The sequence below is a fragment of the Tachypleus tridentatus genome, chromosome 12, assembly GCF_004210375.1.
Source record: "Tachypleus tridentatus isolate NWPU-2018 chromosome 12, ASM421037v1, whole genome shotgun sequence".
In the NCBI taxonomy this organism is placed as follows: domain Eukaryota; kingdom Metazoa; phylum Arthropoda; class Merostomata; order Xiphosura; family Limulidae; genus Tachypleus; species Tachypleus tridentatus.
Window position 1 is genome coordinate 27,933,666 of NC_134836.1, and position 132,774 is coordinate 28,066,439.

The following is a 132,774-nucleotide window of genomic DNA, read 5'->3' on the forward strand; positions in this document are numbered from 1 at the left end:
CCAAAACAAACAACATACTGCGCAAGCTGTAAAAATATTCATGGTGGGAGGAAGAAATATAATGGGTAGGATATAAAAATATTCAAGTTGGGAATAAAAAATATACTGGATAAGCCATAAAATATTCATGTTGAGAGAAAAATACTTACTAAACAAGCTATTAAAATATTCATGTTGGAAGAATGAAACTTACCTAGCAAGCTATAAGTAATAATGTTGAGTATGCCACGTCGGGCTATCTTCTGAGTCCACCGAGGGGAATTGAGCCCCTAATCATGTTGACAAGAACATACTGAGCAAGATATAAACATATGCATATTAGGAGGAGAGACTATATTTGGTATTACTTATTGTTACTTATTTCGGACGTATCTTTGATTTCTTACATTAAGTGTGCTACTGTGTCACTATTTCAAATAAGTGGAAATTTGTATTTGTATTTAAATGCTACTAATATGTTGATATGTATCAAATTTATGTTATATGCCAACAACATTAACATATACAATTTCCTTTTTTAACACAAATATATTTTAACATACAAGCATAAAAACAATACAACTTATAATAACGGTTATTACTAATAGTTGTTACAAATGACTGTTTATATACAACAGTTTTACAAATTTACAAACCATACTGCGTGTTGTATCCGAGGTCCCAGCATAGCTAGGTAGTCAAGGCACTCTACTCGCAATATGAGGGTTGCGGGTTCGAATCCCGTCACACCAAATATGCCCGCCCTTTCATCCGTGGTGGCGTTATAATGTGACGGTCAATCCTACTATTCATTGGTAAAAGAGTAGGCCAAGAGTTGGCGGTGGGTGGTGATGACTAGCAGCCTTCCCTCTAGTCTTACACTGCTAAATTAGGGACGGCTAGCGCAGATAGCCCTCGAGTATCTTTTTGCGAAATTCAAAACAAACCAATCTTATGTCTGGTCTAGAACTAAATATTTTATCGATGGTTCAGGCCCACAACGAGCAAGTTAATTCTGGGGTAATTTTGTTACAGCTAGCTAAGCTTGATTAGCCTCACACCATTTACGAGTTCACTTCTTACCAATAAAAAATACTGAATGTCCTTTGTTAAGATACTATCGTCCAAAGTTATTCATTGAAGTTAAGGGGTATGCAATGTTTGAAATCTAAAAACATTTCTGGTCCAATTTTGTTGTTTTCCGATTCATAGGCGTTAATTACAATTATAGCTTCCTAGGCCTATAGTACACTGACTGTAGCTGACTAACAATAATACTCTTTTTTTCCGTCTCTCGGATAGCCGCTTTTTATAGAAATCAGGCGACTTTGTAGAAATATTGACAATGTTTTATCGCGCTTTCGTCAAACAAATGTTGTTGGTTTTTACACTCAAAAACGTTCTACAGATTTCGAGAACAAGTGAGGTATGCGCAATACAGTCAAGAATAACATCACACACAAAAACGAAAACTATACAGAAGCAAAGGTAGAAGCTGAAATAAATGTTACACTTCCCTCCTTAGAGAATTAAAATATGATGTTATATGTACGTATATATATATATATTGCGACCAGTACATTAAATACAAAACATCATCATATAATTATACAACTTCAAACATCATGACAATATATAACACAGCAGAAATATTCTTATTATAATAAAATTATATAGTATATGAAAGTGAAGCAGCACAGATGTTATCAACCTCTTTGACATGAATTTAACAGCATTCTATTCTTGTCATTCATTTGGTTTAAAAAAGCCAGTGGTCTGAGATCAGTGTAAATGACAATAGATTGTTGTGGTACAAATACATATACATTGGAATATTCTAAAGCTAAAATTAAAGCAGATGTTTCTCTTTCCACCGTAGTTTTTTTTGGTGGGAATTGAACTTTTAAAAAAATAACAAACAGGGTGTTCAATATCTCTGTCGTCTGACTGTAATAGAATGGTACTCGTACTACAGTCGCTGACATCAACAGCTAATGAGAAAGGCTTATCAATGTCAGGTACCATCCATACAGTGCACAATAAAAATTTGAACATTTTAAGATTACTTTATTTTTTTATTTTACTTAAGTTAATTTGTTAATGGTACAGTGATGTCAGCAAAAGCTAAACAAAACTTTCTCTTAAAACCAATCATTCTTAAAAATTTCATCAAACTCTTCTTGTTTGTAGGGATTAGATAATTCACAATGCAATCAACTCTTAAACTATTTGTGAGACAACCTGGTTTTTACTTGCAGATGTCTTTTTCTTTCTATAATAAATATGTTTACCTCGAATATTTAAGTTCTTCCTTCAAAATTTTTCTCATTTGATCAGCGTTTCCAAATAATTCAGCTGTCCATTCCACTACATATAATACATAATATATCTCTTCAAATGTTTACCTCGAATATTTAAGTTCTTCCTTCAAAATTTTTCTCATTTGATCAGCGTTTCCAAATAATTCAGCTGTCCATTCCACTACATATAATACATAATATATCTCTTCAAAATTTACTTTTTAGAAATTTGTAACCAAAATATCTTTATTTCTTATTATGCAGCAAAACATCGAACCTAATGGAGCAATGCTTACTTGCATCAAGATGTTCTCCAATTTTTACACTCTCGATCATTTCTATATTTGAAGTTAACATTAAATCTAAAATTGTTTCTTGTGAGATAGTCCCTTAGTTTCGGGTATCACTATATTTATTGGTCCCCCCGTGCTATATGTGATATTGTGGCAGCATCGGTCACTAACTAATACTTCAAATATCTCATAAAATGGAAGATTTAACAACGAATTAGTGAATATAGAATTAAGTTTAATATAAGTATATTTCATTTGTTTTCTTGGTTAACAGTCTGTACTAGACGTTTATACGTTTAAATAGGGATGCACATCATTTAGATTATGTATGAAAGTTATAAGCATCACTAAGTTCTGTAAGAAAATGTGTTTAGTCTTACAACAGTAAGTCTACAGCCTTATAACGATAAAATTCAGAAGCTCAATTCCTTGCATTTAATACATCAGAAAAGCTCAACGTGGCTTTGCTATTAAAAAAACAACAAGTCTTTCTGTCTCAAACTTAACATTTAAGAACAAGAAGGGGCCTGTTGGTCCATCATGGCTGTTTCATCCATAAACTAAAACAATAATATTATTATTATTATTAATAATGAATAAAAATTGATAAAAATAAATTAAGTAACACTTCTTAAAGTCAGTTCTTATAATTTAAATACGTATCAAATTTTCCGTTATACTTAACTACAAACAAACAAACTAACTTAACAATCTTAAATAAGTCTCAATTAGTTGTCGTTTTAACTTTTATTTTTCAAGAGAAAAAAATTGCAGAAATCGTAATCTGTCCTCATAGGGCAACCTTTCCATCCCTCGTATTATCATGGTGGTCCTCCTTTCAACCCTTTACATCAATTTAACTGAGAAAAGCAGCCCAAGACTGTTTTTTCTGTTTTTGTTTTAATTTCGAACCAAGCTACTCGAGGGCTATCTGTGCTAGCCGTCCCTAATTTAGTAGTGTAAGACTAGAGGGAAGGTAGCTAGTCATCACCACCCACCGCCAATTCTTGGGCTACTCTTTTACCAACGAATAGTGGGATTGACCGTCACATTATAACGCCCCCACGGCTGAAAGGGTGAGCATGTTTGGCGCGACGGGGATGCGAACCCGCGACCCTCAGATTACAAGTCGCACGCCTTAACACGCTTGGCCATGCCGGGCCGCCCAAGACCTGAAACAACACTTCAAATGAGGCCTAACCAGTGACCGATACAACGAAATTATAACATTTTCATAGTTATATTCAATATTTCTGTAAATATAACATAAAACCCTATTTGCCATAACACTAGTAACATCACACTTTGACGTTTTAAAAGAATAATCAATTAGAATGCCAAGGTCCTTTTGTCGATAGCATTGTCAAGGTTATTCTCATCGGAATTATCAAATAATCATAACCAACATGCATTACCTTGTGTTTATTATAACTAAAAGCTATATGTTATTTATTTACCCAACTCGTTAAACTTTATTAATCTTTTTGTAAGATGGCACCACTTTAATCACAGCCAGCATCACGCAAAACCGTATACCAACAGAAAATTTAGGCAAATTCTTTCATCTTTGTTATAAATGTTAATCAGAAATAAGGAAGGTCTTAACGTGAGAAAAACTCATTATGTGTTTGACAACACTGTTGATGTAAGTTAGTTTCCTTTTCCAACTTTTGTAACACGATGGTTCCAAAAACATCCTGTCATTCTTAAGACTACTTTCAATTAAAAGAAAGAAATGTAATCAATATGGAAGACGAGAGTGAAAACATAGTTTTAAACTCATACTGTGGTTGGAATATGAAACGTTTCAAATTTTTCGAAACGTACAAAACTCTTTTAATTAGTTATTTTACTACAAATATTCAGCCTCTTTGCTCAGAGGCCCGGCATGGCTAGGTGGGTTGAGGCGTGCGACTCGTAATCCGACGCGCCAAACAGGCTCGCCCCTTTTAACCGTGGGGGCGTTATAATGTGATGGTCAATCCCACTCTTCGTTGGTAAAAAGAGTAGCCCAAGAGTTGACGGTGGGTGGTGAAGACTAGGTGCCTTCCCTCTAGACTTACACTGCTAAATTAGGGACGGCTAGCGCAGATAGCCCTCGAGTAGCTTTGCGCGAAATTCAAAAACAAAACAATCTTTGCTCAGAATCTTAATTGGTGTAACTTAGACGAAATATACAAAACAGAGTGGAGGAGCAAGGAACAATAATATCAAAATATTACATTATTTAATCGTGATTGTACTATTAAATATTTTTTTCAAAATTACCCCTACAAAGAACAACAAAAAATTATTTATGAAATTTAGTAAATTAGTTTTAAATAAATATTTTAAAATACTCCACTTTTATCTCATCCGGTTCAAGTATGCAATACACCAAATATTGGAAATGTTTTCAAATAAATATGTCTGAAAGTATTTTCAGCGCCGGTGTATTGTTTCATTGGCTCTGGAGGCCATATCGAGGATCCAGAAATATGGTCCCTTAGAAATAGCCAGATATTTTCTTTTTTAATGCAAGTAAGTTTCTTTTTTCCAACTCTTATAAAATGAAGGCTATACCAAATGGTGTCATTCTTAACACTGATTTTAAATGAATGAAAAGAATGTACTTTACATTAACGTTTTGTTGATATTATAAAATGGGAGGAAATATTAAATAAAACTTTGATACACTCTCTTCATGATTAGCTTCACATTCTATATTGTTGTAAAAGTAACGCTTCAAAACCAAAATTTACTTATAATCCTCATTGTTGTAAAAGTAACGCTTCAAAACCAAAATTTACTTATAATATTCATTGTTGTAAAAGTAACGCTTCAAAACCAAAATTTACCTATAATCTTTATTGTTGTAAAAGTAACGCTTCAAAACCAAAATTTACTTATAATCCTTATTGTTGTAAAAGTAACGCTTCAAAACCAAAATTTACTTATAATCCTCGTTGTTGTAAAAGTAACGCTCAAAACCAAAATTTACCTATAATCTTCATTGTTGTAAAAGTAACGCTTCAAAACCAAAACTTACTTATAATCCTTATTGTTGTAAAAGTAACGCTTCAAAACCAAAATTTACCTATAATCTTTATTGTTGTAAAAGTAACGCTTCAAAACCAAAATTTACTTATAATCCTTATTGTTGTAAAAGTAACGCTTCAAAACCAAAATTTACTTATAATCCTCGTTGTTGTAAAAGTAACGCTTCAAAACCAAAATTTACTTATAATCCTTATTGTTGTAAAAGTAACGCTTCAAAACCAAAATGTACTTATAATCTTCATTGTTGTAAAAGTAACGCTTCAAAACCAAAATTTTCTTATAATCCTCGTTGTTGTAAAAGTAACGCTTCAAAACCAAAATTTACTTATAATCCTTATTGTTGTAAAAGTAACGCTCAAAACCAAAATTTACCTATAATCTTCATTGTTGTAAAAGTAACGCTTCAAAACCAAAATTTACTTATAATCCTTATTGTTGTAAAAGTGACGCTTCAAAACCAAAATTTACTTATAATCCTTATTGTTGTAAAAGTAACGCTTCAAAACCAAAATTTACTTATAATCCTCATTGTTGTAAAAGTAACGCTCAAAACCAAAATTTACCTATAATCTTCATTGTTGTAAAAGTAACGCTTCAAAACCAAAACTTACTTATAATCCTTATTGTTGTAAAAGTAACGCTTCAAAACCAAAATTTACCTATAATCTTTATTGTTGTAAAAGTAACGCTTCAAAACCAAAATTTACTTATAATCCTTATTGTTGTAAAAGTGACGCTTCAAAACCAAAATTTACTTATAATCCTCGTTGTTGCTTCAAAACCAAAATTTACTTATAATCCTCGTTGTTGTAAAGTAACGCTCAAAACCAAAATTTACTTATAATCCTCATTGTTGTAAAAGTAACGCTTCAAAACCAAAATTTACTTATAATCCTTATTGTTGTAAAAGTAACGCTTCAAAACCAAAATGTACTTATAATCTTCATTGTTGTAAAAGTAACGCTTCAAAACCAAAATTTACTTATAATCCTCGTTGTTGTAAAAGTAACGCTTCAAAACCAAAATTTACTTATAATCCTTATTGTTGTAAAAGTAACGCTCAAAACCAAAATTTACCTATAATCTTCATTGTTGTAAAAGTAACGCTTCAAAACCAAAATTTACTTATAATCCTTATTGTTGTAAAAGTAACGCTTCAAAACCAAAATTTACTTATAATCCTCGTTGTTGTAAAAGTAACGCTTCAAAACCAAAATTTACTTATAATCCTCATTGTTGTAAAAGTAACGCTCAAAACCAAAATTTACTTATAATCCTCATTGTTGTAAAAGTAACGCTCAAAACCAAAATTTACTTATAATCCTCTTTTCTATAATCAAAGAATACTGAAGAGAGGAAGCGTACATGGTGTAAGAATGGATATTGTGTTCCAATTTAATTTTTAGAAAATAACTTACTTATTCACTAAGTAACCTTTATCTTCCCACAACAGTAGTCCAGCGGTACGTCTGTGATATTATTAGAACGCTAAAAACCAAGATTTTATACCTGTGGTAGACACAGCAGTAATAGACAATTGTGTTGTTTTGTGCTTAAACAAACAAATTAACCAGAATTACCTCTATCCCTAGTAATTCTGTAGCTTATAATGCTAAAATTGAGTTTTCATACATGTAGTTGGGACAGTTTGTTGTGTAGCTCTACGCTTAACAATAAACGAACAAAACTATAAAAAATAAGGTAAACAATGTTTTAACAATGTATTGTGCAAGAATAAGTCAATATTATTTACCATTATTTAAAATGTAATGTTTGCTTTTAAACACTTTCCTAGTTTAAAATGTTCGAATACCAAAGCAACAGACGAGAAAGTTCAGATGAATTTCAGAATTATGTGATAAAGTAATTTAATTTTCGACCACATCCATGCATAGAATTTCTCATTAAGTATGTGATCATACATATTACCTGAGCAAGATACGTCATTCGGTTGTAAAGTCACCCAGCAGCACAATGCTATGACTCGCAGAGTGGGCGTTAATAGTTACTTAAATAAAATAGTAATAAAATACACTTGTTTTAAATATTTTTAATGCATAACACAACTGTAGTAGTCACATTAAGTAAACAATTAATGTTAATATTTCATGCAAAATGATATGTTTTAAACAAAATGTTAGTGGTCAATATAAACAGCAATGAATAGCAGAAATCACACGGCAATATAGTTACTGCTTAAAATTTACTGTTTTCTCATTAGATATTTATGTTGTACTACATATTTGTATTCGTGTGTTTGATCACCTTGCAAAGAACATTGTTGTTGAAACTCTTTGCTTTGTAGATAAAATTGTTACCCGAACAGGAGATTGCTTTGTTTATTACTTATCTCTTACAGATCTAGAGAACTTAACTTTCGTGTATAGTCATGAATATTTATTATATATATTTATTTTTCAAATACAACTATAGCGTTAGCACCTAACAAAATATGTAATAATACTGTTGCTTCTTGTGTTGTGTTAAGCGCATGCACACAAATTATTTTATCATGGCACGTGTACTTAAATTCTTCATCATCTCAGGTACAATATTTAACAGCGTTAAAACACCAGAAAAATGTTTGAAAATAAATACATTGAAAGGCATTAAATGACAGATTGAAGTCCAATACATATTGTAATAAAATAACACATTATGTATACTTAAGATTTATATTAAAATAAACTTATGTACATTTATTGAAAAATAAAATAAATAAATAAGTTAAAATAATTTAAAGTTGATATGCTTAAGTATTTAAACATTCTAAAGAGAAGGAAAATGGCATATTTATGAGAGTGTCGACAATAGGTTCTCCAATATAGTTGTGTACATTTGAAGAAACATGCTAAGCTTGAAAAGGGTTTCTTGATTTTTTACAAGTTTCTTTCGAGTCATTACCAGCTCATCTAGGAGATAATGTACCTTTTCATCCAGCTGTAATGGAGTCACTCTATGTTTCAGTGGATAGATTATCATCCATTATAAATCACTCAGGACTCCATACGCCAAGTCACCTGTTCCTGGTGATAGTATTTCTTACTCGAGCATCCTGTAACATTAGTTCTGTATCTGAAGAACAGTTCTATTTTCACCTGCAATGTAGTCGTCATCGTTGCACAACTCCCCTGAAAGGACGAGCATGTTTGGTGTGACGAGGATTAGAACCAGCGACCCTGAGATTACGAGTAGAGTGCCTTATCCACCTCGTCACGTCGGGCCTACTGTTTGGAATTTCTAGCCAAGTGAGTTAACTTTCTACCCCAATGATGAACAACTATGGTATTTACAGTGTTGCAGATAAGAGATTTAATTTCATTGGTATTGTAGTTAATGAATTTATAATTCGACGTAATTATATAATTATAGATTTTGAATAAAGTAGTTGTTATATGATCATTACTATTAACTTTAATGGTAGTACTGTAGTACTTAATTGACAATAATCTTAATTAATAATTCTTGTTCATTCGGACCAGTGAGTAGTTTCTTATTAAAGTAACTTAAGCCTAATTTGCTTATGATAAACACTTGACAATAATAATTGCAGTAGTAAATATATATTCGTTAATATTGCACTAATTTTGCAGCAGAGTATTCATATACATTTTGGAAACTGCTGTTCACAAAACGTTAAATTATAACGTTGGAGAATAACCCTAAACTGTGAACTTATAGCTTTACGTATGTGAAGCATTACCAGGTGGTCAGGGTGTTCAATTCGCAATCTGAAAATCGCATGTTCATATCCAGTCGCACCGAAAATGGTTATTCTTTTATCATTTTCACTCATCGCTTGTAAAAGTGTCATGCGTTGGCGGTGGGTGGTGATGACTAGCTGTCTTTTCTCTAGTCATTCTTTATTAAATTAAAAATGGCTATGACAGATAGCCATCTTGTGGCTTTACGCGAAATTCGAAACAAATAAACTGCGAGTATGTTTAATGGAACGGGAATCCAAACGCCCGCTACCTTCAGACCGAAAGTGAAGAGTCCTAACCAGCTAACTGCGAAAAATCGTGTATAAATCTGATAAATCTAATAATCACGTGAGACATACATAAAACAGACATAAATAAGAACACTTTTAAGCAATTAATACAACCAAGAGAACTAAGTGTGGTCAGATTAAAGTTAAATAATATTCTACTCTTGATTATTTTTTCATGAAAATTTAATTTGTGTTGTTATTCTGATAAGGATTGTTTAATATTATTTAAAAAAAATGTTATTAGTAAATGAAGAAAAAACAATTTCAATCAATAACATTTCGATTTTTGGTAATTTTATATTAAACTATCCTTATGGTTCATTCTTAGACCAATTATTAATTAATTATTATTATTAAAATTTTTGAAATTACTGCAAGATCTCTCACATATTAGATGTTATTAACTGTCTCAGCAGAAAACAAAAACTGGATTACACGATTTCTACCAAAGTTACTTTTTTTTCGAATACAAACACGCCCCCTACTGCGACAGTAGTAAGTCTACCTCACTAAAATCAGAAATTCTATTTCTCTTCATGGCACAGCAGGTAGCCCGATGTGACTTTGCTATACGAAAAACACACACATAAATGCAACACAATTTACATTTGATAGATATTAATACATACCTGCAAAGTACATATATACCAATAGATTAAGCTAGTCAACAACTGCATAGTTTATAATGTTTGAATTTTCGGAAAACGTGTTGCACGTTATTAATTTGTTCAAGTAAATTATTATGATTTTTCATGACAGTTGACAACTGCGTTCTGTTAAATTGTTTATTACACCGTTTTATTAGTGGCGTATAAAGTATTTTTATTGTATTTCCTGTACACGAAGAAGAAAAAGCGTTACAATGCACCAGCAGTAACAACGAAACGTTAAGTTGTATGTAAGTAATATTTTATTACAGCGAATTCAGGCCCTTTTGTCCAGACAACCTTACAAAGCTGGGTGGAAGCGTACACGAAAAACTTAATGGTAACCTTTTACAGCATGATAACTAAGTTGTATAACCTTTATTTATGCTGCTTTTTTGAAGAAATATTGAAGATATATATTGTAAGTTGTGGGGGTTGCATTTGAGATATAAACTATTTTAAGAAGATAGAAATTAATGATAAAAATAAATGCAATGTGTTCTTCATACAAATAATCTCTATATATATATTTGTTTTTGAATTTCGCGCAAAGTTACTCGAGGGCTATCTGTGCTAGCCGTCCAGGCTTAGCTAGCTGTAACGAAATCAACCCAAAATTAACTTGCTCGTCGTGGACCTGAACCATTGATAAAATGTTTAGTTCTAGACTAGATATAAGATTGGTTTGTTTTGAATTTCGCAAAAAGCTACTCCAGGGCTATCTGCACTAGCCGTTCCTAGTTTAGCAGTGTAAGACTAGAGGGAAGGTAGCTAGTCATCACCACCCACCGCCAACTCTTGGGCTACTCTTTTACCAACGAATAGTGGGATTGATCGTAACATTATAACGCCCCCACGGCTGAAAGGGCGAGTATGTTTGGTGCAACCGGGACTCGAACCCGCGACCCTCGGATTAGTAGTCGAACGCCTTAACACGCTTGGCCATGCCATATATATATATATATATATATACACATTACCGTTATTAAGTTGTGTATGTTAACTTTTCACTTTCGAAATGCGTGTGTTTCCTTACAGCAAAGGACATTTAGCTATCTGTTGAGTCCACCGAGGGGAATCGAGTCTCAGATTTTAGCGTTGTAAACTTTCGAACTTTATATAAATGTTAGTTTATTTTTGTTAATGCTGTATTTTGAAATCATACAACAAAGGAATGGTGTTTCAGAATATTAAAATAGGTTTTCTTTGATAAAGACATTTTGAAATTCAGTTATAGCAACAAAAACAATAAATTACCAATAAACTGTAGAAAGTGCAATTTTTCAACGTTTTAAGAGCTCGTCTAGTGTGAAAAGATCTATGTTTATTTTAATTGTCTAACCTGTAAAAACTTTATCATGATAAGTCTCTTCACTATTATACAGTATAATGAAGGAATCTTATTTGATTTAAAGTTTGTTTAATCCTCAACAGGCGGCGCTAAACATATTATTTCGGCACGTGCTTGACGATCGGTTTAAAATGTGGTTTTGAGAGAAACAATTCTTAAATGGGTGCCTGGAGTATTAGCTATACACATTAATGTATACCTCAAACATTTACTAAATAAAACAGCCAATCTCAGATTATATTTAAATCTAAAAAAAAAGAAGCATTTAACAAAATAGAGAGAAAAATATATTTCAAAATCCAAAAATAATGGAGGGTGAAAACAGATAGAAACAGATACTCCTATACCATTACTTGTACTGTCTTCCCAAATGATGTCTTATTGTGTGTGGATTATATTTTGAATGATTTAGTTGCACTTCAAAGTTTTATTCAATGGAATTACAAAGACAACAACATTCATAAAAAAGACAAAATTATTCCTGAATAAATACTTCACATTTTGATAAGTAGTCCCTTACAATTTTATTGTTGAAACACCAGTGTATAACTAAATACATAATATTAAAATCCATACAGTTGTCATCAGGAGAGAGATATCATTACAAATATTTGTGCGTACTTATTCATTAGGGCCCGGCATAACCAGGTAGGTTAAGGCGTTCGACTTGTAGTCTGAGGGTCGCGAGTTCAAATTCCGGTCGCACCGAACATGCTCGCCCTTTCAGCCGTGGGGGCATTATAATGTAACGGTCAATCCCACTATTTGTTTGTAAAAGGGTAGTCGAAGAGTTGGCGGTGGGTGGTGATGGCTAGCTACCTACACTCTGGTCTTACACTACTAAATTAGGGACGGCTAGATGGCCCTCGTGTAGCTTTGCACAAAATTCAATAACAAACTAAATGGTGTACCTAAGCTTTCCCTGAGAATTCATTCTGAATAACTTTTGTATACCAAGAGTGAAACTGATACATTATTCATACTTTATTGTTGTAAAAAGAAACCAAAACTATGAATGATAAGTTGACCTAGTTTGTAATTTTCAGGTTTACTAGTATTGAAGTTCAATAGAGTTTCACGTTCCAGTCTCTTTACTTTCACAAACTAGCTCGTTTTGAGATTTAAATCAAACAGAAAAACAAATCTGACGAATGGATTTAATTTGATTTTCAGGTTGACAAAGATTGTTTCCATGAATTTCAAACGCGTGCACTATCATTGAAATAACTCCATCACTGACAGAAAATGCCGAGTGTAGTGAAACGCCCACAAAGCTGTTTTACACATTTCGATCCAGTAACTTCCACACAAAATCACAGCGCTTGAAACCATGAATTGGAAGTTATGTAGCCCTCTGGTGTCAGATTTGATTATGTCACGTGCCAGGCTCAGAGCGCAGTAGCAAAGTAGCTGAAGCCGTGCCTGTATTTTATGATACAAACGTTAAAATTGGAAAGCCCAAGAACAAATGGCACATGACCTCGACCCATTATATATATATATATATATGAGTAAAAAAAATGCGAAGGTGAAAGTAAAATCACCTTTAACTTCTATGGTAGTAATATATATATAACAAGAAATGATTTATTCCAAGACATACTTAGGTGACAACAAAAGCTTGTGGCAAAGGGAGTTTTATGCAGCTTTTCAAAGGATAGTTTATTATTATCCTTAAATTACGATATGTTGCAGTCATAGAAAGCTTTCTATTATCAACGTAATTGCTTTTCAACCACTTTAGGTAGCACCACTAAAGCTAGCGCTCTGTATGCTGCTTTCTTTCCTGGATTAGTTACAGAGATTTTGCCATTATAAAACGCTGTTAACATTCCTAAATATTTATCTTTTGCGGGTAATACAAAAATCACAGTATTATTTTGGTTTATGTTAAGCTAAAACGAGAGCCATCATCTATATAAAGCAGCCAAACGGGCCCGACATGGCCAAGCGTGTTAAGGCGTGCGACTCGTAATCTGAGGGTCGCGGGTTCGCATCCCGGTCGCACCAAACATGCTCGCCCTTTCAGTGGATGGTGGATGGTGATGACTAGCTGCCTTCCTTCTAGTCTTACACTGCTAAATTAGGGACCCCTAGCACAGATAGCCCTCGAGTAGCTTTGTGCGAAATTTAAAAAACAAACAAACAAGCAGCCAAACTCTGTACCATCCTGAAACCGCCACAAACAACCGTTTGGTAATCAAGGTAATCAAACAAGGTAGAAAATAAAATTATTTACGGAGACATAAAATATTATTTTTTAAGTTGCGCTAAACTCAGGAGTTCGATTCCCCTGAAGTGAGGGCAACTTTTGATGGTAAACATTGTATACTGTTTCTAACAAAGAGTCATCGAACAAGAGAATTAATACCACTTTAAAAAATTGGATTTTATATACATAGAACTTAAAAACATTTACAGATTTCATTTGCCTGGTATTAGTGTATGAATGAACGTTATCTTATCTTTTCACTATTCCGATGAATAAAATTATAATCAAGTTAAAATATTTTATTGTATAGTACGTGATAAGACTTTATGAGAATGCTTGAATACTTGAAATCATTATAAATAATTCGCCAGTGATCTCAATTTCTATATGATCCTTTTGATGATAAGTTAGCAGGATTATTTGTTTGTTGACTATGTCGGACTCCGTTTAGTTTGTTATTTACATGAGAAATTTACATTGAATTGATTCTATCATTTCTGCCAGTTTTTACTATTGTGAAGTCGCACTTAACTCACAAGTTGATCACTTTAACAGTTTATAACATATATAAAAACATACATAATGAAGCATTTGAGACAAAATAAACAATAGCCTGCTTTACAATATAAAACGTAAATGGTACTGATTAAATTATAATATTGAGAGAGTAGGATTCTTTCTTGCCAATAATGAGGTATAATATCATAATGCTGACAAATTAGCTTCCCGCTTCATTTATCTTTATTTGTATTTGAGTTCAGAGCAACTCAAAGAGTTATCTTTGTTGTGCCTACCATGGGTATCAATATCCGTTTTATTGTGTTATCAGACTTCAGACTCACTGTTGTGCCATAAGGTTGTGGAGCTTGGGATTCACGGTTTTCCTTCTGTTTCTACAAGAAATACAATATCACACTTCGCATGATGGAGCTGTGGGTGTATCACAAATGTAACAGTCAAATCGCACTGTTAAGTACTATTGACTGGCTGCCTTTCTTCTAATCTATTAGTTCAAAATTAGGAACTCATAACATAATTAGATATCCCCCCCCACTTGCACCTCCAAAGTATGTTGCCTCACGCTGATTGGCTGCTTTTTGGAAGGGATGGTAAGGGATGTGAAATGACGCCATTAAAGACGATGAAGTCTTAGTTACACAAAATGTCATCAGAGGACGCGTTGCTAGGCCTTCATGACTGTTTGTTTGTTTTTTTGAATTTTGCGCAAAGCTACTCGAGGGCTATCTGCACTAGCCGTCCCTAATTTAGCAGTGTAAGACTAGAGGTAAGGCAGCTAGTCATCACCACCAACCGCCAACTCTTGGGCTACTCTTTTACCAACTAATAGTGGGATTGACCGTACATTGCAACGCCCCCATAGCTGATAGGGCAAGCATGTTTGGTATGACGGGGATTCGAACCCGCGACCCTCATATTACGAGTCGAGTGCCTTAACTCACTTGGCCATGCCGGGGCCTGCCTTCATGACTGATGATCACGTAATAGTTTCATGAAGTAAAGTATGTGTTGCTAGACCACCACGAAGTCATAATTCCATTGAACAATGTCTCAACTGAATATCTTTGATCAGTTTGAATCATTATTTTATTAGTTAATTAAAGTTTATAATAATTTACATTCTTCTAAAAAGAAAGTTTATTAATAAATTAGATTTCCTTATCATTTAAATCATCCTAAAAGGACGATATCGCGAAATAATTAAAACTTACCGTTTGATGTCGATTTAACATGATTATATATAATACAATCGGTTTAAACTTACCGTTTGATATTGATTTAACATGATTATATCTAATATAATCGATTTAAAATAATTAATTCATTAGTTAATTAAATTTCATAGGCATTTATATCGTCCTAAAAGGGACGTTTATCAGTAAGTTGTAAGTTACATTTCCTGACCATTTATATTTGAAATCTTCCTAGAAGGACGATATCTTAATTAAAACTTATTGGTTGACTCATTCTTACAAATCAAGAGATTATTTCAAATAATTCGACGCTGCTTTAATATTCAAGAGAGAATATTTCATTTTTACACACGATATTTTTATCTCATGTTTTACAAACCTGGATGTTATTGTTTTGAATTGAGCACAAAGCTACACAATGGGCTATGTGTGATCCGCTCACCACAGGTTTCGAAATCCGGATTTTAGCGTTGTAAGGCCGCAGAGATACCGCTGAGCCACTGGGGAGCCTGGATATTATTATACATGTATGTCATGTTACCAACTAAATATGAGAAATGACCAATTTATTGTTTAACTTTTTTTTAAAGTACCAGACCATACAATTTTGAGACTGAGTCGACTATTAGAAAGTCACACAGTCTGGACACAGACTTTAAGAATTTCAAGTCATTATGTGGCCACAGACATTCAAAACACCGGTTCCCCGTGGAATAATGGTATCTCTTCCGACTTACAAAACTAAAATCAGGGGTTCGATTCCTTTCGGTAGACACAGCAGATTCTACAGTACACAAAATCACTGCGGAAATATTGATGTTCTTATCTTCTACGCTTCAAATATCCTTTACCTAGGAAGAGAAGAATGACTGACCTCACTGGTTACTACATCAGTTAGCTTACAATAGTATTTCAAAATAAAAGACTATTGAATTGTAATCGAGGATATTACATAAAATGATGATATCTTATTATACAATAAATTGTATAATAAAAATTCGATTGAAATATACTTTTAGAAATACAAATAATATCAAGTAATCATAAAGAGCTAGAAAGATGAGGTGGAAAACTGTTATTAAAATAAAAGCCGATTATGTTACATTGTCTCCTTGTAATTTACATTATACTTAATACTGAAAACAAACGGTTCATTCTCTACGTAATCATATGTTTTTTTTTTACATGAATGTAATGGTTTTTAACCAGAGTTTATGTTTCTCATAGTTAAGAATGAACTTTCTGCATTTTTCTTTTTATAACTCTGCAAATATAACTCAGTAACGTTTACAATATCATACTATTGTTTGTTCTCAATTTGACTTCAAAATAACGAAATAGTTTCGAATTTTTCTCACTGCAATTAATTTATAAAAGACACATTTACAAAACACTAATTTTATGTTATCAACATTTGCCAGGACATTTCAGTTAGCTTACGATTATTGTGTACAGAATGTAGTTCCGAAAGTGTTAACAATGGCCACGTGATGTATTACGTAATAATATTATATTTTATATCAAATTTTCATTAAGTTACCAGTAGATGAACAGAAAGAACTTAGCCAATCAGTGGCCATACTCCGACTAACAATTCACGCTAAGGGACGAATTGTGACTCTCATAATGTACTTACATTAAGGTTCGGAGAATATTTTATGACGTCGTACTGATTCGAACCTGGTTCTCACTCTCCATAATACAGAGCTTTAGGATGGGATTTAGACCTTTATCGATCAGTTTTGATTCTGTGTAAATGTTCATGTATCTGCATAGTAAAAAACAACAACAAAACAACCAGTTTGAATATAAATACAGCTTGTCACTCAATGATTTTAAATACAGTGGCCCTGCATGGCCAAATGGCTAAGGCACTCGACTCGTAATCTGAGGGTGGTGGGTTCGAATCTCCGTTACACCCAACGTGCTCGTCCTCTTAGCCGTAGGGGCATTATAATGTGTCGACCAATCCCATTATTCTTTGGTAAAAGAGTAGCCTAAGAGTTGGCGGTGGGTGGTGATGACTAGCTGCCTTCCCTCTAGTCTTACACTGTTAAATTAGGGACGACTAGCGCAGATAGCTCTCGTGTAGCTTTGCGCGAGATTCAAAATAAACCCAACCAGATACGGAGTATCCGAACATTACGTAAACAAAACTGTTTACTTGCGTTTCAGGAACAGAATTTTTTCAACCTCTGCTTATAAAATGTCTGGACTTTGACATTTGTAAAATTTACGCAATGATGAACACATGGAGTACGAACAACATGTGCTTTTCAGAAATACAGTTCAATAAAGTATAATTTTGATACAACTTTTGTAGAGTACATTTTAAAGTCACTGTGTATCATAACATTATAGAATCCAGTAAAAGAGGTGGATAGAAGTTTTAAAGCTATAGGACAATGAAATAACTGACAATTCGAATCTTTAAACTTTTGAAATTAGTGGCCCGAATTCTAAGCATGGTTCATTTGATCTTTATCCTGATTGGGGGTTCTCTTAGTTACTGGTTTAGAAAAAAGGATTAAAATATAAGAAAGTCCAACATGAGAAAGAAACAACAATATAAACATATGCAAACTTTAATTAGTTTCGTGTATTTCCTTATTTTGTACTGGCTTTTTAAAAATACAAATTCCACATGTAGAGTTTGAGTTCATCCCAACATAACCTTGAGTTATGTCATTGTAATGAATTAACTTAAGTGGTTAAAATTAAGCTTGTCATTTCATTAAATTGGAAATTTAGTCCCCTGCTGGTACAGCAGTAAACCTATAGAGTTACGACTCTAAATTCAGGGGTTCGATTCATCTCGGTGGACTCAGCAGATAACCTGATGTGGCTTTGCTGTAAGAAAACACATGCACATGAACACACACATTTGAAATTTAAAAACTAATAAAGTTTCTGAGTATTCCACAAGCGTTTTAAAAGAGAATAATAACTGGATATGTGAGTAATTTGATATTATTTTTTCTTGAATACTGTTCAAGTGCAAGAAGATTGAAAATTGGCTAATATTACTCACTCCTTTTTTCCGGGAAGGTGATAAAACTTGTACTAGTAACTATAGACCTACATACACTACATGGCAAAAGTATGCGAACACCGGACCATCACACCCATATGTGCTTGTTGAACATCTCATTCCAAAACCATGAGCATTAATGTGGAGTTGGTCCCTCCTTTGCTGCTATAACAGCCTCCACTCTTCTGGGAAGGCTTTTTACTAGATTTTTGAAACATGGCTGCAGGGATTGGCTCCTGTTCAACCACAAGGGTATCATTGACGTCGGGCACTGATGTCGCGCGAGAAGACCTGGCTCGCAGTTGGGGTCCCGTTCTTCCCAAAGGTGTTCGACAGGGTTGAGGTCAGGGCTCTATGCAGGCCAGTCAAGTTTTTCCACACCGACTCGGCAAACCACATCTTTATGGATCTCGTTTTATGCACAGAGGCATTGTCATACTGAAACAAAAAAGGGCTTTCCCCAAACTGTTGCTATAAAGTCGGAACACACACTTCTTTAGAATGCCATTGCATGTTGTAGCATTAAGATTTCCCTTCACTTGAACTAAAGAGCTTAGCCCTAACCATGAAAAACAGTCTTAGACTATTATTCCTCATCCACAAAACTTTACAGTTGGCATTATGCATTCAGTCAGGTAGCGTTCTCCTGGCATTCGCCAAACCCAGATTCGTTCGTCGGATTGCCAGATAGTGGAGCGTGATTCATCACTCCAGAGAACGCGTTTCCACTGCTCCAGAGTTCAATGGCAGTGGGCTTTTCACCACTCCATCCGACGCTTGACATTGCACATGGTGATCTTAGCCTTGTGTGCGGCTGCTTGGGCATGAAAACCTATTTCATGAAGCTTCCAACGAATAGTTATTACGCTGACGTTGCTTCTAGAGGCAGCTTAAAACTTGGTTGTGAGTGTTGCAACTGTGGACAGGCGGGTTTCACGCGCTACGCGCTCCGGCCCTCGTCGATCCCGTTCTGTGAGCTTGTGTGGCCTACCGTTTACTGGCTGAGCTGTTGTTGCTTCTAGACGTTTCCACTTTACAATACCAGCACTCGTAGTTGATTAGGGCAACCTTAGCAGGGCAGAAATTTGACGAATTGACTTGTTGGAAAGGTGGCATCCTATGACAGTGCCACATTGAAAGTCACTGAGCTCTTCAGTACGACCACTTCTAATGTCAGTGTTTGTCTATGGAGATTGCACGACTGTATACTTGATTTTATGCACCTGTTAGCATGCGTGTGTATGAAATAGCTGAAACCTCTAATTAGAATGGATGCCCACACACTTTTGCCCATGTAGCTTATGTTCATGGTGGGTAAAGCAAAGGCTTTGAAAGTCTGACAAGAGATGGTTTGTAAAATTATTTAATGATATTTAAAATGTTGTTGAGTAGCGAACATGGTTTCATAAGCAGAAAATTTTACCTTATTAAACCGATTTACATTCTTTGCAAACGTTACGACTATTGTAGATAAGGGTACGAACGCAGATTTGGTGTATCTGAATATTAAGAAAGCATTTAAGAAGATGCCATATAAAAGGCTTGTTAAAAACTTATCTCTGTAAGTATATATAGGATAGGATAACTTACTAGGTGGTGAAATAGCTGTAGAAAAGGAAACAGTAGTTTGTTATTAATGACATTGAGCCAAACTAGATTAACGTTATAAATGGGGTACCTCAAGGCTCATTGTTAGGACCTTTGCTAATTTTAATTCACATTATAAAGGATTGGTCAATATGTTATTTAAATTTTCTACTGACATTAAAATTTTATTTTCTGTTGAATATTAGGGCAGGAAAGTTGCTTCACAAAAGAAGCTGGATTATTTGATAAGTAATGCTAATAAATGACACATGACTTTTAGTTATAATGAATGTAATGTAATGCATGTGGGATGTCATAATTTAAATTATGAGTGTAGCTTTGCTCGAGAAAAGAAGACCAGAGGTTATCTGGTTCAGGTGTTTAATATTGTAAAGATAATTCATGGTGTTAGTGCAGAATGTTTTTTAATCATATCTAATGGCAAGAATGATAAAACTAGGGAATATTAATATTTATTTTAGCAGAGTAGGAGTCATCTTGAGTTTAAACTGTCTAATGTTTTAACAGGATGGTTGGCCTTTGGAAAAAAAACACTAACTTCAGACGTGGTGGATGCAGATAAATTATGCGTATCAATCTGAAAACGAAAAGTTTTACCTGCACTGCTTCTATATCTCACTGATGCTATGCATTCTGTCTTCTAGAGCAATAGTCCAGCATGGCCAGATGATTAAGGCACTCGACTCGTAACCCGAGGGTCGCGGGTTCGAATCCTCGTCACACCAAACATGCTCGCCCTATCAACCGTGGGGGCGTTATAATATTAGTTCCGTCCCACTATTCGTTAGTAAAAGAGTAGCCCAAGAGTTGGCGGTGGGTGGTGTTGACTAGCTGCCTTCCCTCTAGTCTTACACTGCTAAATTAGGGACGGCTAGCGCAGATAGCCCTGGAGTAGCTTTGGGCGAAATTCAAAATAACAAATAAATAACTGTAAGTAACAGATACGTAGCACGCTTGTAATATTTGGTAAATTGGAATTTTTTTCTCCCTTATACCAGGATTCGGATAGAAAGTAATTCGTTTGCAAGAGTTTGAACTACCAGAGGTGGTTGTTTTTTGACTCAATCCAGCAAAGATTACTTGTTAAAAGGTTAGGGAACGCAGAACTCGATGGGGAGGGTCGTGGATGCAGAAAATTTCCGCGGGGACTAACAACAACGCTATAAATGACAGCCGGTGCCTGCGATAAAGATTGGAGCTTCGAAAGCCACTAGCGGTATTATCAGCGCCCACCTTACCGTTTCACGCTTGGGTTCAGCAACCGAAGTGTTGTCTTTCAGTAGGTGTTCTCTTCCATACTCTTTTGTCGTTTTATATTTGTTAATTGATTTTTCAGATGGCAGAAGGACGTAGGGAACCCAGTCAGAGACTTGGTTTAGAAACGAACGTAATAAATATGTCGTACATTAAACAAAAACGTTTATCAGCTTCAGTTACAATATCCATGTATATAAAATAATACCATCAAAATGATCAGCTTCAATTACAATACCCGTATATATAACATCGTCAAAATGATCAGCTTCAATTACAATACCCGTATATATAACATCGTCAAAATGATCAGCTTCAGTTACAATACCAATATATATAACATCGTCAAAATGATCAGCTTCAGTTACAATACCAATATATATAACATCGTCAAAATGATCAGCTTCAGTTACAATACCAATATATATAACATCGTCAAAATGATCAGCTTCAGTTACAATATCCATATATATATAACATCGTTAAAATGATCAGCTTCAGTTACAATATCCATGTAAATAACGTCGTTATAATGATCAGCTTCAGTTACAATATCCATGTAAATAACGTCGTCAAAATGATCAGCTTCAGTTACAATATCCATGTATATATCGTCAAAATGATCAGCTTCAGTTACAATATCCATCGCCAAAATGTTTATATCCGTTTTTAATTTAAGTTACTCATAGAATCTTATTTTAATGTTTTAGTTTGTTACTGTTTCCTGCATACTTCAAAAAGAGCAAACATTTTACTAAATAACTAAAATGTTCTAGAGGAAAAGCTTTTTATTTTATTTTAAAGACATGTTCTGATATTATTGAATAAATAAAATTCAATAAAAGCGTACTAACATTTAAAAATAAACACCTTTGTAACGTTCCAGTTATTGAAAAACTTTGTTTGATGTGCTTTTTAAGTATACAAACGTCTTGAAAAGAACAAGTATACTGAATTTTGTTCAACGATAATCAACATTTTAATAAAAATGATTGCATAACGAAATACTAAGATGGTGAACCACAGACTATTTACTAAGGTGCGAAAACAAAACACTGGGAAGTTGAAATACAGATTTATTATAAATGTGTGAAAGCAAAACACTGAACATTGTAATACAGACCTTCTATACAGGTGTAAAAACAAATTATTTGGAAAATAAAATGCACGTTCCTCATCAGAGTATGAAAAAGGAAAACAACGGGAAATTATACACAGGTTTGGTTTGTTTTGAATTTTACGCAAAGCTACACAAGGGCTCTCCACGCTAGCCGTCCCTAATTTAGCTGTGCAAGATCGAGGGAAGGCAGCTAGTCATCACTACCCACCGCCAACTCTTGAGCTACTCTTTTACCAACGAATAGTGGGATTGACCATAATATTATAATGCACCAATGACTAAAAGGGCGAGCATGTTTGGTGTGATGGGGATTGGAACTCGTGCCTCCTCAGATTACGAGTCAAACGCCTTAACCGCCGGGCCGTATAAACGGGTATTTCGTAAGGTCTGAAAGCGACATAGTGGGAAGATAAAATAACTGACCCTTCATGAAGGTGTAAAATACAAAATTAAGAAATTCAGACACAGACCTTTCAAAAATGTGTAAAACAATACGTTGGGAAATAAGCTACAAACGATTTATAAAGGTTTGAAAACAGTATTCGGAAGGTGAAATATAGTTTCCTCATAAAGGTGTGTAAACAAATGATGCATGGGGAATTTGATACACAGATCCTTCTTACATAGCGTGAAATCAAAATATTGGAGTTCAGGTATTTAATAAAAGAGTGAAAAGGAAATATTAGGAAGAAAAAATTCACATTGTTCATAAAGATGCGAAAATAAATGAATGAGAAGATGTAACACAAACATTTCATACATGCACATGTGTGAAAACGGAGTTTCTGAAAGATTTAATACAGTCCATTCATAAAGATGCGAAAACGAATTAGAAATATGGAACTTCCTTAAATTTACTAATATTGTAATATGCGAAAAACTAAAAATAAAATATTTCATTTACAAAATTATTGTTTGAGTGTGTGAAAACAGGATTCGAGAAAAAAGTGCTTATTTCGTGTACAGACAATTAGTTTATTTTCCAGTTTGTCCATATACATCATTATTACAAGATCAATAACACGCAAATTTTAAAATATTCACAATATTAACCTATAGTAGTAGATTGGAAGACTATAGATTTGCACTTATCGTGACTTAACTTTACGAGAATCTAAAACATTACAAATTCTAGTTTAATAGCACAGATACAAACACTAGTTTTAAACAATATTACCTTGCAGTTTTAGTACTAATTTTCACTTTATTTGTGAAAATAATCGATTTCCTTAGACACTTGGGAACAAGTTGCTTTATACGAGAGATTTATTTCGCTTATTTGTTACCTCGAAACTTAAAGTAAAATATTCTAACTTGTTTACTTATTCGTAACCTTGAAAATGAAATCAATTATGTTATTAATATTCTTGCACACAAAATTTATTTTGAAAAAGTTTTAATAAATATACTTTTAGTGAGGAAATTTAAATCCAGGAAGATGTTTATTATTCAACAACATTCAAATATTTAAAACATATTTTGGTTTTCTCATACATCAAACTCTCTTTTTTTTCTATTGGTTTCAGGCTGATAAACCTACATTTTCCCTACAGGTTACAAACAATTCCCATTTATTATAAAATTATTACTCAATATCTAAATAACGTAGCTACACGTGTCTTGATTAGAAACAACACATTCATTAGCAAGTGAAGTCTAAAGTAATAAAAATATTCACCAAGATTTAAATAAAGTTGTTATCTATATTTATAGATTTATTTTAACCTCTAAATACAAACATGCTTTAATAACTTATCTAAACTGAGGGAATAAGATCTTTACTCTGGACATTTATTTATAAATATTCTTTTTCTAATTTCAGATCCCATAATTATATGAAGAAAATAAATCTGTTTGTGTAACAAAGAAAAATAAAGCTTTTGAAATCTCGATAATCTGTGAATAGATAAAGATCAGTTTATCTGGAATCAACGTTGCTTGTACAATACACATCTTATGTAAGAACTATTGAACTCTGACATACTTCTAAATATATTTCTGTCGTCCTGGATGTGTACTTTCTTTCGGAATTTTATATTGATTCTTATGACAACACAACCTATTCCATTATGCCTACTTTGAACACATATACAACATCTAGTCAATATTTTGGAAAATATTGGAAGACATATTTGACCGCTACAACAAGAACGTGTTTTCAGATCGTTATATATATATATATATAAAAGCCTTATATGTACTCGTAATCGAATCTAATAACAAAAACAAATCAGTTAAACAACATTTTTTGAAATAAGGTTTAAAATGTAAAATGTACTGGAATCTTTTTTCTAACAAATTGTAGATTCTAAAATACAAAAGTGTGTAACGCCAGAACCGTTATTATATACTGAAACAACAACAACAACATGGAAGTCTTTCTTGTAAGCGAACCCTTATGCACTATATTTGATCATCTGAAATTATCCTGAAAACTAAAAGGATAAGTGCTGCACTTTAAAAAAACTAACAGCCATTTTTTTTGAAGAATCAATACTATTACATTCTAACTTGTTTTACATTCAATATTATTACGTGATCTCGAAAACAAAGCCAAGAGTAAGGGTTGCTTTTTATAACAAAGAACATTTGCTTGCATACAAAAATCCCCGAAAACTGAGTATTGTGTTTGCTTTCAAACAAGCTAGAAATAACATTCAACAGAGCAAAGAAAACCAATTGTTCTGTACTAATTTCTGTATTGATTTCTGAATCCTATCATATAGCATAATATGGTGGTTCAGTACATTTCTAATGATGCATAACGGTTATATGCTTATGTGAACGTTTCATCTCTTCGTTGGAAGCTTTTGTCATTAGTTTCCTTTAAATGAGTATATCAACAATGTGGAACGTTAAAAATATTTATAAGAAATGGAAGACAAAGTTTTTCAAGTTTCCAAGATATTCCAAGGAAGATATGTCTCTGATGATGCCAAGTTACTGTATTCGTAGGCGAACATTTTATTTTTCTGTTGAAAACCTTTCGTATTATTTTCTTTTAGAAAACAGTAACAATAATACACGTCATTAAAAATGTTTATAAAAAATGGAAGACATAGGTTTTTGAATTATCAGTACATTTCAGTTAAAATACATTGCTAACTTTGACACATTTTTTGTTACATGACAAATGTTGATTTTCATATGAAACTAATATTTGCATCCTTCAAAAATTCAAGTATTTTCTTTATATACTATTTTTTCGAACTTTTATTTAATTACTGTCTAGGTCTGTTGTTTTTTTTCTTTTTAAGCATTGTGTAGTTCTCTGTTTTGTTTCAGCATTGTTTTTCTGCATTGTTTCAGTTGTTTAGTTCTTCGGTTTTGTTTAAGCACTGTTTAGTTCTACGGTTTTGTTTCAGCGCTGTTTAGTTCTGCTGTTTTGTTTAAACACTGTTTAGTTCTACGGTTTTGTTTAAGCACTGTTTAGTTCTACGGTTTTGTTTCAGCGCTGTTTAGTTCTGCTGTTTTGTTTAAGCACTGTTTAGTTCTACGGTTTTGTTTCAGCGCTGTTTAGTTCTGCTGTTTTGTTTAAACAGTGTTTAGTTCTGTTGTTTTGTTTAAACAGTGTTTAGTTCTGTTGTTTTGTTTAAACAGTGTTTAGATCTTTTCTTTTATATAATTAACACAACAAATAAAGTTGTGCCAATGTAATTTTGATTATATATATATATATTTTAATTTGCAGGTTCTTTTAAAACAAAATATTTGAATTATTATATCTTTTTCCCACATATTCACAAAATACATTTCATACAACGTGTTGTAGGCTTTAATCTTTCTTTAACATTAAACGAGTTGCAAATAAAACGCAAATGAAGCCACACGTGTTTGGAGATTTATAATATAAGCAGAAAGAATAAAATGGTGAAAGATAAATAAAATAAAAAGTTGGATTAAGTTAATTCCTAGCATGGATCTGGATTGTTATCTAAAAACATAACCTAATTTAACATTTGCTAAGTGTAGAATATTCTCACTTATGGTTTTGTAATGTCTGTTTGCATGGCAGTTTTGGTAGTGTCAGTTTAGATATCCATTCTGATTATTATTGTACGATATAAATTGTAGACCAATATCGGAAGTATTGGTTCTAAAGCGTCAGTTTAAAATGTCCACTGTCGCAGCTGTTACAAGATCTCAGCAGCAGTCTAGTATCAGAAACACTGGTTTTTGAGTGTCAAATTAGATTGTTATGCTAAATGTCTTAGCAAGATTTTGTAGCGCTGGTTGAAAATATAATTTGAGGTGTTTGTTGTGATGGCTTCTACATCAGTTGAGTGAAAATAGAAACTAAGGAATGCCGATAACAGAAGCCATTTTAAACTCTTGATAGGTATTTTATTTCGAAAAATTAGCAGCGTCCTAGAGATAGGTGTATACGATTTTTAAAATCTTAACTTAGATACCTATTGATAATTCTCAAGTGACATCAATTATAGTCTTATATAAGGAGCGCTGTTTATGAAATATGTATTAATCTACTTTATAGTTCAAGAATTTGACGATCACCCAAGTATTTTACTTGTAAACTCTATCAGTAGCCATTAACCAATTATGAAAAATGTTTGTCATCAGACTGTATCATTTCTTCGTCTGCTAAGAGTGGTCCACTTATTATTTCAGACACTATTGCTTATACGTGAAGAACCGCCTTTTTACATACCTCGGTTTATAAGCAGACAGCTAGCTATTCAGATCAACTTCCTTTGGACAGATGAATTAATTCAACTTACAATAAGCACACAATTTGTAGGGGGTAATTTCCTTTCCAAGAAAAGAAACGGTGATAGGAATGTACGATTATTCTAGATGTTATAACTGTTCAGGCCAATTTTAAATCAATTAATATTTGTGTGGTGTAAAGTTTTTAATAAGTACAATGCATGAAGAAACTGCGCAGTATTTGGCTTATTGGAGGAGTAATGAATGATTAGACATCATAAATATTTGCTGCCCAATAATTGTCATAAACTGCAATTATCTGGTAAATTTCTAAATTGAAAATACCATTCATTTTGTACCATTACGCATTTTAATATTACTTTAATAAAGTGATTTTATCCTAATTTTGTTCCTTAAATGCTAAAATAAAAGTTAATGTCTCATTTTTACATGTCACCTACCGTATATGTTACATTGTAAACTTTAGTTTAGTACTTTTCTTTTAATCAACGTATACCTTGTAGAAACAATACTCAGTGATCACCATGTAACAATATTTTCTTTGGCATACTAACAGTGGCTACAAAAAATCAAAAACTTGGACCAACAATGATTTCACTGTGCATGATCCATTTTTTAAATGTCAGTACTAAAAGATTTCAATAGAAACATTACAAATACACATAAAACATCAAAGATATATAGATTTATTTTAACTGGAAGACTAAGCATATGGAAGACGTAAATGAGGTGAGCTTGGTCTCATTAATAATGCACCTTGAGGTGAGATTTCTGTCTCAAATTTTTACATTTAAACTATCCCTTGATTAGTCTATGCTACAGAGCTCTCATCCTACCAGAAACTTCGATAGACTTAAATTTAAAAAGCAGATCTAAGATTCTAATATGCCAAGTTAGATCATTCGTGAAAGGTTAAAGAAGTTCTAATTCACCAAGCTTGGTTACGGTTAGAAAGGTAGTTTTTATCTTAAGCCTACCGTTTTTCCGAAACATGACGTGTTTACCCTTTCACGATTAAGTATTTATCAAAAGCTTGTGAACAAAGCGTTGCTTGTTTTCGCTCATAAACATCTTGATCACCGACGTCAATAACTATCGCAAGCTGCTTTTAGCTTAATGAAGGTTTGATTCGAGTGAATCGAAATAGTTCATGGATATACTGATCACATGCACAGACACTCACGCAACACACATACATAAAGGAAACAAAATCGCGCGAGTTTGTGACGTCAGGAATTAATTAAACACTTCTGAAATCTTTCATTACGAACTTAGTTTTTTACGTCTTTTAAATTAAGTACTTTATTGGAGTGTTTTCAAAGTTATTGTATTTCGATATATATACGTATATTGACATCTGTAACAAAACTTATCTTAGAGAAATTACTGTTACTACTGCTAATATACACATTACACTGATCATTAGATTTCCTTCCATTAGCAACTCATCAATTACAGAATATATTATTATACGAAACTCACCAACTTATTTTCTTATTCACTTTAGTTTTCTCGTCTTACTAGATTTTTAGTCGTTTCAAGTTACAACTTTCTTTTTTCTGTGTTATAGCAACCAGTTTTTTTAAAATCGCCGGACTTACTCCTAATATGGGCCTAACATCTTATACAAAGCATGCTTGACAGATAAACTACAATACAATGACAAATAAAAGAGTACGTACAATCCACCATTTTCTTCACTCCACATTTTATAGGTTGTTCAATGATCTCTTTGAAAGTCGTTTGTTTTCTAGACATAACATGTACGTTGAGAAGTGTCCGGGCACGAATCTCGTGCAAAGCATGTCTCTCCAGGTTTTCTCGCGTCTTTCAGTAAGATACAATCTGCTTTTACTCTTGTCGAAGGAAATTTCAACACCATCATAACAACACAAGAAGTTTGATAAAATGCTATAAGGACGCCAACAACATGTTTATATGCTTTATTAGGTTAGTACTACTTTCATTAAGAGTTTGAGTCAAATGTGTCTTTTAGATTAGCCTACTGTTTTCTATATTTTGTGGTAACCATGAAGCAGACATAGCTTCTTCCATCTAGAAAATGGACAAAAGTAAGTGGAGTTCTTTAAGTGTTCTTTATATTAGAGGAAAAGAGTGATCTTTTTTAAAGACGTCACTGAACAAACATGGTAAAACATCAAGATCAAATAAACCAATTAGTACGACACAAAAGGCTATCAAGTTGAAAATAAGCAATTCAACTTGGTTGTTAGACTACACAAAGGTAATATATATGGATTCTCAAAAGAGAATTTATCTGTTATTATATAGATATATGTATATCATCTTTATGGTGTTTCCCCATGGGGTAGAGGAAGATGATAAGCCTGGACGAGAGCCGAAAAAGAATAGTATATTCCAATAACACCACAAAATGATCCTATGGAAATAATGAAGACTTCCCAACTGATTGTATACCAAGGTAATTCATTCCACTTCAATTTCATGTGGAAATAACATGGCCAGACAAAAGACAACATGGTGCCTGTGAAACTACCTATTAGACCCATCAGGATGGCAAAATGAGGAATCGAAATGGCCATCAACATAGTGAAGATTACAAGAAGCACACGAAGAGCTACAGCCCACACTCGTAACTCTTTATCTGTTGCAAAGCATGAAGGAAACTTTGTTGTTGGTTTTCCTTGAAAGAAAGCAATCTCAATTAAATTAGCTGCTGCGTAGTAGGGCAAAGGATACGAAAACATAGCCTTGATGACCAGGGTCAAGTTAACTATGACCTTAAAAGCTTTGGTTGGAAGATTATTAGTGATAACTTCCTGTGTCTGTTCAGCCCATGTCAGAAATCCAACGTAGGCAAACAAGCCCTTGAATATTGCTGCAGCCAGATGACTCCAATTTAGCATGCAGTGGAAACGAGAAGGATCACGCATGTTACCCTCCAGGGTCGGCAAGAAAATCTGAGAAGTATAACTAAATACTACAATTCCCAAGCTGATTGGAAAGTAATGGATCTCGATTCTCAGGGGCACCTTACTAAAAGCCCAGTAGGAGGCTCTGGTAAAGCAGTAGCCCATGACAATGATATTAATGAGAATATGGGCAACGGTGCACCAGAAGCTGAGCCACGAGACTGATCGCAGGTTTTGCAGGAAAGCACAAGGTAAGAGAAACATGGTAGCAATCATCATCCAGGAACGCTGATCAACTGGTCCATCTGGGAAACTGCCTATCATCAAGTCACCACAAAGAACCACGTACAGGATACAAGTCATCAGTAATTCGATGATCTGGGCCGTGTTGACTATCTTCCCGCCCCATTTGTCCCCCAGGCAGCTCTGAGCGATGGCCACGTAGCTGTCGCGAACTCGGACTGTCTCTCCACTTTCATTTGGCTCATACAGACAAGCTACTAGAATCTTACCTGTGTGGCAACAAATATACGCTACAAACACAAGAGCAAAGATGCCCCAGTAGCCACCATGAAGACAAGCGTATGGCAGACTGACGATAAACATTCCCTAGAGAGAAACAAGAGAATTAAATGAATAAAGTGAACCCCATACACTCACAAAGAAACATCGAAATTCTATTGATCGAATATTAAAATACAAAGAAATATTGGGAAATGTCGATAATTATATTAGTCGAATAAATAATCCATTTAATTATGATTCAGTACATATATGGTTAAACACATAAATTGTTCTGTTTCAAATATCGTGCTATTTCTTATGCTGGGATATACTATAATGCGATATCTATAATACGTAACAATGATTTGTGACATTTTTCAATAAAAGCCCGAATTCTTTTTGCTCTGATAGGAAGGAAAGAAACATGATGATATTAGTGCATAGAATTATTTTCAGAATATCTATACGCTTAAAGTAGCATTCTCCATGCTTTGGTAAACAGAAATATAATATTTCACTTGTCATTTTAAAATATTATATGTTAAATACCCTAATATTAAATTATAAATTATAAAAAGAACACAGTAACGACAGTACATAACAATAATACAACGCTAAAATCAGGGTTCGAATCTCCTCGGTGGGCTCAACAGACAGCCCGATGTGGCTTTGCTATAAGAAAACACGCACATATAACAATAATTGCATAATATTAGATCCTTCATTTACTTCACGTTAAAACATAAAAATTGTATTTTATTGTCAGATTATTCTAATTTTCTTGTGGGAATCTTTTGCCTCTCCTGTTTTTTAAACTTGGGTCTCTCATCAATACCGTACAACATTTTATCATGTATGATACTAAGTACATAGTATTGTTCAAGCTTTGGCAGAAATAATAGGAATACTCAATAATATTTGTAAAATATCTTATATGTTAAATTATTACCGGAGCTTTGGTTGAGAGAAATATGATAACGTCAATACATAAAAATATTTCTGAAATATTTTACAGCCAGTACACTACTATTTTATATGACTTGGTGAACAGAAATATAATAATACCAACAGATAATAACTAAAATATATTTAATGTCAACTACCGTGGTATACTTTTACTTTGATAAACACAAAACATTACAACAACAACATATAGTAATATTTGTCAAATATTTTATTACAAATAACTTGTCATTTTTCGTGATGTGGAATATTTCCTATGCTCCATCTGAACGAAACCTTCTGTAAAACGTTAATTAAATGATAATGTCAAAGATCTTAAAAGCTCAGACATAGCCATATCTAAGTTAGATATTCTGACCAAAGATAAGTCAACCTCAACAGAATCCGTCACCTTTGTTATAACGGCCCCACAACCAAAATTTCGGAGCGAATGTGTTCAGTCAACTTTAGAGGACTTTTTCTTTACGCTAACTACTCGGTTACACCAACCAACCTCTTGTGCTTTTGTAAACAGAAATATAACAACAATTCATAACATTGTCTTAAATATGCTTTATATCAAATATATCCAAGTACTATTCATGCTATCACGAATATTAATAAAATATTAAACCATCTAATAATATTTTGAAAATCGTATTATTTTTGTTTTGATGAGCAGAAACATGGTAGGCAACACTAATAAATAAGATGATTTGAAAATATTTTGAAATTTTAGACAACAAAAATTGCTAGTTCATTATTTCAAGATAAGTATTTTAATTTCAGTAGCATTTAAGGTTTTTGTGGGGGACGTTTAGAATGACACTTTTTCACATGGTGGATATGAGGAATCTGCATCAATATCGTAAGTTATTATGTACTGTTTTCAGCTTCTGTATAGGAGCGTGATCCTTTTGGTAGGTGTCTGTAACTTGTTGGAGATAAATCTCAATAATGAACGGACAATACACAGTTCACGTGTTTCAAAACAATATATTCAAAATAAGTCAAACGTTTGTACAAAAATTCTTTACACTATCGTTTACCTCAGTTGAATCTAGAACTTTAAATGATTCTCTTTTTTCATCAAAAGTCCACACAGTGGTTCAATTATTTTAGAATCCAACTTATAAAGCGAAATATTTATTCTCTCCTCTATTTTCACAATAAAATCTGTAATAAATTCACTTACGTTACCCCGTGCGTTACCACGGTTGCATCTAGAACTTTAACTGAATCCCTTTTTAATGAAATGTCCGCACAGAAACAAACTGACAAACAAAATTATTATTTTCTATCTCTGTTGTTACAATAGAAAACTGTGAAAACTCACTTCAAAATCATTACTATAACTGTTGATTACTAAAGCTGTATCCAGAGCTTTGAGTAATTACCTCTTTTTTAAATCAAAGTCCATATCGGCAGTTCATTTATTTTATAACACTGTTTGATAAGATAAATTATTATTATTTGTCAATGCATTTGTCTAATTTAGAAATATCTAGTCCTCTAATAAGAACAATATTACACATAACGAGAAAAACTTTCTGTGTTTCGAGTAAGGTGACATCAACAATATTTCAAAAGTTTAGTATAACAATTGAATTACATACACAATGTACGACCCCTCACAAAGTTTGTAATAACATTAAATATTAAATCGGTATTTTAAGAAATTAAATCTAATTACTTTCATTCTCGACAGTTTTGTTGGCTGTAATCTGGTATAGTCAGAACTGTACTTCTCATAACACATTAGTGTTAAACTTATTACATTTTTAAACAAGCACGATATGTAGAAATATAATCATGTTTACCATATATAATATGTTGAACATATTATATATGTATATATTTACCATTTAACCACTCAGCGAGACTTTTTTAAAGATGTTTACTTAAGGTTTCACATTGGATTGAATAACATATACATATGCACTATAAAACTATTTTTTTTGTAACGCTACTACGATAAGTTAAGAAAAGAAAAAAGAACAAAATTTGTAATTCCAACAACAATTACTATAAATCTTACTCAATATTTGGATTAATTTGTTGTTTATAGATGAACCAAGTCAATTTCGTAAATAAAGGAAAACAAAAAAAGAGAGAAAGAGACATAGGGGGCATGAATATTACGAAAATAAAGGCGAAACATAAATAATCAAATATTACAGTAATAACAAATGTTCTTAAAGTGTCTAATGCAATTTAAAAAAAATCACCGCAACCACTAGAAACATAAGTTTCAAGTATAACACTTTCAGGACCTCGTCTTAAACGCCACACAAGAGGAACAATATGAAACAGAAACCTAAGGTTTGTCTAATTAGTATATTGACTTAACGCTGTTGCTTCTGTTGATTTTGAGCAAAACTACCCAGTAAATTATCTGCACTCTGGCCATCGCAAAGAATAGAACCTTGGATATTAATGTTATAAATCAGTAAACTTAGAGCTGGCACGCCCAAGGAATCGACCGAACGTAAAATAATTCCGGATAACGTCAGCTGTTTAAAATTAGTCAAATTATATCTCTTACTTCACGGTATCTGTTGTATGTCGTTAATCCATGTTTAACTTAATTATAGCTGACAAATATATAGTGAATTATTAATCCATCTGTAACTAAGTCACAGCTGATAAACTTATTAATAAGGATGGATGGGTCACTGCACATACATTGTTCGTTAGAAAGATGACGTTACTTGTAGCAGGTTTACTATTTTGTAAGCTCACAATATACTGTTTAAAACACACATACGTCACTTCTTATTTAAACGAAGTACTACGAATTACTTGTGCCAGCAGTCGGCACACGCATTCTATCTGTGTTTTCTTGTAGCAAAGCTACATCGGACTATCTGTTGAGTCCACTGAGGAGTTTGATTTGGTTTGTTTTGAATTTCGCGCAAAGCTACACGAGGGCTATCTGCGCTAGCTGTTTCTAATTTAGCAGCGTAAGACTAGAGGGAAGGCAGCTAGTCATTAACACCCACCGCAAACTCTTGCGCTATGCGCTACTCTTTTAAAAACGAATAGTGGGATTGACCGTCACATTATAACGCTAGCCCGGCTGAAAGAGCGAGTATGTTCGGTGTGACGAGGATTCGAATCCGCGACCCTCAGATTACGAGTCGAGTGTCTTAACCACCTGACCATGCCGCTCCCCCGAGTGGGTGGGTGTATTTTATCCCTGATTGATTTAAGAAACTGTTGTTTGTTTATTTGTCGTTAAATGCAAAGGTGCTTAGAGGGTTAGCAATGCTGTGCCCATCGCGGGTATCATGCTTATAAGATTGACTTTAATGAACTTATTATGATATACACATATTCATAAAATAAACACTGTATTTCAAAAACTGAGACATCAACGTTTGCTCATATTCCAGTAACACTTACAATAAAAATAAATTAAAAACAACACAACGGTAACTATATTTTTAGAAAGCTAGTCATGATTCATTTCCGATAGCAGTTGTTGTTTAACCACGAACAAGGAGAATGCATATGAAGGTATGTAACCACCCAGCCATGCCGGGCCTAATTTGCTGCGAGACATCAAATCGTATTTTTTTTTATTTTTGAATAATAATTAAATATATGAAGTAAACCAAATTTTCGACTATTATTTTACGAGTGCACATGCTCTTATTCTAAAATCAGAAAATATTCAGTTACTAACGGTGACTTCGTACTGGCTTTTGTTCGTCAACCTCTTAATCAGAGTCATGGGGTGAAACCAGATCTCTTTGTCATTTAATTTGAGGCTGAAAATAGAATCAGCAATGTAATTTCAACAATATATAATTTAGCTTCTCTGTAGTTTCTAGGAGACGGAACTACTCGTATACTAGTCCCGGAAAAGCAGCCGAACCGGTATTTTCCTTGTTACACACCGACAGTTGCCCCCCTTGTATTGATCATCATTACGTGAGCCAGCCCCATACAAAAACCCTCTTGATTGGTCTAATTATCTTGATTTGTACGCTGCAAGGCAGTTGCTACGTGACTGCAGACTGTGTATCGTGTAATTTGAACCAAGAGCTTCAGCTGTATTTTGTATCGTTATTTATTTGTCATAAACTGTTGTTTTTTCTTCAATAGGACTTCAGCTTTTTAGAATTAATTTCGGTTCAATTCTTTTCTCTAGTCTTTAGAACTGAGACAAAATTAAAAAGAGAATGTTTTTATTAAAGAATGCTAGCTCATATAAAATGCAACACAAATAATAACTTCAATTGTCTCAGTGATTACATAAAATATGAGATAATACCAATATTATCTTAGCTATTAAAATTGTTGGACACCAATGAATTTAAATATTTTAACAGCTAAATAACAATAAATGTACAAGAAAATAAGAATCAACTAAGTTGTTTCTGTATTGTGAAAAATAATATCCCCGAAATGTGGCCGAAGGTCGCCTATAGAGGTCACCTGTTTTAACCACTTTCAACATTATACAGTAGTGTATTGTCTGTTTGTTAGTCAGTACATACTACTATGACGTCACTTAAGGAATACTTAGCGTTGCAATTTGTATTGTCACTACGTTAGTAAAATGTGTGCATGCCATGAATCACGAGAATAATTAGGCACTCTGTAGGCTACAACACAGCATGACACACGAACTTTAAAAGCAAGAAATGAAAATATATTCGGTACTCTTAATTTTCGTTTTATTTACTTCTGAAGCATGACACTTTCGGGGATTTTGCGCAAGTACATATAGTTCGTAATTAAGGATGTTTCAAAACATTGTTTTATAATAAAATGTCATTGATTTTAATTAGGTTTAACTTGTTTTTTGCTTCTTCTTTCAGAACTGGATAAAAGCATTGTGAAGAAATGAAAGGGGTTAAATGTCTTTCTCTCTCTTTGTTTCTTCTGAAGATAAAATAAAGATATATAAAGACCATGAACATTGCAAAACAACTTATCAATCAAGTTGTATTTTTCATAAAATTAAGAGAGTACCATGATTTCATATTTGATCAAAGAAATACTGCTGTTAATTTTCATGTCCCTCTTTGCTGACTCTATCTTCCTATCATATAATAATACATCTGTTACTCACTCATATATCGTAGTTTATCAGTCTAGGCGATGTACATCTTAAGACAAAATGATTTACTTGGGAAAATAAATGTTTTGAGTTTTAAATACACTGCATGGATAAAACTGAATAGATAACAAGGTTGCTTTATTTCTTTTATAGTTTTAAAATAATTTAAAGTTACCAGGGATTTATGATGCTCCTATAAGGCTAAAACTAATAGAATAAAGAATAATGTCAACCACTTCAATTAACTGTTTTGTATAACAGTTGAGCATGAGCATTCATGTGATACAAAATACAAGTGTTGCTCCCTCAATGTGTTGAATCTCGTCTTAGTTGTCACTTTAAAGGATTTAATATTTTCTGTATTATTTATTAACAATGAACAGGAAACTCTTTCGTTTTTTACTCATGTCAAGAATAATAAAAAACGTAGAATTCGGCCAATCACAACAGAGTGTTACGCGTTTCTGTGTGTGTTTTGCGAAGCCACATTGGGATATCTGCTCACTGTATCGCATGCTTGGTGGGTAGAGCACTGATAGTTATTTGTGCTAACAAACAGCTGTAATAAGAACAAATCTTCAATTGTTGTGCGATAACCATCCTTAATGATAGAGTATAGGTAAAGCGACTAACTAATTTTAGCTGTAACTAATTCTTGGGCTACTCAGGTGAGACTGAGCGATGGGATTTGATCTTCAATCTCATAATGCATCCACGACTCCAAAGTGCGGAGCGCAATATTTTTTTTTTTTGTGGTAATGGTACGCGACCAACGAAAACTCAATTTTCATGTAAACTGACTAATAGGCCTAACTTGATCTCCATTATAATTAAATGAATAAATGATGATGCTAAATGGTTATAATGATTGTGGCTCATAAAAGTTTCAATGGGAATAAAGTAAAAATTATATACAATTTATGGAATGTCACATTTTAACGATAGTTGTTACAGCGGGAAATCGATTAATTATAACGATCTAAACACCAATGAGATGATGAAAGTTTTCAGTTTGTGACCTTAACAAGCTGATTACGTTGCTTTATTGGTTGCAAATTTAAGTCGTTTTCGATAACGTTAGCAGAATATCATTAACTATGATATTGAATTGATAAGCTTATTTTGTGTAACTGTCTATTACTCACTTTATTTATATTTAAATACTCCCAGTGACACAACTTTACGTCTTCGGATTTGCATCGCTAGAATCGGGTTTCGATACAAACAATGAGAAGAGACACAGATGATCCATTACATACTCTTAACATCTGTTTTGCTATTTCATATTTTATACAATTTGTTTTACAAACGGTAACGCTGATACTGTTATATTTAAATCAAATATATCATAATGTGTTGTATTTGACCTCTTCAGAAAAAAATCAACTGACCTTGTGTGATTGGGAAATTTCTAAAATTACGGTGTATGTAAAACTTACAGAAAAAGTACGTTATCAGTTTGATTTATCCTGACAAGTGTGAAATCATCAAATCCGGAGAGTTCGCAGTTTTGTTTACATAAGTTATCAAAACCAGAAAATGGAGAGCGACGTTGCTATATTTAGTGAAAAACAAACATTCATTTTAAATTTAAGGCTGTGTTCTTTCTGTTTCGAACAAGATAAACTACGTTGCTTAAAAAAGAAAGCATATATTGGTTATCAAGTTCGCTCTTTTCCGATGGTCCGGAACTGACTCTGTGCCATCGCAATGCATCATCCAACAGCTCAGACGACCGGCAAATAATCCTCTAACGTTACAGTGTGTGTCCAAGCACTAATCATTCGGTCAGATTAATCTAAAATGAGTCACTAGAGGTCTTCGCCTCCGCAAGCCCTGTTTGACACGGAATTTATGCCTAATTAAAATTAACAATAGGGCAGAGGTAGGGAGTTCAATTTCTCAAATATACAGAAAACAGAGACGGATTCATACCTATATTAGAACCAGGGTTCTTAATCAATTAATAAAAAATGATCACATATGGAATTATGTTCTTGATTTTTAAACCACTTTGCATTCAATTTGCACTTTTTACTTTATTTGGTAATTAAATGGCCGTCTTTTTAACACCCTGATTAAGAGTTAAAAACAATTCGTTTTTCTAATTTACATGTAAATTTTATATCAAGTTTTGGCAGTGTAAAGTGCATTGGTGTCAGGGCTAATTCTTAAGCTATGTTCTGTGAGGGATTTTCTTATTTGTTTCTCAGTTTACTTCAGTTCTATCTAAATACTCATTTTAGTGTATTAGAGTAGAATTCTGCTTCGTAACACTACACTTTATCCTCATGTTGTTTATGTTTATTTATTATTATGTTACAAAGAATGAAACAACGCACAGTTTTTACTTCATTATCCTTTTTTTGTGACTAGCTTATATTTTCTTATAGAATAGAATAATTAATTAAGTCTCAAGAGGTCATTTAATTATGTCAAACTATTCATTATTTTTCACCGTAATTACTTTAGAGACGGTGGTATTTTCGCTGTTTTAAGCATTCTTTTATTAATTACAATTGGATTATAGAGATTTGTTTGTAATTAAGCACAAACCAATATAATAAGCTGTCTACGATTTGTCCACCCCAAGTGTCGAAACCCGGTTTTTAACATATAAGTGCGTCTCTGGGAGGGCATTTATAGATCTACACGCTTCTTGGTCTTAAAAAATCTCAAAGTTTGACATCATTAGACCATATTCTTCTCCACATGTACGTTGCCCAATGTTTTGGAGTTTTTGCAAGCTCGTTTTTTTTGTCCGTTGTCTTACCGAAACAGATAGTTTCTTTCTACAGTGGATCCTTTTAGTGATCTTGACTCAGTATGCGTCGCAAGGTAGAAGGGTGAACTTTAATAACAGAGGCTTCTTGAAGTTCTGAAACAAGGTATCTGTTAGATCTACGTCTACTTTCTGAATGCAGTAAGCCTAAAGCACTTGACATCTGATTTGGAAAACTTAGATGGTCTTATGTGCCTGGCCTTAACATAAATTGATTTGTTGTGATTTTCTGGGCTTGCTTTGACATCAAGTTATCTGTTTCATAATATATTTTGATTATTTGTTGGACTTCAGTTTTATATACTTTGTTTTTTTTTTAGAAATTTCAACTGATTATAGTTTTCATTAAAGAAAGCTGTTGTACTATGTCTTACTTCATCAGAAGCTGCATATTTGGGTCATATTTTGTAGTTGAAAATAAAAAAAAATCGTATTAGAACAACAGGATAAAGAAAAATGTATTTATTTTTACAGAAGCAAATACTAACTGTAACAATCAAGAGAAAATGTTTTTAGCGTCTTTGCAATTGAAAATTAATAATTTTGTGGAATGGTATTTGACTTACTGATATAGCTGAAGCCCAGTTTGTTTAGTCTGTCGTTGTAATATTTTGTTACATATTAGAAACTAACGTGTAATATTACCGTGATTGTATTGATGTTTCTTGACATTAAGCTAGGGTACAATTAAGTATTTCAGAAGCAAATTAAAACTGTATTAAACATTTCCTTTAGCAATATTAACTTACAAATATATGTATTTATTGAAAAAGCTTGGCACGAGTTAGTGATTATGGTGTTTCTTTCGAGGGTTCGAATCCCGTCATTTTCAGCACTAGCAGAGTGATAATCTAGTATCATAATAGTTTTGTTCTCAATTATATTTTAAATTGTGTTTTTTTAATATGGAAATTGTTAAACATCATTTTCATCCAATTCAGTTCATGATGGATGGTACATCATAGATCAGTGATTAAATAATTGGTTGACCAGTGATCAAAATCGGACTTGGTAGATACCGAAACAGGACAGCATAGGGAAGGTAATCCAGCACACAGACTTGGTAACCATTATAGGGAGCCACGGACTGACTATTTATTCACAAACGTTTCGCTTGAAGTTATAAACGCACTTCTTACTGTTAAGACATTCTCTGCTCTGCCATTGTTGTGACGATGACATAAAAATAAAATGCCAAATCGAAGTATCAGTATTTTAATAATTGTTAAACTAATTTGTAACTTATTATGTACCATATGAAACAAAATTATCGACCAGTAATGGCCGAGCGTGTTTAGCATGCCGGACTATGGATCTGCGAGCCCAATATTTGTGTCCCGTTACCACAGAAAAAAATTACGTTTCGTACTTTGTAACCGTGAGGTCCTCATAAGTAGAATTCCACTATTTCTTTAGCAATCCACGTGTAGACGGTGTTGGGTAGCTGTCTTTCCTCTAGTCTATCAGTCTGCTATCATAATTTTATTATCCTCACAACTACACTTTCACTGAGAGATTTTCGTATTCCATTCGTTCGACTAAATGATTATATTGTAGCTGATATACTGTAAAGTTTGATGACGGCACACAATTTAAGTAAGTTGTTTAAAAATTCGTAACGCGTAAACTTTAACAACTCGACTTATCTATCTATTTTTTTGCCAAGCCAAACTGTTAAGCAGGGAAAGGGTTTTTACAGGGGTTGGTTATACAATGGTTAGAGAACTAAACTCTTCCACTTATGTTTGAAGTTTACACAGTAAATTTGGTCATTGTTGCATGATTACCGAAAAACACAAACACAATCGCCGAATTATGTTTCTAACCTCGAAACTTAGTAAGAGTAAATACGTCGGAAAATGTTCATTATATATTCGTTTTTTCAACTTAACCTTGACGTTATAATTAACATTATAGGTGTGTTGATACAGTTTGTGAAGCCGGGATACGACTGTATCGATACAGCGTCTGATACGAAGTCTGATAAGACTTGTGTATCTTCACTAAATTTAGCAAGCTTTCGGTAAACATCACAAGACTTTTGTGCAAAAAAAAACAGAGTTTTTGATAAAGTATTTTTGTTAAAAATTGATGACTGAATACATGAAGATGAGTGTTGAGTGCTACACGTTGTCTTCATTTCTTTTATCAAAAACATTAAATACAAATTAACTTAACAAATTAACAAAAACAAAGTAAATACCTATAGTTGTTTATTTTACCTCTCTTGCCAGCTGCTATTTAGTTTATCAAACCTAAGAATTCTATAAAGTACTTGAATAAGACAATGTCAGTAATATAGATAATAAATTACAGACAAGACTGTTAAACTACGTAAGAAGCAGTTGATGAAACGTCTAGATACGTATCGTAACGTAGCATCAGTATATTCGTTGAACGAAAACAACGAATCTAATTATTAGGATATATTTCATTCGTTTTAATTATTCTCTGTTTTGTTTTAATTTATAAGAAAATTTAGAAACAGCGAAAAATCACGCCCAAAGTGTAGTTATAGTTTCGTGTACCACTGTAGCATCAAAGAACAAGATATAGTTCGCTTTCAAAAATGTATTTTTGTAATTCAGAATGCCGAAGAATCGCTTTCATATGTTCTAACATAAAAAATTGCACCATATTTATTTTTCTCCTATGATTTCTCGCTACTGAATGATGCAAGATATATAAGCCAGTAAGTTTGTTTAGATACAAACAAATGAAATTTAACAAATGTCTTAAATTAGTTGTAAATATTTACTTTCGTAAAGATAGCTACAAACGATTAGCACTAACTAAGACCAGTATTAGTTATAGTTTATTTTTTGAATTTCGCACAAAGCTATTCGACGGCTATCTGTGCTTGCCGTCCCTGATTTAGCAGTGTAAGACTAGAAGGAAGGTAGCTAGTCATAACCATTCACCGCTAACTCTTGGGCTACTCTTTTACCAACGAATAGTGGGATTGACCGTCACATTATAATGGCCCCACGGCTGAAAGGGCAAGCATATTTGGTGCGAACGAAATTCGAACCCGCGACCCTCAGATTACGAGTCGATCGCCTTAACCCACCTGGCCATACCGGGTCAGATTAGTTATAGTACTTGAAATTAACAAATCTGAATACAGACCCACTTTGGTTAAACTAGTTATCGACAACCAAAGTAGACAAAAGTACATTTTGGATAAAATACATACAAGTGACTGAAATTAGTATATACACATTATGTCAAATGAGGCTTAAACTTAATTCATTCTTTTTAGTGTCGTAGATTCTACTTAAAGAAGAACCAGACTGAACTTTTCTGAATGGACAACATTTGTAAGCTGTTAATTACTATTCTGTATTTTGGAGAAATGACAAACAAAATATTTTGTAAATGTGAGGAAAGTTTGTGGCTAGAAAAATAGTGTCATTCTTTGTTTCCTACCAGTGTTATGGACTCTGAAAGAGTATATAAGTTAATAACATATTTATAGAATGTACGAATCTGCAAACCTTGAAGCCTTATAAAAATATCATTAAAGTCTATCATTTCGGTTATTAAGCCAAAGTCAAACTTCTTTAAAAGTCTCATTTTATCCACAGAAAGTTTTAAACTTGAATGTGAGTTTTTTCAAAATCGGCATTGTGGTCCCAAAAATGTTAAACTTCATCTTCAAAAGTTTCATTCTAATCACCAACGTTTCTAGCTGGAGTCCAACACTCTTTTAAAAGTGTCATCAGAATATTTGGTAACCGAGCTTTTATAAACTGAAACTTTATTCCAAAATCTCATTCTAACCATTAAAATCTCTATCATCCTGATTATGAGGTTTCAAAATTAAAGTTCCTTCAAAAGGTATTCTAACCCCCAGACTTCTAAACTCGTATCTGAAATTTTTAAAAATGTGACATTTCGGCCACCAAACCCTTAAAACTATAATTTACCTGTTTTAAAAGTTTTCTTTTAGCCACCAAAGTCTTAAACTTGAAGCCTAATTTTTCAAAAACTGAATTGTTTGATACTGAAATCTAACATTTTGGGAAATGTGATTCTAATCACGATAAGATTAGAGTTTAAACTAGGTTCTTTCACGAATGTGTTAGTGGTCACCAAGGTTACGAACTAAAGCTAGATGCTTTAAAACTTTCGTGGTGACTGAAGAATTGTCAAAATATGACTTAATGCATTAAACAACATGTCTTCGTTATTATTGCTGTTTTAACCCTAAAACCCTTTTAAAATCTTCGCGGTTGTGACTCACTGATAACTTTATAACTGATATCTTGAACTATAATAATTGTAATGCAGGTTTTTATAAGTTATAAAACGTCTTATGTAATTTCATCATATTTATATAACTGTATATTATATACAGGTACATGCATAACAAAATATAGTCATTTTTCAACGTGTTGTTTACTATATTAGTTTCGTATCAGCTTCAATACAACATTCTGAATAACTTTAAGAAATTTGTTTGTAGTATTATCATATAGCAACACAATGAGTTACATGTACTCTGCCAACAGCTGATATCGAAACGCCAACAGCTGGTATCGAAAACTTGTTTCTACTATTAAAAACCCGCGGGCTTACAGCTGCGCTAACTGTAGACAACTTAAAGAAAGATTGAAAGTATTCGAAAGAAGTCTGTATATTAGAAAACTGATCTGTTATACTACGAAACAGGTTTAATAAAGATTATTTTGAGAAAAAATAAAGGAGTTGGGTTTTATTTTAGATATCCATCTGGAAGCGAAACATTGTGTTATAGTTTACCTATAGGTTTATGGTAACATTTGTTTTCAAATTCTTTCCCTAAATTGGCTATTTTAGTATTTAATAATTGTAGGGTGGAAATTTCGTTTCAATAGTTTATATAATCTTCAAAAGCCTACATTCCAAAATATATATATATATTTATCTTTGTATTGATCCAAGAATTTGTCTTATTTTTACTCACACTGCTTGGGTCCTTTTATCACTAGGATGTTGTAGGGCTAATTGTAAGGCTATTTCTGTTTTGTGGGTTTACTAGATGTATAATGACACATATATATAGTTTTATCACTGAATAATTATGAGTCTTAGCTTATATTATTCAGACAAATACATCCATTGAATTCGCAAACACATAATTTCTCATTGAAGAAGAGGTTTTCTTAGACAGTAAATTGACAGGTACAACCTGTTTAAGAAAACCTACCTGTATAGCATTGGTAACATTCCAGCCCGCTTGCCATTCAGAAATTTGACTTTCTCGGCCTCCAAATTCTCCTTCACCTCCTACGTTCGTACCAGGAACACTACCGTTCAATTTAGAGTTACCACCCTGCCGCTCTCCGTTGTTTTCATCGAAGCTATCGCTACTGCGGCGGTCCCCGTCTTCTTCTCGGAAAGAGTGGAGCTCTGTGTCGTCTCGGCCGTGACCGTGTTTCGCAAAGTGCACAGTCTCCTGTTCTTCATCGTTCCAACATGAGTCCGGTAAGTACGATTTAACCGATTTCAAAGTGTCCACAAAACGATACAAGTACCAAGACATTTTGGTAACGGGAAGAAACTTTTGAAATATTTCTAACAAACAAGAAGTTTACAAAGTTGTCTAAATAAAGTTTCAGACTCTCCTCTGCTTCAAACAAGATGTTCTACGTTTTCCACGGTGAGAGAGTTTTAGGCTACTTTTGTGCCAGTGGTTCGCTTCTCTTTCTCGTTTCCGCAATAAACGTTGAGAAAATAATGATTAAAATAATTATCACAATTATAAGCAGGACCGGAACTCGAGTAAAACACAGTCCTCAGTTAATCAGTCTCTATTACGTACAAAAGTAATCTATGTAATATGAACTTGGAAAGTATCTATAGTTTCTATTATTGTATTCAGGATAAAATAATATTTTATATACTATACCTTTCAAAGGAATATTTACATTAAAAATATGTTTGAAGTTTAATATGTAGTATTATCTATCTCATATTAAGAAGCTTACTACACACGCCACAGCATTGCAGTTTCATCAAAATAAAACATTGTTATAAATAGTGTAAGATACCCAACCCAATCGAGGAAATTTTAAGATATTGCGAAGCTTTCCTGATAAGGTTTTTGTAGTTTTATAAAACCCAAGCACTTTGAAGTTTCCTTCCGAAAATATTTATGAGGATACTATAAAAGGCTTACACTACCGTAGATCTTTATATTATATTATAAGTTTCGCTGGCACTGACGTTGTTGAAAATCCAAAATGGCGGATAAAATGCAACTCGTAAAGATGCTAGCGTCGGGAGATTGACAGCAGATTTATTTTTCTCTCGATCAGCTCCTGAGAAATTTGCAAAAATACTATTAAATGAAATATTAAAAGCAATCATAAATTCATCAGTACTTTAAACATTAGCCTGGAAAGTCGTTTAACTCAAAAGAAATACTAACAAGACGGCTTTTGTTCTTCGGTTTCGGTTGATACACCTGTGGATATGCAAACAGCCTGTTCACTCTTCTTCTAACGTATCAGAAATGTTTGGTCTCAGTCGTCAAAGTTTCTATAATCTTATCACCCTTAACATTTAATTGTGATTGCCCCTAGGGCCTGTCTACTTTCTGTTTCTCGTCTTCTATCGTTTCTTCTTGCATCTGACGACTTGTTCCAACGCATCCGGGTCTTTGCGGTGTAACAGCCCACCTAGAGCTTGGAGAGTCTGCAGATAGGGCTGCACCACCAGAGATGCGTGCGAGAGAACAACACAGACTGCTGTGCATTTGGCAGGTTTGGATAATGGCGCATGCGCTCACGTATGAAAGGAAAAAGCTTCCAGAAATACAGCGTAGGTTACATACAACTCGAATGTTTTATAAAGCATAGGTTCTGTACATCTGCAAGAGCGTGCAGCATTTCCTTATCTAATTCTGTTCTAAGCTAAACGAATGTCTGCTGAAGCAACACTGAAAACAAAAAACAGAAGACATCCTTGGTGTTGGTATGTATTCCAATTACATTGTATCATTTGCAATGCTTTCTTAGTTTGAAACTTTCTAAGTAAATGAAAAAATATTTTCTTTTAGTGTATGCATTTACTAATGAGACCCAGAATTAATCAATTTATTGTTTGTTTTCGTATAACTAATGTCATTTTTCCTTTAATTAAGGAAATTATCTGCTTAGTTATAGCAAATCTTGTCAAATTAAAAAGAATAGTTGTTTAATTAATAATCGCTGATGGCAATTTTTTCTGATAGCTTAATTAATAATGTTGTCTCATTAAAAGGATTGGCTGTTTAGTTAATAATGTTATTTGGTTAGAGAGAGTGGCTGTTTAATTAATAACGGCGTTTGCTTAGCGAAGATTAATGATAAACAAAAACGAGTGTTAGATAATACTAATGTTTATTTAATTAATGTAAATGACTGTTAATTAATGCAATGGTTGTTTAGTGACAGTGATTAGTTAATACTAGTATGTCTTTAATATAAGTGACATAATAATTCTAATGTTTGTTTACAATGTGACGGTCAATCCCATTATTCGTTGGTAAAAGAGTAGTCCAAGAGTTGGCGGTGGGTGGTGATGACTAGCTGCTTTCCTTCTAGTCTTACACTGCTAAATTAAGGATGGCTAGCGCAGATAGCCTTCGTGTAGCTTTGCGCGAAATTCTAAAACCAAAACAAACTAATGTTTGTTTAATATCGGTGTACTCGGCATGGCTAGGTAGGTTAAGGCGTTCGATTCATAATCTGAGGGTCGCGGGTTTGAATCACGGTCGCACCAAACATACTCGCCCTTTCAGCCGTGGGAGCGTTATTATGTGACGGTCAATCCCACTATTCGTTGGTAAAAGAGTAGCCCAAGAGTTGGCGGTGAGTAGTAATGAGTAGCTGCCTTCCCTCTAGTCTTACACTGCAAAATTAGGGACGGCTAGCGCAGATAGCCCTCGTGTAGCTTTGCGCGAAATTCAAAAGACAAACAAACAATTAGCATCGGTGACTGGTTTTTGAATAACGAAAGTGACTTAGTTAATGTTAGTGTTTGTTTATCGATGGTTTCTGTTAATTAATTCTAGTGATTATTTAAAGTAAGTGAGGAATCAACATTTTTTGATAATTCCTGGGAACAACTAATTTTTGTTTTCTATCAGGAATAATTTTACTATCAAAAGCAAAAACAAATTTGTATCCACAAACCTAGTGGTAATAATAAAGTATTTTACTGTTGTTTTGAAGATTTTGTTTTAATAATCGTTCAACTAAATGGGTCCGACATTGCCTGGTGGTTAGTTGATTCGACTCATAATCCGAAAGTCGCGAGTTTGATTCCCCATCACACCAAACATATACTTTTGGCCGTGGGGGGTTTATAATGTTACCGTCAATCTCATTATTCTTTGGAAAAAGAGAGCGCAAAGGTTGGCGGTGGGTAATGATGAGCAGCTGTATTCAGTATAGCCTCGTACTACGAAGTTAGAAATGGCTTCTGGAGATAGCGCTCGTGTAGCTTTGCGCAAAATTAAAAATAAACCAAACCAAATTTAAGTTCTATTTCTCTTTCAATTTGTTTTGTTTAAACAGAAAAATATATAATTGGCTAACTATATTGTGCCTGAGAGATCAAACCTCGATATTTGGAAATACAGTTGCTCAATCGTAACACTGAACCCTAAAAGGTTACAATTTGCATTATATATAATATTTATAACATAAACCAAGATAAGTTGAAAAATATTTACTTCTTAAAATGTTTTGATATAACCAGATATAGCCTTTATTAACCACTTCGAGACAAAATTATAAAATTATTGTTAGGTTTTATACAGACCGAAATTTTTACAGTAGGTGTTTATGCCTTGTTAGCGATAAACTTCAATAATAAACAGCACACAGTCCACTTGTTTTTAAAGACTATTTTAAAACAATTTAAACGTATATACAAATGACTTTATACTGTTGGTAATCACAGTTGTAATCAGAGCTTTAAATTATTCTCCGTTTTCTTCAAAGCCCACAGAGACTGTTTCAGTTACTTAGGAACACAACTGAAAAAACAAACTATTCTTCTCTACCCTGTTATCAAAATATTATCGGTGAAAATTTTTCCGGCATAACTCTGTTGGTTATTACAGTTTTATCTAAAGCTTTAAATATTCGTCCCTTTTTGCCAAACTTCACACAAGCTGGTTCATTTACTTTATAACAGAACTGATAAGGCATATTATTTTTCTCTAGTTTGTTATTATTATAAAGTCTGGGATAATTTCACTTTAAAAGTCGTCACAGTACATTCTTTTTGGCTAATATCGCTGTTTAGGTCTATGTACTCAAAATTATAACTTGACCGATTCCTCATGATATTATTATCCACTAATACTCAATTAAAATAACGAGAAAAACTTAGAAGTTTCTTGTAACATGTCGCTTTAATCCAAAAATTGCCAATACACAATAAATGAACTACATAATGTATGATTCGTATACAGTTACGTAACCAAACCTACAATATTACATTGCTTCTAAAAACAAATAAATTTAACAATCACGCTATACTTAAGTGGAAATAGTCATGTATATCTAAAAATTATGCTTTTCATCGTTTATTCTGAATATCTTATAAAAAGCGTTTTAATTTGATATTATAAAATCTTTAAAATCAAAATAAAAGACACTACGTAATAAGTTAATAACCGGCATCATCTATTTTTAACCATTGTAATCTAAAAATTTGAAATTATATATGTATATAATTTTAGAGATTCATTAACATTACAGCGAAAAATGCACGTAAATGATTTGAGCACTGTCTAATACGCATTATTTTATATTGGATTATGCAATTGTTGTGATGTCGATAAAAGTTTATAATCTTAAACATGTTACTTATTTTGTATTTAAAACTATCTTCATTTGACTAGTTGCCCAGCATGGTCAGGTGGGTTAAGGCGTGCGACTCGTAATCTGAGGGTCGCGGGTTCGCATCCCCGTCGCGCCAAACATGCTCGCCATTTCAGCCCTGGGGGCGTTATAATGTGACAGTCAATCCAACTATTCGTTGGTAAAAGAGTAGCCCAAGAGTTGGCGGTGGGTGGTGTTGACTAGCTGCCTTCCCTCTTGTCTCACACTACTAAATTAGGGACGGCTAGCACAGATAGCCCTCGAGTAGCTTTGTGCGAAATTCCAAAACAAACAAACGTTGCGCGAAATTAAAAGCAAACAAACATTTGACTAGCATGACACATCCTGTCAGACAGCTCTCATGTCAATACGATATAAGAAAAAATATTTATTTTATCAAATATTGAGCACAAAATTTGTCAGAATAAAGTTACTTAATTTCTTATGAACGAAATAAGTTTGACAAATAATAAACAATGTTGACCATACAATCATCGTCAGCGGTGAATACTGGAGACTAAGAATATCAGCTCATTACCTTAGACGCTTGAGAAGTTGAACTTTTTATTTTCACAACGTATTATCCTATAATTAAAGATTAAAAGCGTTTCCTGTGATTTTAACTACAAGAATTTGAACAGAACGCGCCTGAAGAGGGATGAAGCAAAACATTGCTTTAGTTTAGTGCTTTTTCTCAGAAGTCTGATAAATGTTTCTATACATCACTACATAAATGAAGCAGTAATAAAAAAATTCGTTTACCTAACGAAGTTTCTTTTTAACCCTCCTGCTCCTCTTTGATTAAAGTTTTGAAAACATTTTTTTTCCTTGAAAGGGGGAAGGAACTGAGTGAACGTTTTAAATTTCGAGTAAGAAATTATGTATTATTTTCAATATAAAATCTCATACCGATTTTGTATTGAAGTATAATTTCAAGTAAATGAAGAAAGTGAGAGATGTGTCACTCAGCGTGATTAAAATTACATTATGCTCACGCTTGTTTATTGTATACGTAACCATAAGTGGAGGATCTTTGGATCATGGCTGAAAAGTGTGTTTCCTCTTAGAAAACACTTGAAGCTTGGGGCTGGTTGACTGTAAAAGCTACCCAGTGAAGCTCTAGCATAAGTGAAAGCAAAAGTATCGAATCTGCAGTCGCTCTAGTCTTTCTCAGCCAAAATCAATATATCCCGCCTTGTAATCTGTCGCATGTCAAAACCACGCGGAAATATATACTCACAGAAATATATGGTGCTTGCATCAGAGCAAAATCATGATACCACAGAGACACAATAGAGAGTGTAAACTTTCATAGCGTATCTTTTAAATGTTGGTTCCAGAACCTGTTCTATTTCTTTTGTTTTATTGATGTTAAGATATTTCTTGTCTTTCATTATATTTTATATGGCTATCTACTGTACTGTTAGCTTACAATAAGTGAAAATATTTCACTACATTATACGTTACGAGAGTTTGTTATTCCACTTTAACTCTACGCGGTAGAAGTGAGAGCAATAACTATGTCATTGTTAAAAGTTTACTCTGAGATACCATGTTTATTTTACCTATATAAGTGTATTAACTTTGCTATATATTGTTTTTAGCATAAAATGAGACGAAACTCAGGAGATGTTCTAAGTGGTATAAACTTCAAGTTAATTACAAAGTTTCCTCTCTAGATGTCTCTGATATCAAACCATTGTGCTGAAAAACACACAAACTGTGCTGATTCCAGTAGTGCTAAAGGATGACACTTATAATATGAATAAAAGCAGTTTACTTCTACATTTATGTCTTTCATAAGTATAAAAATGGTTTACATCTATATTTGTGTCTTTCAGACGTATAAAAATAGTTTACATCTATATTTGTGTCTTTAAGACGTGTAAAAATAGTTTACATCTATATTTGTGTCTTTCAGACGTATAAAAATAGTTTACATCTATATTTGTGTCTTTAAGACGTATAAAAATAGTTTACATCTATATTTGTCCTTTGTACACGCGTTAAAAAATCCACTTCTAAATTTGTGCCTCCTACACATATTAAAAGTAGTTTATTTCCACACTTGTGTCTTTCACATGTTAAAAATAGTTTATTTCTACATTTGTGTCTTTCACGTGTATAAAAATAATTTGTTTATATACATTTGAGTCTTCCACACTTGTCAAGAAGTGTTTACTTCTACATTTGCGTCTTCCACACTTGTCAAGAAGTGTTTACTTCTACATTTGCGTCTTCCACACTTGTCAAGAAGTGTTTACTTCTACATTTGCGTCTTCCACACTTGTCAAGAAGTGTTTACTTCTACATTTGCGTCTTCAAACTTGTCAAGAAGTGTTTACTTCTACATTTGCGTCTTCCACACTTGTCAAGAAGTGTTTATTTCTACATTTGCGTCTTCCACACTTGTCAAGAAGTGTTTACTTCTACATTTGCGTCTTCCAAACTTGTCAAGAAGTGTTTACTTCTACATTTGCGTCTTTCACACTTGTCAAGAAGTGTTTACTTCTACATTTGCGTCTTCCTCTAAACTTGTAAAAAAGAACTTCATACAGTTATAAACTACTTCAATTTAACACAAATTTGATGAGATTTGTGAATCATAAAGAACTCGTAAAGTACAATAAGTTAGACAACCAAATAACGAACAATAATTAGATGATTTCTGATATTTATTATAATTTTCAGTTCATTTTCACTATGATAAATTTAACCGAAAAGTCTGAAATTCTCAGTATCACTTGCAGGTAAATAAAGGTACTTAGAGTTATCTGTTCTTGATCTCATTTTTCTCGTATCTTTACTGAGCTATGGTACCGTGTACCCCTGAAAGTTTGTTTTCACGAAGAATGACACGTTAGTATATTAAATGGAACCAACAGGGTTTTCAAAAACTAGTTCTTGTGGGAATCCTCTACTTCCTCCCACAGGGCATGCACGTGTCTGTTTTTCTGTTACTTCTATGTGTTGTACCAGAGTTATGTTATCCGAGATACGGTAGTTAAAATCCAAGGACTCAGTGGACCATGAACTCAAGTTCGAATTAGTTACTTACTCCTAAGTCTCACCACGTCAGTCCAGTGATTTAAAATGGATTTTTCTGTAACGTCTCATGCCGAAATGCTTATGTCATCCTAATCCTAGTCATTAGTTCTAGGATTGGTGGTTTTGGGCATATGACGCATATGAGTCTGTACGTGAATTCCTTATCGATGGTTCATTTGTCAAAAAAAAACCCCACACAAAACAACATAATTGTATAGGTAATTAAATACATAGACATTAGTTTTAAACCATTGCATCAGATTACTTGAAGAGTTTCTATTGTTCTACTGTCGATTATTGTTTGCTTCTAATATTCAGATAAGTACAGAGGCAGTAAGTTTAAAAAACAGTTCTGCCTGAGCTTTGAGTATGTAGTATACAACCTGTGTATCGTCTCTCAGACAGGCCTAGTTATACATTTAAGATACGTTAATATATAATTATTTCCCTAAACGATTAAATGATAATTCATTAAATTGTATTAAATAGGCAAGTCAATGGAATAAGCAACTACAAATGCCTTTTTATTTTTGTTTGTATTCTGTTTGGGATTAAAATCCAAATATCAGGTTCACTGATTCTAAAGTCATTAAAACGTTTTTCACTCCACCACACAAATAAAGTAGGTATTTTAGTAACCTCTAAAGAAACCCTTCATCTCATTAGAAAACTACTTGCTCATAGCTTCATGCCGAGATGGTTGTTGCAGTTTAGCCTATGGGACGAAAAATGAGTTAATTCTTTGAGGAGGTACGATAAGATTTAACATCAATTCCACAATCCATTGGAGCTCAGATAAAGTGTGTAGTTCTTCCAGTAACAAGAAAGTCGATTTAACAAGTAGAAAGCAAATTCTATTAAAAATTAATTTAAATAATACGTATACTTATATTATCATTGTTTATATTTCCTCATAGAATTCTCTCTCTCACACACACACACACAAAACTATGAACATACAGACAACACAGATACTAATTCCTGACGATTGTTCTACTGCAGATTCTGATTGACTTTCTGTGTTAAATCTAGTAAGCACTCTTTTCCTTTAATGAGTTAATGTTTTGGAGTGCTATCAAAAAAAGTTCCTCAAGTTAATTCTTAATGTAAAGAAAGGCTGTTGTGAAGGCTGTTTTTTACACTCTGAAATTCAATTGCTGTGAATTTGAGCATATCTTCTGATTATGTTAAAATATAATGATAAATATTTAAAGTCAACAAAAGCACTCCAGAATCCAGTCGCATCACGACGTTTAAAGCCGTTTTCATTCGAGGAATGATAGAAGAAACCGGAATCAGAGCAATCTTTTTTCGATTAGGTGTAGGTAGGTTTCTCAGTGTAGCTTCAGTGAACTTCTATGCCTTTGGTCTGCTTAAACACGCCATGGTTTTCTAAACCGACCTCCACGCACAAAAGAAAGTTTGCCAAGATATATGATCTGAGGCTGACCTCACCGTCCTTTGAAAGAACTTGTTACGATTGAAATAACGGTACTGGACAATTGTGGCTCGCAAACTAAGCATGATCGGTCAAAGAATGAGAGAATGGTAGTTGGAATATTGTTTTTATAAAACGCGATTAACCTCATTAGTATAACAAGAATTAGTTGTTGATTTTCACATTAACGACCCAAGTTTCTCAGCTTAAGATAATCAGTTAATGGCAGGTTGCTTTCGTTCAGCCTTCCTTGCAAAGCTACACACATACAGACACATATATGCTTATAGCCATTCGTTATTTTAAAATTAGACAAGAGAACCGAAAGCTAGTCAATATCACCCACCGCCAACTGTTGATCACGCTTGTATAACCGAATATTGGGATTTGTTCGTAACCCTTATAACTTGCCCACTGCCTCTTAGTGCGGAACGTGTTAATCAGTAGCGGATCATAAACCATAAATTCTAGGATTCACCGTCCAGGTATTTAATCACTGTGGTAATACCATTTGCAAAATCTTAAGCTTTCAATCATCCAAATAAATTAAATTCATTCAGCTTCCCAGTGACTCAGCGGTATGTCTGCGGACTTACAACGCTAAAAACTGGGTTTTGATACCCGTGGTGGGCAGAGCACAAATAGCTCATTGTGTAGCTTTGTGCTTAATTCAAAACAACAACAACAAATTCATTCGATATCTGAAATATTAAAATACGTACATCATCCGATTTCTATATAACCAATTATTTTTCTTCCTTGCATTTACCTTCATTATATTTTAAAGTAATTCATTTGATATAATTTTCTTTTTACTCTAACAGAAAGCACCAAACATATTCATACTCACTGTAGTGCTAAAATAGCTTAAATGCTTGAAATCATTCTAAATGTATCGGGAGACTTTTGGATTTATCCGGATGAAAGAGGATGTATGTTTCGTGATGACAAGAAACCCACTTGAAGTAAAAATGTATCTCAAGACGACTGGTACAGGTGTTAACACTTTTATTAAAATAAAGTAGAAAACAATGTTTCGACCTTTTTAGGTTATCTTCATATTAACCTGAAGATGACCTAAGCAGGTCGAAACGTTGTTCTCTACTTTATTTTAATAAAAGTTTTAATACCCATACCAGTCGTCTTGAGGGTGTATGTATATGCATATGCAAAAACGGCTCGTTTGGGCTGAGAAAACACTTTACATAGAAGAGCGAACAACGTTTCGACCTTCTTCGGTCATCGTCAGGTTCACAAAGAAAGAGGTAACTGACCGGAAGCTGACCACATGTTTGAAAGGGGTTGTGTAACTGTGTATCGAAATGTAGAGGGCGGTATTAGATGTTTGAATACATAATTTTATTTATTATATTAATATAGGTATAAAGGCGTTCCTTTATATTGGTTTATTTTGGGTTTAAGTCGTTGTATAAGTAAGGCTTCTTTAATTTTACGTTTGTTTATGTTTGTTTCTTTATTTAGTATTTGAGTGTTTTCTATGGTTATGTTGTGTTTATTTGACTTGCAGTGTTCGAAAACGTGTGAAGGTGACTTTTTTATGTTCTTTGAATCTGGTTTCCATTTTTCTACTTGTTTCCCCAATATAGAAGTCGTGGCAGTTATCACATTGTATTTTATAAATAATGTTGGTGTGGTGTTTGTCAGTGTAGTTTTTACATAGTATAGTGTATGTTTGTATTTGACTTTATTCAAAGCATAATTTAATTCTGAAAGAATTTGTTAAATATCGTAATAGTCAATGTCCTTTTTGTATATTTTAAACAATTTATACGTTGTTGTAGTGGGATAAGATATTAGTTAAGAGGCCCATAGTGAAGAACGTCACGCTATTTCACATGTCAAGTTAATAATAATTTTCCATTTTTACACATAATTTACTAATAAGTCTGATTTACGTTAGCACAATCATGATTTTTTGTCTGAATATCTAATTTGAACTGATGGAATCATGCGTATCAGGGGATTAACTTTTAGTTATTACAGTATTTAGGATAACGAATCTTTACTAGCTATTAGAATGTAAAAATATACAACAAGCATATGGTTGCCAAGTCTTCTGAGAGTATATAGAAGGCCAATTATTTATAATATTTGTTATTCTACTTGCACGTTCAGCAGTTATAGAGTCGAAATGGTTTGTGTTAAAATAAATAAATAACATATTGTTAAATAATCTGTTACTCTAATGTTGATGTGATTTGAAATAAGAAAACCGACGGAAAGTTACACATTTTTCACACGGTACAACTGTTGCAAAGTAATTTGTTAATATGATTGGGATTCTCAATAACTAGTCCTTCGCTGGTACAGCGGTAAGTCTGCGGATTTACAACGCTAAAATCAGGGGTTCGATTCCCTTCGGTGGGCTCAGCAGATAGCCTGATGTGGCTTTGCTATAAGAAAACAGACACACACTCAACGATTACTAAGCAAGCTAACCAGTAGTATGCCAACTGGCCTCAAGAGCTTTGGTGTTTCCGAAAAGCCTTGTCGGCACTGGATATAACAGAGTATAAGGATATGAAAAGCTTGTGACTGCTCAGTCTTAAGAAAATCCATAGTCAAAGTTAAATGTTTTTCTTCTCAGAAGAATTAGTATGTACACCTATAACAGAACTATAAAAAAAGTTGAAAAGTAAATATAAGATACACACAATGTTAGTGTATTAAAGTTGATCATATCCGCCGATAAAGAAAACTACCACATTTTAAAAAGAATTTACGTACTAGAAACTTTTAAATAGTAGCCGCAAAAGTCAGTTTGATAGGGAATTTTATGGTCACTTTATGATACAATTTTGTCTAGACATCTATCTACCCATATATGTTTAAACAGATAGCAGAATAAACCGTGAACCAAGGAAAAATATTCGACCGCTTTAAATGGCATACTGTTGTAGTTTGTCACGCGCTATGCAGAGAACCAATCACAACACGAACAGCTGACGTCCACATCAAGCACCCAGCAGCAACTTTTAGCAACGTAGCTTGGCTTCTTATACATCTTACACATTGACAGAATGCAATTGTATTTTGCTGTTTTAGTATCGGACTAGTTAACGATTACATGTTTTGACGTGAGAAAATGCACAGGCTAAAGTCAGATGTGACAAAGCAGTCATCAGTAGTTCACATGGCAGTAATCTTTAGAATGTAGCAAAAGATTTGATAGGAATGGACAGATAAATGTGGCTACATATAAATAAATAGATAAAAACTACTTAAGCAAGGGCACATTTAAATATAATGTATTTATCTAGTAGAAATGATGGAATTTATTTGTTCAATGATCATTGTTTTTATTTGTACTTGCGACTTTCATTAATCCAAAACGTAACCATTTAGGGATACAATAACACAATAACACGGCCAATTTAAAAAGGCAGACAACATTATTTATTTTTTTTAAGCATTTAACCCTAAAATATTTTTGACAAGTTAAAGTAGCAGCCAATGTTTTTGAGTTGGTAACAAACAATGCCTTTTCCATGATCTTAAGAAATGTGTTCTAAGCTTGCGAGATCATAATAACATAAGAAACAAAATAGAGTAAACAAAAGTGACACTAATATTGTAGTTAGTTCTATAAATTGCTGTCTGATTCTTTTTTTACATAAAAACCACTCATATCACCTTTATGTGCTCAGTTCTTCTTTATGAGTGTTTATTACAGGAAATAACATGAAAATTACTCCTTATGACTTAATATGTAGACCTCACCTAAAGTGAACAATTTGTTTAAACATGTTGATAATTTTGGACTTAAAATATGGTACTAGTATTTTTTTCAACCTAAACACCACCTTATGGGTACAAAGACTAAACGGCTTAGCTACAGCCCCCTAGGATCTGATTTGGATATTCCTAATTTTAAAATTGAGTAAAAGTGAGGTAAAGATAATTGTCCAACTTTGGAAAGGTTAACGGGATTGTCAATTATTTTTCCAATGTGGAAAGCAAACTTTGGATCTTTTGATAAGCAACCCGACACAACAACTATTATTCCACAGTCGACCTAAAATTACAGAATGTATGTTAACTTCAACAAGTAATATTAGACTAATGATACAAATATAAACAGTTTAATGCAACAGTATTAAATGTAAGAAGGCCCGGCATGGCCAAGCATGCTAAGGCGTGCGACTCGTAATCTGAGGGTCGCGGGTTCGCATCCCGGTCGCGCCAAACATGCTCGCCCTTTCAACCGTGGGGGCGTTATAATGTGACGGTCAATCCCACTATTCGTTGGTAAAAGAGTAGCCTAAGAGTTAGCGGTGGGTGGTGATGACTAGTTGCCTTTCCTCTAGTCTCACACTACTAAATTAGGGACGGCTAGCACAGATAGCCCTCGAGTTGCTTTTTGCGAAATTCCAAAACAAACAAACAAATTAAATGTAAAACTTTAACCTTTGGAAGTTTCTCTTATTGTTAACTGTAGAAACAAAGGTTATTGCTTCATACTGGGAACGTTCGTTACAAGCTTCTTTTCATATTCATTGTGTATCGACGGAGAAAATTACTTTAACTGGAAAGGACGAACATTCTTCAAAAACAATGACGTCGAAAAAGAGTGGTAAACAAATTAATTAATTAAAAGTATTTTTATTTAACTAACCGCAAAGAATAAACATAGAAATACTGTAGTATTAATCTCCTTAAATTACACAATCGGCATTAATATCCAAGAAAAAAGAGATTAGTTTAGAGTTCTAGAATTACATAAAACGTTAGCATTAAGTTAGTTTTTCGTTTTCATTCGGAAGTTTAGAAATAACAGATTTAAAACGGTAAAAATTGAATGGAATGTACGGTAAAACATGTGATATACATGTCTAATAAATAACTTTGTTAAATTACTGTTTTGAATTTCATCCAAACCTACACGAGAGTTATTTGTGCTAGCCGTACTAATTTAGTAGTGTAAGACAAAAGGGAAGACAGATAGTCATTACCTCCCTTGGACTACTCTTTATCAACGAATATAGGGATTGGTTGTAACATTATAAAACCCCCACCGATGAAAGGGTAATCATGTTTGGTGTGATGGTGATTCAAACCCGCGACCCTCAGGTTATGAGGAAAGTGTCTTAACCATTGTTAAGAGAAACTATCAGAGAGAAACGCTTATACATAAGAACAAACACTTATTAAAAATTATAAAACACTTATAAAAATTAGTAATGAAGAATGATCAAATGTTAACAATGCGTCTAAGAAATATTTCGCAAGACGGACATTCAGAATAGCTCATAAATACTTGAAACATTCAGAATAGCTCACTCTGTGCTTTTGATAATTATTTAAAGTAACACATGGTACACGTTTAGAGTCGTGATGCCCAACATTAAATTAGCTCGTATTATGGACGATGAAAAGTTGAATTAGCTCACTATACACATAAATAACATTAGGTGTAACTCATAATACTCATAGTTATTTAAATTACTCGCGATGTATGTGACACAAAATAAATTACTTCAGAGTGTTCATGATAAACTGTGTCGTTGTCCTATGGTCACATGAGTAACATTTTGAGTAGCTCAAAAAACTAGTCAATTTCATTTGTAGATGAAACTTTTCATAACTGAGTAACGTTAGCTTGATTTATAAATTGAGTGAAACCAAGTAAAGGACAACTGATATATGTTAGGTGGTCGATTTATAAACTGTAAAATCCAAGTGAAAGGTAACTCAGAGTAAATCAAGAGACAGATTTATACACCTTTTTAGACTAGTACATGCAAATGATAACTGAGATATGTCAAGTGGTATATTTATAAAGTGTGTTGGATATGTAAACGATAACTGAGATATGTCAGGCGGTATATTTATAAATTATGTTGGACATGTAAATCATAACTGAGGTATGTCAGGTGGTATATTTGACAATTCAAGAATAACTGAACGACATCAAGTGTTAGATGAACAATAAAGACTCATAACTTAATAATCACTTTACAGACGACCTTGCTAACCACTTTCTACGACTTCTTGACCATTGACTCAAATATGGAGTACTGAATTATTTATCTTTGGCAACATATACACGGCAAAGTGGAAAATTTTCAAATTTTAATAATTCAACTACAACTTGTGTATCATAAATAGGAAGTGCCTTTTTAATGGACCGAATTAGGCCTAAGTTTCTTTGTAGACAATCACTAATTAGTATTTTAAATAACAATTTATTTCGCAACTTTTACCCTTAAGAAAGTTAAAATTCTAAAGAAAAAATGGATGAAATTTAATAAGTTAAGCTTCATTTTATGCGCAAAAAGTATCGGAACTTCTTTTTTATCTTACCACTTGAAATACTGATAAATTCACGTAGATATGTTTAAAGAGAAAATAACTGATAATAAGTGCTCTTTACAATTTGACATAAAGATATCATTACGTTTCTGTCGGGGTTCAGCCATTACATCAACATGAGTATATGAAATTGTGTCTCTTGCGGTTTAGTAGTGTTTAATGCAGTCTCTTTGACAGCTCTGAGGCCTACATTTACGTACAAAATACTATACATTTCTTGTTAGTAATCTCTTTGTAAGGTGCCATGTATTTACATACGATTAATGTACATAACAAAGTGTAAAGGGTATATGTTATCGATATTTTCACTAGGTGGCTTATGATATTAAGGCACATATGTTATGTGTTATTGTCAAATGAATTTGCCCGGAATGGCAAGGTTGTTAACAAACTCGATTCGTAATCCGAGGGTCGCAGGTTCGAATCCCCATCACACCAAACATGCTCGTCATTTCAGCCGTGGAGGCGTTATAATGTGACGGTCAATCCCACTATTCGTTGGTAAAAGAGTTGGCGGTGGGTAGTGATGACTAGCTGCCCTCCCTCTAGTCTTACGCTGCTAAATTAGGGACGGCTAGCACAGATAGCTTTTGTGTAGCTTTGCGCGAAAATCAAAAACAAACAAACAATCAAATTAATTACAGCAGAAACAATGATTTTTAAAACAATTTTCCGTATTCTTGAAATATTTCAACTTTTTATACCTTATAATTTGTAAAGAATTTTATTGAAATTATTAAGCCTTATTAAGTTCTCTCAAGGCGGATAACTTACAGATTTTGGAGTGATGTCCAAAAAGTAACTTTAGGTGTTACTCACAGTCAGATAAATGAAAGAGAAAATGAAATGTGAATTTTATGGCTATTTCCTTGATAAATATCAATAACTAATCAGCTAACCTTGGAAAGAAAATCTGTGTTGTCTCCAATGGTTAAGACATAAGTGCGTGATCTTCGGAGATTTAACAATCCAACGACGATCGAAGCGTCAAACAGTCAAAATGATATAGAAATATTTTCATTTCAGTAGTTCGCTGATTTAAACTGTTCGTGATAAAGTAATTAAAACTAAAAGAACACTTTAGGGATTATCCTGTAAATAACTCTGTCAGTTAATTCGAACAATTATTTCTAAGAAAGTTAAACTAATTTAACGTTGGGATTTTTATCTCATTTCACTTATTCCCCCAAACGAAGAGTTAATGCCTTCGTCGTCAAAATACTGACGTTACAAAGTTAATGTTGTTCAATTTAATACACTTCGGATGTTATCATTGTGAATGGTCGATAAGTCTGCCTGATCATTGAATATGAACATCATAATGCCATATTAAAATAACGAACAAATTACTGTTTTGCAGCGTGCATACACTGAAAGAAAAAGAATGGTATGTCCCACAAATAAAGAGCCCGACATGGTAATCTGAGGGTCGCGGGTTCAAATCCTCGTCACACCAGACATGCTCGCCCTTTCAGCCGTGGAGGCGTTATAATGTGACGGTCAATTCTACAATACGTTGATAAAAAAGTAGTCCAATAGTTCAAGGTGGGTGGTGATGATTAGCTGCCTTCCCTCTGGTCTTATACTGCTAAATTAGGGTTAGCTAGCGCAGATAGCCCACGTATAGCTTTGCGCGAAATTCCAAAATCCAGTAATGTATTTACACCTTTGTGCAAATTAAATGAAGTAAATGGTCATTTTACAATATTTTCAGCATGACGACCGGTGTAGGCTCGTTGCACCCGCTGATTTCCTTTAATAGTCATTTTTTCACACAGACGGCGTCATTAACTGTGCTTTGCAGTACGGTTGATCTATTTTTGGGATATATGACAAAATTTTGAGGAATATTACGTCATTCGAAATTGCGTTAGAAGGACAAGGAGACCAGTCAAAAAACAACTTCTTACCAACTCAATGAAGAAATGATGATATCAATGGAGTCTGAAATACAAGAACTGGACGCAAGAACAATGGAGTAAGGTGTTATTCAGTGACGAGACTCATTTCTTCGTACAGGGTCAAAGAAGTGTGCATGTTATCAGATCTCCAGGTGAGAAACTTTGAGAATCTCACATCAATCAGTTCGTAAAACATCCCCTGAAGAAGATGTTTTGGGGCTTTTTCAGTTACTATGGCGTCGGAGACTTAAATATCGTAGAAGGTATGATGCGAGGACCACAGTACATCGAAGTTTTGCAGAGAAGAGTCGTTCCAGAATTGGAAAAGAGATTTCCAAGATGGATCTGGCATTTTTCAGCAAGATCTGGCTCCGTGGCACACATCGAAAATTGTGAAGATTTTTATGACTACAACGCGAATAAAGGTGCTGGACTGGCCTGGAAACTCTCCGGACTTAAATTTTATTGAAAATCTTTGGGCGATTTGTAAAGAAAGACTTCGGGGAAAAGACTGTACTACGAAAGATAAGCTAATTGAGGCCATAATTGAGGTGTGGTACCGCGATCAAAAATTAGTAAAGATTGCAGTGAAGTCGTGGACTCGATGCCAAAGCGGATTAATGATCTTCTGAAAAATAAAGGCGGTCATATCATGTATTAATTTGTGAGTAATTTTTAGATTCTCAGAAATAAAACGCAAAATTTGAAAAAAATCGTAATTTTTAATTTTCCGTCTTGTTTCAATTAATTTGCACAAGGGTGTATTGGTACTGTTTATTATTTTCGACTGAGGGTCGCTAGGTGACTTGTTTGTTTATTGGTACAGCTTTATAGTTTCCACTAAGGATCACTATGTGGCGTGTTTATTTATTTGCACTATTTATTGGTATCAAGAGAGGATCACCATATGTTTTGTTGTTTTATTGATGTTTAATAGTATCTGCTAGGGTTTATTTGTTGTTTTTTTGAATTTCGCGCAAAGCTACACGTGGGCTATCTGCGCTATCTGTTAGGGCTCACTGGATAAATCTTCTCTCCTCTTGCTACTGATCTATTTCTTATAAAAAATCTCTCTTCACTTGGACAGAACGAAGAATGATTACAAAGTTGTTAATTGGATTTACTATCTGACAGTTTTCGTATTGTCATTATTAAAATGATGGTAATAATTCGTGACTAACGGAGTCTGGTGACAAATAGAAATCTGGTATACAGATTTAACTCAACCATGTTTTGTTTTGAGGATTTATGGGTGTGTACATCGGTAGTGTGAAGAAGGGTAGTAATAATTTTTTTTTTACAATTTGCATTTTGATATAAATCGACCTGGATTTTTTTTTTCTTTTCGTGAGACATGCAATCCAATGTTCCTGCTAAGTTTCTCTCATATCAGTGTTCCAGTGCATCGTTTGTGATGGGGCTGGCACAAAGGACTGCTGGTGACGCACCTCTCTCCTGCCCGCCGGTGTTATAGATATCGGCGGAAACTTAGGCCAGACGATAGTCGTTATTTCTGCATACCAGCTTATCCTAGTCGATTTAATTAAAGCAGCTTGTCCTGATCAACGGTAACATTTCCTCTTTCCAGCACCGACACATCGGTTGAGTTGTAATGCTTATCGGACGGGGAAAATATGACGTAGCTTTTAATATCAACGATAAGTGGTACAAGTTAGCCCTAATCTAGAACCAGAATGATAGGAATGAAAACGTTTATTGTCAGAATTTTATTTTGGACCAATTTACGGTTTATACAAATTTTAACGTTCATTTACATATCAGTTGATTTTGTTCTTGTCGTTATGGTTTGTCAAACAGAAGACAGTAATGATGATTTTCCAAGTTGTTGACGTAGTTGTTTCCTTTACACGTCTCTCAGTCACAACTACATCCAGCTCAGGTATCTTAAGAATTGCAAATCGAACTTGAGTGTAGGTCACGTATTGCTGTATATGATGGTTTTACAGTTTGTTCTGTTTACGCTGCTGAAGATACGCATAGAATATTTCTCAAAAATATTTCATTTTATTTATAAGAAAACTGGTTTTTCTAAATTGCTTTCCAGTCTCTTGAACCATGTAAGCAGAACCTCAGTTCTTGAGACACAACTGTTTGTTTGTAATTAAGCATAAAGCCACATAATGAGTTATCTGTGCTATGCCCACCGGGTGTATCGAAACCCAGTTTCTAGAGGTGTCAGTCCGCAGACATGCCGCTATGCTACTAAGGGACGAAACACAATTGTAAAAATATCTCTATATAATATTACAAAGTTTAAAATGAAAGCTATAACGATGTATCTCAGAACGGCTGGTATGGATAATAACGATGTATCTCAGAACGGCTGGTATGGGTGATAACGATGTATCTCAGAACGGCTGGTATGGGTAATAACGATGTTTCTCAGAACGGCTGGTATGGGTAATAACGATGTTTCTCAGAACGGCTGGTATGGGTTATAACGATGTATCTCAGAACGGCTGGTATGGGTAATAACGATGTATCTCAGAACGGCTGGTATGGGTAATAACGATGTATCTCAGAACGGCTGGTATGGGTGATAACGATGTATCTCAGAACGGCTGGTATGGGTAATAACGATGTATCTCAGAACAGCTGGTATGGGTGATAACGATGTATCTCAGAACAGCTGGTATGGGTGATAACGATGTATCTCAGAACAGCTGGTATGGGTGATAACGATGTATCTCAGAACGGCTGGTATGGGTGATAACGATGTATCTCAGAACAGCTGGTATGGATGATAACGATATATCTCAGAACAGCTGGTATGGGTGATAACGATATATCTCAGAACAGCTGGTATGGATGATAACGATATATCTCAGAACAGCTGGTATGGGTGATAACGATGTATCTCAGAACAGCTGGTATGGGTGATAACGATGTATCTCAGAACAGCTGGTATGGGTGATAACGATGTATCTCAGAACAGCTGGTATGGGTGATAACGATGTATCTCAGAACAGCTGGTATGGGTGATAACGATGTATCTCAGAACAGCTGGTATGGGTGATAACGATATATCTCAGAACAGCTGGTATGGATGATAACGATATATCTCAGAACAGCTGGTATGGGTGATAACGATGTATCTCAGAACAGCTGGTATGGGTGATAACGATGTATCTCAGAACAGCTGGTATGGATGATAACGATATATCTCAGAACAGCTGGTATGGGTGATAACGATGTATCTCAGAACGGCTGGTATGGGTGATAACGATGTATCTCAGAACGGCTGGTATGGGTGATAACGATGTATCTCAGAACAGCTGGTATGGGTGATAACGATGTATCTCAGAACGGCTGGTATGGGTGATAACGATGTATCTCAGAACGGCTGGTATGGGTGATAACGATGTTTCTCAGAACGGCTGGTATGGGTAATAACGATGTATCTCAGAACGGCTGGTATGGGTAATAACGATGTATCTCAGAACGGCTGGTATGGGTAATAACGATGTATCTCAGAACGGCTGGTATGGGTAATAACGATGTATCTCAGAACGGCTGGTATGGGTAATAACGATGTATCTCAGAACGGCTGGTATGGGTAATAACGATGTATCTCAGAACGGCTGGTATGGGTAATAACGATGTTTCTCAGAACGGCTGGTATGGGTAATAACGATGTATCTCAGAACAGCTGGTATAGGTAATAACGATGTATCTCAGAACAGCTGGTAATAACGATGTATTTCAGAACAGCTGGTATGGGTGATAACGATGTATCTCAGAACAGCTGGTATGGGTGATAACGATGTATCTCAGAACGGCTGGTATGGGTAATAACGATGTATCTCAGAACAGCTGGTATGGGTATTAATACTTTTTGACCTTTCTAGGTCATCTTCAGGTTAACAAAAAAAAAAGGAAAGCTGTAAAGGTTAAATAGCTTTTATTTATATTATTTTCGAGGAAGTTTGTGAAGAACCCGTAGTATCTTATTTCATTTTTTTCAGTCTGTAATTTCGATATGTTACAAAACTGAGGTCACGTGATACTTAAGCTGCATACCTTCTGTTCAATTAGTTTATTAAATTTGAAAATGCATTTTAACGAAACCTGCTTTTCTCTAGAACGGATTTTTAAATCATTATATCACAGACTTATATTATTTTCACCAAAGGTAAAGTTGAAAATATAAGTTGTGACATACTGGCCTAATGCACTTTGTAATTGGTCGTATCATCTGATGTGGACTGCAGTTTCGCTTATTTAAGGTTTTCAAAACAACTGTGGCCAGCATTCCAAAGAAATACAGTTAGCACTGTTGCTTGGTTTGTTTTAAATTTCGCGCAAAGCTACTCTAGGGTATTTGCGCTAGCCGTCCCTAATTTAGCAGTGTAAGACTGGAGGGAAGGCAGCTAGTCATCACAACCCACCGCCAACTCTTGGGCTGCTCTTTTACCAACAAATAGTGGGATTGACTGTCACATATTTACGCCCCTATGGCTGAAAGGTCGAGTGTGTTTGGTGTGAAGGGAAATTTGACGGAGATGATCAGTTTGCTTATGCTTTCTGCATATCTCACACATTTTGTGCTTTCATCTTGTGTACGGCTGTTTATGTTCCCACCTTTATTCAGTCTTTCATTGCATGATATAACTGTATATCAAATTACACGTATTCTCTAGACTATTCACACATTCTTAACGATTTATCATTGTTGAATTTGTGAATACTTTTTCATATATTCCACTAACTGTTTTTCATTTTACCAGTGTTATTCGAATTGTGCGTGTTCTTTAACATGTTTAAAGGATCTTGAAATGATCAAATCATACATACTATCCAGTTATTTTAGTTTGTCATGCTCTTCTGACAGACTTGAATAAACTATCTAGGTTTTTTTTATTCAACATTTTGGGGCATAATTATTATCAAGTAGGTTGCACATGTTCTAAGGTTTATTACACGTTTTCGTAATATGATCAAGTTGCAGTACTCTAAAGATATTTTTTATTAGAACTGCTAGTTCTTTTGATGTTCTCAAGGTTTTATTTCTGTTATTTTACCATTGATAACTAGCTTATAGATCTTTTTCAATACTTTCAAATAATTTAATGATGTAACCGTTGTTGATCGTGTTCCACTTGTTGTTTGCATTTTGAAAACGATTTTTGGACCTTATCACTTTGGATCAAGTTACCGTTGATTAGTTTTTTTGTTTGTTTGGGAATTTCGCGAGCCGTCCCCAGTGTAAGACTAAGGCAGCTGTCATCACCACCCACCGCCAACTCTTGGGCTTTTACCAACGAATAGTGGGATTGATGAGGGCGAGCATGTTTAGCGCGAACCCGCGATAATGCCGGGCCTGCCGTTGATTAGACCATAAATGTTATTTTCATTTATTACACGTTTTTGATTTCACATCTTTCGATCATTTGAGAAATATGTTGAAACATAAAGTTTTTAATCAAGTTGTACACAGTTTCATCATTTTCGATGATATTTACATGTTTTCTAGTTTGTTTGGTTTTTGCATAATGTTTGCTATTTAATTATTCTTAAATAGATTACGCGTTTTCTTATCATTTTATCATAGAATTTTGTGTTCTTTCTCTTAGCTAGTTTCAAAATGTTTTATAAATGTTCATTAAATTATTGTTATACTATCAATGTTGTACGCTCCTCGCTAGTACAGCGGTAAGTCTACGGATTTACAACCCTAAAATCAGGGGTTCGATTTCTCCTCAGTGGGCTCAGCAGATAGACCGATGTGGCTTTGCTATAAGAAAAACTCACACACGTTGTTGAGTTCTTGCTTTAGTTTTCAACATTTAAAAAAAATATTTCGAATCTTACTGCCTTAATGGTTCATGTAACCTTTATATTCTTCACATATTTTTGTGATCCTATTATAGTTGATTACACTATAAGTATCCTCTAGGTTATTGAAGTATTTATTAAGTTTCACGTGTATGAAGATTTCTTACACGTGTGTGAAGATTTTATCATTGTTGATATATTTGTTCTTTTGTCTTTCCACCTGCTGTTGAAGTTTATCGTGCTCGACCACCTGGCAAAATATCGAAATTGTTGAAATTTTCCTTTATGTTTCTCACACAGTTCCGGGATATTAATCTAGTTGAGGTTGCATATAAATTTTGTTTTCAAATTTTATTATTGTTTGAAGGTTGTATATATCCTCTAGATTGTTCACACTTTCTTTAGCTTTTATCACAAGTTATTCAGATGTTACACAATTTCCTTAAAGTTTTCAAATTTAATTATTGTCTTATTATTGTTTGAAAGGTTGTATATATTCTCTAGATTGTTCACACTTTCTTAAGCTTTTATCACAAGTTATTCATATGTTACACAATTTCCTTAAAATTTTCAAATTTTATTATTGTCTTATTATTGTTTGAAGGTTGTATATATCCTGTAGATTGTTTACACTTTCTTAAGCTTTTATCACAAGTATATATTCTCTAGATTGTTTTATTCATATGTTACACAATTTCCTTAAAATTTTCAAATTTTATTATTGTCTTATTATTGTTTGAAAGGTTGTATATATCCTCTAGATTGTTCACACTTTCTTAAGCTTTTATCACAAGTTATTCATATGTTACACAATTTCCTTAAAATTTTCAAATTTTATTATTGTCTTATTATTGTTTGAAAGGTTGTATATATCCTCTAGATTGTTCACACTTTCTTAAGCTTTTATCACAAGTTATTCATATGTTACACAATTTCATTAAAATTTTCAAATGTTTTGTTATTTTATCATTGGTAATCAGGACGTAAATGTTTTTGTTCTTCTTCTTTTCACGTATTTTATAGAATCTTATCTCTGTGGATGATGATTCTATACGTTTTTCATAATTGTATTTTTTTACACTCTCTTGATGCTATTTCATTTGATACTATCAGAGATGTTTTCTAGATTTTTCATGTTTTTATATCATCGCTGTTTTTTGTTCAGATTTTATACGTACTTTGCATTTTCTCAGGATCACTAGATTAACCATAACTGATTATGTTGCATGTTCATTAGATTGTTTACACGATTTTAGAATTCTTTCGTTGTTGATCACGTTTAATGAATTCTTTCTATTCTTAAACATTGTTTGATTTCACACTGGTTCATAATGTTCTGTGTGCTTTGAAAAAGATTATAAATTTTATTACTATCTATCAGCTTGCAAACGTTTCCCCACAGTTATCACATATCATTGTAATATTATTTCAGTTGATCGAGTTACACATTCTACCATTTTTGGAAAAGTTTACATGTTTTCTAAATTTTCACGATTTTTGAGTTCTTTTTACTGTTATTGAAATTCTATATTTTCTTTAGGTATTTTCGAACGTTCTTTTGAGTTTATGAGTTGTATTCACGTAACAGATATTCTCTAGATTTAAACAAAAACAAGTATTATAAATATTGTTCAGACTATATCACGTTCTGAATGTTTTACACGTTTACAGGTTGTTAATACTGTTAATCAAATTGTATAAGTTCTCTGGAATATTTTGATATAGTATTGTTACTGGTCAAATTTCAAAATTAATCGAGCTATTGTAAATATTCCTGATATATAACCACTTTTTATACGTGTTTTTACATTTTTTGTCACAATATTATCGTAGATCAGATTATTCATGTTATCCAGAGAATTAACAATAACTTGTGATATCATTGATAATCAGGTTCTATATGTTCTGTAGAGTTTAATTCTCGAGATCTCGTCATTATGGATAAGTTATACACGTTACTCTAGAGTTTTAACAATCTCTTGAACTGAAACCCGGCATGGCCAGTTGAGTTAAAACGTTCGACTCGTAATTTGAGGGTCGCGGGTTCGAATCCCTATCACACCAAACATACTCACACCTTCAGCCGTGGGTGCGATATAATATAACGATCAATCCCACTATTCGGTGGTAAAGAGTAGCCCAAGAGTTGGCGGTGGGTGGTGATGACTAGCTGCCTTCCCTCTAATCTTACACTGCTAAATTAGGGACGTCTAGCGCTGATAGCCCTCGAGTAGCTTTGGGCAAAATTCAAAACAAACGAACCTTTTGAACTCCTGGTAGACTAGCGGTAAATTTACACACTTAAAACATTTAACATTAGCCTAGGATTTATTCCATGGACAAGACATTGTGGCTTTGATTTAAGACAAACAAATAATCTTCTTAGGATGGCTGTTATGAGTATTAAAACTTTTATTAAAATAAAGTAGAAATCTCTTGAGATATATCATTGTTTACCAGACTGTTGATGTTCTTTAAGATGCAACATTCTCTTGAGATATACCATTGTTTACTAAACTGTTGATGTTCTTTAACATGTAACATTCTCTTGAGATATACCATTGTTAACCAGATTGTTGATGTTCTTTAAGGATGTAACATTCTCTTGAGATATACCATTGTTTACTAGACTGTTGATGTTCTTTAAGGATGTAACATTCTCTTGAGATATACCATTGTTAACCAGATTGTTGATGTTTTTAAGGATGTAACATTCTCTTGAGATATACCATTGTTAACCAGATTGTTGATGTTCTTTAAGAATGTAACATTCTCTTGAGATATACCATTGTTAACCAGATTGTTGATGTTTTTTAAGGATGTAACATTCTCTTGAGATATACCATTGTTAACCAGATTGTTGATGTTCTTTAAGGATGTAACATTCTCTTGAGATATACCATTGTTAACCAGATTGTTGATGTTCTTTAAAGATGCAACATTCTCTTGAGATATACCATTGTTTACTAGACTGTTGATATTCTTTAAGGATGTAACATTCTCTTGAGATATACCATTGTTAACCAGATTGTTGATGTTCTTTAAGGATGTAACATTCTCTTGAGATATACCATTGTTAACCAGATTGTTGATGTGCTTTAAGGATGTAACATTCTCTTGAGATATACCATTGTTAACCAGATTGTTGATGTTCTTTAAGGATGCAACATTCTCTTGAGATATACCATTGATAACCAGATTGTTGATGTTTTCTAAGGATGTAACATTCTCTTGAGATATACCATTGTTAACCAGATTGTTATTCTCTTGAGATATACCATTGTTTACTAGACTGTTGATATTCTTTAAGGATGTAACATTCTCTTGAGATATACCATTGTTAACCAGATTGTTGATGTGCTTTAAGGATGTAACATTCTCTTGAGATATACCATTGTTAACCAGATTGTTGATGTTCTTTAAGGATGTAACATTCTCTTGAGATATACCATTGTTAACCAGATTGTTGATGTTCTTTAAGGATGTAACATTCTCTTGAGATATACCATTGTTAACCAGATTGTTGATGTTTTCTAAGGATGTAACATTCTCTTGAGATATACCATTGTTTACTAAATTGTTGATGTTCTTTAAGGATGTAACATTCTCTTGAGATATACCATTGTTAACCAGATTGTTGGTGTGCTTTAAGGATGTAACATTCTCTTGAGATATACCATTGTTAACCAGATTGTTGATGTTCTTTAAGGATGTAACATTCTCTTGAGATATACCATTGTTAACCAGATTGTTGATGTTCTTTAAGGATGTAACATTCTCTTGAGATATACCATTGTTAACCAGATTGTTGATGTTCTTTAAGGATGTAACATTCTCTTGAGATATACCATTGTTAACCAGATTGTTGATGTTCTTTAAGGATGCAACATTATCTTGAGATATACCATTGATAACCAGATTGTTGATGTGCTTTAAGGATGTAACATTCTCTTGAGATATACCATTGATAACCAGATTGTTGATGTTCTTTAAGAATTTAAAATTCCCTTGAGATATACTATTGTTAACCAGATTGTTGATGTTTTCTAAGGATGTAACATTCTCTTGAGATATACCATTGTTAACCAGATTGTTGATGTGCTTTAAGGATGTAACATTCTCTTCAGACATTACCATTTCTGGTCAGGTTGAACATGTTCCCTAGAGTTATCAGATATTTGAACGTTTTGATTATTTTATTGATGTAAATTTTGTTTAGATTATTCACAATTTATTGTTTAGGATTCTCATGTGCTTTTTCTGACCATAATATTGTTTATCTGTTGTTGTTTTATTTCAAGTTGTTCAAACGTTCTAAAAGATTGAACCCTATTATAGGAAAACCTAGATTTTTTCAGAATATACTATACAGTAGTATGGGCAACTAACACTGTAGGGGTATGTGGTTGTTTGTTGTTAAGAGCATAGCTAGCTACACGATGGACCATCTCTGCTGTGCCCACCACGAGTATCGAAACCCAGTTTTTGGTGACGTAAATCTTCAAACTTTCCTCTTAGCCACTTGGGGATCCCTGCAGGGGTAAATGAATTATTATGATCTTATCAGATTTGATAATGATGTAAATATTGTGAACGTTGAATCATTTTTATATTTGATCAAACTGAACAAATTCGTGAAAGATTTTCTCAAAGTATTTAGATATTTTCATGAGTTAGTGACAAAAATATTAGAAATAATAAAAAGTGACTTAATTTCGTATTTGAATTTAACGTCATAATTACAAGCACACCAGTGACACAGCGTGATTTCTGCGGACTTACAATTCCAAAAACCGGGTATAATTTTTTCCAATTATCAATAGAGATAAAAATCACGATGCCATGCCATTTTTTATTAATTTTAGATACAAATATTAATAATATTTTTAATTTCAGTATTTTCCCATTTATTGCAACACTCAAACATATAGATTATTTTAAGATCTGTCCGGGCAAAGACCATGTTCAAAAACTTGCGCTTTGTGTGGCACGGCCCGGAATGATAAGGCGTTCCACTCGCAATCTGAGGGTCGCGGGTTCGAATCCCCGTCGCACCAAATATGCTCGTCCTTTCAGCCGTGGGGACGTTATAACGTGATGGTCAATCCTACTATTCGTTGGTAAAAGAGTAGCCCAAGAGTTAGCGGTGGGTGATGATGACTAGCTGGCTTCCCTCTTTCTTACGTTGCTAAATTAGGGACGGCTAGCGCAAATAGCCCTTGTGTAGCTTTGCGTAAAATAAAAAAAAAAACAAACAATTCTGTGGCACAGCGACATTTCTTCGGACTTACAACGCTAGAACTTGGGTTTCGATACTCTACGTGGGAAGAGCACAGATAGCTTATTGTGTACCAATATGCTTGATTACGAACAAATAGACATCCATTATTTTTATTGCTTATCGGTCAGTTATATTGTAATTTTGAAGTTATGATCCACGAACGCTGTATTATGTAATGTTATATATATGCATTACTATGTTATTCATTTCATTTAATGCAATTATTTTATTATCATTATATTATGAAGGTAAAACTATTAATCAGAGTTATTTTAACCTACGAAATACATAAAACTTCTAAGTGTTCAACTTCATAAAAACAAGACAGTAAATATATATATAATGCACACTCTCAGCCTGTGAAAAGCTCAAGCTAACAGTGTTAACATAAATTATTTATTGATTTTAGTGCAGGTTTTTCTGCCTACTGTATTTAGGTAACAGAAACTATTTTGAAATTAGCAAATTCACTATGTCCTGTTTAAAAAAAAAAGTGTTTTCAGCACTCGTTCAAATAATTATAAAGTTATGTATCTTAGATCACTTTATAGATTACTTTTATCTTCTATCCATTAGACCTAATTGGTCAATGGTAAGTTTACAGATTTACAACTCTAAAATCCGGGGTTTGACAGAGAAAATTCAATCCTTGGTTTAAATTTGCACTAAAAACAAATAAATAATCACACTTCTTGGAAATACGAATACAAAAAAACAGCCTTAAAACGCATAATTGTGCCATTGCGTTTGATGTTTTTAGTACTATTCAGTGTCATAAGTAGGCTTTGAAAAAATCAATCCAAAATTAAATTCTATCACAGCTGCGTCAGACCAGAGGTTCACAGTTCTTGACCCATTTGTAAACACTGCTCGCCAGTAGTAATCCAGTAAATGTCTTTAGTTCAAGGAACATATGGCTTATTAAAAGTTACTAAAATCAACTATTTATTTGCGAAATTTTCACACATTTCGAAACGCTGAATTGTAGAATCAATTAATCATGTCAATTATTTAAGTTTAATATCTTTTAAGCTTACAAAAAAGACTTTGGGGTTTGAAAGACAATCCCAGAAACTTTTGTTTCTCTTCATTTACTTTATCTGTTTTGTTCATAAATAATGACATATCGTTTTTCGTTTTTAAGCGAAAGTGTTTTGCGCAAAGGTTTATTAAACCCTTGCAGTATTTACCAAAACATGGATTTTATAAAGTGATTTTTTTTTACGTTTCTGGTATGTAGCAATAAAAAAATATTTCAATCAATGCAATGTTCCTGTTAATTTCTTGAAAACACAACGTCTAACCGTCAACAACTACTTTGTTTTCTTTGTAAATTTATTATCTCTACTTTCTATAACGTCCAGAGCTTTAGAATTCGCTCTGTATATTAGCCTATTTTTAGAAATGACTGTACAAGCACAAAACCGTGAGAATTTACGAAAGTAAAAATAAAGTTGAAATCAATAATATTTGCGACAATTTTGAACTTTTTGTATAATAAAAATATTTATCAACATTTCGAGCCAACCTACTTTATTAACTATAGATCCTTAACTAATAATATTCCTCAAATGTTCTTAAATCTGTGAAGTTTTATAAATCGCCTATTTCGGTGATAATAATTCTCGTGTAGTTCTTCTGTTTTTAACTTTAAGAAAATTGGAGTTTACCAGGAACTCCTCGCAGTTTTAATTTTAAACAAATAGGCTAAGCTCGGTTTTAGGTACTGCGATCATAATATATAAAACTAATATGAATAATTTTAATGCAAACATTAAATTAACGTACACGCAAGATAATTTTCATAATTATACACATAAAATAATTCTATTTTCCCAGTTTTTCGTTTTATTAGAAGTACTTTTTATATAATGAAATGTTATTAAAAGAATGTTGAGCACTGTTGACAGGAAATGAGTAAAACGGTCAAAATTTACATTATCAATCCAGTGCATTTTTTCTTCGAAAACGTGTTCAAATTCTGAATTTACTTTCTCTAATCTATTGTTCATTTTAAAATACATTAAATGTAGCTGCAGTAGTTACAAAAAACAACAAACAAACAAATAAAGAATCCGAAAACTAGTCTATATATAAAAGCAGATCGGGAAACCATCTTTCTTGGCATTCTGCCAAATTTATTCACTGTGTGTCTGGCCAATAGCTGTCGTCAGTCTTGATGATTGAACGCCCTCTTGTATAATAAAAATAAATTGAAACTATCGTTGTACCCGATGAAGTAATTTTTAAATACTTTTATTCTGTAGGTTTTTCATACGTTTAGTCAACCTGTCGAAATTTTATTACTAGGGAAGAACGACCTTAACAGTTACTCGACGTACGAAAGTAAAATTTTACCTACCATCTGAAACTTTAATTACTTTATCAACATAAAGCAAGCATTATTTGATGTGTTGCAATACAACAACAAAAACCAAACAATAAAAAACTACCTCCATTAGTGGCTTAGCGGTTTATAACTCGAATAGCCCGGTTCATATGTCCCTGGTGAGCATAGTATTGACAACTTATTGTGGAACTTTGCACTTAACAACAAACAAGAAAATCTTTCATGATGTAATTCGGAAAAGCTGCTATTCGTAAGCGTATTTGATATAATTCTGAATTGCGTTCTAATGAGGAACCTTAAACATATAAAACTATAAAACATTTTTTAAATTTATTCGATTGAAAATCTAAAACTATGTTGGAGTTACATCTTCAAATATCATTCAGTTATAGGGAAACTATTTTAACCATGTAAGTCAGAGATGTATATATATACAAACCTGCTAAGCCAGAGAGAGGTACGTACAAAACAACTAGAGTCAGATGTACGTACTAACAATATAAATTAGAGGTATGTACAGATATTCTATATCAGAAGTGAATGCAATCTAGATCAGAGGTATGCACAAACTATCGATATCACACACATGTATTAAACTTCGGACCGAAACCACCTCACCTTATAAAAGAAACTTGGTAAAGAATTGGTGCAAAGGATTACGAAGACTATTTCAAATCAAGTATGTTTGTTTTCACCCTCGTCCACAGTAGTTGCTTATCCTTAAAATATAGAAATTATAAAGATATTCCAAGGGTAAAGAATTTCTGTGACCAGTCGTTCGTGTGTAGTAGTAATTTACTACGTAATTACTGCAATACGATATTTTCAATCGCGTGGCAACGACGACACTCGCAAGCAAATTATTTACTACACATGCATACATATATTTATTTAACAGTCGTGAATTATAAACTATTCTCCGTTTCGGGCGTCCGGGCTCTTGAACAATACCGTTTCTTAATTACACTTCCAGTAGGTGTGGTTTGTTTTGAATTTTGCGCAAAGCTACATGAGGGCTATCTGCGTTAGCCGTCCATAATTCAGCAGTGTAAGATTAGAGGGAAGGCAGTTAGTCATCACCACCCACCGCCAACTCTCGGGCTACTCTTTTATCAACGAATAATGGGATGGGACTGACCGAAACTAGCACGTTTTCTTAGCTATAGAAACGATGAGTACAAGCTAGCAAACGTGTCATTCCTGATGAATAGAAGAAAGAGGCTGAAAAAAATACTTACTTGTGCGCTGATTATTTTCTTACAGATAGATACCGATTTTATTGGCGACATTTGAAATATTTATTAACAGGCTAAATGCCGGAGCTACGAAGGCAAGGAATTATATTTGGTCTAGTGCTGACGTGAGGCCCTTGTCTAATTGCCATTAAATTTACACCTATTTGACAGTAGACTTAATACTAAATTTCATTGAATTGTATACAGCCCAGGGTGAAGCAGTCAACCAACCAGGACATATATGTCTATTATTAAGTATAGATGTTTAAGCTGATAACTATTTGAAGCTCTGATATTAAGCTAATATTTAATATTTAGACATCTAGAAGTCTGCATTTTATTTTATACTTCAAAATTATCAAGACTGGACAATCAATAATGGTATATGGCCTCTCTATTAGACCTATATCAGTATTATAAATTTATAACATATCTGCCCAATTTATTCGTTTGTTTCTTTATTCAAAACAACATTGGTTAAAATTTGCCCTAGTTTTGAGTATTGTCAGACACAAGGACACTATTGCCACAAAAATAAATTATCAAAATTAGGTATAGTGGTGAATTTATATAGATAACATTAAGTTTCAGAATAGAACATAACACGCATGTACACCGCCTAATGAACACTGACGGCCATGACAAGCTGATTTCCGACAACCATATTGGTTGCTAAGCGGTAACTAAGAGCGATCTGTCGGAAGTTACGTCAGTGAGAAAAGAAAATGATTAAGATAGTTATCCCTAAATCTACAGTCTGCACTTTTGGTTACTGAATGATATGAGAAAGATATCAAAACCTAGATTTTTAGACTATATGTGTTTTTTTTTTTGTGAAAACCAAACACAACGAATTTAGTATTTGATAAGTTTCGCATCATTAAATTCTTAGTTTGAATATTATCTTTAAATAATTACATCTATGCAGATATGATAATTACGTAAAACACACACGAAGTTTAAAATATCAAAGAAGCTCTAAACAGACTATATTTTCCAGGTTTTTAAATGACACTAGTTATTGTAGGAAAAATCCTACTCACAAGAAGGTTAATTCGAGTACTGGCTACAACAAGTGCCTTCTTCATTTCTATGAAGATATCAACATGTTCCAAAAGTGGGTTTAAGACACATAAGTGTTCCGAAGTAATTATGCTAAATGTCTTGATATTCGCTTAATAGGATGATGTCTCTATATGCCATGAAGTTACACAGTATTACTTTTATAGATGATAAAGAAAAAAAAAACTTCCTCAAAGGCTCTAAGAGCAAAAACATTATTCATATTTCACGAGAATTCTACTTTCTTGACTAAATGATATTTGATGTTCTCATTTTCAGTGGGAAAGATCTTCCTGTTGTGAGAATTTCACTATCTTTAATAAAGTGTCTTTTTCTTTTCTTGAAGATCACTTCCTCTAGAGAGGTCATTGATGCATTGATTCTCGGAGGGACTGCATTGACGAGTTCCTTCGAGAACGTTTATTTTGGTTGATGCGCAGGACAGCAACGAGAACATTTACTACCTATAGAAAAAGCCAGAAGTCAAAGTTACTAACTGCATAGTGACATAGTCCTCTCTATGTTGTTGAATTAAGCAAAACAAAGAATGACGTAAGTTAATATTAAGTAGGAGTAAGTTTGATTCAGAAGTAGACAAATACCTTTTGATGTCAACTCTATCATCACAATATTATGATATTGATGAAAAGTCTTGGTCTAAAAAACAACCTTTTGAATGAACATCAATCGGTCGTAAAGAACTGAAAACGTGGAAGTACAAAGATGTTTTTAACTTTAGCAAACGGATTTATTTAAAGTCGTCAGGATTAATTGGTTTGTTTGAATTTCGCGCAAAGTTACACGAGGGCAATCTGTGCTAGCCATCCCTAATTTTGCAGTGTAAGACTAGAGGGAAGGATGCTAGTCATCACCACCCACCGCCAACTCTTGAACTACTCTTTTACCAATGCATAGTGGGATTAACCGTCACTTTATAATACCCCCACAGCTGACTGAAAGGGCGAACATGTTTGGTGTGATGGGGATTCGAACCAGCGACCCTCAGATTACGAGTCGAGTGCCTTATCCGTTTGCCCATGCATCCTAAAAGGAAAATGTAAATAAGAAAAATAATCTTTATTTGGCTAGATCCGAAAGAGGACCTTGGTAAGGACAACAAATATATAAAACATTTCTTAGCTAGCAGAGTTTAAAGTAGGATGTTGGTGGGGGAAAAAATGGATAAATAAATAAATAAAATTTATCTAAACTGGGTGGATCAAGAGCACGATCATTGTATGGAAAATATAAATAAAGAAAATTTTTCTTAGCTGGTTTGGATTGGGCCTTGGTACGGAAAATATAGATAAAAATATTCTTAGCTTTCAAAATCTGAAATAGGACCTTAGAGTGGAAAATATAAATGAATAAACCTTTCCGTTTCGGCCGGGTCCGAAACAGGGCCTTGGAATTTGATACATTGGCTAGGTTTGAAATGGAACCTTAATATAGAAAATATTAATAATCAAGCTGCTTACCCGTCCCTTTCCTGGGTTATGAACTGAAAAACTGAATGGATGTTATGATAGATAGCGCAAAAATTTCAACTTTTACACAATTTATTTATAATATAGCATATTATTAGAATATTCATTATTACCCCACCAAAAATTTCTTGTTTTTTTTTATGCTTAAAGAGCTCAGTATGTATATACTTAAAACAACGCATACACTGAGCAATGGTCAAGGTGACTTTGTAGAAAGAAGTAGCGACTAAAGCAATTGCGGTTGGTGTGTTCACTGCCACCCGCTTTTAAAAATAAACTCTTAATGTCCTTCTACAGTGTTTCACGTTATTAATTAATAGAGAGTCACTGGCCGCAGAAATGTCTTACGGGATAAAGTTATAAGGTCACGGGTTAAAAGAGCTCTTAATATCATACCAGCTGTTGGAGTAAAAACTTCAGCTGACTATGTGTGGTATCGCATAGTGGTAGCCTTTATCTTCATTTCATTCCTTCATAGAGTGCTGGCACACTCTTTGATACATACATATATATATATACATGTGTGTGTGTGTGTGTGTGTCTGTATGTGTTTTTCTTATAGCAAAGTCACATCCGGCTATCTGCCGTGCCCATCGAGGGGAATCGAACTCCTGATCCCGTAGACTTACCGCTGTACTAGCGAGGGGCTTGAGATATACAAGACGTTTGTTTAATGCCCTCTCTCTGTGCTGTGTATGTTGTGCCATAGAATAGAAAATTTAATAAAGTCTTCTTTTCTACCAATGTAGTTAACGTCAACTTACGTAAAAAGTAATAAATGCTGAATAAGAGAAATAATGAGATGGATGGGTTGTAACTCCCTCTTTAACATTCCCATTGTTCCAAACTATCATCCTACAAAGTTTGGCTAATACTGGCCTAATGGCGTAGTAGTAGCTAGAAAAAAGACAAACAGACAGAAACCCAAATGTTTTTGCTTTACATATATAGAGATAAAATTTTCTTAGTTATATAGATCCAAAGTAGGACCTTGGGATAGAAAAATATCAAACCGGAACTCATCTTATTTAGCTTGTTACCTTGAAGGTTTTTCCCATTTGCTATTTGCCACATTTTTTGTTTTCCCAAAAGAGAATGGCCCAATTGTGCGGGGTATATTTTTGTAGCAATGGGCTACGAATAATAAATTCTCGGAATCACAGTATAACTACTTAGTCACGGCTACACTGTAAGCACAATTTTGAAACACAGACTTCTAAAATCGATATTTAAAAAAATATAGATTCTCATACATATGATAAAAGACAGTGATTAAGTTCAGCCGAAAGTAATTGTAATATTAGCAACGAGAAAAAAGGGGAAGGGGACATAATGTAATCCAGTTATGCATCAAATGTTAAATTACATTTTTTACATACATGAAGCAGAATATACTATTTTTACCACAATTACTATAAGGTGATTTTATTCCAACAAAGTATTGAGTATTAATTGTTACATTTTGGACATGTGTACAACAAGTTTCTCAAATTAGTATAAACTGACATTTCGAAAAGATGAACTAGTCCCAACTTCGAGAGAAAATGTTCTTTGTAATAAATTTAAATTCTCAATAACTTCGATAATTACATATAGTTCTAGAAATAAACAAAAATATCGAAATTTAAAGAAAAATCAGTAATTACGGGAAAGGATTGAGTCACAGGATAAAGCTGGAAATAAATGGGTAGTGAAATTTTCCTGCTTATCAAAAAAAATTTAAATGAACAAGTAGCAGATGAATTAGCGACCGTTGTAAGGCTTTTCTAAAGCAAATGACATAAAACTATTAAATGAGAAAAGTCATTACGACGCACGTGAACGGTTATTTTAATTAAGGGTATCTTTTTTATACGGAAGTCTAGAAGATACCATAAATTGAACACTTTCTCAGATCGTAACAATAGTAGAACCCACTGGTAGGCTTTGTATTGTCCGAATTAAACACTTTTCAAAATAAACTTATAATTTTCATTAAATAAACTACGAAAAGTCAAACATAGGCCTGATTGTGATAGAAATATAGACTTATCTTATAAATTGATTTTACTGTCTTTATAGTTGTTACAAGACAAATACGTGAAAGTTGTTCAGTTTTGTTGTATAATTTAAAATTAATATAGTCATAATAAATTTGTATTGATGTTAGCGCTATCTGTTGGAGCTTGGAATATAACTTAGCAAACACATTATGTTCCAGAAGCCCTAATAAAGGTTGCTACTTTGAATAAACAAATATTTTATCTGAACCGTAAACTTGTTATAATTAATTTCTTAAATTTTTGATTATGAAAAAACTAGTTTGTGATTATTTGCGAAAAAAAGAATCTTATCCTTTATTCCAAAACTGACCTGAAGAAGGAGGACTACACCAAGAGCAGCAATCCATATGATTTTATTTTGATAAAACCACTCCACCAGGTATTCCTTGCACCCCACCTGAAACTAGATAAGGTTGGCAGAGTGCTATTACTTAAAAAAGTAAACAAGGAGATCAACTAAGATCAACTAATGACTATATGTTTTGGGAACTCTGATTTTTTAAAATTATCTTACCTCACTCAAATTTTGCGTTATGCAGAATCATTCTGTTTCTGTTTCAAAAATAAATCAATAAATAAATATTTTAGAAATTAATGCAACGCTAACGAAAAACTACGCAATCTCATCAAGTTATCAAAATAACTAAATACGTTTTTCTTAACATTTCGCGAAAATAATATTTTCTGGTAACGCCAAAAGCAGACGTTTACTAAACCTAATTATCTTTTTTTTTTTTGAGAGAGAGAAGGAAAGAGTTTGTGTTAATAGCATAAAGTTAAACAACGAGCTACCTGTGCGGTGCCAATCACGGTATCGAAACCTAACTTTTAGGGTTTTAAGCTTTCAGTCTTATAAGTAATGGTGACAGTCACTGAACCAAATCTGTGTAGATACTAGTAAAGTTGTAAGAATATCACAATAGAAGATTAGAATGTTACAACGGTCTAAAGAGTGATATAAAAGTATTATTAACAATGAAACGTTAATTAATATACATTCTGTACAACGTGCTAGTAACACGATAAATTGTTAAAAGTGAAGTGTTTTACTGACATTTAACGGCCCAGCACGGCCAGGTGGGTTAAGGCGTTCGACTCGTAATCCGATGGTCGCGAGTTCGAATCCCCTTCGCACCAAACATGCTCGCCCTTTCAGCCGTGGGGGCGTTATAATGTGACGGTCAATTCCATTATTCGTTGGTAAAAGAGTGGCCCAAGAGTTGGCGGTGGGTGGTGATGACTAGTTGCCTTCCCTCTAGTCTTACACTGCTAAATTAGGGACGGCTAGCACAGATAGCCCTCGTGTAGCTTTGCGGGAAATTCCAAAACAAACAAACAAACTTATCTCAGTATAACGAACAAGTACTGCTTCATACTGAAAGGAAGATTACTTGGACTACATTTAACTTAGGGAATTAAAGTTTAGTATTACAGAACAGTTATATGAGAAATGTCTTGTTAATGAAACTGTTAGGAAGAAACCCAAGTAGCCACTATATTATCACTTACTTCTTCTAGTTTGGCACGTGTAAAAAGGGGACAAAAAAATCGTTGTTCTGGTGATCCGTTGTTGCTGCGCTTAACGCAATAAACAAAATGCTGTTAAAAATGATAAAGAACTGCAAAAAAAAGCTGCTCTTAATACGATATTAGGCCTAGGTTAGTTTCAGCACATAAATTATAATATATTTGATGTCTTCTGTTATCTTTAAAAACAAATATTTATTTCATTTACCTTACTTAAATCCGTCTCAAACTTCAGAACATTTGCACTAAACGAGCTCTCCTTTAAGTAACAATTGTTATGGCTTGTTTCGACATCTTCAATGAATTCTTTTGGTCCAAGAAACCCACAGCATTTAAACTGAAATAGGAAAGTAATAAACAACAACTAGTTAAAGAAACAAGACACAAAACTTCCAATATACGACTTTTAGCAAGATTTGATTCACGTTTGAAGTAGTACGTTATACAAGTTGAGTTTCCTACACATTATACGTGTACGTCAATCAGCAGGTACGTTTAATAGAAACGTATTTTTATTTAATTTTTTTCAAGTACAATTATATAGTTATATTACTGAAAACGATGCATAATCTACAAGAGGCAAACGAATATCAAGGCCATGTTCTAGAATTATTGAGCAAAAAACATATATTACAATACAATATGTAGGGTGTGTGCATATACATATATTTATAAGAAGGTATTGGTATCAACCAACTTTCATTTATCTCACACTTCGCTTGATTATTGCGTAATAAATAAATACAGTGTATACACGAAGACGTCAGAACTAACAGCATTTCAATTATTGCTAGTATTGTTACAGAGAATCGCAGTACGAAAATAACACAGTTGAAACTTGATTTTTAAAAATGGGTTGAAAGAAATGGTTCGACAACTCGAAACGACCAGCCAAACAGGTGGAATAAAAACTGATACTATATTTCTTTAACTTTTAATATGATCTAAATGTCTGATGAGGGTTAACGCAGATGTGATAAAAGATTAAAACGACCGAGTAATAATTGAGTGGATTACTGCTTAGATTAAAAGTACTGCTTTCGTTGACAAATATGATTTCTTAAAAATATCTTATAAAAATTAAAGGTAAGAGTAAGAAAAGTGTGCGGTCACGAATATTAGAATTTTCGCGTGTACACTGTGTATATATCGCGAAGTCCGTTAAGCAAGTATTGTATCCAGTGGAAATGGTTAATGATTTCAATAGAAAAGTAGTGAGAGAATGGTAAAGTTTGAACTCTAACCCAGATAATTTATAAAACACCAAGTCCAATCTAATTCGCATTGTATATTATGGCTTTAGCAGTTGAATAATATGTATCTGAGAAAAAAAAATCCATCCTCTCGTTTCCTTTCTTCTCGTGTTGTTTAGAAAAACCACCTCTGATATTTTCATTTATTTTGTAAATTGCATCTGTTACCAGACTTCATTTACCGTATTTTTGAAAAACAAGTATTTCACACAGAACACTTCCCAAGTACACAGCTAGGTATTATAGTGATTATTTCAAACTTGTTTTTCATCATCGATCACGCTATCTATTTTGTCTTTAAATCAACACCCTCAACTGAAGGTATTACAACTATTTCTCCCCTTCATGAAGGTGCATGATTAATGTATAGATTAACAAAATTTCATTTAAATTCTAACAGTCAGCAAGTTTTAGATTTCAACAAGTGTCTTTTAAGTGTAGCAAAGCTACACATGCCATATGTTTACCGCGAGATTTTAGCATTAGCCCTAAAGGAGCTGTTTGTTTTGGAATTTCGCACAAAGCTACTCGAGGGCTATCTGTGCTAGCCGACCCTAATTTAGCGGTGTAAGACTAGAGGGAAGGCAGCTAGTCATCACCACCCACCGCCAACTCTTGGGCTACTCTTTTACCAACGAATAGTGGGATTCACCGTAAAATTATAACGCCCCCACGGCTGAAAGGGCGAGCATGTGTGGCGCTACGGGGATGCGAACCCGCAACCCTCAGATTACGAGTCGAACGCTTTAACCTACTTGGCCATGCCGGGCCTCTTAAGGAGCTACAATGGTTACATTTTGTAATTTAGATAATGTGAACAACAGTTTTGAATTATTGGGTTGAGGAATAATTCGTGAGCGTTTTTTCAAGTTAAAAAAATATATTCATAAATGAAACGCTTTCGCAAAATATTTCATGCCATTTGGTAGATAATTTTTTGCTCTAATAGATGGTGTGTTTGATTTTCATATGTCTTTAATTTTTGCTTTCATTTTCAGCTCATTAAATGGAATGTCAAGTGGACAAAATCGAGCATTTTCGACACCATCTGCTTTTCGCATTTAATTTCTTGCAATTTCGTTTAAAACAATGCATACTATATACCTAGGTATTACATGAAATAAAGTATCATAATAAATATTTTGGGTGTAATGTGTTCATGCATTGAAGTATTGTATAGTCTTGCATGTAATGCTTGAATGAAACTATTTAAAAACGCTCACGAATTATTCCTCAACCTAATATTATCTTTGTTTTCCGAGACATACAGCTCAAGAATGATTAGGTGAAATCAAGTCTAAGCAACCTAAAAGTGATTAAAAATCTATTGTATATAAAAGCCACTTGTCTTTTGATAACGCTTTGTGTCGCTTAGCAACAAAACTATCAACAGATCTTGTTTTCTTAAACATATATATAATACCTCGAAGGGTTGGATTAAATTTCAATTTTTTTTATCATTCCATATTTTAGCTCATGCGTATACTTAACTTGACGTAGATAATTTAGATTCGAAGTTTTGGCGAGTTCTGAAATCATTTAAGTTAAGAGTTTAGAGATCATAATCCGCATGTTTTTATTAAGTTTTCGTGAAGTTTTTCAGTTTCATTATGACTTTGCTGGATAAAATATTTTTTCATTCTCCCAAACGTATTGCCATTAGTCTTAACTAATAATAGCACTTGAAGTTAATATTTAGGTTTAAACTTTGCAATATAATTTTTATTGTAATATAAACGTCATAAAATCTAAAAATTATAGTTTGAACACCAAAAGAAAATGGACTCAAAACAATAAACCTAAATTAATTTTAAGTAACATCGTTTTGACAAATGACAATATACAAGTGTATGTGTGTGTGCCACTATACGTATATAAATGTATGTATCATTATACATATATAATGCGTATATGTGTGTTTGCAAAAGTACCCCTTTCTCAGTGACGAGGGTCCGGCATCGCCAGGTGGTTAAGACACTCGACTCATAATTTATGCTTGTTCTATTGTTTTAAATGTGAATACTCAGCTTTGCTTACGTGCGCAGCTTTTCAAACGGGAGCAGACGAACGTTCGGACAGACTTTTTGCAAATATAAGCCAATTTAAAATTTGTGATAGAATTTTTATCACAAATGTCATTTCATATGTATATGTATAATGCTTTCCTAGAAGATGCTAGAAGACTGTTCATTTTCTCACCGTGTGGTTGATTTTTCTTTAATGATTAGTGGGAATGTTCGACGAATAAAGCTCGCTGGAGAAAGCGCGTTTTTTACAAATCTTTAACCCGTCATGTTTGATGGATCGGCAAGGTCGGTAAATAAGTAATCATGGCAATTCTGGAGCTTAGCGATCTCATATGTTCTAAAACCACTTTTACAGGTAACTTTATAGATATACAAAGGTTTTCAAACGTACCATAACCAAAGAACATATTTATTGATAACAATTTATTTTCGGATATTGTTTGTTGATTTTATGGCAAAGCTACTAAAGCTATTTACCGCTGTCCCAAATTTTCAACAGCTTACCAGTAGCATTTACAGTTTCAAATATGATAAATATTTAGCGATATCTCATGGCTTCGAAATCCGGAGCTCTAACACAAGGTGACCTTTCCCTCCCCTCCAAGGAGCAGATTGGGAGCCTAAAATGGCCCGGACATATACTTAAAATCGGATCATTTAGCAACGTTACAATTGTATCGTTTCTATAACACAATATAGAAGATAAAAAAATACTCAAGTTATATGCACCGTAACACACACATAATTATATATATATAGAAGACATTCAGTAATTATGAATACACAAAATAAAGTTGAAACTTATAATTATAACTTTATTAAATTTACTTGCATACATATATCAATAACAAAAAAAATGTCCTCATTGAAGGCAGTGAGAATAGGGTAGTCAGATGCAAAGTTAGACTGTTTAAACATATATATATATATATATATATATATATATATTAGTGAAATTAAATAATTTATATCTAAATCAAATCAAATCAAACGAATAAACAAAATCATGAGGAATGACTGCATTAAAAACAGTACATCCCAACCTCTGATTAATTATATTATAACTATAAAATCGTGAAGCTATAAACCAAAACACTAACATGAATGAAAAAAAAAAAATTCTAATTTCATGTTAAGGTGTTTTGGTATATGGCTTGAATATTTTATAGTTATAATATATACATATATATGTACTTAGGGAAAAAATAAACAAATAAACCTGTATTTTGGAATAAGGGAATAATACAAATCACAATTTATTGAGATAGGAGAATAAAACTGATAATGCAATTCTTCTTGTAAGGAACTGTTTGTTGACACAACATCCATGATAGTAACATGGTCTATACGCCTTTTTCCACTAATATCAGAATAAATGCTTCCAAATGACAAGAATTCAGAGTGCTTCTTAACCCATTCTTGATGAATTTCTGATTTGAAAAACTTCTTTCACGAGCCACCCAAGTAATAAAAAAAGATTGTTAATAAGTATTTATAAAGCTTGTCTGATGTTTTTGTATACTTTACTGAACACATTGTATTTCTTTAACACAAAATAAATGTAAACTGCACAGTTCTGGCATCGTTTGCACACTGAAAGCTAGTCACCATGTCCTGATTTACCGTTCTCCTTCACTCTAAGTTCTATCTTGCTATCAGTTTCTTAATTCATATGCAAGGTTTGCTTCTCATGTAGTGTGTGTTTCACCTTATTATTATAATATGCCAAACTTGTAAGTTCAATTTGCAATTGGTCATAAGTTGATTCCTCATCAATTTTTAATAGTACTTCACTGTCTTAATTGTACACCATGAGGTAATAATGTCTTTATCCCTCCAAGCTATGCAAAAAATAACAAGAAACAAGCCAGGTCCCTATATAAAGTTCCACTCTACCAAAATAATGACTTCAAGCTTTCAATAGTATTGACTGTTCAGGGACAACAAAGGACCTCCTGATCCTTATTGACTGTCCCATCATCTAAACTGAACTAAAACTATTAAAAAAATTAAAGCTAGAATTTATCATTCATATATCTATCGAGCTTTCTTTTAAATTCACTCAAATTTACTGCCTCAACAACAACTGAAGGCAACCTATTCCATAGGCCAACCACCCTATTTGAAAAAGTAAAATTATTTTAGCTGAAGTTGGTTTTTACATTCCCAATATTTATATTTATGTCCCCTAGTTCTATAATTTTTTTCTTTAGTAAAATAAATATTGATGCATCAAGATTGTCAATTCATTTTATAATCTTAAACACTTCAAATCAGATCCCTTCTAACTCTTCTTTTTCCCAGCAAAAAACAATTTTAAGGATCTTAGTCTCTCCTCATATGACAATATCTCCATCCCAGATACCATGTTGGTAACTATTTCCAACAATTCATTGCTTTTCCTATGGTAAGGAGCCCAAGGCTGAACACACTACACCAAATGCACCCTAACCCATACAATGACCCATACAATTAAATAATAACCTTTTTAGAATTGTATTCAATGTTTCTGTAGCTACAACCTAAAATCATATTTGCCCCACCACTAGCAACAGCACACAGCTTGGATGGCTTAAGAGACTGGTCAACCATTACATCAAGATACTTTTCTTTCATGACACTGTTAAGGACATTATCATCTAAATTATGTCTAATTCAAACCATGATAACCCGCATGCAATATGTTGCATTTATTGTAATTAATACCAACTTGCTAAACTCACTAAATGGTTTAATTCTTTTTAAAAGCAGCAGAATCCTTTTCACAGCCAGCAACACCCAAGACCTTGAGATCATCAGAAAATTAAGCAATTTATTGACCATTCCTTCATTTGTGTCAAAAAAATAGCCATGAGGTACACCACTTGCAACATTAATGCAATTTGATTCGATTTCATTTATAATAACCCTCTGCTTTCCTCTATCAAGCCACTCTTTTATCCAGTTAGTTAACTTATCCCCCACACTTATAGAGAGAAGTTTCTTTACAAGCCTTTTATGTGGACTTTTCAAATGCGTTCTGAAAATCCAGATACACCAAATCCACACCTTTTCCCTTGTCTGTATGTACAGTAACATTTTAAAATAATGCCAAAATATTTGTAAATCAAGACTTTCCCTCAGTAAAACCATGTTGACAATCCAATAAAATTCTAGACTTTATTAAATTACTTTGCAAAGTATCTTTTATCAGACTTTCCAAAACCTTTTCCATAACTGATGTAAGACTGATAGGCCTATAATTATTGGGACAACTTATATTACCTCCCAAGAAGATAGTAGTGGCATTAGTTAATTTACAATCTGTTAGTACTTGCCCACTATTCAAGGATTTACAAAAAATTGTGGCAACTGGTTCAAGTATTCAATCCTTGACCTCCTTTAAAATCCTCAAGGAAATATTACCTGGCCCAGGAGCCTGACCATTCTTTAAACTTTGCAATTTAATTTTAACAAGTTTATAATTTATGTAATTGTCTTCTTCAACTATTTTCATCTATCTCTTGCTCAAGATGAGGAATACTGCTCAAATCTTCATCAGTAAAAAATTGAAGATAAAGCAGAATTTAATACGTTATCCATTTCATAATTATCAAAGACAAACCTTCCTGTATCATCCCTCAAGTGTTTTATCCCTCATCCTAACATTCTGTTTACCCCTAATGTACTTCAAAAATCCTTACTGTTAATTTTTATGCTCCTAGCCAGATATTTTTCATAACATCTTTTTATGTGCCTTAATTTCCTGTTTGATCAACTTTCCTAATTTTCTGTAATCTTCTAAATCTTTTATAATACCAGTCAATTTAAATGTCCTAAAATTTTGATGCATTTTTTAAATTTTATCTCTTAAACCCTTTGTGTGCCAACTTACTTTTCACTTGCAGCTACTCTTTTCTTTAAAAAGTTTCCACATTTGTTCAGTGTCTCCAAAGAACTCAGCTGCACAATTCACAACAGATAATTCTTATTGCATCCCTTCAAAATTTGCTTTTTTGAAGTTTGGAATAAAAATATCATTATTCCTGATTTCCATATGCAGCAAAACATCAAATATAACACAATAATGATCACTTACACCTAAGTGTTCCCCAGTTTGCACCCTCTCAATAATTTCTATATTAGAAATTAACAATAAATCTAATGTAGCATTATTTCTAGTAGGTTTCTTAACCAATTGGTGAAGAAATCCATCTTAAACAGTTTCCATAAACCTTCCTGAAAATTCCTACAAAGAGCTTTTCCCTTGATATCCACTAACAAAAACCCAAATAGATTCAATATCCTTTCTGTTAACTTCAACAGGACACAACTCAAACTTTACATATAGAACCATTTCTCCTCCTATCTTTAGTAATCTATCCCTATTAAATAACCTATAACCATGTATTTCAAAGTAATTTCTGTCACCAAAAATAATCTAAATTCAACCATGTTTTAGTTATTACCATTATACCAAAATATTCTATTGTTATCAGTGTCTTAAAGTCATCTCTTTTATTTTTTATACTTCTAGCATTATAATAGTAACAATTAAGCCTATTCTTATAACTACTTCTCTATGCTAAACGTTCCTCTACATCTCACTTTTGTTTCATTTAGTTTATCTTTTCCCTCACCACTATCTAGTCCTAGTTTAAAACTTCCCTTGGAAGTGAACCTCAAATTCTTTATCAACATCAAATGTTGTTTCTTCACTGTTAACTTCTCCAAGTAGCCTGTTCCTCTTCCATAATCTTTTTCTGGAAAGAAATCTTGAATGACAACATAATTTGTGGACTTCATTAGTTGCTGAGTAAATGAAGTCTGTCACATTTGTTTTTACATCTTTACAGTCCCATTAAATATTAACCAGTCGATGTAGAGTATCCATCATGTATTTCTAGTATATCCCAACAGTTTGCAGGTACTTGGATAAAGGAGTTGTTAGATTACAAATCTGAAGATATATGAATGTATCATTATTGTTTCATATTTCAGAAGAACTTCTCTATACGAAATAACTTTTGGTTGTACATCAGAGGATAAATTTATACTTTTCCAATACTAATGACCAAGATAATTATAACTACTTTATGGATTTCACAAAGAACCAAATATTTTAATCAGGATGACATCCATTGCTCACCAATGTGGTTCATCAATGGTTTGTAAATGAGGCTGATTGCTTTTTTTGATCCCACACATTCATTCTTTTGTAGGACTCCTTAAAAAAAAAAAATCTGCAATTCCATTTAACAGAGAGAAGAGAAAAGTAGCAAGAACTGGTAATCAAGTTGCATTACTAATTACAAGATTTAATATATGGTTACAACACCAAACATTAATTAGTCCTGGTGACTTATAGTTTAGCTAGGTTGAAAAGCCATTGTAAACTCTTTGCATATTAGCTTTGGCCTTTACTTCAAGACTTGTGTGCCATTTGACTCTTTACTACATTCTTTAAATGCCTCCTTAATAGTGAATCATATTTACTTAGTAGAATGAGCAATTTTAGAAAACTTTCTTGAACTATTGCTTCTGTAGCTTAGTCCTCATTTAATTTCAGAACTTCAACAATTATTTTCCTCACGTGTCTATTATTTTTTATTTTTTCTCTCGTCATAAGCTCTTGATTAGCAAACATTAGTTGTTCAATGTCTTTGTGGTTGGAACTAAGAACGTGAGCTTCTAAACAATAATTTTGGCATTTGGTATTTTCATGCTCATTAATTCTTTGGTGTATATGCCTCCAATTTTACATACTCTCCATAAGCAAATTGCTTTCATATTGTTTGCTATATGCAAGAGATACTGTGAAGTAGAGTGCATTATTAAATTTAATTTATGATAACTAATAATGCTGAGAATCATTTTTCTCTTAAATATAATTTTTGATGACAATGGGAGAGAACTATCACCTTATGGTTGTCTTGGATGTAATGGAGTAAAAAAGCTGTCTCATTTACTCTTAGCTTGGCAAAAATATCAGCATCTTCTTCCCCTTTCATATTAATATGTCTTACAGAAATCCTGAGCCACATGTGACTTCATAAGTTTCATCTTTGATTTCTTGTGTTGCAGAATGATCATGTTCCTCAAAGATTTCAGTTATTGTGTCTGGAGTTTCACTTTCTGCTTCATGATGCTACACTACATTAGATCAACTGGCAGTATTAACTTTCAATGTACCAGTTATTTGTGGACACTTTTCTGCTTGTAGGAGAAATAGCTTCTTTCTTTTTTCTAGACTTTTTCTGCCTCTCCTTTGAGTTTCTTCTCCATCTACAAAGGATGAATATTCAAGTAATTTTATTTCTATTAAAAATTTCATAAATGGTAGGAGTACAAAACTGGCCAAACCAAAGTTTTGTTTATACATTTCTTGTAGATTTTATTAATGACTTATAGAAATTTTAAATGAAAAACAGGAAGATGAAAATATTAAAAACAAACAAAAACATTTGCATAGTTTCATAAAATATTTCATGAACAGTTTGATGAAATCTCTTCACTTTTTGTGACAGATTAAAATTTTCCAACTCTTTCTTTGCATACAGCTTGAAGTAAGCTCCAAAAATCTGCAACCCTTAACAGTATGAAAATATGAATCGTCTACAAAACAAACAGAAAACTATAACCAATTAGAGGATATATGTGAGATTATAAAGTTTGGTGATACCCCACACTATAAATGAATAATAATAAATAATAAAACTTTTAAAAACAATTTACACATTAAATAAGATAAAATTTCAAAATGTATGTTGGAACAAAACAATGGGGAAGGATGCAGTTGCCTATTACCAAAACCAGAAGAACCATGGAGAAAACAATAGTTTATAATAAATTTTGGATACAAAAAGTAACATAAAACTAACAACTGAATCTCGTTATACTATTATATCACAACGAAATTCTAAACATTTACATTTTTAATGAATATGTAATAGTCATGATTATATAGATAACAGATGACACTACACGACTTAATACCAAATTTCTTGATCAAATTTGAACAAAAATTTATTGTTTGTTGATTTATGTTGTATTAATAATAACGACCAATCAGCAACAAAATAATTATGATTAATGAAACAAAATATTACTTACGTTCTTTCCACGATTTCCAGAGTGTGTCCTCCACTCATGCCACTGAGTAAAAGTCAAATAGATGTCTGCTTGATTAGGGCTGGTTTTGTAGCACAGACTTCGACTTTAGATTTCATTTAAATTATTAAATATTATAATACCATTACAAAAATATTTTTGAACATAATATATAAATTGAAAATCACTAATCAATGTTGTTCAGCCCTGAAATATTTTGTTCTTTATAAGGAAAAAAAAAATGATTTAGGCTTTTATTCAAACCAAAGAGGCGAACGATGGGTGTTCGAGTCCACTAAAGAACACGAAATTTAAAAGTATATTCGCTGGAACTTATGTTGGCTGTAGGTGAGAGCACCTGAAGACTGAAACATTATTAATTTGATTGTACAATTAATAATTACGAACATGAAGTATACATGTATAAACATCTACAACATATTTAGAGTACAGTAGGTTGGTCAGTAGCGCAAACTAGTATTGGAAATAGACAGGCTAATCATGCTATCAAAAATATCAGCCTATCGTAGTACCAGCAAAGGTAGCACTATAGACTTACTGGCCCACCGGATTTTGTTCGGTGTCCCCTCGACCTAATCCGCCCCTGCCCCCTTTCATAGGATTAGGAAAAAGGCAAATAATTGTAAAATCTCACGTCCAATATAATGATAAAACAATACGCATGGATAATGCATCAGAAACCTATTACTTTTTGGCCACCCTATATAAGAACATACAAATGTAATAAGACATTATACCTTTACTAAGTGCTTTACAGTGATTGCTGACCATAGGAAAATTGTTAAACTTCAGCTGTCGCTGTAATTTTTTGGTAAATTTCACAAGATAATTTTCTTTTACCGGTTTTCACACATTACTAAGCTTTTAAAATCTGGTCATGGTATTAGTGTAATGTCACATTGATGTTGTTTTGACTATGTTTTGTTACGATTATTTCGAGAATAGTTTTCAGTATCAAGATTCACCTTTTCTTGAAGGATGTTGCGCGTCTCTTGGTTCACTTCCGACCAAGCTTGGCTGAGAATATCGGTCATCTGAAATCAAACGAAATATCAAAGTTACAACCAATAGACGTTTCGAAAATCACAATTAATCAAAACAATATCATGAGAATTATCAAAATCAAAGTTAATGTAACTAACAACGAAGGAGGACAACGACCGAGAATGGACTACGTAAAATACACCACCACCAAATATACTAAAATCAAATACAGACTCATTGAGAACGTACTGAATCAAAATTTCACCGAGAACGAACTAAATACTAGGCAATATCACTAAAAATGAATAATGTCAAAAACAATATCACTGAGAACATACTAGATAAAATATAAATAACAGCAAACTAAAGAAAAAAGATAAAATATCACGAAGAATGAATTAGATCAAAGTCTTACTGAGAAAGATCAGGCTCTGAGATGATATAGATAAAAATCTCACTAAGAACGAATAAAGTATGTCATAGGTAATGTCAGTGACAACAAATAGAAATTAAGACAATTTAATTGAAAACAAGCATATCAAAACCTATCTCACTGAGAACAAATTAGAACAACGATAATGTAGAACCAAAAGATATAACTCAGAATGATCTAGAAGAAAAACATTCTCCCTGAGACCGAACTAGATCAAAGATAATTTAAGTGAGTAAATACAATGTTGAAATCCATCTCATTAAGATAATTTTCTCTGAGAACGACGTGGATAAAATCACCTCACAAGGAACGAAGTCGGTCAAGAGCAACCTCATTTGGAAGGAATTACATCGAAAAAAGTTTTACTAAGAAGGTACTTGGTCAAAAAGTCACTGGGAACGAAATACATCTGACAATCTCACTTAGATCTCCTAGATCATAGACTCACAGCGAACGAACAAAGTAAAAAAATCTCATTGAAAACTAATTAAATCAAGACAATCATATTGCGAACGAATTCTATCAAAATTCATTTCATTGAGAACAAATTCGGAAAAAAACAATCTCATTAAACATGATAGAACAAATTCGTGACGACGAGAAACTCACTTGAAGCAAGAATATGCCCACCGCTAGTACAGCGGCAGGTCTCCGGATTTACAACGCTAAAATCAGGGTTTCGATTCCCCTCGGTGGGCTCAGCAGATAGCCCGATGTGGCTTTGCTATAAGAAAACACACAAACACACAGCAAGAATATATCTCAAGACGGCTGGGATGGGTATTAACACTTTTATTGAAATTTTTATATCAGTTTAATAAAAGTTTTAATAGCCATGCAAGCCGTCTTGAAACACACTTATGCTAGATCAAAGACAATCCCACTGAGAACCAATCAGATTAGAGTTTCTCTGAGAATAATCTAACTTAAAGTTAATCTCAATAAGAACGAAACAGAGAAAAGACAGTTTTACTTAAGAACAAACCAAATAAGAGAGAGTATGTTTGAAAATGACTAATTAAAAATAATTTCACTTAGAATAAACAAGGTCAAAGATAATGTCACTGAAAACCAACTAGAGTAAAGACAATATAACCGAGAATGTATTAGGTAAAATGCAAGTAGTCTCACGGAGAATGAACTATGTTAACGTCAATCTCAATAAGAAAAAAATTGGTCAAAGTTAATGTCACTGACAAATAACTAGAAAAAACTTATCTGATAACGAACTAGGTAAAAGAAAATCTTAATGAGAATGATGTAGATCAAAGGTAATATTTTTGAGAACGAAGTAGATCAAAGACAGTCTTAGTGAGAATGAATTAGATCAAAGATAATATAATTGATAATCTAGTTTGAAAAACTCACTGAGAACAAGTCAGGTCAAAGACTCCTTTAGAACGATCTAAGAAAAAAGCTGACTGAGAACGAAATAGGTTACAGACAATTTTCTGAGAAAAGAACTATATTATAAAATTACTAAGAACAAACTTTATCACAGATCCACGGAGAACGAACCAAGTTGAAGACAGTTTTACAGAAAACGAACTAAAACCAATACAATCTCTCTTTGAGAACGTACTAGATAAATAACAATCTTAATAAGAACGTACTAGATAAATAACAATCTTAATAAGAACGTACTAGATAAATAACAATCTTAATGAGAATGAACGACATTAAAGTCTTAATGAAAAAAACTAGTCCAAAGAAAATTTCTTTTAGAATGAACTACATAAAGGATAATTTTACTGAGAATGAACTAGATCAAAGGTGGTCTGATTCTGAATTATCTGGATCAAAGATAATCTGACTGAGAACGATGCTGATGGAAACAATCTTACTGGGAGCAAAATGGGCCAAATATAATATCCCTGAGAACAAATTAAATAAAAAACAATATCGTTGAGAAAGTATTATGTCAAAAAACTCGCCAGGAACAAACGAAGTTAAAGACAACCTCACTTAGAACAAAACAGATCAAGGACTCACCGATAACAAACTAGATCAGAGAAAATCTCAATAACAACGAACTAGATTAAAAGTAAATTTAATTGAAAAACGAACTGCATTAAAGTCTATCTTACTGATAATGAATTAGAACAAAGATAATCTCACCGAGAACGAACTAGGACAAAGTCAATCTCATCAAGAGAGAGCTAGATAAAAGAAAATCATGGTGAGAACAAACTACATCAAAGTAACTTTGGCTGGGAACGATTTATATTAAAGACAATCTTATTAAGGATGAAATGGTCAAAGTTAATGCTGAAGAAAACGAACTAGAACAAAAACAATCTAAGTGTAATCATCTAGGTAAAAAAAACAATCTAACAGAGAAGGAACTAAATCAAGGACAGTTTCATTTCCAAAAAAATAGATCAAAGTCACTCTTACTGAAGACGAACTAAAAAACAATCTTACTGAAAAATAACTATAACCAAGAAAATATCACTCACAATCATCTTAAAAAACGTTTTCACTGAGAACGAACTGCGTCAGAACTGTTGTACTGACAGGAAACTATGTGAACATCTATCTCACTGAGAACGAACTATACCAAAGACAATCTTACTGAGAACATACAAGATCCAATATAATCTCATCAAGGTCGAACTAGACAAAAGATAATATTATCGAGAAAAAAATGGGAACGGGAAAGAACTAGATAAAAGACAGTCTCATTGAAAATGAATTATATCAAAAGTTAATGTCACAAAAGAGCTAGAACAAACAATCTAACTGCCAAATAATTAAGTAGAATATAATTTGACAAAAAAAATGGAGGCAAAAGTCATTATCTTTAAGAGGGAAGCAAATAAAAGGCAATCTTACTGAGAACGAGCTAAGTCAAAGTTAATCTCGCTGAAAACTAATTAAAACAGAGGTAATCTAAGTGAGAACGAACTAAAAGTAAGAAAATATGACTGATAATGATCTAGATCTAAAACACACTCACTGAGAACGAAGTAGTTTAAACTAAGTCTCATTGAGAATGAGATGCATGAATGACAATATTACTGAGAACGAGCTAAGTCGACGTTAATGTCATTGACAACGAAGTGGAACAAAGACGATCTAACTGAGAACAAAGATAATTTTACTAAGAACAAACTGAAACAAATACGAAATAGAACCCACCAAATATCATACAGAATGACTTAGAACAAAAACAAAATTAATTGAAAATGTACTAGGTCAATAACTAACTGACAATCTGAATCAGAACTAACTAGTTCTTCGACTTACAGCGAACGAACAAGGTTAAAATACAACCTCACTGTGAAGGAATTGGATGAGTGAAATTCTGAGAATAATTTTGATTTCATTCTCAGGGAAAAGGAACTAGATCAACGACACTCAATGAGAACGAACTAAAGCAAAGTAAATCGCTTTAAGACGAACTGCTCAAAGATTCGCTAAGAACAAACTAAGTCAGAGACAATTTCAGTAAAAAAGAAGTAGAAAAATAATTTCACTGAGAACGAACTACATCAAAAAAAATCTCAATGAGAATTTGCCAGATCAAACACAATCTTATTGACAACGAATTGGATCAAACTCTCAGGGCAAGAAACTAGATCAAAGGCACCGTCAACCCAAGAACAATAAAGGTTGATGACATTCTCACTGAGGATGAAATAAATAGAACTCAGTCCCATTGAACATAAAGTACATGAAAGACTATCTCACACAGAATGAACTAGATAAAAACAATATGACTGAGAACGATCTATGTAAGATTCAATATATTTAGAACAGACTACTGGAAAGACAATCTCACACAGAACGAACTAGATCAACGAAAATATGACTGAGAACGATCTCTGTCAGATTCAATCTTGTTTAGAACAGACTACTGGACAGACAATCACACAGAACGATCCATATCAGATTCAGTCTTATTTAGAACAGACTACCGGAAAGACAATCGCGTGGAACGAAGTAAATCAAAGAAAATATGATTGAGTACGATCTGTGTCAGATTCAGTCTTATTTAGAGCAGACTATTTCGTTGAGAAAGAACCAGGTCAAAGTTAAATATATATAAGGAAGCATGTAAAATTAGTCGTTTTCTAAAGCTATTTTAATTTTAAGTAGCATTATGTAAAAATAAAGGATTTACATGATGCATTTCAACAAGTTTACACAAAGCATACTTATTAAAGATATATCATTGGGGGACAAATATTTGTTGATTTTATTTTTACATTTGTTACCAACTCTGAGTAAGAAAATTCTGAAAAAAACGTCAACACTGATGATGCGATATGTTATAAGTAAATGTTACTATTGTACGTCGTTATTGAATTATGAGTTAATACATTAATGCTTAACTAACATAATTTCTTCAGCACTCAGACACAATATGTCTCCACAACAAGCAGTTGCCGTCCATTCTACAAAGTTTCATTATATTTTATTACGTTAAATTTATTGTAGAAACGAAAACAGTTACACAGTTAACGTTATATATGTTACCATCCTATAATTTCAGTATGAAAATTTGCAGAAAAATTAGTTCTCCCTTTCAACACCATAAATTAGGCATACTAAAAGATTTATTTCATTTAGCCTATAATATATGCACCAGGTGTAACAGTGATAAAAAGATTACTTATGTTTTCCAGGTCCCTCAAGTTACTCATTAGAACAGTTCACCAAATTAACAGTCTCATTCATTTAGCACTCCACAAAACAGCATAAAAATGTCATTGGCTGGCATAATTCCATTCATTGATGACGTTGAAGAAATAGGACAGAGGTTAATGGACAATTTCAAAATGAATATCCATTCAAGATTTGTGTTACGACAGGAACAAAACACAATATAAGAACTGTCATGATTCCTATGCAGGTGAAACTGGGCGAAAGTGCAACAAAGGGATGAAAGAACACAAAAACTTCCTTCATATGTAAGTTACCATATGAGATATAAATACCCCACATTCTCAGAATATAGTGCTTTTGTATTAAAAAAACAAACCTAATACAATAAAAAAAGGAAACCAGTGGAAGTCTTGCCAGTTAGGACACAACCTCAAAATTAATAAACATATAAAGGACATATCTTTACCTTTTCTAACTTCTGTAAGTTAACTTTAAGACAAACTATCTTCTCACAACTTCATGTGAATAACTACACTTTTTGTCAAGTTTACTATTATAATTTTAATATATGATTTTTCAAAGACTGCATTTTCACTTTTATGTTCAAACGTGCATTCTTTGCTTCTCTCTCAGTATCACAATAATATCACCATATTCTGTGTTTTTACTTTAACAATAGGGCACTAGTGGTGAAAACGTTGTACTATTTTAATATTTAAAAACATCCATTATTTTGTCAACAAATTTAGTCTTGTTTCTTTTAATTTAAATTGAACTTTAAATTACCTTTGTTTGCATGATGTTCAATGCAATAATACCACCAACTTCCGAAGCTAACAATACTACTGTGAGGAATAGGAACTGGAAAGAAGAATATTAATATTATTTGTAGACAATACGAAGAATATTAATATTATTTGTAGACAATACGAAGAATATTAATATTATTTGTAGACAATACGAAGAACAATATTAATATTATTTGTAGACAATACTTTGTCCTAAAACAAGATGAAACAAACTTTAGACAGTGATGAAAATGTTCTGCTTCAATCTTTAAGTCGTTTACAGGCTTTCCAATTTGCACCTTTATAAATATTTGAAGAGGGATTGGTTTGGTTTGTTTTGAATTTCGCGCAAAGCTAACAAGGGTTATCTGCGTTAGCCATCCCTAATATTGCAGTGTGAGACTAGAGGGAAGGCAGCTAGTCATCACCATCCACTGCTAACTCTTGGTCTAGTCTTTTACCAACGAATAGTGAGATTGACCGTAACATTATAACGCCTCCACTGCTGAAAGGGCGAGCATGTTTGATGTGACGGGAATTCGAACCCACGACCCTCAGATTGCGAGTCGAGTTCACTTGCTCTGATTGATGTGTCTAACAAGTGGCGATAAGGTGGCTATGGTAAACATTAAATTAAAGTTTCACTTTGTGCTCCATAACAACAGTTTAAATTACCGATAGCTAAAAAGGTCGGTGGTGAGTGTCAGTGATGTTTAAGTTTATCGTTTAAGCTTTTAGTAAACACGATTTATTTGAATCTTTTTGATTTCGTGCAAAGCTAGTCGAGGATTATCTGTGTTAGCTTAATTCAGAAGTGAAAGACGAGAGGGAAGACAACACAATAAACACTTGGACTTATCGAATAACGGGAATTAACTTGACATTTTAACTCCATCATTGTTAAAAGAGTACCATCAGAACATACAAACTGTCAGTAAGTAGGAGCTAACGTATTTGGTTGTCTGTAACCCACCAGCATCAGTATTAGTGTTATAAAGTGGAAAATATTATTATAAAAAGTTATTAAAAAGAATTTCAATGTTAATGTTTCCATGGTAAACTAGAAGTGATGATTTGATTGTCTAACTTGGATCATTACTCTCTCAGGAAACACGGGTATTTCTGTAAACAGTACAGAACTTCTTGCATTTGGGCTTTTTTGTTGTTGAGCTATCATGTGCAAAATATAATAATCGAGTAGTCTGAAAGATTATTTTGACCCATCGGTTGGAAACATTGAGCTTGAAAAAAAAGTATAAGAAATTTACGTTGAGTGGAAAAAAAGAACATTTTAATTTTATAATAAATTTATAGTAAATTTACGTTGAGTGGAAAAAAAGAACATTTTAATTTTATAATAAATGTTTTTTTTTTCCACTCAACGTAAATTTCTTATACCTTTTTTTCAAGCTCAATGTTTCCAACCGATGGGTCAACAATAATCTTTCAGACTATAACTCGAAATCGGGATATGATATATGCATTGTGCACAGCGCTGATAGCTCAACAACACAAAAGCCCAAATTAACGTTTTTGCAAGAAGTTCTGTACTGTTTACAGAAATACCCGTGTTTCCCTGAGAGAGTAATGATCCAAGTTAGACAATCAAATCATCACAAAAAAGCTGTTAAACGTTGAATCATAATATAAGTATTTTTAATTACAGGTTTTCTAGAGGTAACTGACGTAGTGGGGTTTCGGAATGGTCCTATTTGATCATTCTTGATAGTTATTTTTATCTTCATTTTTGATAGATGGTGTATCCCCAGCGCCTCTGAGAGCTATTGACACATATTTTCCTTTACAATTAAATTATACCAGTTATTCTTCCATGGTGTCTATGGCTTGATTATTATGACACTTGACTCGCAGATTACAATCCCATTGCTGAACGTACTCACTCTTTCAATTTTAGGAGCGTTATAATGTAACGTTATAATGTATATTATAATATACATTATAATATAATGTATATTAATCCCACTTATTCTGTTAAAGCAGCTCAAGAGTTTGCAGTAGGTAATGCTCACTATCTGCTTTCCCTATATTCTTTCGCTTGTAAATTAGGAACGGCAAACGCAAATAACCTTCGTTTAGCTATACACAAAATTAACCTACAAACAAAGGATTCTGGCAAATGGTAAAATTTTTAATTATCTTATTGTTAGCGCAATGGAGTATGGTACTTTGGTTTTTAATTTAATTTTCTTTAAACATAGCAATATTTTAATTTATAAAAATATTTTCAAAATTAGTCTTAAATTTTGTGTTGTTTTATATATACTTATAATATAAAAACCCTACAAACTGAGCACTTTGGAATAGTGGATCTTTCCTCTTCGAGGGCTAACTTTGAATGTCAGTGTAATTGAAAGTGATATATAAAGGAAGTTGAGTGACGTCATGATTGTCATGCGTTTCTTTGTGAATCTGACGATGACAGAAGAAGGTCAAAACGTTGTTTGCTCCTCTACATAGTGCTTTCTCTATCCATACCAGCCGTTTTTTATATATATAATTTTCTTCAGGAAATGTTTAGTATATTTATCCATGTACTGTTGTAAGTGTCTCACTTTTGGTACAATGTAGCCGGTGATGATAGCGTTATAATAAAAAGTTTTAGGAATATTTTGTTTTAGAATTGGCTAATATATACATATATATATATAACTATACTTAAGTGTTTACGTAAAATACAGATACTGTTACATGAAAAAATAAGCAAAGAATAAAAATCATTTTTGTGACAGAGATGTAACCAATGATCGGAGATTACTGATTTAGATTCATTCCACAAAAGTGAATAGTATTTAGATTACAATTCAATACGTTTTATTTTATTTTTCCAGCTTTAATTTTGAATCCTGTTTCAGTGTCGATAAGAGCAACATTGTTAATGGAATAACCAGGTTGATTAAAATGTTGATCAAAAGGTGGATTTTTTCCAGTGTTAATAGAAGATTTATGGTTGTTGAAACGTTCATTTTTTTTATATATGCTCTACATATTGTTGATTGCATTTATACGCTGTGTAAGGTAAATAAATGGTGTTTTGTATTCTACAACTGATTTCTTTGAATGTTTTAAAGTTTCTTTAGTTGTGCTTATCAGAAAATGAGTCATGTGGTTTTTAAGACTTTGCAGGTTTGACAACGGGCTTTCTACATGGATGACAACCATTTTTTTGGTGGTTACATAATTCACTTTTGTGTTAATAAGAATATTTTATAACATTTATATATTTTTATGGAAATAACCGGAACTTTAGGAAATATCTCTTTAAGGCGATCGTTCACATAAAAATATTACTTGAAATTCGTGAAAAAGGTTCTGTGTTTAAACTGATAGGTTATAATAATAATTATATCTGAAACTTCAGTATTTCTCTGGTGTGTCTTTCCGCTGAGTTGTTAGAAATTTCGATGTGCCTGTCGATTTACGTTATCTTTATATCCTCTTTGTAACGTGGTTTGTTTTAGATCTTTGGCGTGTTTTCTGTAGCCTGTTTCATTCGAGCATATTTTTTTTGCTTTAAAAACTTGACTGTAGGTAATGTTCCGTTTACTGTGAGCGGGGTGATAGCTTTATAGTTGAGGTATTGTGGTTTGTTTGTAGTTGTTTTTGTACAAACATTCCGTCCTATAAAAAGACGGTAACATCAACAAAGTTAATATGGGCAGACGAGTAATCAAGGATTGTCTTGGATTATTTTGTGAAATAAGTTTACATGTGAGGTAAATTCCTTAAGTGATTCAAGACACAAAAGACCATTTACCTTATACAATGTGGAAAATTCAATTACCAATATGTAGGACATAACATACACAAATAACTCTTACAGAATGTTTCAACAACCATAAATATTCTTTTAACACCGTAAGAGGTCTCCTTGTTGCTCAACTCTTTAACCAACCTGGTCATCCCATTAATGATGTTACTCTAATCGACATTGAAACAGGATTTAAAACTAAAGCTAAGAGGGATAAAAAGAAACTTATTAAATTGATTATCAAAATACTGTTCAATCTTGTAGAATCAATCTATATTCTGAAATCAGGGATTTCCGGTTATTGGTTTCAACTCTGGCACATTAAACATTTTTTTCTTTGCTTATTTCTTCTAAGTAGTGTGAACTCTAACTTTCCTAAACCTTACTGTTTATTAAAGAAGATTTTCAATATCTGTTTGTATAAACTGATTAGCTTAACATATCTTTTTTCAATTAGTTTTCAGGTATCACCTTTCATTTACTTAAATACTTAAGTTAAATATATAAATATTTAAGTATATATATATATATATATTTAGCCAATTCTGAAGCAAAGCACCCCTATCACCTTTTTAAATAACATTCTCGTTGTCGGTTACATAGTACCGGAAATGATATACATGACATTGCTCACTATCCTTTATATATCACACATACCATTACACTACTATTCTCAGTTTACTCCTGAAGAAAAAAAATGTCCACCTTTCGAAAGAGCTCAGTTTATGTGGTTTTTAATTATTTTGTATTAAGACTTCTTGAATCTACGTGTTTTTCAGATTTTTCTAGTTTAAATCATACACATCAAATAGAAAACAATTAGTTAGAATTAATAATGTTATAAGTGATAAAATTAATTTAGTCGTTGGAGTACCTCAGGGATCAGTACTAGTACCATTAATATCTTCAATGTATTTAATGGAGTTACAAGAAGTTCTGCAGATGACTCGGTGTTCATTTGTAATCAAAATTCTGATTATGAACTGATAAAAAATAACAATGATTCAAAATACATAAGAAGGTGGTTTGATGAAAATTCATTATGCTTAAATATAAGTAAAATGGCCGACATTAGATTTTCTCTAAAACATTTAGTCGAATAATTTTAAACAAGGAAATAATTTATAATAATTACATTCGCAGACATTTATATCTTAAGAACGATGTGAACAATAATTCAATTATATAAAAGATAGAAAGTATCAATTATCTCGGTGTAATATTAAATTGTAGATGAAAGTGTCAAGTATTTTGGTGTAATATTAGATCATAGATGAAAGTGTTAAGTATCTTGGTGTAATATTAGATCATAGGTGAAATTGTTCTGTATCATAATGTAATATTAGATCATAGATTAAACTGGAAAAACACGTACAAATAATTGAGAAAAAATATAAACAGTAAGATTTCATTACATAAAAAGTAATTATCTAAGAATGAAATTAAAAATATTTATTATGCTTGATTTGATTTAATTATGCAACATGATATCATATCACCTATTTAACAAACTTAAGAGTTATAATACACTTACAAAATAATATACAAATATAATACAATATACAATAATATACTTACAAAATTTAAATATACTACCACTGTGTAAGTTACATATTTATAAAATACTAAATAGATTTAGTAAATATATTCAAGGCTGTGGAAAAATATATCAATACATGAAACAAGAGGTGAAATACATGGAAACATAATACTATCTAAAGTAAATAACGAAATATTTAGAAAAAGTTATTTGTACTGAGCACAAAATTATTGGCTGATATTTTAAACGAAGTAAGATAACTCTTAAATACAAAAATGAAAACATTAAGTTAAGGCTAAAGAAATGGATAGTTAATATAGAAGAACCAGAAAGTGTTATATAAAGTTTGTACACCATAAAAAATAGGTAAAAATGTAAATAACTTTGTAAAGGAATATTAATGACCTTTTAATGTATAATAATACATTTATTCAGGATCCATTGTCGAGAAATTTTGTGTATATTTTTGATGTGACATATTGTTTGTATTTTTTGTATTGTATGTATTTTGAATTAAATTTAATGGAAATATATATACAAAAATAACATTATAATGTTTGTTTTTGAATTTCGCGCAAAGCAACACGAGGTCTATCTATGCTAGTCGTCCCTAACTTAGCAATGTAAGACTAGAGGGAAGGCAACTAGTCATCACTTCCCTTTACAAATTCTTGATATATTCTTTTACTAACGAAGAGTGGATAAACTGTCACTTTATAATACCCCAACGGCTGAAAGGGAGAACATTTTTGGTACGATGAGGATTCGAACACTATAATGAGACTGAAAAATCAAAATCATTCATCCATTATCAGTTTTCGTTGTCATCTGTAGTCCATAGTGGATAATGTCTGTGGTCATAGTATCCAAACGCGTTGGAGATATTCCATTTATCAGACAATATACTGACACCAATGTAAAAGTAGTTAAGAGTTGAGTGCCTGAACGACAATGTTTCAGATCTTACTGTCTCTCACTGTCTGCAATTACTTTTAATATTTAGACATAACCTTAACGTAGAATTAATTTTAAGTAAATGTAGGTAACAAGCTCTTCACAAAATACAACGGTGAACATAAGAAACAAGTTTGTTATCTTACCAAGTTCAACAAACATCCGCCTCGTCTGTACGATCCGACCCAACCTAACAATCCTGTTTGATCACAAAAAAATAAACAGTATACGGTCACTAGAAACGATAGTTTTTAATAAACAAATAAGAAAACATTACACAAAACTATGTAATCATAAAATGCAAATAGTTATAGTGAATTTAACACTATTTAATTATGTTTTCCGTACACTAAAAATGTGATGTATATTATAGCCAATAGTAATATTAGTGTTAATATTACTATTGTTAATTATGTATTATGTGTATCACCTTAATCCTGTTGTGAAGGTACAATACGTGATATTCTAATCGACGTCGGTGTTTTTCACCTAACTTGAGGTATGAAAGAAAAAATATTTAGTTTTTCATAACACTTCTCTCTCTATCTTCTTTTGACTTGTCGCTGTTGTCCATGTGCAATGATTTCAAACAATAAATCTAAAGTAATCTTATTCTAGGATACTGGTTTATTGGATAAGGTTTAAAGGAAATCTACTAGATTGATTATGGGGGTGAAAGTGTTATATTTTAAGAATATGGCTAAATCTTTCTTTGATAGATTGTTTAGGGAGAGTATTCGTGATGGAACTTTGTAGAATGGACGTCAACTGCCTGCTGTGGAGACACAAGTGCAGAGTCCTCTACACTTGTGTTTCCACAACAGGCAGTTGCCGTCCATTCTATAAAGTTTCATTAGGGCTAGATCCTTTGAAAATAAAAAGTAGGGTAAAAGACAATCGTATTGGAGTTTATACTATTATCCGAGAGATCTACAGAATAAAGTTTCCGAGTTACTTCGTGCTGTATTCTGAAGACAGGAAGAAGAAAAAATTAACTTTTGTTTTTATTATTTTAACGGGTTGTCTGGCTTATGGAATGAGCTGCTGTTACCAACAATGGAGGCCTACATCGTATAAGGGTTGAAGAAAGGAATCGGTAATTTTGTTTAAAAAGGTGACCTCATTATTTACACCCTTGTGCAAATTAATTGAAACAAGACGGAAAATTAAAAATTACGAATTTTCAAATTTTGCGTTTTATTTCTGAGAATCTAAAAATTACTCACAAGTTAAAACATGGTATGACCGCCTTTATTTTTCAGAAGATCATTAATCCGCTTTGGCATCGAGTCCACGACTTCACTGCAATCTTTACTAATTTTTTGATCGCAGTACCACACCTCAATTATGGTCTCAATTAGCTTATCTTTCGTAGTACAGTCTTTTCCCCGAAGTCTTTCTTTACAAATCGCCCAAAGATTTTCAATAAAATTTAAGTCCGAAGAGTTTCCAGGCCAGTCCAGCACCTTTATTCGCGTTGTAGTCATAAAATTCTTCACAAGTTACGATGTGTGGCACGGAGCCAGATCTTGCTGAAAAATGCCAGATCCATCTTGGAAATCTCTTTTTCAATTCTGGAACGACTCTTCTCTGCAAAACTTCAATGTACTGTGGTCCTCGCATCATACCTTCTACGATATGTAAGTCTCCGACGCCATAGTAACTGAAAAAGCCCCAAAACATCTTCTTCAGGGGATGTTTTACGAACTGATTGATGTGAGATTCTCGAAGTTTCTCACCTGGAGATCTGCGAACATGCACACTTCTTTGACCCTGTACGAAGAAATGAGTCTCGTCACTGAATAACACCTTCATCCATTGTTCTTGCGTCCAGTTCTTGTATTTCAGACCCCATTGATACCGTTTTTTTCTTCATTGAGTTGGTAAGAAGTTGTTTTTTGACTGGTCTCCTTGCCCTTCTAACGCAATTTCGAATGACGTAATATTCCTCAAAATTTCGTCATATATCCTAAAAATAGATCGACCGTTACTGCAAAACACAGTTAATGACGCCGCCTTTGTGAAAAAATGACTATTAAAGAAAATCAGCGGGTCCAGCGAGTCTACACTGGCCGCCATGCTGAAAATATTGTAAAATGACCATTTGTTTCAATTAATTTGCACAAGGGTGTAGTTGCGTAAACTTATTCACTCTTATGAATATGATCGTATTAAATTACTAAGTTTTTAACATTAAGTTTTTAATTTGCACAAGGGTGTACTTAGTTTGATGATTTTTGCAGATATTTCGTGCTAAGCTGCATAAAACACCACATGCACAGTTTGAACTAATAGAACTGAGAAGAGGCAACTACCTAACAGCACCCACCATCAACTGTTGGACTACTTTTATGCGCTTAACTGGTTCGATTTAACTGTCACTCTTATAACGTACCCACAAACCTAACTTGTGAAGCGCATTTTTATGGCAATGAGAAGCGAAGGGAGGGTTTAGTTTTTAGTATGTGCCTGTTTTTTTTTCAATTTCGCGCAAAGTTACATAGGATTATCTGCGATAGCCGTCGCTAATTTTGTAGTGTAAGACTAGATGGGAGGCAGCTAGTCATCATCACCCACCGCCAACTCTTAGACTACTCTTTTACCAACGAATAGTGAGATAGTCCGTAACATTATAACGCCCTCACGGCTGAAAGGGCGAGCATGTTTGGTGCGACCGTGATTCGAACCCGCGACCCTCGGATTACGAGTCGAACGCTTTAACCCACCTGGCCATGCCGGGCTAATAGGTGTCCAGAGACAGCCATGAAGAACCTAATTGTCCCTTGTTGTTCACTTGTTTATTTTGTTACCTTTAATTTCTGATACTAAGTTACTGATTTAATCATTTCGTGACGATAAGGTCGGACCATTTAGCAAAACATTTATTATGTAAGCAGCTATTGAAAGTTATTATTTCCTATATTAATATGTTTGTTGTTCGACACTTCATTGAAATAACGCTTTATGTGAATACAAACCAAGTAGAAAAAATACAAAGATACAAAATACTTTGCAATATCAGTTTTAAAAAATCCCATAAATACCGCTGTATTGATAAAATAATGTAACGCTTTTAATTATTGCTACAGTGTTTCATTAATGTGAATAATGCGTGTATTTGAGTTATTAAACACGATATTGCATTATTATACGGTAATTGTGAAGGACAACGTTTACTATGTCAGTAAAACTATTTTACACCTACACTAATGGCTCACAAACTGGGGTAAACAGATCAAAATGTGTACGTGAGATGGTCTTTGTTAGGGTAGGGGCTCGCACATGTAGGAACATTCTCTGTAAAACCTTCCTGATATTGAACACAGCAATGGTTCCATCGAGTATTTTTTACTGCAGTAAATATGTCTACACAACGTAGCTTATGCTTGAATTACTTCCTGCAGAAATCAGGTTGTAATGACAGCAAAATTCCTCAGACTGATCATTGTTTAAAAGTTGTATTAATTTATTTGATTAGGAGAGTCTTCAGTCGAGGTGTTGGGGAACTTCAAACTAAAAGTTTGGGAATTTCTGATTTCTAGCAAAAGTACTTATTTTGCTTTATAATTCCATAGAACACACGTATTTTATCACACACATTTGTACATATATGGCGATCTTAGATATCTAGGAATATATGATTTAACTATTCAGTGTATATGAAACATTAGCAGTGAAAGAATAAAAGAAATTTCACACATGATATTCAATTTTGTCTTCATGAACTACTTTATTTCTCATGTGTATATATATATATATATGTATGTGTGTGTTCACACACACACTTATACTCACCTGCAAGGAAAAGAAGAGATCCGACACTGAGTATAACGTACGTGAACACCTGCAGATTACAATATATTAGTGCATTTTCTTCAAAATCACTTCGATTTTTTTCTATCAATAAACCTTATAACATTAAGGTTTTGTTTTAGTTTTACTATTAATGTATTTAAGTGTTATGTTGTACTGTTGGTTATGAAGTTTATTTTGCTAGTTTTGGATTATCAAATAATAGTAATAACTTCCAATCATAGTAAGCTATGTACATACCCAGAATAAGACTAAAAATCAACACGGCCATCATCATAATAAATCAAATATACTATTCTCATGTATTTACTTGTAAAGATTAGAATGCATTATTTCATCAGTTGGGTATCAGTTGCAACGGAAATGATAAGGGAATAAATAATGATTATGCTAAGATGATTAAGACAATTAAATCTTACCAATCTTCCACTGAAAAATTCTTTTGCAGTTGGTGAAGTCCCAAGAACCCACATCATGTAGCCGATTGTTGCGCCGCCTAGTAACTGTAAAATGAATTAACATTATAATTCAATTTGCTGCAACAGTTTTCTGCCATACATGTAGTTTCTAAGAAATTAAATTATCTTATATGTTATTAATTGTTTCCAAATTATACATAATAACGGTTTGAACAATATCGCGATTTACTGTTAAGGTAAAGAAAAAATATTGTTTCTGATGGAGGTAGCTAAACATAAATACGTATATCTTCAACTAAGGCAAATTGTAGTTTATATCTTTAAACAAATCACAATTAAAAAGTTTCACTTTAAGAGCTGTGTACAGGTTTTGTCTTCTTAGCAAAGAAAGGGTATTAACTTATTGCAAATAGTTCACTGGAGTACTATTAAGATATTCCCTGATATGGAAAGAGTGAGTGTTTAACGGGTATAGGTTAAGATTTACGAGAGTTGATTCAGGGCTTTATTTGAAAGAAGGGGGCTGATTGACTGAGTCTAGAGCATACTTTTTAAACCATATGAACTGGATTACTTAAATAATAATAATGCGTACAACAAAAATGGGAACGGTAGCGTATTTTAAACCATTCCAGTTGTTCTGGTTACAATTTGTTTCTCCTTGACTTTTATCTTTATTTACTGATCATCATACCAGTCTTTGCCTTAGATCAACCTCTTTTCTTCGGGCCTACGACATATCACTCCACCCCCCAAATAAACTGGTCCTGTGTTCACATTTAAGAGTTTACATTCTCTTGCCTAGTACTAGACGAATTGGAAACAAGAACAACAAAAGAAACAGTATCGCCATCTGTAGCTGGATCATCTTGAAACATATATATAGTATAAAGTATAACAAATGTACAGAAAGACAAGTAACCAACTATAGATAATCATTTACGAGTTAATTTTAGGATAGTTTTCCGTCAGATATATGTCAGTACAAAAACATCCGGAACCTAATTCTATATATAAACTTCAATGTTTTAAAATAGTTGTTTGTGTGGATGTCCTCCTCCCAATATCACTTAGTGCAATTAGAATCTTACTGCTATACAATGTCGAATTTCTTGATGACGAAAAACCTACTTGAAATTAAAATGAGATACAATGTCGAATTTCACAAACTAGCATAATTTAGTCAACAAAACAGAAATGTCCTCTTTGATTAACTTTCCACAATGATGTCATCTAATGAGCATAATAATAAATTTGCTGATACGTTTTCTATATTCATTTTATTTTGGGTCCATCGCTGCGCTGGTACAGCGGTAAGTCTAAGTATTTACAACGCTAAAATCAAGGGTTCGATTTCTCTCGGTGGCCTCAGCAGATAGCTCGACGTGGTTTTACTATAAGAAACACTCTCAAACACTCATTTATTTTGGATTTCAAGAAGCTAAATATTTTAACTTCAGTTTACCTGTCTAACTTAGCTACAGTGTGCAAATTCATGGATTTTAAATTATTAGAAGTGCATATATTTGTATCGATTCGCTTCTCTTGTTTAGCCTTTTCTTTGTACCAATTAGAAATGTTAGTTACTACATCATAGAATTCAATAAAATTACATGTTTTATTATAAGAACAACATAGTTGGTCAATATATGGACTTATTTTACAAGTTTTTAATGCAGCTCGGGACGTTACGATAGAATGAAAGTGACGTAAAGGGAACTAAATTACTCATACATTTTGTTTTGTTTATCGATATATGCCTCTTCAGCTTGTGTTAGAGATAACGTATTTTCGACAATATTGTTATATACGATCGTTATCCGTCCAATAATTCAATGGAACAAAATCATCCTGTTCAGTTTCTTTTGACACTAATTGAAAACGTGTGTCTATGGATGTCTAGGAGAGATACAGTAGTTTCCTCATTCCTTTCGTGAATATCTATAACATTGCAAAATTTGGCGTTCTTGTTTCTAGTACACTTGACAAGAAGGTTCGTTATGGATACAAAGAAGCGGCTACTTTAAAGCTGATAACGTGGTTTATAAAGTGAAGGATCACTTATCAGCATCAGAAGCGTTGCTGGCTATAGGAAAAATGATGCAGGACTCAGGTATAGGAAGTTATTAATTTTAGTGGGAGATGATCGGTAAACCTACAGACAGTAAGGAGTCAGACTGTTTAAAACAGACATGCCTTCATAGTTACTTAAGGAAGCTGTTTGTTTGAATCACGTTAAAACTTCAGTGCGTCTATTTTAATTTTTCAGTGAAAAATTTTGCTTTTATTCGGAGCTTTGTAAAATAGTTTCAGAACTTGTGGAATAGCGTCCAGCAACGCTCATAATAAGCAACTTATGGGAGAAGAAGTTTCCAGCGAATAACAAGTTCAGGTGAATCACAGAGACCTGTAGTATAGTAACATAAGTTCTGAAGATAGAAATGTACGACCACTCGCTCTTCCAGAAGATTTGGGTTTATTTCACTCTTATTACACGTGGACCTTAATTGTCGTCTAATATTTACCATCAAGTATTTAATTCAATTATTCAGTTATTCCCTGGTAGGTAATGCGGTGAAGAGCTGTATGTTAAGTGGTTAATTTCTCACTTATGTTTTTTTTTTTTTTTTTTGTCTGGCGCAAAAACAACAATTCTTTGTCTGTTAAAGGACCAGAAGTCAACTAGCACAAGTGGTTCAAAAAGTAGGAGTTATTAGCTAGCTGTGATAACGTGACTTAGTGATCTATAACGTAAGCCCATACTGAGCAACTCAGAAGACCGAAACTACATGTTGAAATCTATATATAAAAAAGGTCACTATGTGTGTTTTTTCAAGACAGCTGGTATGGGTATTAAAACTTTACTTAAAACAAAATACAGAACAGCTTTTCGACCGTCATAGGTCATTTTCAGGTTAACAAAGAGAGTTTGCAACTGATCATTACTGAGCACAAGTTTCAGAGACGAGAGTGTAAACAGGTACGTGATTGTAGGGGGCGTTGCAATTAGATGTCATGTTATTAATTAGTGTAGGTACAAATGTGTTCCTTTATATTGATTTAACATTTGTTTTAGTTGTTGTACAAGTAGGGCTTCTTTGATTTTGCGTATGTTTACATTTGTTTCTCTACTTAACTTCTGGATACTTTCTATGGTTCTGTTGTGTTTATTTGATTTGCAGTGTTCAAAAACGTATGAAAGTGTTGTTTTTTTTTTTGTTCTTTGAATCTGGTTTCCATTTTTCTGCTTGTTTTTCCAACATAGAAGTCGTGGCAGATGTTACGTTATATTTTATAAATTATGTTGGTGTTGTGTTTGTCAGTGTAGTTTTTACATAGTATGGACTTTAGTTTTGTATCTGGTTTTTGAATAAATGTGGTGTTTACTGGAATGTTGTGTTTTGTTATAAATTTTTTCCAGGTGTTGGTTATTTTTTTGCTGATGTCGGGCACATATGGTATGCATCAATGTAAGGTTTTGTAGTTTGTTGTATCTTGGGATTTATTGTTGTTGGTCTAGGTGTGTACTTATAATTTTTCCCCGTTTTTTTTAGGAAACTTGTTGATGTTGATGAAGTGTTGTTTTATTTTGTTGATTTTATTGTTAATTTTATCGTGTGAGCATAATTTTGTGGCTGTGTTTATTTGGTTCATTAATATGTTGAGTTTTTGCTTTGTTTCATGTGCTGAGTCCCAGGGAATGTATAGTCCAGAATGAATGATTTTTCTATGGATTTCTGTTCTGAATTGTGTATCGGTTCTCCTAATATAGAGGTTGAGAAATGCTATTTGGTTAGTTTTTTTTCTGTTCACAGGTAAACTTAATGTTAAGGTGAATAGAGGTAACGTAGTTGAAAAAAAACTAAGTGTGTGTTCTGTAGATGTGAATCCAGCAATTGTATCGTCAACATATCTAAATCACTACAGTGGTGGGTGTAACACTGAATTGATCGTTTGAGATTCAATCTATGTCATGAAAATGTTGGCTGGAACTTAGGCCATTCATTTGTAGATAGTTTTGGTCATTGAATATAAAGTTAGTGTTGGTGGTAGTGAATTCTATAACGGTTGCTAATTGGTTGCTGGAGATGGGTTGGTGACTTGGATATAAAGTTATAAAGCTACCTTGTGGGCTTCAGTTGTTGGGACTTCTGTGAAGGAGGAGATTACATCAAAACTGGCCGTTGAGATTTTATGATTTAGTCGATCAAGAATAGATTTAAAGTTAAAAGAGTCTTTCAAAATGGAGCCGGTTGATGTTACATATTTAGAAAATGCTCACGCTATGTATTTACCGAGGTTGTATTTAACTAATTCATAGATCGACATTATGGGTCTCAGCTGACAATCTGATTTATGAGTTTAGGTTGCTATATAGTAATTATAGTGTGCGTAAGTCAGTCCTTTGTAGGTAAGAATAAAGGTTTTCTTAGATTGTGTTTTTTTTTCATTTGTAATAGTATTTTGTTTGATTAGTTTCACGTGTTTTTGTTGGATTTTTGTGGATTGGTTTAAATTTGTTTGTATCTGATAAAATGTTATTCAATTTTTGAAAGTAGTCATTTGTGTTTATTATACCTTGATTTCAAACCGTTTGTGTATGATTTTTATTGGAGTTTAGGTCTTACAGACCCACACACATTTCATGAGCTGGTTAAAAGTACCGCCTTCTTCATTTGTGGCGGGAAAAAAACACAAAATTGAACATTGTCCACATAGAAATTAAACTTAATTTGTGTTTACTTTAACTAACGTGGTTACTATAAAGGTTTATAGCAAGATTTCTCAAGTGTCAAGTGTTCGTTTTATTTATCGCTTTGCTTTCAATCACACACGTTTTTTTTGTCTTTTCCGAGAACAGGAAATAAATTCCACGTGTAAAGTGTGGACTGTATAATGTTACAGAATTTATATACGAAATGAAACAAACACATTTATACCTACAAGAAAAAAAAAACATGGGTATGCGTTGAGCCATTTGACACAGCAAAGTTTCTGCAAAATGGGAACAGTGGAGCCATTTGACACAGTAAAGTTTCTGAAAATGGGAAGTGAAGCTTGCACTTCCTGGATCTTTTTATTACAGCCGGTTCCTTATTTAGTTTGTTCACATGTCAAGGCTCAGATTAAGTGTAAAAATAACAAAACCACTTATTTTTATCAACGGTTTCTTAGAAAGCTGAAAGATGGTTTGCATGATATGTTTTTACACTAAGAATAACAACTGGTTATTATAGGGCATCTTTTTTTATATAATTTAGTATGTGTCATGGATACATCAGTACATATTCAGGGTTAAAAAGAAGGCGGGTTAATTATACAAATTTCACTTATGCCTTAAGTGGCTCTAGTCCACATACACGTTTATTTACCTAACCGCATCAGTACATATTCAGGGTTAAAAAGAAGGCGGGTTAATTATACAAATTTTACTTATGCCTTAAGTGGCTCTAGTCCACATACACGTTTATTTACCTAACCGCATTGTTTTAACTTGAAGTTACTTCATGTAGTAGATGTGCTTTATCCACTTCAGGGAGTCGGATCCAGGATTTTTGCTTTGTAAATCCGTAAACTTACCATTGACCTATCAGAAGACATTTCGCTAATCAACTGTAAGTGAAAACAAATATACACCTTTGAAAAAAGTGTTCTATAGCCAAGAAACAGCGATGAAATATAATATGAAAATTCTCCACAGATCAGCAAACTTTTCTGTTTGCACTTTAGTCTAGTTTATAAATCATAGTTTTGTATGTATGCTCATCATTGTTAATGCTTTAAAGAGACACAAAAATAAAAACATCCCTCTATATTGGTCATTATCTATTTGTGACATAATAACAGAAGATGATTTAGACTTGATTTAATCTACAATTGGAATTCACCTGTCTGGAATTTAACTCATCCCAGGCTTCGTAATTCTGACCCATTAGAGTTGTTTCCTAAAGGTATCGAGATTTTTTCTCATCTGTTTTAACAAGTTGTAAGAAATGTATATTTAAAGGTCCTCTTACAGCATTAACAAAATAGGATCTTGTGACAAAGGACTTTATGTTTATATTGTAATTTTCCCACTTCTCTATTTATTGAAGCCAACTTGGATGTACTTTGAAGTTTTCCTGGTATTTCACACACGTGTTAATACTAAAACAGTAAATTGTACAATAAACAAACGTTACAACTAAATGTTAATACGTTTCCGTGAAACTGACGAAGACACCTTGTTAAGGAATGAATTAAATCCATAGAAAATTATTTTTAGTTGGAGTCGACAGATGACTAACACTCCAGTCTCTGTGCTAATGCCTTTATCAGGTTGCTAACCAACACAGTCAATATAAACCTTCAACCAGAGGTCCTCCAGAAACAAACAATATATAACTCCATTACAATTAACACTGCCAAAAATGTGTGAAAAAAATAAATTATGATTAGCTGGAATTCACAAATTCTGAAAAAAATAATTATTTTCAGTGTTTGTGCATTGTTAAAGCTTTGAATGAATAATATAAAACTTGTAAACGGCATTCAAGAAGAGTAGCTTATTTGTTTGTTTTGGAATTTCGCGAAAAGCTATACGAGGGCTATCTGCGCTAGCCGCCCCTAAGTTAGCAGTTTAAGACTAGAGGGAAAACAGCTAGTCATCACCACCACCGCCAACTCTTGGGCTACTCTTTACCAACGAATAGTGGAATTGACTGTCACATTATAACGCTCCCACGGTTGAAAGGGCGAGCATGTTTGATGTGATGGAGATTCGAACCCGCAACCCTCGGATTATGAATGGAACGCCTTAACCTGCCTGGCCATGTCGGGCCTCAAGTAGTTTATAAACCACTATTTAGTGTATTATTTAAATTAAATAACGGCTGAAATTTCACAGACGTGCTGGTGCTAACTGAAATAAAATAATGGCGTCCTTGTTAGGTTCTCAAGTATATGACATTCAGCGGAATCTCCACAAAGTTATCCCATTTAGTGAAAACATTATACTTTGGTAAATGATATAGAAAACCATGGTTAAATGTGATCTAAGTATTGTTTCTCTAATTAAGTGATAATAATAGCTATCTGTAAAACTATAGTTAAATGAAATCTAAATACATTTTTTGCCCTGACCAGAACAAATCCATCTGTAACATTTTGGTGAATTAAATCTGACCTAAATATTAGTGCAGATAGCCCTCCAGTAGCTTTGCGCGAAATTCAAAACAAACAAACTTAAATATTGTTTTCTCTAACTAAATACGAAAATGAATTCACCTGTAACAATACAATTTATTAAATGTGGTCTAAATATTATTATACGTAAGTGCAAATACAAATCCATTTGTAACATTCTGGTTAAATGTGACTTAAATATTGTTTCCCTAACTAAGTGCGAAATTAAACCCATCTGTAAAATTATGGTTAAATATTCTTATTTCTACCTAAGCAAAAAACAAATAAATTTGTAATACTCTGGCTAAATATGACCTAAACAATCTATCAAAGAAGACCTAAATATTATTTTACTTAACTGAGGCGAAGTCAAGTTCATCAGTGACATAATGGTTAATTAAATATGACTTTAGTGCTGTTTCTCTAATTAAGTGCAAAAATAAATCCATTTTAAGGGCCTGGCATGGCCAGGTGGTTAAGGAACTCGGCTCGTAATCTGAGGGTCGCGGGTTCAAATCCTCGTCACACCAAACATACTCACCCTTTCAACCGTGGAGTGTTATAAAGTGACAGTCAATCCCACAATTCGTTGGTAAGACTCTTGGGTGGTGATGGCTAGCTGCCTTAGTCTTACACTGCTAAATTAGGGATGGCTAGCGTAGATAGCCCTCCTGTAGCTTTGCGCGAAATTTCCAAACAAACCATTTTAAAGGTAATTCTAACATAAATGACCGGCAGTACAAAATTGCATCTAATATGAAAGTGGGTTGTGGCCAATTAATTTTTTTATAGGTATATTAAAAACAACATGTTATTAAAATAATCAAGTTTAGCCATATCAGTCTGTTGTTTGCAGTCTTGTAGCATATAGTTACTAAGTAATGTTGTTTAAAGTTCTCTCTGACGGTTTTTGTTTGTTCAGGCACGACAATATTAATCGCTTTCGTCTAACACGTCGTTTAATATCTCGTTATTTCTGTGTCCATTTGTCCGCTCACTCATCCATTCGTTCATCCGTGTATTTGTCTAGTGTCTTATTGTACTTCCTGTATGTGTTTTTACCAGCTGTCCATTTTGTTTTAAGTCAAACATTATGTACGTAAATTCGAACCACACTGCCGTTTTGGTTGTATTAGTTATGTCCTCTGTTACTTAAAGGCGATGGAGAATTTATTTTCTCAAACACTCCAGGTTTCAATGAACTGGATTACACGGATTTTAATTGTCAATGTTTACAAAAGTTTCGCATTAAATGTGGACTATTTTTCTTCCTGGTCCGGCATATCCAGATGAGTTAAGGCGTGCAACTCCTAATCTGAGGGTCACGGGTTCGAATCCCCGTCGCACCAAATATGCTCGCCTTTTCAGCCGTGGGGGCGTTATAATGTGACGGTCAATCCTACTATCCGTTGGTAAGAGTAGCCCAAGAGTTGGCGGTGGGTGGTGATGAATAGATGCCTTCCCTCTAGTCTTACTCTGCTAAATTAGGGACGGCTAGCGCAGACAGCTCTCGAGTAGCTTTGCGCGAAACTAAAAAAAACTAACAAAAACAAACATTTCTCTTCCAGTTGAGTAATCTCAACATAGATATTGATTGACAGACAATAAACTTTATTGTGTCTTAAAATTGTGTAAGTTTTACTCTCATGTTATTGTTGTTAATCATATGAAACAATTTACATGTTATCAAAATAAAAGGACATGTAACTCGTACTTACCCATTCTGTGAATGCTAGGAAACAAACAGAATGTTGAGCACATTCTTTAGCCTTCCACATTTTTCTTCTGTCAGACTTATTAAGAATGCTATAGCCAATTTTGACGGTGTTTTTTTTAAGTTTATGTGTTTTTTTTTAGCACTAGGTTATCAGTGAAATGCCGAGCATCATATGACTGGGTAAAGAGGAATGCTGTTCTTCTTCTGTCTCCAGCTTGAAAAATAAACAGTATGTATTATAAATTATCTGTTGAAGAATGGAAAATTCCACCTTATGTTCATATCACAGTATTTCTAACTTATTTATATACAGACGTATTTAGAGTAATGTTTAAAACACCCTAAAGATGTCTAATATATCGCTGGTAAACCTTTTGTAGTTGTAAATAACTTTTACGTGACTGTAATAGCACAACACATATGGTTTCTGCAGTTCATATGAGGTGAAAACACATGGTGTCACAAGAGTCGATACTGGTTCAGATAGGCCTGCAACAGGCCTATTCTCTCAAGCGCACTTACCCGGCCATCAAATTAGGATACAAATACATACATACAGAAGTAGCCAGGGTCGTTACGAACAAACTAGTAGTGTTCTCTGGAGCGAATCTGCCACGCTGTGCGGCACTTCCCCTCCAAAAGCACGTGCACGCATGCGCTTGCTTTCTTTCATCCGTCACTCTAGCTGTTCAGTCTGTCGCAAATTTGGGACACCTTTCCTGACGGCAAGAGGTCATTGTCGCTAAAAGGTTCCAGTTATAATTGTATAGTTTGATAAATAATAGAGACAGTCTATTCTAAGCTTTAAGGGATGTCAGTAAAACAGAAACAAAGCTTGTATTAATCAGTGATGTCGAGAAAACCCACTTGTAGAGAAATATATATGTAAAAACGGCTCGTTTGGGTTGAGAAAAGTTTTTTACATAGAGGAGCGAACAACGTTTCGACTTCCTTTGGTCATCATCAGGTTCACAAAGAAAAAAAAATGTAACTGACCGGAAGCTGACAACATGTTTGAAAGGGGTTGTGTAACTGAGTGTCGGAAGGTAGAGGGCGTGCTTAGATGTTTGAATATATAATTTTTTATTATTTATTTTATTATTATTATTTATTATATTATTTTAATATAGGTATAAAGGTGTTCTTTTGTATCGGTTTATTTTGGGCTTGAGTTGATGTATAAGTAAGGCTTCTTTAATTTTGCGTTCTTGTTTATGTTTGTTTCTTTATTTCGTATTTGAGTAAACACAACATAACCATATAAAACACTCAAATACTAAACAAAGCTTATTTTAATACTGTTTTGCTTAAAGCTTATGTTATACACAACATTTCTCTCCCCCCTCCAGTAGCACTTACCAGATTTAGATACTCGCGGTGGGCAGAGCACAGGTTGCCCATTGTGTAACTTTGTGCTTAATTACAAACAAATATATAGAGCATTGGTAATATTGTCGAATGTTTTGAAAATATAAAGAGGATTGTAGCCCTGATCTTTATTTGTATTTGATCCTACACATAGTAGCGGACAACTGAACAAATTTACACATCGTTAAGTGTTTAAAAACGAAAGGTAATCTGAGAGCTAAAATTATATTAGTTCTATTTATAATAACTGTGACATCCTTTAATCATAATTATATTTCTCTATATATTCATCTAGTAATTTATACAAAAATGATGATGTTGTACGCCCTTATTATAACTTGTAGGTTGTTTTTTTTAATAGCTAAACTACTGAAGCTGTCTATCGCCGCCCCTAATTTTGGACAACTGACCAAAGGGAAGGTAGAAGTGCATCACCATCACAATTGACTCTAAAGGATTAACTGTTACTGTTATGATGCACCCACAACTTAAAGTGGTGTAGCAAAGATTCGAACCAGGCTTTCTAGCTTTATAATTTACTCAGAATTATTCTGTAAATCTAACGTTCGTCACACGTGCAGCCTAATACAGCCACGTGACCTTGTTAGTTCATTACACTGAGCTTGAAACGAAACGAACAAAGTGACTTTCCCTGATGGCATATTCAAGATTTAACGCTTTGCTATAGATCAAATATGAACGAGATATTTGCTTTGCAAAATATACTTGTGTTCTTTAAAATTCATCACAGAAATGTGTGTGTTTTCTTAGAGCAAAGACACAGCGGGCTATCTGCTGAGCCCACCGAGGGGACTCGAACCCCTGATTTTAGCGTTATAAATCTGGAGGCATACCGCTGTATTAGCAGGGGGCTCATCGTAGAAATACAATTGATCGTAAGCTAAGTACCAAGAACGAATGACAATGAAACATGAGAAAACCTCAAGCTCATGGTTTAATATAACTTCTATTTCATATGTTTCTTGCACTATGGTTCACGAGATATTACTGTGCACTGGAGTCTCACGGTGGGGCAGAGGTTAGCTGACTGATTTACAACACTAAAAGCAGGGTTTCAATCCTCGCGGTGGAAACAGCAGTGTGCATGTTATCACCAAGGCTACTATTCTATCAAAGAATAGTGGGATTGACCGTAATATTATAACGCCCCCACGGCTGAAAGGGCGAGTATGTTTGGTGTGACGGGAATTCGAATCCGCGACCCTCGGATTACGAGTCAAGCGCCTTAGCCACCTGGCCATGCCTGGCATCTTTTTGATGTAAACTACTGGCGAAAGTAACTTGTCACATCGTTGTGGGAATTACCTTTACCTTACTTGTTTGTTGGCCCGGCATGGCCAAGCGTGTTAAGGCGTGCGACTCGTAATCTGAGGGTCGCGGGTTCGCATTCCGGTCGCGCCAAACATGCTCGCCCTACCAGCCGTGGGGGCGTTATAATGTGATGGTCAATCCCACTATTCGTTGGTAAAGGAGTAGCCCAAGAGTTGGCGGTGGGTGGTGATGACTAGCTGCCTTCCCTCTAGTCTTACACTGCTAAATTAGGGACGGCTAGCATAGATAGCCCTCGAGTAGCTTTGTGCGAAACTCAAAAACAAACAAACACACAAACAATACTTGTTTGTTCGTTTTTTTAGAGCAAGTCACAATGGGCTATTTGTTGTGTCCAGTGCGGGGACTCGAGTTCCGGATTGTACTGTTTAGAAACCCGTAAGCTCACCGATGTTCAGTTCAGTGACAGGACGGTACCGCACCTTTAAAATTTCAGGCACATAAAAAGTAACTCTGAAAATGTGATTCCTAAAAAAAATATAAATTGTAACTCTCCTTGATGGTGGCTCGGCAGTAAGTCTGGAGACTTATAATTCTAAAAAAAATGAGTTTCGTTACCTTCAATGGGCAGACCAGAGACAGCCCATTATATACCTGAGCCGAACAACAAAGAAACAAAAATAGGAAAATGAAAGCGATTTGTTAGAAACTGTATTCCCACCTAAATCTTCCGTTTCAGATAATTAAAACAGGAAAAAAAATGACTAGGAAACTATATCTTATATACTACGTTGTTCGTTGCTCTAATGTTAAAAATTGTTTATCATCTTTTAATGATGAAAGAAAAAACACACAAGAAAATACTGTTTGTTCAAGTGCTAATGTTTTAACTGCAACATATGTTTCATGCAGTTAAATAAACTTTCTCACGCTGACACTAGCTTTCAAGGAACAAGCTTCACGTGACCTATCAGTACTCCTATATCACGCCACGTTAAATATTGCTAATAATTAAGTCTGTAACAATATTTCAAGTAAAACATAAAAGAAACTTTCTATATTGTTTTCTCTCTCTCTCGTTTTATAAATAAACAATCCATCTGTTGAGTAGAAATAAAGTCTTTGTTTTGTTTGTCTGTTGTGTTTCTCCAACACTACATCATGATTTCCCACAAATTACAAGTAATGAGATTTTTCTCTGCTGACTACTGGGAACGAAATCGAGATAGAAGACGTCACGTAAAAAATCTGTTGCGCTTCACTCTGGATAACATTTTACTTTTAATGAAACTGCAGTATTTTGTTTATGCCATTCAGATTTGAATTTCAAGACTGAGTGATGATTTATCACCATAAACCTTTCCTTCTACAGGGTGTTCGGAAAGTCACTGTGCACTTATATATTTATTAACAGACATGTTTCCATATAGAATACAGGAGGTAAATATGAATGACAATTATAAACAATGTTGAAAGTGACCCCTGTTGGCATCAATACAGGCCTGGATCCTTCTTATTTTGTTTCTAAACACCGCTTTCAGTTGCTGGCTTGAAATAGACTGAATAAAATATGATTACAAAACTGCACAGTGACTTTTCAAACACCATGTATAACTTACACAACCCACACTCCTGTAACTCATACAACGTTTACAACCCCCATTTCTATGACTTTTATAACATTCATTATCTATGCTTCTATAATTTGTACAACATGTAGAATCTGCATTTATTTAATTTCTCAAACTATTGTAACATGTACATTATAAATGTTTCAAGTTGTCAGTTCCCTAAGTTGTTGTGGGAACATGAACATGTTAGTGATACGTGTCTCAAGGTTTTTCCTGTAAACTGTATCTGATCAAAACATCCTAGTTTCTTTCTGTATACTAAACCTGATCAAGGTACCCGATGTTCTTCCTGTAGTCTATATCTCATTAAAACACCCTAGTTTCTTTTTGTACACTACTATATCTGACCAAAATATCCTAGGTTTTTTCTGTAGACTATATCTTATCAAGGAACTTGATGTTTCTCCTGTAAACTGCATCTAATCAAAATACTTCATATTTAAAGAAAAACAAGAGCAATAACAACAAAAAACAGCAAGTCAGTGTAAAGGGTTCAGTCATGTAAAGATGTGATACAGAAAGAGCCAAATTATATAATATATCTAAAATTGTGAAGATAAAAAAAGGTTTCTTTGTTTGTTCTTGAATTTCGTGCAAAGCTACACGAGGGCTATGCACGCTAACAACCTTTTCTAATTTAGCAGTGTAATACTAGAGGGAAGGCAGCTAGTCAACACCATCCACTGCCAACTCTTGGGCTGCTCTTTTATCAACGAATAGTGGGATTGACCTTAACTTATAACATCCTCCAGGCTGAAAATGGCGAGCATGTTGGGTGTGACGAGGATTCGATTGTTTGTTTGTTTTTAAATTTTGCGCAAAGCTTCTCCAAAAGCATGTTTGGAGTGACGGGATTTGAACACGCTACCCTCGGATTAAGAGTCAAGTGCCTCAACCACCTGGTCATGCCGGACCTTTAAGAACGAACACCTATTCTAAATATGCTCAAGTGTTTTTTATTACCCCTCGTGTAAAAGTCCTTTTTAACTTTTTGGAGTCGCTTCTATTTAAAAACGAAACCATGTACCTGTGTGTTTTGTTATAGCAAAGCCACATCGGACTATCTGATCAGTCTACAAAGAGGAATCGAGCCCCTGATTTTAGCGTCGTAAAATCCGTAGACTTACCGCTGTCTCAGCGGGGGACCCATGTACCTGTAAGAAATACATTCGAGTGTTTTTATTACTTCCTTTTTGTCTGTATCAGGGCATAGGTCTTTATAGGCCTGAGAGGGTCAAGTACATTTGACCTTTTTTTCTCTCTCGTTAATGATTATAGGATAATAATAGTCTAATTTCTACAAGGGTTTTTTATTACTATAAATGAACAAACCCCTTTTCAAAATAGTTTAGATTTTTGAAGTCGTTTCTGATTAAGAAAAGGAAGACGTTCAAGCGTTTTATGTTATTACTGATTAAGGATCTACACTTTGTCAAACGTTTGTATTAATGGAGTAGTTTCTGATAACTTACTGTGGTGATGAAAAGTCACTTTTTGAATGTTGTTCAAGGTTAAAGGACCGGTTTGAGATCTGAATATTATTTTTCTCGTATGTCTTCGTTCGATAAGAATTACGAAAGATGTGTAAACATTGAACATGTATTTATTTTTATATATATAATATTCTATTTCTCATAATCACAGTTCATAAATACTACTATACGATTGTAGTGCCCTCTCTTGAGCTACTTTTTCTTTATCACAAGTTGTTTCTTGTTAAATTAATAATTAAATTAAAGTCACTTTTGTAAATGAAATTTTACTCTGATAATTATTTTCGTGATTGATAACAAATATATTGTGTATCCGCGTCTTGTTGCTTAAAATGTTTACGTTAAGTTTCATAATTTATCTCGGACGAGTTTCTTATTGCTTACATTACATTAGTTAACGTGTAGCTATTTGAAATAACTGGAAATTTTAAATTTGATTTAGTAGTTAATTAACTGTTAATTTATATTAAATTTATGATATTTGCTACAAGATTAATACATTAATGTCCTTTCAAACACAAATAATTTTAATGACCACAAAAATACACTTTATTATAAATGGATGACTTACATACAAGTGTACAAACTTACAGACAATACTAAGTTTTATAACCGATAGAGACCTGAAAATTGTATATCAAGACCCATAAGCATACCAGCCGTCATCACCACCCACCGCCAACTCATGGGCTACTCTTTTACCAACGAATAGTGAGATTGATCGTCACATTATAACGCCCCCACGGCTAAAAGGGTGGGCATGTTTGGTGTAACGGGAATTCGAACGTTCAGAAAGGACTTGTACAATGTATTCCGATTGGAAAGAATGAATAAAAGTACAAATAATTTATAAGTATATAATAAATTTTACGTACAGAGATGGATAGATTTTTCCATAGTAAAAAATTGCCATAAATGCTGTATAAAGAAATGATTTCATTGTGTATTCAGTTTTGTCCAATCTATACTTCGCGACATCTAGTGTGTAAAATCGAAATTTAATTGTTTCTCCTTTTACCACACTTCCAATCGAGGTATAAAGCCTAATTATACGTATAACTACACGCTTGTCATAACATTTTAAAACAATAGTATCCATCTCATGTTCACAAGTTTTAGTGTTCTATTCATGTGTTTTCTGGTAAGACTGTTTATGGTAAAGTTTGTATTCTAGCCGGTATTAGTAATCTACGTTAAATACTCCACAATGAAGTTTCTTGTTACACTGGGGTCAACAACCTCTGCTGATGAAAAACGCTCTCACCACCGTGTGACCTCCAGATATTTTTAAAGCTTCTGTTGGTCAGTCTTATGATTGTGTACTTGGAGCAGTATATTAACGACTTGCAACGAAAGTTCCGAAACAAACAATGCACTTAGAATGGACTGTTAGTATATATGATAGATACCTAAAGGTAAAAAATGCTTCATTGGCTCATACAATACTTAATTTGAATTACTATTGTAAAATGTGAGGTTGTAATAACAGTATCTTTTCCTTATCTAAAGCTTTGTTAGATTTTTATTTCGCTTTCACTAATTCACAAATTATCAAAACAGTTTTCAGTAGTGCTGATTCTAGTTAATATTGCATATCTTCAGAATAAAACATTCAAGATTAACGCCACAGAGATTTCTTACGATTACTTGTTTTAAAATGTCTGCCTAAAAGGTAATTCGCTCACCTTAAAAACATAATCTATAGAAAATGGCAGTATACAAAGTGTTCTTAACACAATTGTGGTCATTTTTATCACAAGAAACTCAAACGGCATGACTTACAAAACTCAAAAGACAGACTTTGATAGCTTAAGTTGTGTAATTTGTTTCCGATTAAGAATAATTAAGTTGTATCTACGTATCATATCTGGATGTCTACATCATCATCTCATTGTTCCTCAAACGCCATCAAAAACATTTAGTCCTCTAAGATCATCAACGTGTGCGAAACCTCATTATAAATAATTTAATCTGTAGTAGTTCAACTTCACTAGCTGTCCTTGTTTTAAATAATAAACCAACCAATCAGAGAAGTCCAACATAGTTAACAAGGGTAACGTCGTTACGCGTACACCCTGTGATGGTGAACATTAACATTAAACCTTTTTTTTTTTTAATTATTAACTGCTACCAAAATTCTGTAAAAGAAACATGTTTTATCAGACGCCATGGATGGAGGATCCCAGCTAACAGTCTTCAGGAGCAATTACGTTTGAAAATGATTCTTCTCTAATGAAGACAAAAAAAATAAAAATTACAAATGTAGTATTAATTTAATGTTGGGCCCGACATGGCCAGGTGGTTGAGGCACTCGAATCGTATTCCTAGGGTCGCGGGTTTGAATCCCCGTCACACCAAACATACTCGACCTGTCAGCCGTGGGGCTATTATAAGGTGACGATCAATCCCACTATTCGTTGGTAAAAGAGTAGCCCAAGAGTTAGCGGTGGGTGGTGATGACTAGCTGCCTTCCCTCTAGTCTTACACTGCTAAATTAAGGACGGATAGCACAGACAGCCCTCGGGTAGCATTGCGCGAAATCCAAAAACAAACAAACAATTTAAAGTTTCTAACGAGTTCATTAGAAACTGCCACTCTGGCATTTAGGAATATTGCTTCAGTTCTGTTGAAAATCTAATAAATTTTCAATTTACAAAATTGAATGTGAAACAAAAACACTGAAGTATGGATTATACTTATTATGTAGCTTTCTCGTCTTGTTATTGTTAGAAATCCACTGAATTCACTTAGACTGTTGTGAGATCCAGCATTATTGTCTCACGAGTGTTGAACACGCAACAATACATTGAAATTTACAATCCTAATATGTATTATTGTTGTCACATTAGTGTTGAACATGCAAGAAACAAACCACTGAAATACGCAGTTTTAATATGTGTTATTGTTGTCTCACAAGTGTTGAACACATGATAAATGAAACGAAATCCATAATTCTCATATAGTGTTGCTATCTCTTTGTTATTGCACATGCAATAAATGTAGTGGAATCTGTAACGCTGAACTCGGTACAGTCGTTCCATTAGTTCTCTTCAAACACTAGAAGCGTTGAACTCAACTGTATTGAGATCACTATTTGTCTCTCAGATATATGCACATTTAAGCACAATAAAATGTGTAATTTTGAGATTTAGCAGTGCTAGGTATGCGTGGTATGTCTTGTGCTGCCATCTAGGACAAAAAAAAGAAGAAAATAATTAATTAGAGACCGACTGTTTCTGCTGAATGAAACAAATGAAGTAAAACATTACATGAAAGTTACAATTTTTAATTTTCTGGCGTAAAATATATCTAAAATATTAACTTTTATTTTAGTTTTTCTTAACAAAACTTTTCACTATAGTTTTAGTTTCATTAGATTTTCAAACAACGTCAGTGGCATTTCGCGATTAAAATGGCATAAGGTTACTCGAAGAGTAACAGCGGTCTAAGATTATTTAGCAATAAAACCTTTGCTGAATTACAGCTACTGAAATTGTAACTCATCTTTATGCGCAATCAATCTTAGTATACGATCATTTGGATCTAGTGGTTAGTCTGATCGGGCTGTGAACCTGAGGGTTTACGAATTGCATTCAGTTATCGCAAGAGCATTGTCCACGCTTTAAGGCTACCGTTGAGTTTGTGAAACACAAAGTTGATCAGTTGCTTTACCTCTACTATATTAAGGACCATTCGTAGATAACTTTTTGCGCCAAGAAACTGAATCAGACAAAGAAACTAAGACAAGGATATATATCAAAGCTTCTAGATTTCCTGTTGTTGACTTTAGATGTGGTTAACTAATCACTAACGAAATCGGCTCGACATGGCCAGGTGCCTAGGGTGCTTGATCACAACCTGAGAGTCGTGCTTCCAAATCCCGGTCACACGAAAAACACATGCTCTTTATTCGTGGAGGCTTTATAATATGATGGTCAATCTTATTATTTATTGGTAAAAGAGTAGCTCTAATGTTGGGTGGTGACTACTAGCCGTCTTTCACTAGAAATTCAAACCAATCCATTAACTAAAGAAATATTAATATTTTATGTCACTCATTGGAACTCACTGCATGTTACTATCGTGTGCTCTTACAGGTTTATGATAGTTTAAAAAGTGGACCACATTCTAAGAATCCACATGTGTTGTACACATTTGTTTCGGTAATTGAAGTAGGCTTAACGTGCAAAGGATGGTCGTCTCACCTTACTACTGAAAACTTGTGCTTCTTCTTTGATTACGTGTTTTGAAGTAACAAAAAGTCAAACTGTAGCAGCGCCATCAAGAAAAAGAAAGACTTTTAAGCAGTAGTGTAAGATCAATGTAAGACCAATCTTCTAGATTTTAAACGTTTTTGTACAGTTGGTGTGGAAAATTTTCTTTATTTATTTCAGACATTTCTATGTTTCTTGCCACATTTTGGAACGATACCAATGCCACAATATGAGGCTAGATTACTATAAGATATATTTTCTCTCTTATGTTGTGTAATTGGAAACACATAAACTGATGCTATTCGACTTTCAATCTATTTAAAACACAGAACACGATCCAATAATTAACTCTTTTCAATAACTCTTTTGCGGGAACAGGTCTGTTATGACGTGATGGTTAAAACACTTGACTCACCATCTTGGGGTCGTGAGTTCGAATTCCATCACCGTAACATCCTCGCTTTTTCAGTCATGGAGGCGTTGTTATGTGAAGATCAACCCCACTGATAGTTGGTACAAATTAGTCTATCAGATAGTGGTCTTCCCTTTGGTCTTACCAATTAAAGTAGGGACGGCGAGTGGAGATACGCCGAGTAAGCTTAAACAAACACGTTTTCGGAACACTCAAGGGTTGCAAAAAATATTTTATAAGACTTTAGTGAAGATATCATCTATATTATCATTTAGTACGTTTGAACAAACAAAATATATCTCAACTATTGTGGTGTAATTTCACTGAAAATTTCTTTCAATCTGTAAAAACATCAATTTAGTTGGTTTCAAAACTGTTGTTTCTCACTGTAAAGTTACATAATGAACACTCTACGCTCTTCCCACCTGACACTACAGAAAATTTGACTAATAAAACCAGTTAGATTTAAATATTGTAAGATGTGTTGAAGAAAGGAAATTAAAATCCAACTTGAAACACACAAATATGTTACTTTATTTTCTATCTTTTCCACATTTTTGATAAAAACAGGTATGTCCCAAACTAGAAAAAAAAATTAAATGATTTAAATAAATTATTAGAAATGTGACTTCCAGTTGTGTCCCACTTTTTTGTTTTTCCAATTTAACAAGAATATTTAAAAATGCCATTTATGTGATATTGAAGGAAAATAATTTCAGCCTCTGGATGCAGCAACTACTTTTAAGGGGATTTCCGTTACAACACGTGAAATGCGCGTACAACTCCGCATTATTTCCGTTATAGCACGTGAACTGCACGGATTAGTTGCTACAGGAAAACAAGTCGAATGATTGGGTTTCACACAGCAGGAAATCAGTATTGAAAAAAAAAAAATTCATATTAGTAGGAAATCACTATTTTGCTGGTTGAATAATTTGACGGTTTGCTGATCAGAATATTCGAGGTTCGAGCCGTGATAAGGAACTGAATACTCTCTGCACTTTCGCCTGTGGTGCTGTTATAACCACGATAATCAGTCCCACTGTTTGGTTAAGATAACTGTGTAGGTCGCTTCTGCTATGGGCAGTAGTTATAAATTTGGGATGTCTGTGTTCGACGCGTGAGGTTTCTAATCTGATCTGACGTACAAAATGATAACACCAAATACCAATATCTTTGTCTTATAACGATCATATGTGATACTTCTCAGTATAAATAGAAACCTAAATAAGTGAAGTAAATATAACATTCAATAAGTCCCCGTATATATAGTTTTCTTCATATGGATAACAAAGTAGTCTATACATAAATATTTAAGCTTTAGATGTGTAAATATCGTCCGACGTTTTTACTGAACAATATACATAGATACATACCCTGAATTTTAGGCTTATGCTAGACTGATTAAAGCAATAAACGCCACATTCTGTACGCATGCGCTGATTGGCTGCCCAAGAAGGGAGGGGGTGATGTCATAAAAAACGACGAAATCATAGCTACGTGTGTAGCTACAATTATTGCTGCAGTTCATGTGTGAGTGTGTATCGTCATCTTCGATGACGAAGTCATTATTTTAAGTTTTGCTACCAAGGGCGTGTCGTTAGGGCTGTGTTGCTAGGCTGTTATTTTGAATGATTATGTAGGAATAATACGATGTAGAATACAAAATATGTCTCAACAAGAAGTTATTAATTAAATCGTCCTAAAATAGACGGATAACACCAGTTAATTAAGTCATCACAGAAAAGGCTTTTAAAACTAATTATGTCTACCTAACTTATAATTAATTAAATTAATTAGTTTTAAGCGTCCGTTTTAGGATTAAATAATTAGACTGCACAACAAAGTTTTTGCTTCTTGAACACTGTTGGGTGTTCCTTGTAGATTTTTGGCTGCTGATCACGAAAATCACATCCAAATTTGCCCATCACGTACCTTTTCATCAAAATCTTCAGTTTTGCTACAATGAAAAAACGATATCAGGGCAACTGGAATCCGTCAATGCTTGCTGACTACTGTTGGACACTGCAACGTGATGCACCGGACATTGAATACAAACGAAAATCAGGAGCAAAACACTATTAATTATGTTGAACTTAATAGCGTATTAGAAACATAAACGCAATTAAATACGTTATTGCCGGTAAACAGTTAACTGTCTATTTCTTAGAGTTCCTACGTGACGAAGCAAAACCAAAACTATATTTGTCCATACCCACCAGGTACCTGTCACAATCAGCAAAAACTTTTTCAGGAAGCAAAACTTAAAAAAAAAAAAAAAATTGTTGTGCAGTGTTATAAGTGATTTAATGAATTAATCATAATTGATTTAATTAATTAGTGTTAAGTATCCCTTATAGGGTGATTTAATTAATAAATCCTTGTTGAGACATGCTTTGAACTCTACACTGTGATACTATTACGTAGTCATTCAATATAATGGCCTAGGAATTCGTCTCTGGTGACAAAATTTTGTTGTATGATATTATGGTAGTCTGTCATGGCGAACGAGCAACGCATCCCTAACGATACACACGAGAGTGATGTTCTCTCTGACGGCAAAAATTGGAACTATGATATCACCCCTTTCTCTGAGACAGCCAATCAACGCTTGTGTCCAGAGTGAGGGGCTTACTACTCTAATGTAAGTAACGGAAAAGACATCGTATTGACTTTATGCCACCAACTTTTCCATAAACGACCACACAGTTCAGATTTGAAAAAAGCTTTTTGCTTCTAAAATTAAAGAAATATTTGCTTCGAAATTTCACACTACGATACATAAGAGCTACCTGCCCTCTTTAATTTATAACTGGCAGATTACAAGAAATGCAGCTAGTCAACAGTACCCACCCTAAACCGTCAATTACCTTAATCGAATTGTGAGATTTGGCTGTTACTTTTGTAACAAACTCATAGTATCAAAATATTGGATTGAAATTTTTGGAATATGGCGTGAACAATGAAACTCTTGGGCTCACCGTATACTAAATCACTAG

General features: G+C 33.4%; 2 protein-coding genes across 5 annotated transcripts; both read right to left on the reverse strand.

Moving 5' to 3' along the window:
* Positions 1–25,855: 25,855 nt before the first annotated feature.
* On the reverse strand, positions 25,856–46,132 carry LOC143235423 (vesicular inhibitory amino acid transporter-like). Its single transcript, XM_076473572.1, has 2 exons — positions 44,614–46,132; positions 25,856–30,732 (listed from the first exon to the last, which is right to left on the reverse strand). Exons 1-2 carry the CDS (start codon positions 44,947–44,949, stop codon positions 29,539–29,541), a joined length of 1,530 nt encoding a protein of 509 aa, XP_076329687.1. The 5' UTR covers positions 44,950–46,132; the 3' UTR covers positions 25,856–29,538.
* An 11,306-nt stretch (positions 46,133–57,438) lies between these two features.
* Positions 57,439–120,090, reverse strand: LOC143235426 (tetraspanin-18B-like). Of its 4 annotated transcripts, none has more exons than XM_076473576.1 (9): positions 119,369–120,090; positions 110,487–110,570; positions 110,050–110,098; positions 106,401–106,453; positions 99,990–100,064; positions 94,141–94,209; positions 82,994–83,122; positions 81,569–81,661; positions 57,447–57,807 (listed from the first exon to the last, which is right to left on the reverse strand). In XM_076473576.1, the coding sequence occupies exons 1-9, from the start codon at positions 119,426–119,428 to the stop codon at positions 57,625–57,627; spliced, it is 795 nt and encodes a 264-aa protein (XP_076329691.1). In that variant the 5' UTR covers positions 119,429–120,090; the 3' UTR covers positions 57,447–57,624. The 4 variants fall into 4 exon arrangements, with proteins under 4 accessions (XP_076329692.1, XP_076329691.1, XP_076329694.1 ...); XM_076473579.1 differs by lacking the exon at positions 57,447–57,807 and adding an exon at positions 71,985–72,333 and having other exon boundaries at positions 119,369–120,059; XM_076473578.1 differs by lacking the exon at positions 57,447–57,807 and adding an exon at positions 74,341–78,193 and having other exon boundaries at positions 119,369–120,055.
* Positions 120,091–132,774: the final 12,684 nt, after the last annotated feature.

What these genes read in the sequence shown, in the direction of transcription:
- LOC143235423 (XM_076473572.1), bottom strand. Translation starts at nt 44,949, where the DNA reads ATGTCTTGGTACTTGTATCGTTTTGTGGACACTTTGAAATCGGTTAAA. An exon ending in ATGTTACCAATGCTATACAG is followed by an intron (nt 30,733 to 44,613) that starts GTAGGTTTTCTT and finishes GTTTCTCTCTAG; the next exon opens with GGAATGTTTATCGTCAGTCT.
- LOC143235426 (XM_076473576.1), bottom strand. Translation starts at nt 119,428, where the DNA reads ATGTGGAAGGCTAAAGAATGTGCTCAACATTCTGTTTGTTTCCTAGCA. An exon ending in ATCTCTTCTTTTCCTTGCAG is followed by an intron (nt 106,454 to 110,049) that starts GTGAGTATAAGT and finishes GTGATCAAACAG; the next exon opens with GATTGTTAGGTTGGGTCGGA. An exon ending in GTGTAGTCCTCCTTCTTCAG is followed by an intron (nt 57,808 to 81,568) that starts GTCAGTTTTGGA and finishes CTGTAATTTTAG; the next exon opens with GTCGACTGTGGAATAATAGT.